The 144,179-nt window shown below is 44.4% G+C and overlaps 1 protein-coding gene across 3 annotated transcripts; it reads right to left on the bottom strand.

Moving 5' to 3' along the window:
* Positions 1-27,017: 27,017 nt before the first annotated feature.
* Positions 27,018-74,387, bottom strand: DUSP10 (dual specificity phosphatase 10). 3 transcript variants are annotated; one of them, XM_030946358.1, is made up of 4 exons: positions 74,295-74,387; positions 48,454-49,299; positions 31,070-31,447; positions 27,018-28,278 (listed from the first exon to the last, which is right to left on the bottom strand). In XM_030946358.1, exons 2-4 carry the CDS (start codon positions 49,253-49,255, stop codon positions 28,013-28,015), a joined length of 1,446 nt encoding a protein of 481 aa, XP_030802218.1. In that variant the 5' UTR covers positions 49,256-49,299; positions 74,295-74,387; the 3' UTR covers positions 27,018-28,012. The 3 variants fall into 3 exon arrangements, with proteins under 3 accessions (XP_030802218.1, XP_030802217.1, XP_030802219.1); XM_030946357.1 differs by lacking the exon at positions 74,295-74,387 and adding an exon at positions 50,837-50,973; XM_030946359.1 differs by lacking the exon at positions 74,295-74,387 and adding an exon at positions 50,190-50,438.
* Between the last annotated feature and the right edge of the window lie 69,792 nt (positions 74,388-144,179).

Here is a 144,179-nt window from a genome sequence, read left to right as displayed (position 1 = left end):
CTGACAGCCCGAGGTTGCTGACTGCCCTACATCCTCTGTCTGTCATGCTGATTGTCATTTTGCCATTTCTTTGTGGTCTCCTGCATCTCTCTTGAACCATTTTGTTTCAAACTGTAGAGTTTCTTGGAGGTGGGTGTTCATCCACACAGCATCCAGCACTGCCATGATCTGGGTATGAAGCAGACAAGCAGATAGTGATATTACATCTTCCCCCCAGGTTTTGCATGGAAAAACTCTCAGGGAACATTGCAGCTGCTCATAGCTGCAAAAGCAACACCAGTCCATCAATATATTTCATCTTTTGTAGTCTGTTCCAGCTGGAAGCTCACTGACACAGAGGAGCAGGAAACAAACCTCTGTCTAAACATCAGATGGTGCAGCAGAAACGGGAGAGAGCATTCCACAAAGCAGCTCCCACCTTACCTGTGCTCTATTACCAGAGCAGTCTGCTGATACTGCACCTGCTGCTTCTAAAAGTGGTAGGAGAAATCTTATAATATACCCAGCTATTACATTACTGTCACAGACATTTCTTTTATAAAAAATACTCTCTCAGGATTTTTCCTGCTGAAGCTGAGAAGTTCAGCAACAAGATGTAAACAATAGGTTATCTGCTGCTGTGGAATGCAACAGGTCCATCTGGTTTGGCCCATCTGGGATGTTTGTAGTTAGTGGCCAATCCAGGACTGAATTCTCTCAGAGAGAGTTGGAGAAAGCTCCTTTGTTTTCATTCTTTACTTTTCTATTCTTAGGTTAGGTAGCAGGTTCTGGAAACTCCCCTTTCCTTTTCTTTTTAGTATAGTTTAAATAGATGTATATATCATAAAATAATAAATCAAGCCTTCTGATAATGGAGTCAACCATCTCGTCTCTTTCTTCACCCAAAAACCCTTGTGACCACCGTCACACATTACCACCCATATGGCACGGAGCAAAGAACTGCACAAAGCCCCCAGAGACACACTGCTAGGTTATAAATAGGTGCAGGACCTACATAGCTGGATTGACTTGTAACTGCAGAGCAGGACCCCAAATTAATGACATTTATGAAGTTTCTGGCTGCAGCTGGTTTGATGGCTGGAAATAGCTGGCTCTGCACACTGGGCAGCAGCAGCTTCCCTTCGAGTGCCAGCAGAGAAAATGAGACAGCAACAGGCACATCCAGTCAAGGAAGCTTGGTGGAACTTGTGCAAACCAAATCAAAGGCATGCAGATGGGGGGAAGTTATTTTATATAAAATGGTCCACTTTCAAGGAATGTTACATTCACAGCACACCCGTATGCAATGCCAAAGCCTGTATTGTTCATCCACAGAAAGCCGTGAGGTGAAATAGATCCAAGAGGGACGTGGACAGAAAATGAAGGTGTTTGATCTATTTGTTCAATCCAATCCTCATCTCTTCTGCCTGTGCAAATGGTCCTGATGCCTCCTCATAAGTAATTTAATTTAAAAAGGGGGGGTGGGAAGAGATTCCCTCATAATTTTAACCACGTATACACCATAAAAACCCACACTGAGTGCTCAAGGTGCACATTCCCTGAATCACTGCTTTGAGCCACAGCTCAGTATTGTACTTCAGATATTCCTGGGAGAAGCATGTTTGTCACCCACTGTGTGATGGCTGGGCTGGAAGAGCAAACCCGTCCTCTGTGACTGGAGGGGGGTGTTGGACAGGCCACCATCTACTCTCATCCACTGGTTTGTTTGCACAGGAAGAGTCATTAGAGACTGGGCAACAACTGCATCCAGTGGATTAGTATAGGGGTTTTATTGACAAAATAGCAAGAACAGAAAGTGGTTTTAAATACCATTGTTTTCACATTTCAGATTTTATGATCTGCCAAAATAAGGATCATTTTATGCCTGATGAGCTGCTCATCTCAGCAGCAGCCTGTGAGCTCCAACACAGTGCAGTGTGTCACACTAACTTTTCTTAGGCCTGTTTTCACCTGAAACAGTACACAGTGACTGAACTAGTTCAAAAAAAAACCCAATCACAACCCAAAACACCACTAAACTTACCTAAATCATCTTGTATTTGCTGTGAGACAACAGCAAGCCAGCAGATGGCTATGACAGATTAGCCATGGAAGGGCAATCTGGACTTTTCCAAACCTTATGTAATACAGCTTCATATTTGGCTGAGGTTTTAACACCTTCCTAGCTCCAAGAGTTTGCAGTAGCATTTTCCCTTCATAGGATGCATTCCTTGAAGCCAGGTCTGACTGTGGGAAGCAGACATTTGCACTGACATGGCACTGGGAACTCTCAGATGGGATTCAGTCACATTGTGCTGTGGCCATTTATATTTATCCTCCTGGCTGTAGTCCATATCTCTGTATTCTTACCCTGAAATACTGGTTGTCTAAATAGCATGGCACGTATACTCTGGTTTCTAAGAAAGTCTTCCTCAGGCATTTAAATTTTACATATTTTGTAGGAACAATAGATAGCTGGGTTGCACAGAGACTTCCCATGAGCCATGAATACCAGCACTGGAAATGGAGGATAAGGGTACTCAATCTTCTCTAAGATTATGGGCCTTACCAACTCACAAACAACCCATTTCAGGACATTCCTACCCCCTAAATATTTGTATTGCATTTTATGGAATCATGGGTCTTCTACCCTGCACATGCAGCCTCTTCCCTTTCCTTTATTACCCCAAATCCTTGAGTGAAAATTCCTCCTTTAGCAGGAATTGTGCTACAATGGACAGTATCTTAAAAACAAATAAAACTAATTCTTGGTTTCACATCTAGTCAAACATTAAGGAGCTTAAGAAACAAATCAGTTTTTCATCCCCAGGCTAACAGAGACGTTGTGCTTTATTCCTTTTCATAGCTCCCTCCCCAAACTTCAGCTTTTCTGGAGGCTTTTTGTTGGTTTGTTGGGTTTTTTTGCTGGCTTAGGTTTTTTTGCCTTTTAGCCCTATTTCAGTATAAAATTCCTTCTTCTCCATAACTCTCCTTGCTTACAGTTAATCCTTTTAACATTCTCTGGATCCTCCGAGCACTACCCTATCCTATTTCTCTTTCTACTTCAAATTCAGGAGCAAGCACATGATCCTCACTCTTTCCCTTCTCCCTGCTGGCAGTTCCAGAAATGTTTTTCCTCTCAATGAATTGACTGCTTTCAGCTTCCCAAAGTCCCCACCACACATGGAATTCAGAATCTCAGAGTGGTCTGGATTCAAAGGGACAGTAAAGATCATCCAGTTACAACCTTCTGCCATGGGTAGGGACACCTTACACCAGACCAGGCTGCTCAAAGCCCATTCTGACCTTGAACACATCCAGGGAGGGGACATCCACAACTTCTCTAGGCAACCTTTGCCAGTGCCTTACCACCCTCACAGTTCAGAATTTCTTCCTAATATCCAATCCAAACCTACTCTCTTTCAGTTTGAAGCCATCCCCCCTTGTCCTATCAGTACTTTTCCTTGTAAAAGGCCACTCTCCAGCTCTCTTGCAGATCCTTTCAGGCACTGGAAGGTGCTATATGCCTTCCTTCATGCTTTTTCTTTTCCTGTCCCCTCCAACCCACCTACCCTTGCTTACTGAAGGCCATAACATTTTTATTGAGCATTTTGAGTTGCCAACCAACCTGGGCAGTGTCTAGCAGTCTTTGTTGGAGGAGATGGAGCACAGCTTGGCATTGGATGCAGTGAGGGTGCCTGAAGGAGCCATGCAGTGGGAATGCTTGGCCAACCAGATCAGGAGCAGGGCACACCAAGCCGAGTACATCACTGGGCTCATGGAGCCAAAACACAACTGGCTTCTAGAGAAGCTTAAATGCCTGATGGAGAGCTGATAGGCTAGAGCTGGTAGTGCTAATGGCAGGCCTAAAAATACTCCCCCCGGGAATCCAGACTGCATGGCACAATTGTTAGGACTTCTCATTTCCAATGGAGTCATAAGGTGTTTTATCTATAAAACATGAGATCATATCTGATCTCATGAAAGTTTTCAAAGAAATCTTCTGGCAGTTCCCGTTGTTACTAAAGTGATTAGGTTTCATACAGAATTTAAGAATAGAAATACACAAACAAGCCCCAGCCCTTCCCGGGAAAAAAAGCACCTGCAGTGTCCTGTGATAAATGCTGCCCTTCAGCAGTCTGAGCTTCTCATTCAGTTCTTGCACATACAATACAAACTGGGACTGGAGACTGTGGAAATATAACACAAAGCAAATTTTGGAAAGGTTAGGAAGGGGCAGGTAGAGTTTTGCACCCTAGCTTCCCCACAGCTGGTAACATTGTCTGGAAGCAGCCAAGCAGATTCCCCGCCTCCCTGTAGCTCATGGGAGAGCATAATGAGGAGCTGAAGATACTGAAACCATTGGGCACATGTGAGCTTAAAAAAATACCTTTCAGCCTGCTCAATCAAGCAGTATTTTAGACATTGGGATACGAAAACTTGGCCCTGTTTCCAGTTCTGCCACTCATCTGCTGTCTGAAGTTGTGACTTGCTTTCCCCCCTAGTGACATTTCTCTTCTCCCTGGAAAGCCCTCAAGTGCTGATAACAGCATGCACTGAGAGCTAGTGTACTGCTAACTGGAACAAGTACCAGGGAGGGAGGGAGGGAAGGAAAGGAAGGGAGGGAGGATTCCAGGAAGGAAGAAAGGATTCCAGGAAGGAAGGAAAGAAAGAAAATATTTCTTTCATTAGTATTTTTCCCTGTTGCTTTTAAGGCAGTCTCATCTTGAAAAAGATGCAAAAAGGCTGAAGCAAAATTGTTGCCTTAATCTGCAGCTAAAATATTTAGTGGGCAAAACCTCCAGCTGTTTCAGGAGTGATTGCTGCTAACATCTCAGGGAAATCTAAAACAGTCTACCTCAAAAATACAAATTTATAATCATTTGGGCCTCAGGCAATACAGTCTAGAAAATTTGTAGCAGGAGCTGACAGAAAATGTCATGCTGCTCTGTGCAGGGAGAACAACTAAAAATAAAGTAATATCAAAGCTGAGACTACTGCGTCATGCTTTTTGAACATTGTTTTGATCCTCCAGTGCACCAAAAGTAAGGCTCATAAATTATAGATGTTATTGTGAGCAGCATGTAAATACCACAAGACAGAAACAGGTTATTAGAAAGAAAGCAAGGAATAAATATGGAAAAACATTGAGACACCAGGGGGAAGCCAGTAAAATCTGTTCTTGACTACAACTGTGTATACAGAGAGGTTTTAATTGGAAGAAGTAGCTTTTTCTGTCAAATAGAGTGCTGTGTTGTCATTGACATCCCACCAACAAATACAAATGCATGAGTCAATGCTCTGAAAAAATGCAGGGCAGATTAATGTGTCATTATCTCCTACAGACCTCCAAAATCATGCAAATGATCAGAGAAGATGAGATCTTGAAGCCTCCCTCTCTAATACAGCTTTCTCCTTCTCCTTTCTCCCAGCATCATGACCATCCTTTCAGCACTAGGATCTTGTTTCAGAGGTGCCAAACTGCCACAACAAAATTTTGCCCATATTGTTTACATTATCAGCAACAGTTTCAACCATTTCCTGGCTCAAGGAGGCTGTATCTTGGCTCAATCTAGCAGGCAGCAATGAGAAGGAAAATCAAACCAGAAACCAAGTGGTGACGCTTTGGTACATATGAGTGCTTTGACTCCTCATTTTGACCACAAATGGACAGCTCAAACTGCTGATCTAAATCTACTTCCAGCCATTTCACAAAGCTAAAAGTATTTGAGAGTGACAGGAAAAAAAGGCTCATAAAATTATGAGCTATCATTATTTAATAGCGTTTTACTAAATAGCTTAGTAATTAAGAGTCCACTTTAAAAAAAAAAAAATAAATTCTAAAAGCCCTTGGCTTCAAGAGATATGAGCAACTGTACTCTTGAGACAACATCAAAACCCCAAGCTGTCACACAGGGCCAACTGCAGAAGTTTTTAGCTAATAATACAAATTTAAATCTGAAAGAACAGATCATTAAAAAAAAAATTAATTTAGCCCTAAATAAAGGTGATTCAGTTTTTCTGAGGATGCTAAGAAAGGAAAGCAATGCAGAAACTGTACAGCTACCTGTAAAATTAAGAAAATACAGTAGTAGTTGATAGATATTTCTCTGCTACAGAAATAAGTAAGAGAGCACCAGCTCCTAGTATATGGTGATGAAATATGGTATCATATGATGATGAAATACCCTCTGTTATAAAAATATCAGGCGAAGGTTAATGAAAGCTAATGTGGATTCAAGTTTTAAAAATAGTTGTCCAAAGAGTTGTTTAGATCACTGAAGCTGAATCTTGAGACCTTTGAAGATCCAGGAGAGGGTAAGAACAGTTTTATTGTACCAGAAAGGCACAGTTTTGACCAAGACAAGAGGATGGCTGGTGTGAGACTGGAACTGAGGTCACAGCTCTTGCCTTTCTGCAATAACTTCCCTCCTGGACCAAAGAACAATGACAGTACTGACCCATGTGGCTCTGAACCTCGGCAGATATCACATCTCCAGCAGGCAATACAGGATCACTTCCAAACACAGGTGGGTTTTTGTGGCATTCTGAACAAATGGTCCTCACCCAGTATTATCACTCTTTGTCAGCTGAAGCACAAACAAAATCACTCTTGATCCAGGGTTACAAATGACAGAGAGATCTGAGGATCAGGGAGGAAGCAGGACAGGCAGTGATGGTTGCTGGTCTGAGCTGCTGGTGAGCCAAGAACAATCTCCTGCTCTGGGAGAGGTGACTGAATGGCTCTGTACCCCTGAGGGAGGGCCCCAGGCCATGCTCACCGGGAACCAGCAACTATTAAAGAAGGCTTATGTTGATGGCATTTTTCAATCTAGTGTGACTTACTGTGATCAGCATAATCAAAGCATGCAAACAGGGGAATATCAAGAAGCCAAATAACCTCTCATTTGGCTCTGTTGCAGCTACTGCTGTGCTGCATTCTGCTATCCACATGCCTAGAAAGCAGTCAGGAAACTGTGATGGGTTCAGTAGATAATGAAAACAGTCAAAGCTGGAGGGATCTACACAACTTAGTCTGGAGCATTTGTGGGGAAAAAACCAAAATATTACAAATGTTTTCCTCACAGTTTAATCACCAATTTTCACAACTGTCATAACTAATGGCTCTTACATTCAGCAAACAAAAGTATAGTGGGAATTGACTGATGGAAGATGAATCTAGGCCAATTCATCCTAAAAATAAAAGACATAGCAAGAATGGTGTGGAATGACTGATCATGTATCTGATACCTTGTGATGGATCTTCAGCTGAGCAAAAAAACCTTATCATTAAAAAGCTATGCTCTAGACCAGTTCTGAAGTATACTTTGTGTTATAGTTAAATCTGGGCAATTTTTCTGACCTTTGCAACACCTTTGCTTCTGTGTTATCCCATGACCTCACAGTAGCTCCACATGGATAGATGTTTGTACATCTGTTATATTGATCGCTGAAAGAGTTGTTTCTTGGAAATAGAAGACATTCACCTGAGAGCTAGGCTGTATATTAACCTGTCTCTAACCTATATGATATTCCTCAGTGTGATGATGAAAAGAGTAATTTGGTTTTAGAACTTGAGAAAATGCTGCAGATATTTATCAAACCTTATCCATAATCGCCACTGTCCATAAGTGTGGTCATTCTGAGGAATGGGTGGATAAACTACGTTTCAGGAGGAAAAAGGCTCACCACCGGCCTGCTGCAAGTGGTCTGATTCTGAGAAAGATACAGGGAAATGAGGGTCATTTTGCAATTCCAGACAGGCAGAGCCCAGATTCAGGTTATAGTCAAGAACTATAAACACACCAAAAGAAACCAAGGAGGTGAGCATCTATCTCCAAAAGTGCCACAAAAGGGCGTTGACAAGACAGTGTTGTCTCACTGCTATGGATTTGTCCGCGGCAAATTTGTCCATACCTCTGTCCATGGCAGACCATATCCTAGCCACAGTTTACCCCTCTTTGGTCTGATTCTCTGCTGAAATAACTCAGCTGAGCATTTGCCTTTGGGTTGCTGCAGAAAATAGGAGGCTAAAGCTACCATATAATTGTAATCAGTAAAAACAAATAAAAAATTCAGGATTATTAGTTACTTCTAAAGAGTTAATTGGAGATTTTAAAAATCAAGGTTTTGCAGGCAGGAGGAATAATCTAGAAAAGAAGACTCTAGTTGCTTTATTTCTATGTGTGGAAGGGAGAGCAGTGTCTTTAAAGGCTGCCAGTTTAACAGGGGTGTGTTCACTTTTATGTACAACTCACTGCTACCATGGGTCAGGTATGAGCAGTGTCAATGGCAAGGGTAGAGATTTCATGTACACACTCAGCCTACTGCACAAAAGTCTCCTTGGACACTCCAAACAAAGGGGAAGGGACAGTGGATAAGTAATCACTGGTCTCTTCTTACACTATTAATTCAAGAACACACATTATGTTGGTTTTTCCTAATGAACTGCCTTTATCTATTTTCTGTGCCCACATATGTTGTTTCTTCTTTTAGTAGGTTGAATTCCTGTCATTCAATGACTGGGAGGGATTTGCCAGGATAGACCCAGAGGACATTTCTGTAGTCTGAAGAGGGAGAAGATCAGGATTTTAATCCCCATTTTATAGTGGTGCTTCTGCTATTTTCAGAGATAAGAAACAGCTATATGATTTTCGAAGATCACCACAAAGAGAACTCTGCTCCAAATTTTTGTGGAGTCTGCCCTGTTCAGGCTGAAAAATATGCCTTGTATATCCTCTGATAGTTCAAGTGAATTAAGTCCCATTTTACAAATGGAAAATACAGCAGTCAGCAAAAAGGATGAAGCGTGCATTTTTATATAAAGCTTAATGTCCTTTGAAACCAATGCAAAGCACTGCATTGACGTCAGAGAGCTCTCAGACTCATACCACTGTAAATGTAAATTCAAGCTTTCCTGTAGTAGAGCTCATGTAATAAACCCCATTTTTGATGTACTGAACAGTGCCATCAGGCTCCCCTTTGATCATCCACCAGCAATCTCCTTCTATGGGTTTTAAAGCACATTATGAAGGAGGAAAACATCATCGGCCTCAATTTACAAGTGAGAAAGAAGAGGCAGGAGGAGACAAAATGATTAGCAAAGCTGGCTACTATGTCAGTACAGAAATGAGAACGAAGCACATGCTTCCCGACACCAAAATGGGCTCTTTTAAGACAAGTAACACTGATAAGAGGATCTAATTTATTACTGATATGTTAAACAATCCTTTCTCTTTATCTTCCTAAGCAGACCTTTCTGCAGAAATGAGCTCCAAAAGCTAGCAACACAAGTTCCTGTTGATATGGAGGACAAAAACCCCCCAACCAAGCAAAATGAACCAAGAAAAAGGGACCCTTCCCAAGTCATAAACAAAAATGAAACAGTTCAGAGTCCTTGTAAAATAAAAATGAAAAATTCAATTTTTTAGTTGAAAATTTCCATATTGCTTTGGTCAGGTTTGACTCTCTGCTGGCCTTATACAACTCACAGGTGCAAAGAGGACTAAAGTTTGGTCCATTTTTAGTTTTAGGTGAAGCAAACACGTGATTAACCAGTTCTTCTGGAAATCAGATTCATTCAAATAAAGCCCTTATCTAATATTTTATGCACGATTTCCCCTGCTCAAAACCTACAGCACTGTTTTGCACCACTGTCAGTGACTAGCAAGTAGCTTGATTTCCCTAGATTTCAATGGACAGCATGAAGATACCAGTATCATATTGCTTGCCAGAGATCCTCATCATTTATGCAGAGAAAAGCTTGAGTAATTAATCAGTCTTTATTTAAGCACAGAAGAAGGAAGGAAAGCGGAGATACACAGGCACTCCAAAAGAGACTCTGTAAGGAAGTGTTATTTTTAATATAAAAGATTGGCTCATAGTGCAGTGTTCAAAGTCAGAAGGACTTAAAAAACGCCTTCTATTTCTGTGAGCAGAGCAGTCACAGTCAGGAGAGCTGGAGCCTACTGCTGCTCAAGCATCAACAGCAAGCCTGTTTATGTAAGCTGCCAAGCATTAGTGTACACAAAATCACAGTTTGTAAACAGGCAGGGAATGCTGTGGTGCCAGGGACGCACACATGCACATCCTCCAGCTCCTCTCCAGAACGAGTGGGAATTGCTGTGCGCTGAACAACCTGAACTTGGCATTCAGAGGCGCCTCCACAAGTTGAATCCAAAGCTGCCAGATAAATGTTCCCTCGGATGTGTCCCTGCACATTGGTGTGACATCTCCTGGCACATTCGGTTAAGCTCAAGTGCTGGGTATTACCTATGTCCTCCCCCTGTAGCACCACAGCTCCTGTCCTTCCCCCTCTTCCAGGCCAGGGAGGGGAGCGGCTGCCTCATCGCAGTGAGCTGTGCTCGAGGCAGGATCAGTGAAGGGGTTTTCATATACTAATGAAATTACCCTCCTGGGTTAATTAATATCTCTCTTTTCTTGTTTGGTGGGCAGATGTACCCCTTTTGTAATCTCCCTTGCTGGGGGATGGAGGCAGCACCCCAAGCCCTCCCTGCTGCTCTGCCAGGCTCTGCAAGAGGGCACAGGGCACTGCCATACAGATACCCAAACAGCAGTGCCTTTTTCCATGTTGCAGGACATATAGCACATGGCCAAGCCACTCCTACAGCTCCATCCCCCCCACACCTCCAGCAATCTGTTTCTCTAGGGTGCTGTTATGTTTATCCCTAAAATCTAGTCCCTTTCCTTAGCTATTTCCTATTCATCTAGATGACCACAAGCAATAGGATTCCTCTGTGTCAGAGGAAAACCTTCCTTTAGACTTTTTGTGTCTTGCCCCAAAGGGGGTCTCAGATGGCTCAGAGACCTGGCTGACAGCTTCACTGGCATGAAACTCATGAGGATTTTTATGCAGCTGGCATCTGAGATAACACTGTCTGTTTGGACCTAAGGAGGTTCAAAATCTTAAACTATTTTAAAAGAGGTTGTTCACATGCAGCTAGTGGACTAACAAAGTCTGGGGAACAGGCCTATGACCCTTTCTTGCTGGGTGGTGGTGATGGGGCCTGTTCACACCTCACAGATGAACAATTCCTACATTAAGACAAAAAATTATAAAGGGCATCTGTATTTTTTTGCAGCAGCACTTTCATAAGAACTGCCTGGAGCAATACTAGGATTGTGTCTCCACAGAATTTAGTAATCATCCATAAAATACATATGTTTCTCCCCTGGGACTCATTGAGAGAGCTGGGGGTAGATGGGCCTGAGCCTGCCCATCTTGGTGGTAGGTGGGAAAGGGAACTTTGCCTACTGGAAAGGCTTGGGAATCACTGCCAGAGCAGGCTGTGATTTAATGCTAGGAAAAACTGTACCCCCTCAGTAAATGTACTTGGACTAGATTTTATATAAGCAAACTCAGAAAAACCTTACTCATTCTTATGTCACTAATCCAGGCACCTCATAATTTGCAGAGGGTGGGGGAAGGAGAGGAAAATCGACACACTGCTGCTTGCCAGCCACAACACAGCCCTGATTTCCCACTGCTCGGATTTCATTAATTTTCTGTAAGACAACAGCAGAGTGTTTATTAATACACAGGAAGCCACACACACCCCCTGCAGGCATTTATTGCCTTTGCTCATCAATAACTGCTGTGTCTAACTGGACATCTGTGCTCAGGCAGGTGGAGGGGCACAGTTTTCATGACATGCCACATTTTAATGGTCATAAGGAAATGAAAGCATGCCAGTGGCTGCTCTCAGAGACATCATCCCTCTAATTTCTATATTGTTGAAGCTCAAACATTTTACAGATCAGAATGTAGAGTCTTAATGTATCCTAGAGACAAGTCAATCTTCCTCTGCATCCCTGTGCCTTCCCAGCTCTTGCCAAGACAGCAGAGTCATTATCTCCTCCGTTTTTCTATCCTTCCCTCTTCAAACAACACACTTCAGAGGCATTGAGTAATTCAGGCACCAGTTCTCAGGGCTGCCTCCTTACCCGCTGTGAGAGCGTCCTTCTGAAGAAGAGTGAACAAATTCAGAGTGTCTTTGAGGAAGTAAGACAGCCTGAGTGCATGAAATGTAGGGTTTCTTGATCAGCAGCAGCACACATGGACCAAGCCCCACATACCCCAACACACACCAGACCAACAGAGACCCACTCAGGAACTTGGTAAGCTTCAGCTTCATGAAGCAATGGATGTGTTTTTATCAACCACTGGCAGGACCCAAAAACTGTCTCTGCATGAGCAGAAAAGTAATCAGTTGCTAAAACCTTTCCCAGGAACCACATTACCCTCAGACACAATGACCTCATCATGCTGGTTGCTGGCTTTGTGGTTCTCCTTGACAACTCCTGGTTCTCTCACTACTCTTTCCCTAGGAATGCTGCATTTCTCACACACAGGCATGTAATTGTCAAGGCCAAATGCTGACATCCACTCTGTCCAAGGTTATTGCTCCACAAGCACTCCACCATGTCATGAAAAAGTCCCAGCACCCACAAATCTGGCTCATTCCTCCTTAGTCAGGCCCTACAAGACTTTAGGACCACAGACAGCAGGAAGGAACTGAGCAAATATATCCACCAAGCAAGCCAAAACAGAAATATTCACCAAAAAGTTTCCAAATGTTCTCACCTTTGGAAACCTTGGTATCAAGCTGGACACTTACCAATTGTGGAAATTAAAAGAAAATGTCCTGATCTTTCTGCTCCATCACTTGGTGTTTGGTCAGATGGTCTCCCTGCCTCTTCAGCAGGGAGCAGTCACCAACCAAATTTTGCTTTAGTGACTTCCACACAGAGCTCCCTCTAACCAGCATCTGCCTCACTCATGCAGGGGTGGGAAATGCCTGTACATGTCCTGTTCACAGCAGTACTTTAACGTAACACCCACAGCATTCCAGCTGGAAACAGCAGAACCTCCTCCCTCCAAGGAAAGGGGAAGAGGAAGGTGAGAACTCCTCACTCTCTGGTCATATCCTGTTGTAACCCTCCAGAAAAACCCAGTATAAGTTCAGGGGAGTTCACCCTGCATATTTACCTGTTTGGTCTCCACTAAGCAGGGGAAGATGTGGACTTGGGATCATGAGAACCTGAAGGATGGTGACAAATGCTCCCAGCTCTGCCCAGCCACAGCCAGAAAAAGAACAAGCAGAAGAGGAAAAAGTCACTTTGGACATCCTCTCAAGGAAGCCAGCCCCTTGTTTTTTGGTGTATGATCAAACCCCCAAATCCAGCCCCAGTAAGTCACCCACTCCTCTCTGTCAGGAATGTTTCACCACAGCTGCTGCTTTACAATGAATGCATGAAAACTGACACCAAGCTTCATGAGCTTTAGCTGTGCTATGATTCACATTTTCCTGCAATTATTGTAATTTAATGATATTGTTATATTTTGATCCTATTACCTCTAATTAGATAAGACAGGGCCTTATGATGAGACTGTACCTCACACCAGTCGATGACTATTTAGTTTTAAGTGACATCCAGCATTTTAATCCACATTTAATTTCAGCTTTACTTCAAGTTCATATCACACTTCTAATGAAAGGTTGGATTCCGGTCTGCCTTTGGGGCTCCCAGTCTGTTGGCCTGGGGCACACAGACCCCTGGGAGCAGAGGCTGCACAGGAGTCACATCTCACCATTCTTTGTCACTGAGGTTCAAGTCAGGAGTGTCTGCAAACTTGGCAGGGGACAGCAAGCTGGGGACATGGTGACACAGACTTCAGTAACTCGCTATTGGCACCTCATATGTGCATAAAACAGTGTCTCATCCTCACTGCACACCCCCCTTTATGAGGGAAGCCATCAGGAATATCAGGATCTCTTGGGAAAACCCACCATTACATTAGGATGAACTAGAACATTTCTCGCAGTATCTGGTGCAGACATTTTCAGGCAAAGTACAGATGTCCTACACCCAAGGCTGTTTCCAAGTCACTGTTTAAGCTCTGCATAACAATTCCATCAACCCATCATTTCCTCTGGTGGAAATTTTCATTCCCAACTGCCCACTTCCACTCTTTCCAGTCAGTTAGAAAATATTATTTCTTGAGCAATCTCAGCCATAACCTATGTCCTTGTAACCAAGTCCCTCCTTCATTATCAACAAGAGACAGATGTGCAGAGAGAATCGTGGTCCTGCTTATTACACAGAAAGCTACTTATTCTTTAAATGTCTTAAATTTGCTTCTTTTGAGGTATTTAATTCAACTTTTTTCACCCCAGATTTTATGCTACAAAGAAACACTATTTGGTCCTGCCTAGCAGCAATTACTACAACCCCAGTTTGCTTCAGGATTTATGAAAATGCTTCTATAGATTCTGGCAGCAGATTTGTTTGTTATTTTTAGGGAATACTCATAGACTGCAAGTGATCACTGCAGAGTGTTACTGCTAAGGAACTTCATTCAGGCTGGCAGCAGCTCAGTTTCCCTGCCCATGCACACAGACCAAGAACAGCAATGCTTTTAAATTGAAACTGTGAAGACTGAGCTGCCAATCATCAAATTCCTTACAAATTAAAAAAAAAAAAAGAAGAAGAAGGAAAAAAAAGCATATTTGAATAGAGGACTGCAAGTTCCAGCCCCCATCTGGGATTTAGTGATGATTAAATCCATTCACTGCTGGCACATTTTTCATATCCCACAGGTATCTCTCAGCTTTTGGGAAAGTACCTGGCTGGACTGGATCTGAGAAGTGACCTGACAATACAGATGGACTTACCCTGTCGCCCTTCTGCCAGGCCACAGAGTCAACAGGAGACCCAGAGTTAACACTCAAACTCAACACCAAATTAGTTTCATAAGGACAAATTTAAGACTATGCTGTCCACTAGGGAGAAGGAGACCACAGCAAAAAGATGCTTCAGAAATGAATTTGTCAGGTCAGAGTAGCTTAGAAGTCAGGCATAAGTTGTACTTCTTTCTGATTAGAAGTTAATTTAAGTTGTTCATTGGAATTTCAAAATCCAGTGTTGCCATCAGGACTGTAATGCATTAAGTATATAAAAACCTCAACACAATTAAGGTAAAAAATACTGTAAAGTATGTTAATAAAATAATTACATTAAATAATTATCTCTTTATTTGCATTCAGAAAGAAATCCTTTAAAGGCTTACTGAATAAAATTAAATAATAGAAATAAAGTTAGTCAATCAGCCAGCTAAGAGGACAGAAAACAGGCTGGCTAAGTGCTTGTGGAGGATTATTTCTGTGGCATTCAACCTCAGCGTCAGGTAAGGAGAAGATGATGAAGGAAGAAAGCTGAGCAAGTACATAATAAACAGGATGAACTTCCAGTAGTGGGAAAAATACATTGTCAGTGGATTGAGGTGGGTCAGATTGTGAGCATGACTGATGCTCACCACCAGCCATGGAGTCAGGGATTACATGAAAATGATAAAAAGCTGGTGCTAGACATGGCAAGGCTTAAAATCTGGATTTATTAGTAGCCATTTTCAAATAGACAAACAGATTTTTGCTCAAACTGCCAACATTAGTGAGTAATTTTGAAGGCATGGATACAGAGAGGCAAATGTATTTTGTAATAACTCCAACACTGAGATTTTGATAACTAGATTGGAATTTGAACTTTTGCTGATTTATTTTCTGGGTTATAGTGGGGCTGATAAGGAAGAAGAAAGGGCCACCTTTTCTGAGAAATATTGCATCCTGCCTGGAACAGGATAAGCAAGTGGTCAAAACATAATAGGGGGGAAAAGGGGAAAGATCCTTATCTCAGAATTTCCATTTATAGAACACAGAACCTGGTGAGAAGAGCAAGAGGAACCAGGTGTGTGGAAAGAGAATAAAAACTTACAGGTCCTTGAGAGCTTCAGCTTCAGGCAGCCCCTGCAGGGCTTTTGAGATCAGACATTTGAGAGGGTTTCACTTTGCAGAAGCTTACAAGCTTTGGGGACCTTAGCCCCAAAGCAGTAAAAACAAAAATCAAACATTTCAAAATAGGTTAAAAATTTACTCAAACTACCAATTGCAAGGATGCTTTTGAGTAAATTAGATTGCTTAAATGCTGTGATGACAGGTCCATAAAAATTTTGCTAGCAACTTCTAAAAAATGCCACAAATCTCTACAAAATAATTCAGAGGAACCAACCTTAGTATCATCCATGAAAACCAAAACTGTGCATACAAGACATAAAATTCTGAAATTTTAATAAAGAAAAGTTGCTGAAAAGTTATTTAAAATAATATTTTTTACTTCATCAGTGGAATTATCTGCATGAAATGTAACCAATGTCTTTGATGCCTGCCCTGCAGAAAAGGGGTAGATGCTTTTATAAGAAATAAAAGGTAAATTACCAACTAAATAATATATATCTCTGAATTACCAAAATGTTAAAATCCCTTTAAACCATAATTTGCTTGCTTCTAACTCAACCTTAGATGGCAGGTTTTCACAGGATAATGGTCTTATGATAATTATGAACAATTTTGCTCTTTCCAGCACATTTTGGGCTGTTTTTCTCACAGTTTGTTGTGGGTCTTTCTACCAGCTTTTACTGCTTGTTCTCCTTTACCACAAAGAAAACATCTTCCACGTGTTGCTTTCTTCCCTTCTTGACTATGTTATCAAGCCTCCTTTAATTCAGCACCAACCACCCCTGGTGAATACTTAAACCCCTTTGCTTCATCTCTGAATGTTCATGCTCTAATAAAAAGCATTCCCACCCCAATACCTCATGCAGCACATCAGGTGTTTTCAGGGTGAATCCAGAGGCAGGAGTGCACCAAGGCAGGAGTGGAAATAGACGATCTTTAACATCCCTTCCAACCCAACCTGTTCTCTGGTTCCATCATTTGCTCCTAAGGCCACAGCTTCTCTTGAAGGACTTCCAACCTGTCTTCTTGCACCCACACTTTCTGCAAGCAGAACCGAGCCCTGAGATGTAATTCCCTTCCCTCATAGTACAGATGAAATGCTGAGAGTGAGAATTAAGACCATGATTTACCACATAAATGCCTGCCTGCTTGTCCAGAAAGAGGAGCAGAAACAAGAAAACTTCCCCTGACATGGGTATAAGATGACATTCCCAGGTCAGGGAGATCAGCCCCAGCTGTCACCACTGCCCTGGCTGGTGGCCAGCCCTGGGTCAGGAGCTGTTTCAGGAGCTCACATCCCTCAGAGTGTGGGCACAGCATTGCTACAACCACAGCAGCATCACTGGCTCTGTGGTTTGCTTTTGATATTGCCTTGGAGTTGACAGTTTCCATGGCCTCCAGCTGGGCTAGATTCTCATAGGGATATCCAGCAGGGAATGTCCAGCTCAAACTCAGTCACAGCTCAACTGCAAATGAGAAGTTCACTTGTCGAGACTGCAAACACCAAACTCCCATAAGTCCTTCTCTTACACTTTCAGGATATCAAGTGAAGGATTTTCCCAGTAAGCACAGCTGAGTGCTTCTAGTCTGAGTGCTCCCCCAGAGGGGATCAGACAAGCATTAGGAAGGAAGAAAATAAATACCTGCATAAAGAAACCATCATCTAGAAGGGAAGCTTCACTTCCCTCAAAGTCTGGCAGGCTGAAGAGACTGCAGTTTTGTTTGGGAAAGCCTGAAACTCTGTGGAGTCTCTGTAAGTCAATATTTTTTAAGATCTGTTATGAGCATGAGAATACATCATGATTTTCTATAAAGAGAATTTCACCTTCATGTTAAGACCCAATTCAGAGATATGAGTCTATTTGTATCCCTTTTGCTGCCAGACAGTCTTGGTAGAACAAATACATTGCCAACATCCTCCAGGCAAGGCACAGAAGCCTTGCAAGTGCTGTCCACCACTGACACAGACATTTTCCCATTTTCCTTTCCCATCCATAGCCCCATGAAATCTGATTTAGCAGCAGCACAACTGCAGAGTCCATGCTGTGGGATGAATTGCCTGAAGACAATACAAACCCAACACTGGAGCCCCTTTCTGTGTTTTCCCTCCCACCACGGCCAGGCTGGACACTTCACACAGGTGAAACCTTGGACTCTGGAAGAGCAGCATCCATATTTCAGGATGTCAGCAGACCACTCTGACATCCTTTACAGACCTGGGTCACACTCACAGCACCCGTGCTCCTGCTGGTGACCCACACCTGCCCCTGGCCAGGTACCTCCACACTCTCAGGGGACTTCAAAGACTGTGAAACAACCAAGGCAGGGAGACAAAGCTCCCTTCTCTCTCACATTTACTATTTGGGATTATGATCCACTGGGAAACGTTAGCATACCTTATTGGAAGAAACACCATAGTTTCAAAAGCTACCTACACCAAGCCATTTAAAAAACTGTTCCTTCCCAGATGACCAAAAAGTTTTGAGGAAAGCCAAAACTTGTTCACTTCTTTTGACCAACAACTTGATTTCATTTTAGATGTGCATTCAGAAGATGAAACCCTTTTAGGGGGTGAGCAATTGAACAGTTTCATCACTAAAAATGTTAAAGTGACATGTTCTGACCTTACCAAAAGGTTTCTTTCCAATTATTTTCTAAACAAAACTCTTAAGAGAATTATGCATTCTATGCAATGTCTTGCTGTTAATGAAATTCATAATTTTCCTAATGAAATTTAAATTATTTTAATCTTCCTCATGAATAAAATCCAAATATCTTATTCCGAGCACTCTCATCAGTTCAAGTTAAAAGAGAATTACCTAAGAATACAATGGAAATAGATTAAATCAGCTTCAGATATTCATAAAGGGGTGCTGAGCCTTGGCACCTACCCAGCATGGAAAATTTTAGCCTCAATAGCTCAGGTTCAGTCAAATTACGAGGAACAGACACCTGAGCCTTCTGATGAGAAGTGCAAGGAAGCCACAGAGAGACAGAGTGAGCAGGGCAATGACAAAGTGCCCAAGTCCCTTCCATGAGGACAAAGACTTTAACCTTTATGGCAAAAAGGCTGTAGGGAAGACAAAATGGACCTCAGGTAGGAAAATCTGCCAATGGCTGGGCATCCACACTTGTCTCCCAGCATTAGGATGCCTGTTGGATCCAACCAGCTTTCAGCCAGCTGGCCCCAGGCCCATCCTGGGAAGATGGGGATCCACCAGGTTCTCAAACCCTTGAATGGACATACAATTACTCCACTGCCTTCTTCAGGTGCCTGATCTCAGTCCAGCTGTCACCACTGCCCAGAGCAGGGACCAAGGGGGACTTCTGTCCACACAGAAACTTCCCGCCTGTCTGGTCACTGTTTCCATATCTCCGAACCAGGCCAATATCATAAACAAATGAGTGAAGCAAAAGTAGTGGGGTTTGCTCCAGCCCAGCTCCTAGGACTCATTTCTATCCCTGGTCAGCACCTCACCTCAAGAGGTCCTGCTATCAACTGCCAGAGGTGGGATTCCCAAATCCCCACCATTTAAGAGAGACCTGTCACTGTCCCTCAAATCTGGGTGACGGGGACTCTCACTTCTGTGCCAAATTTTCCCTGTCTGTGCCTTCCTCTGTTTCTTCACATCTCCCTTACTTTTCAGCAAGGTGATTATGTCTTTTCCACCCTTCAAGCATTAAAAGCCTGGGGGGTTTTTTTCACTTTAAGGGTGAAAAAGGAAGCAAAGAGAAACACCATTTCCAGCTGAAACAGAAAGGAGAATTTCAATAGGCAAACCATCATTATTCTGTGGTGTGTAGCCTGGAATGCTACTGGAGGCAACTGGCAGAGAGAAATGTAGAATAGGAGAGGTTGAAGAAGCAAAAATACTATAGTAAACTTCCTTGGGATGTTAGGTTGATCCAGAAACCCTTTTGCCCAGTTTCCCCATATGTGACCCTTACTCTGACAGATTGCACCAAGCCATGGTTCCTCCGCTTCCTTGTGCACAATGTACAGTCACCCCAGCAAAAGCAGGGCAAAGGTACCAAGAGTTAATTTACTTAATTCCGAAGTGGTTTGTCCAGCTACATCCAGACCAGCCACCTCAGGAATTCAGCTGGGAGGGCAGGTAGGTTGGATGGTTTTCAAGATGCTCTTGGCAAGGTGATGAATGGAGAAGGGCTCAGCTCTGCAGGTACCTATCTTGAGACGTGCTGGCACTGACTGAGTGGTCCCAGCCAGCTATCAGCACTCAGCTGACACATCCCACCTCAGCAGTGTGCTGTAGGATGCTGCTAGCTCTGCAGCCTTCAAAGCCAATACAACATGCACAACTAAAATGAAGGAAAAAAAGATGAGGAAAAAACTCACACCTTTCAACAGGCATTATTAGCCCATCCCCAAAGCAACTCTCCTGCCTGCACCATATTTAGCACACCACCCTCTGAGCCACAGGAGATGCCAGGGCAATGGTTCACTCCTCACCAGTGGCAGTTAATGGTCAGACTCAATCTCAGAGGACTTTCCCAACCTCAATCATTCTGTGATTATCTGAGTGCCTGCACTGCAGCACCTGACAAAGCAGCGCTCTTGCTCAGCCTAAGGTCAGGGCTGCACAGACATGTGTGCACCCTGTCAGCCTCCCGAAACACCACAGAACCCCTCATGCCCTGGGTCATCTCTGCCGTGGATGGTCAGCCCAGTCAAGCGGAAGTCCCTTCGGGGCTGTGGGGGAAGCTGGTCTTTTCCAAATACGTCAAAAACAGAAGGCCGGGGCTGGATGCAGGTTTGCTGAGATCAGGGCTATTCTGGTGCAGACAGGCTATGTGCTGCTGATAGGGAGGATTAATGAGCCAGGCTGCTCATCCATTGCAATTAGAAACAACACTATGACTATTTTGGTGCCATTTCTCTGCTGAGCAATCAAACAGCTTATCAGCCCTTCTATATCTGCATGTAATCACAGCTTTGTTAAATACAGGAGGGTAGCAGCCATACGTACACGCTGCTCTGCCCCTGGAGCTAAGGTGTGGGGCACCACTTGCTAATGCTCATACAGCACTAGAGAGAAAGTGAGAAAGGGGTTTGGTGAATGGCACTAACAGTCACTTTGTGGCAGCTAAAATTCCTCTGGTGTTTTCAGTGCTCATAGGACAGCTGGACACAAGGAGCACCTAATTTCCTCCAGCTGCAAGGAGAAGGCCCCAAGTGTCTGAAGCTGTAGCTAATCACTACATTTATCAGCATAAGAAATGGTTTTGTGACATTAGTAAAGGAAGAGGGGTTCTAGCTCCTGGGCTCTGTCCCTCACTCTGACCATGGAGATCCCTCTCATCTGCCCCAGCTCCAGAAAGGGAGAAATAGCACCTGTCTAAAGGATGAAGTCTTGCCTCCTGCTTCCATATTGTTATTTACAAGTGTGGGTGATACTTCAAGGCAGAGAGGACTTCTAAATGAACCAAATCCTTTCTTATGTCCAACATACTATGTTTCATACATCTCCTATGGAGCAGTAAATGTTTCATCTGCCTAGATTCCCTGACAAAAGTTACATATTTGTGACTGTGCATCCAATCATCAATATGCTTCAAAATTCAGGGTAGGAAATGGACTCTTCAAACTTCCTGAGATTGTTATTGTTGCTACATGCATCAGAGTTCCGCTAAGTCAGCTGGAAGAAACAGCTCACCCAGGGCACTGGAGTTTCCATCCCAGGTACTGTCACAGATCCCAGTCCAGAAAAGCTAAGCCCAGAGGAGTTTCTCCAACAGAATGCACTCCAGCAGGCGAACAGCCGGACTCCACACCATGTCCTGATGGTCACCACAGCCCTCACCACTCAAGAGGCACAGCTGAAAACCGAGGAGGAAAATAATCCATCAGTGTGCCCCTCGGTACCTGTTTGCCTCACAGTGGAAACAAGTCCCTACAAGCTACTATCAGTAACTGCAAAAGTTTGGTCACAGGTGTTAAAAGGTTACAAGACAGAGCAAAACATTGAGGCAGATGCACAACACTGCATCAACAATGCTGGATGCCTTTAAAGAGCTTCCAAATGGGTGCTAGCAGGGCAAAGCTTGGTTCAGGACAGCCAGACCTTGTTCACATCTCTGAAAATATTAACAGCTCCTTAACCACCTGCCAGTATCTCGGTTTGTCACACCAGAATCCTCTTCCATCACCCCAACAGATTTTAACAACCAACATGCTCTCATTGAAGCTGCTGCCAATGCCTCTGAGTAGACATTCTGTACCTGCATGTGTCCTGGACCAGAGAGAGATTCTACAACCCAGCAGCCCTCTACCCAGAGTCCCTGCACCACAAACAAACCTCTGCCCATCCTTACTATGCTGCTCTACAGTGTGATCTTCTTTAAATGCTCCACTGGTGGCTGCCAGAAGTGCAACTCGATATGAAACTTACAAGTGCCAGACAGCTCCTTCATCCCTCCATGACAGATAAATCTTCAGGATAAATCCATGCTCTCCAATGTCACTTCTTATATATAGACAATCAAAGAAACTAAGGTACAGAAGTGTGAAGACAAGGCATATGAGTCAAATTATATTTAACCTCTCATTTAGTGATTAATCTAACAGAAATAGCTTGTTACATTTTTAATTTTACTCTCTGGTTCACATGAAGGTTTTTTCAAGTGTTTCAAGTGTTTCTGTACTTTGCTGAACTCTTCTCCTCCAAGATACAGCTGTTCTTATCCTCAGGAGTAAACCTTTAGGTTATTTTTCCTGGCCAATGAAACAAATCCAGCCCTGAAGTAGGAGCTCACAGGCTCTTGGCTCAGTGTGACAAACTCCCGTCACATCCTGAGAAGACACTGAACAGATGGGCATCTCACAGGGCAGGATTTAAGCCAGACTGGATCCAGCCAAATTCAACAGGACCTCAGACAGCTTCCAAGGCCAGGGAATGCATCTGTACATACTGCAGGATACTGAATACTGATTCCATAAAGATGCAAAGAGCAGGGCAGCTCAGTCACCGAGTCAGCAGTAGGGTTCCTGGCTCCTTGGGTAAGTTCTGCTACTGTTCCTCACTCCAGCTCACTTGAGAGACCTCCCCACTTGGGCAGCACCAAATAGAGATGCTCAGCAGGTGATTGAAATACGCAATTTTGTCATCCCAACAGTGCCCCTTGTTTCTAATAAGGAGGCAGTTGCAAGCTGGAATTGCTGCAGGACATCTTGAGCTCTGGGTTCCCAGGAAGAGTTGATAATAACCAAGTCACACCAGAAGTCCAACAAGATCGTTGCAAACAGTCATCCTGCTGCAATGCCTTAAAAATGACTGACTTTAAGTTGCTTTCCTCCAGTCACAAGACTGGAAAAGATGCAGAAGACAGCTAAAGCAAGACAAGAAAGGAGCCTGCTCCTCCAGCTTATGCTCCCCTGGGATAAGGGCCAAACAGAAGGAGTGGAGACAGCAGAGTTAAGAAATCCCTCAGCAAAAGGAGCTCTAGACTGAGCAGAGGGATTAATACTGCACCCAGCAGTGGGAGGATGATGGGGGCTGGAGCACCGAGGATCACTCTTGGGAACACAACAGGACCTGAACTCTGTTTCCAGCAGCTGTACACTCACTGGGAAAACAAATGGCTCTGATTATCAGCTACTGATCTCAGGCTGGCCCAAACCATTTGAAACCTGCTTATCAGTAACACCTCTGTGGTACCTACAGGAACAGCAGACAAACAGGCCACAGGAAAGCAGATACCTGCTAACGAGCCAGCCCTCAACTACTAATTATCTCTCTTTGATTCCCTCCTTAGCTCAGTCGAGACATAGCAGGCTTTATTTTTGTCCTCCCTACTGAATCAGCATCTTCAATTCCCAGAGGCTTTTTTGTCCTCCTTGCTGAATCAGCATCTTTAGTTCCCAGAGACCTTCCTGCTGCTGGGAGCACACATGCCAGGAGTCAGCTTCACCAGGGCTAAGCAGGACTGGAGGCCAAAACACTCCATTTGCCTTTTCCCACACCCCTTGAGGCTCCTCAGCCTTGTCAGCTCCCGCCTATGCTTTTGAACACACCTCCCTGCAAGGAGTCCTTGGCAGAGTTGTGACTATAAGACACTAATGCAATTCCCACGTTTGCTTCAGCTCAAAACACTCCGAGTCTGTATCTGTCAAGAGCGTAGGGTAGGGACCTTTCATCTGTCTTTTTTCAAAGGATGCTGGCACATCTGTGAAAGATAAAGCCATAGGAAGCCTCAGAAAAACATCTGCCAAAACAAGAAGGGGGATTCTGTTATCCCCAGTGTGATCAAGAAGAATAAAGCATATGAGCTGATTAGCGTGGAAAGTTAAACAATCGGCTCTGGAAGTCCAACCCTAAAGTCAGGATAGCTTTCAAGATGGATTAATTGAACAGTTATAACTTTAACAGAGCTTTATAGCAGGTCTCACACATGGCTGGGTCACCATTTGTAAAGAGAAAGTAAATTCCCAACAACAAGCAGCACTTGCTCACAATGTCTGCCTTGCTTTGCAAGATGGATCTCAGGGAGCCACTCACAGGACCTGGGCAATATTCTCAGAAACAAGAACTCAGGGGGGAAATGGAAAATGAGTTATGAAGGAATCAATTTTCCAGGACCGTGCCTATTTTAGCACACTTCGCATAAGAGCACAATGCTGACACCGAGCAGGGAAAAGCAGGTCTGGTCTCATTGACACTCATGTGTGAATAAAAGGCTATGTGAATAAAATGAGTGATTTTTCCCTTTTTTTCAAACCATGCCTTATCTTGGAGTGGCTGAGGAGGGTGGCACAGCCATCTGTAAGAGCAGGGGATGGGTGATCAAGCCTCAGTTCTGTCCTTAAAGTCATAAATATATTTCTGGTGTTCCTGTGCCACAGCAATAACAATACCTGTTTAAACCCTATCACAATTCTGGCCCCCATCCCTTCAGCCTTGCTCCTCCCAGAAATGAGGGCAGATCTTGTATTTTTTTCTGGGTAGGAGCATGTAGTGCTCAGGCAGACACTTTCAACTGACACGCAGGTGTGTATTTGCAGTGCATCATACTGGGTAGCAGAAAAGGATCCAAAATGTGCACACAGGCAGGACTCCTCAAACCCTCACCAAATTTCTCCTGCCCTTAGCATAAAGATGCTATGTGATCATTTACTAGCTTCAGTAAATTCTGCCTTAAGAAAATAATCAGCATTACCCTCCAACCTGTTCCCTGGTGAAGCAGTTCTCAGGCTGCCATTTCCCAGCACTGCCTTCAGTGGGACATAACCCTCCACAGGTCCCCTCCAAGGAATGGTCTGCACAAAGGAGGGGTTTGATCAGCCCACCTCCACTATCAACAAACCCACAGCAAACTCTACTCACTCACACACAGCCTTACACTGCCCTGCCCCACCATTTCCAAGACCATCACACTAGAGAATAAAATCAGGCACTGCTCCTGAGAGTGACAAGAACAGGCAGGCAGGGCTCCTGCACCAGAAACTCCAGCTCCACATCCATGCATGGAGCAGCAGCAGCCAAACTGTTGAGCCTGACTGAGGCAAACACATCGAATCCTCTGCTACCAGGAACTCACTCAAGGCTGCAAGAGTTACTCATTGGCTCAAATAAGAATTAAACACCATTAATTAAACTTACATGGCTGCAAACTTCATCCTAATGCACTCAGCATGCAGTGGTCGAGGCTGAACCAAAGAGAGGATGCTGTGAGTCATGCTGGTGCAGCACAACCTTCCTCCCTGTCAAAGTGTTTGAACAAGAAAAGCAGTAACATGGAAGATAACTTTGAATCAAGTCCTCCTTCCCTTCACACTGAGTCCCAAGTATGCAGCTTGCATACCTCTGGTGAATAACACAGTGTTTATGGCCACAAACAGGCTACAAGGACCAACTTTTCAGCCAGGCCCCAGCTCTGCTGATTCTGCTTTTGGTTCTCTGGTAAGAAAGGTTTTCTAACCTCCTCCCTCCTACCTAACCAGGGGCACCTGCAGCTCATGGAGAACAGCTGGAAGAGGTTGGGCCCAAACATGAGAAAAGGGGGGAGGGAGGGGGGGAAGGAAGAAGAGCAGCTTTGGTAAGGGACTTCCTTCCTTCCCAAAGCACAAAGGCTCCTAACCAGCAAATGGCACCCTCTCTGTCCAGCCACACACTCCCTTAGCTCTAGGAGCAGTCACAGTTCAAGAAGTTTTGCTTCCTGGGCAACTATCACTGCCAAGGATGTTTTCAACAAAAGGACCAATAATAATCATAGAAAAGAAAAAAAATTAAAATTCAACTCCAGTAGAAAAATAATTTAATAAAGGGATAAGTTTCAAGAAAGTATCGGTATAGTAACAATATTTTAAGTAAAATGTCCACAAAAATATACATGTCTAATGTGACTATACATTAAGTTTTCCAACAGGTCCTGTTTTACACTTGGTTCGGTCCATGTAGGTTTTCATCTAGGAAAAGCCTTTACTGCTATCAGCCTTCCTGGGACAGATCAGTTTGCACAACAGAATCACATGAAAAATGTTTTCTAACTCCTTTTAGGGTCATACAAATAAACTTTAGAGGCAGTAACAATCCAGAACAGATCAGGTCATACCATATCATTAAAAAAAAGTGAGTACAAACAAGGAAAGTGAAAGTCAGCTGCCTAAGGGACACAGTCAGGCAGAAACATCAGCCCTACAATACACACCACACAACACTGACACAGCTGGAAAACGAGGGGCATGAAGGCAACAAGGGCAAGAGGGAGGGGAAAATCCCAGGAGGACAATTCCCAGGAATTGTGGAACTGCTAAACAAGGGGGCTATAGAGAAGCCAGGGAAAAGCACATGTGACCAACATATGTCTAAAAACCGGACAATTTTGTAACATAGAAGATAAGCTAACTACAGGAATATGAAAAGGAATCAGTGGACATTGTTTATTTCTTATTTTTCCAAATGGCTACTGAGCTGTAGAAATAACAGGTCTGTTCCAAAAAGCCCTTACCAATAGTGCTAATTCAGTCAAACCAGAAAGAAAAACCTGGTTACAGAGAGATGGAAGAGTACAGCAGAAAGTAAAGAAAACATGTTCCACCAGCAGAGGACAGGAACGCAACGCTGAAGGGGAGATGCCAAACAAGAGAGATCAATGTTATCAATGGGAGAGGTACAATGCCACAAAAAAACAAACCAAAGGGAACAAAACAAAAACCCCATCCCATAGAAAGAAAATGGAAAATGGCTAAAGAAATAAAAGGACACACACTTTCCAAAAGATTTTTTGTTTTATAATCAAATATCTTTTACATAGACAACTGAAACACACCAATATTTTGTGCGAAAAATATTTTTAAATAAACTTTGCTTGTTCTACCTTTTTGTACATTCTGATATACATATGTAACAAGGTTTATGGCACTGTAACCAGGATCAAAATCATATAAAGGAAAGAAGTAATTGCTCTCATTTATCCTTTCTGAATCAAGCTGGCTGCTGTTGCACTATTAGACTTTAAAAATTATTATCTTATTATTAGTGGGCAGCCAACTCTTAATTGGTTTGAACACTCAAAACAAACCCCAAATTATTATTGCACAAGAAGCCAGTGAAGGCATATGGCATAGAATGATCAAAGTCCCTTACTGTTAAAACCTAACACCCCAAAATAGAAAAATAGAACTGGAACATGAAACACGCCAAATGAACTTTGTTTTCTTCTTTAGTTTGAGTCAGGAGTGTGAAAAGTGCCTTGCAGACTTTTAAGCTGCTCTGTTTTCCTTTGCATCGGTGAGCATTTTGCACAGTCTTTGCAGAACGAAGGCCCTTCTGTTTCAGGGAGGTTTTTTTCTGCTTTGTTTTGGCTATTTGTGTTTCGTCTTCAACTTAGGTTTCTTCAGTCTATGAACCTGCACAGACTACTTAGCCATACACTCTACAAGTAGCCGGAGAGGAGGGAAAAATAAAACTTAAAAGAAAAAAAGCCCAACATTTCTTTTTCCTGTTGTTTTTATTTTAAAAAGTACTCTTCTTGCTCTGAAGCCTCCCTGCTGTGATGGTGTCTGAGAAGGAAATCACAACAGCGTCCCAAACCCAGCAAAGTTCTTGGATCTTTTAAAAACCTTTCCTTACAAAAAAAGGTTTTTATTCACAAAAAGTTTGCCACAAAACTCCCCTTTGAAAGCTAAAAAGAAAACCCCACAACTACCCATCACTGCCCCAAATCAGGTGAAGAACAGGTTCCACCCCCTTGCAGCACGGCCATCACACGACAGTCTCGACACCGATCAGCTTTGGTGTGAGGATTCGCGGGGTGACTCCATTGTTCAGGTCTTCTTCGAACTCCAGTAACTGCCCCATAAAGTTAAGGTTGGGGGAAATGATTGGTCTTTTTCCTTTGACAAATTTATAGGCATCTGTCATGGTCATGCGCGTGTGCTTCATTAGGTACGCGATAACGATGGTGGCAGATCGGGAGACACCGGCCTGGCAGTGGATGAGGAGACCTTTTCCACACTGATGAGCTTCCTCTGCAAACAAGACAGACAAAAGAAAGTAAGATTTCTGCCCATTTGTAAATCAGAACAAGCTCAGTGCAATTAAGAGTAACTTAATGTGAAAAGCTCCTTGATTTGATTACGAGCACAGCGGTGTCTCTTCCCCTTCCCCTCCAGCACATCTTCCCCCAAGGTTTCAGAGCTATTGAATGTGAAACCCCCAGTCCACTCTGACACTGAAAATCCTCACATCTATTCTCTGCTCTTTATTAGTGGAACCATGCATTGAGAGATGCTTCTTCACTGCCAGAGAGCATTTTATGAGGAGGGCAAGGTCCATGATGAGGAATCTCAGGCTTCATTTCCACCTCAGTTGCAACACCACTGCATTCTGTCAGCAGCTCAACCTCCCTGTTTTTCAGAGCAGGGACCCACTTCTAGAAACCAGATATTTTCAGATTCAATTCATAACAATAAATGTGTTTCAACACCCTGTCCTCTGAAGCTTTACAAAAGTACTCTTGAAATGAGCTTCAGTGGGTGTCTCTGCTGTGGTGCCTCTGCAAAAGGAGGAGCTGGATACACACACACACACACTCCACCAAGATTCATCACTTACAGGGAGGCACCCTGGGCAGCATTTAGGGGGGACAGAGTCCTTCTAATCACATGCTAACAGGACATGAGAGAGGACAGTCACTACCATACCATCCTCATCTGCCACAGCTTGCTGTTAAAACAGGAGATGGAACTTTCAGGAAGTCACACTTCAAACTACTTCTTTTATTTCAATCCACAGGAGGAACATGAATTTCGTTTGCAGGTTTTGGCATGAATCCAACCCCACCAAGAGTACAGTTCAACCCACCCCACATGTTCAACCTGTACTGTGAGAGCATAAATGAAGCCAACTTCCCTCTAGACATTTTTGCCAGTTAGTATTTCAGAAAGCTGAAACTCTCTAACGCATTTTGACACACATTCCCAGAGATGATTTCACTTCCTATGGCTTTAGTCTTAGCTAAACCTGGGGTTGGTTGTGGTTTTTTGAAGACATATTTAAAGAAACATAGGCCAACAATCCACAGTTTAAACATTTCCAAATCTTCTCAAATGCAATTTAAAGTTTACCCTGAGGAAGGGAAAGCTTTGACCGGTTACTTCCCCAGCTGGTTAATTTGAGAGGGAAGAAAAACTCTCAATGGAGATATATTTGTTTATTAAAACAAAGACAGACCATCAAGATGTAATTATTAAAAAGGAAGTAAAATGGGTTTTGAAAGGCTTTCTAAACCTTTCCAGAGCAAATCTGCTTTCTCTGCTCTTGGTAAGGTCACAAGCCAAACACTATCTTTCAGTGGTTTTGAGAACTCCAATCCTGCAATTCAAGGGGATGAGGGGAGCAGAAATCTCTCTCTTGTACCGCAGAAAGACCTCAATGGAGCTTCATAGTCTCTTTACCTAAGCTTAGCCTATTGCATCTTCTTATCTTGTTGAACTTAAAGTTTAAGGTTTTACTGGATTTCTTGATGCAGCTGTTTTCCTAGAGGATCAAAGCAAGGTTTCCTTTTCTCTGCCCTTCACCCAAACAAGTGTTCACCTTCCCAGGCACACAGTAACCAGCAGCTTGGGAAGCTGACAGCACTACTGGTACTGGGTTAAGAACACAAGGGAAAATTTGAGTTAGAGATCTTTTGGTACTTAACACTGTAGAAGACAAGCCCAAAGGTTCAAAGTGGTAAGATTCACCTGAACTGCAGCATAAGCAGTGATTTCTCTATTCACTTCACTAAAGCAGTGTGGCTGCAGAGCACAAGCATCAGCACACCACAACCCCCTGCCAAGACACAGCCAGGCACGGCTGAGGAGCCGTCTGCTTCTGAGCTGCCAGCCCTGCCCGGCACACAGCAGGGACAGATGGGGTCACAGCAACCTGCTGAGCCTGGCCCTCCTCCCTGGTCCCACAGCTGGGGCCAAATCCTTGCTGAGCCTGAGTGCACCTGAGTGCAGAGCCAGCACAAAGGAGGGCAGGGAGGAACATGGCTCTGCACCTCCCCGCCATTACCTGGTCAGTCAAGGACCTACACTGTCCTCAAAAGCTTTCAGTACCACATGCCAAAGTCGTCTCTGACCAGCCTTGCTTGAAGTGGCCATCTGGCTTTAGCCTAGCTGAGCATGGCCCCAAACTTGGCTGAGGGCTGTGCTGTGTTCATTGTAATGAGGTCCAGAACAATGCTGCTGGGTCACTTCTTCAGCAATCTCCACAACAAGCAGCGTGTCTATGGTGAACTCTCTCACACAGCCTTACAGGGTTTAGAGGCTTATTAATGCAAGTTTTCATCACTATCCGCTCAACCACACATACACTCTGAAGCTACAAATCTAATGGTGGAACAAGCCAAGTGTGAAAGTTTGTCAGTTTTCTCATTAAGTTAGCAAAGACTGAGAGACCATTAAGAACAGTCACTATGAAAATCTGGCTGAAAGCCACTGTGTGGAAACTAGGAATTCAAAGGAATCAAAAAGAGGGGATGACGAAAGTCTCAATTTCTTGGCGTTTCCTGAATTTAGAAGCCTGGAGGAAGGCGTTACTATCACTGGATTAAACTGTAACCTCGGGCTACTTAACCAGATGTGCCAGAGATGAGAAAGGACAGAAATACGAGGTGCTCAGCATTTCTGGCAACCCAAACTAAAGGAAATATGGCCTTAACCAGCCTTCAGAGTTGCTGGCAAAGCATAAAGTTCACTCTAAATTGTTATAACGAGTAAAAATAATAACAATAAAAAACCAAACAGGAGTATTCCAGGCAAGGGCAATTACCAATGAACTCAAAAGCCTCTTCAAAATACTGCCTGAGATTCTGCTTGTTGCTGTCAGTGGCTGGGAGCCGCTTGTAGTTGAACATGCCTTTCTCATAATGGTACAGGGGCAGGTGAGTGGTTACGTTGATGACGTAGCCGATGTTCATCCTCTGCATTTTCTCCAAGTCCTGAGCATCATGCTCGTTTCCGAGGAAAAGGAAAGGCAGGATGGGGGTGAGCTCAGCGTTCTCAATGTCTGGTGTGGTGGGGATGGACTGAGGTAGCACGGGGGGCACAGCAGAGGCACCACCCCCTCCTCCCCCCTCAGGGCACTCTTGCAGCTGGAGGGAGTTGTCGCAGAGGTTTTCATGGTTCTGCTTGAAACCGCTGAGTCCTCCTGGGAAGAGAGACCAAGCAGATACTTTGGTTAGATACCCTAAGATTCCTTCAGAGCACACAGTGGGGCCACAAGGACGGGAGCTGGCTGCACTGTCCCCACCACCACTGTAACAGTGCCACTGGGCTGTCGACAGCAAGGGTGGCTGGCATGAATCAGCAGCAGGCATTGTCCTCCCTCTGCACGGTGGATGGTGCCAAGGAACAACAGGGATCACAGACAAACATGCCTCTGTGCAACATCAGCCTGCTGAGGCTGCCTCACCTACCAGCCCATGCGACAAGGAAGGTGTTCCTAGAAAGAAACTTCACCAAAACTAAGGTGCCAAGGGGCTATCAGCACAGTAGAGCAGAGCAGCAAGCCAGCTGGGACAGTCTTAGCTTTACCTGCCCTTTAGCAGGCCTGCAGGGCATCCCCCCACCCAAGAGCTCTGAGGGGGATGGGAGCAGCTCACCCCAGCATCGCTCCAGGGAACAGCATGTACCCGTCTGTGCGCCCAAACAAAAGAAAACCACTCCTTGTAACCTAACAGCGACTGAGGTGCTTGCTTAACATGTGGCAAACAGCTCTCCTTTTGCTGCCCCAGCCACCTGAAAATATCTAGCAAGAGTTATTTTTAGGACATTAAAATGGATTGGGAAATGGATCTGAGGGGGGAGGGAGAAATCAGTTTTTCAGTGAAGGAAGCTCATGCCTTCCCTGCTCTGTTGCTTGCTTTTTCAATAACCATTTCCCTCCCCTTACTTTTTTCTTTTTTTTATTTTTTTGAGGAGGGTGGCTTCACAGAGCTGAAGCAAGCAAAGTGGACCTTCTTTCTACACCTCATTCTGCACTGACATCAGCGGCAGGCTCCCCACCTGCCCAGTTTCCATGGCGATCCCATAAAGCACACAATGACATCAGCTGGCATGACATCAGCTCTTTGAGTGCAAACAATACAAGAACTACTACTTTGTGCAAGGCCTTTGGTAGGAGGCAGCGGCGTTCCTGGGAGTCACTGATGTAATGCTAACAGGTGGCTCCTCTGAAAGAAAAAGGCGGAAAGAGGAGAAATGCAGGGATGTGTTCCCCCCCACCTCACGCACGTTGCTGTTGTACCGGGATACTTGAAGTCATGCTCAGCATCGACACAAGCCAAGTGCTCAGGCTCAATTGCACTTTGTTAACTGCAAGCCAAAAAAAACCCAGGAGAAGGGACAGCGACTCTGAAGTTACTAGAAAGAGCCTCACTAGCCAAAATAAATGCGGAATGTCACCCCCCCCAATAATGTTATTTAAAAAGAAAAAAAATAAGAGAGAAGCTATTTATCTTTTCCATGCTCTTTCACAGTGATCCAGTGAAGGCATTAAAGTGAAGCAAAATATGCCTCCACTCGGGCTCTGGATCAGACACAGCAAAGGGTTTCAATGCCCACTGTTGAGGGCTGCAATTCAAATGTCCAATTCAATTGTCTGTGACATGCTTAGGGTGGGACCCACCCAGGCCCATTTTGGTGCCATGTGCTATATTTCAAGGGCATAAGGCACCCAGACTAGTTAAAACCATCGGAGCCCCTGTAATGAAAGTACCCTTTTCCACATCCAAACTCGTGTCCTTCACGCACTGCTACTAACGTAATTTCCCTGAAATCCTTGAAATACCTACAAAATGCAGAATATTTCCCCGCCTCAAAAATGTGCTTGTCTTCAGCTATTTCTGCTGTTTATAGGACACAAAGAGATTTGCCTTAAAGATCTCTATTCTGTAAGTTGTTATAACAGTGGATCAGGCTAGAAAGAAGAGCAAGGACAAAAATTTGAGCTCAACTGCACCACCTGGCCTCAACAGGGCCTGAAAAGTCTTCTCAGTCCACTCAAGAAAATAAACAAGATGATGGTCCCCAAGCTGAAGATGTTTGAAGTCTCATCTAAACCAACAGCCCCAGCCTACAGTCTAGGCTAAAGACTAAACCCTAACCCACATTCCCATCTTTCTGAATGGGCAAGCAATCCATTCAGCTTGAATACTGCTGTTCAAACAACAGCTACAGCATGCTGGGATTCCCAAGAAAACCCCTGAAAAGTTTTTTTTTAGTGACCCCAGAGACAACACTCATTTTCCACCTTTCCTGCTGTCTTCTGGGAATAAGCAGCCATAGCTGGAGGTAGAACCCCACTGGTTCATCACTAAGGTGGGGACACACTGATGGTATGGCAGACACCATCTTGCTTCACCAGCTGCCTTGTAAGACACAGCAGAATATCAGGGCAAAGGATGGGAAGGGACCCCAAATGCAACATACGGAAGATGCCCCAACAAGTGGACTAGCCAGACATATAATACCTTCATTCACAATTTTTTTACAGACATTTGCCAGTGTCACCATTCCTAATGTCAGTTCACATCCCCCACTCTCCTTGTTCATCTCCTCATATGAGAGGAGAGTTAAAAAGTCTGTTCAAACAATATTTAAAGCAACTCTCAGAGCAAATGTTCCTGAAAGAACACATTACTGGGGAGAGGATTACTAACCTGAACTGGCTCAGACATGTCAGCAAGGGAGGACTGGACAAGAACACTGGTACCCAGGAAATGATGCAGCAAGATGCAGTCATGGCAGCAAGCTAAACTCTAATCCAACAGCAGGAGCTTAGCTTGTATCTGCGCTGCCATATGAGTCATGCAGGTCCCAAAAAAGGACCCAGACATCTCCTGAGTGCTGTTCCATTCTCAACACACACAATCCTTGCACAAACTGATTTATGAGGCACTAGAGTAATTTAAGTGGCACTCAAGCACGTATAATGCTCAGGCTTTTCTTAAGTTTGAGACTACCTCCCAAAACAGGTCCAAGCAAAGTTAATAATGATCAGTCAGAAAGAGAGGGATGGATTTTCCACATGAAGGTAAGTACAACATACAAAGTATTCAAATGCATCTGTATTCCCTTGGCAAGCTGCTGCTATTTCAGTTCATTTTAAGTCTTCATTCAGGGAGAGTAGAAAAGGTGGGAGAGAAGAGGCTGCTCCCATACCAGAGGCCAACACAAATCTCTTGCAAGGCTGGTCTAAGAGTTGGTTCATTAAACTCAGTAAGGTGCAAGACGCTACTGCTACTGACCGCAACTGCAGATCACAAGGAAGCTCAAGGCATGGATGCAGAGACACAACTTGGAGTTGTAACAAAAGCTGTTCTGTGGTTGACCCTGCCCAAGTTCCAAACCTGAGGAATGAAGGAAGCACTACAGAGGGCAGTAACAGCGCCTGTGGCCAAGAAGCACAACTCAGCAGAAGCCTCTTACTAGCACAAAAGCTGCATTTTAAAAGCACCTTTTTAGATGCTGTTTGCAACATGGGAAAAGCCTTCATCATATAGAGACAACCTAAGTAGAGAGGCAACATAATATATCCACCAAGAAAGCCCATGGGAATGCATGGCAGTCTGCTGGAACCACAGCCACGGAGCCTGGACTCAGGTGTGTAGCCACCTTCAGTGACAAACCAAAATGCCAGCAGGCAGATGAGCCACTGATGGATATCCATTTCAACACTGTCCTGCCTGCAGCCCATCTCTCCTGCCTTTAAACACTCCACAGAGCTTGTAATGACTAAAGCATGAGGAAGTATGCCCAGCCAGTGGGATGCAGCCTGTGCATGGGCACAGACAACATCCGAAGTGCCTTTGCTCTGTTCCAGAACGGCTGCTGGACAGGTGTTCAGAGGGTTGAAACTACCCAAACCCAAACCGAGATGGACATACAAGGATACTCAGCACTCTGGGGAACCCAAGGTATTTCTTCCATGAGGAAACAAAGCAGTGAAGTAGAACCCTTGCTGGCAGATGGCCTCGCATGCTATTTAGCAGAATACAACAGAATATCAAGGGCTCTTTGCTCACAACTGATGCAAGAATCAAGTTGCAGAACCATTCTTGCAGTTGTAACTGCACGACATTTTCCAACATCCTGCCCTGCCAGAACAGTTAGTAAGTAACAACAGACTTTGGAGTGTCTGAGACCTCAAAATTTTTGAAGAAGTTTTAAGTCAGCACCTTACATGCTCCAGCTATTCCCACTCATTTGTTCAAATTCTCTGCAGCCATCTGCCCATAAACATCTCACTTAATGCTCCTCAAACTCTCCCATCAGGCAGCACCCAAGCAGCAGCTGCACACATTTTCCAGCTCCAAAGCCAGCCAGGACCCCAGGGCTCACACCAGCACTGCAATACCAGGTGAGCAGCTGAAGAGCAGCCAAAGTAGCTCAGAACAAATAAAAAAAGACAAGAATCATGGGTCTGGCATTAAAGTCATGCTTAACACAGTGTCCGTTATTTGCCATCAGAAGAGGGCAAATATGATGCAAAACAAGCACAAAAGGTGTAGCAAGAATGAGGCAGCCACCTTTTTATGAGAGACTATGGCCTTGAAATAGCATCATCTTCAAAGAACTCCAGAGAAACAAATTTATAAAAGTGGATTGGCTGGTTGGGGATTTGTTTGTTTGACGGGTTTTTTTGTTTGTTTGTACCACTGCAGCTTTTTTGTTTAGGGTTTTTGTTGTTTGTTGTTCAAGAATATTGAGAATTTAAGTACAAGGAGTACAGTAACACCTGGCCTCCTCTGTCTCTCCTTCAGCCACCATTGCTGCTCTCTGGCTGCATGACTATATGCAAACTAGGATTTGGGTTCACAATATGCTTTGGCACATTTGCAATACTTTTCCTATCTGGAAACAGGCTCTTGCCCCAAAGTTAAGTAAATGACCTTGTTTCCAGTGGGAGAGCTTAGAGAGAGGCAGCTACAGTCAAATACCCTCACCACAAAGCAACACCTCTGCATTACCTCATTGGTGTGGATATACTTTGTTCTGAGCGTGGCAGGTACTGGGTGTTCCCGCTCCCACTGCAAACAGGAACATACTTTTATACATGACAGATTGCAGATGTGGGAGCCACATTTAGACTAAGCACGTGGTCTTAGGAGACAACCAGACCTTTTATACGGCTTTCAAAGCTATCCAGGCAGATTTCTGGATCTGCTCATCCTTGATTACAATACCACAAAGCTATCTCAGGAAAAAAAAGAGGAAAAAGAAAGAAAAGCAACGCACACACAAGCACAAGAAGAACAGAAATCCCAGGACACTGGGAAGTATCAGTGAAAGAGATGTTCAATCTGTAAATTCCCCTCTTCTCATGTTGCTGGGCTCTTGTGGAGTGCACAGCAGAGAATGCAGTGATACCACAGTTCTGGTCACCACAAGCTTTAGTTGCTCAGCAGTGAAGCCAAGCTTTAAAACACTCACTCAGCTTGCGCCCTGTCAGTACTATCACAGCAAACCCTGCGGCTCTGTTTGAGTGAGTTTAGGGCTGAAATGTCACAGGGAGCATTTGGGGTGCAGGACAGAGACACTCAGACAATTGGTGTGTATCTGTTTAAGACAATGCTTTGAATTTGTGCAATACAGCCTGTTCCTTTAAACCTGTGACCTCATTTATTTACATTACTGCAGAAAAGCACTGCCAGAAGCAACAGCTGATGACAGTCTCATGTATTTTTCCACTAAGACAACAATTAAACTGCTCCTGTGTTATTAATGAACAGATGACTTTGTGTCAAGTTGATTCAAAGCACAGGATGCCTCAAGGTTAAGCAAACGCGACTCCAGCACGTAAAAATAGAAGTTAGGTATTGTCCAGATGCTTCGCCCACCCAGCGCTCTCCTCCTTCCTCAGCCTCCTGAGCAGGAGGGCCCAGGTCTCATAGCCACCCCCACCATGCTGCCCACCAGCGTCTAGAGGTCCTGCTGCAGGGTGGCACACTGGTGCTGAGCCACCACCACTGCAATGCCACCATGCGGGCTGCTCCTGTACCATGGGCCTTCTACTAAGGCAGATGCTGCTGTACAGGTTGAAGCAGAATTCTACCATTATAGGCCCAATCCACTCCTAGGATATGGACAACAACCTAGACCATCTCTTCACGCCACCAACACAGCTGTGGCTGCAGGTGTAGGTCTGCTGAGCACCAAGGAAACCGTCAGGGAGGGCATGGAGGAACTGAGGTTGCATCCATCAGGCACAGGACCCAAGGCCACCTTGCAGTAGAAGATGCAGCCATTACACTTGCTCACAAATGTTGCTGGAGTGATTTTAGCCATAACAAAGATGGTTCCCAGTGTGCCCTGGGGATTATGCTCTGTCCATCCTGAGGCACTGAAAGAAGAGATGCTCAGATCTCAGAACAACACAAGACACACACTTTCCTTGCCCAAGCAGGGCTCTGCTTCCCAAACTACTTCTAGAGCAACAGGGCCAATCCAAGCAGATCACTGTAGGAGTGTTCCTACTGTCCAAGCAGACGGCCATCTCCTCACCACAGCTGCAGCTGAGCAGTGCTCAAGGCTTGCCCTCACTGCTGCAGCAACTTTGACATGGCTGGAAATACTGTATTTGCCCACACAGCAGGAAGGACAACTCCCTTATATCCACAGGGGTGGGGACCTATTGGACCACACTCAGCCAGGTGACATTAGTGAACTCCTCACCTGCCTGTGGGATGCTCCAAGGAAACCCTGCCATGGGGCTTTCCCTGTCACCCACACAGCATTCACCAACAGCTGTGCTGCAAAAGATTAAGCTTTGAGCAAACATAAAAAAGTAAACAGCACACACAAAGAACAGCTTCCACCTCGATAGACTCAATCTAATCTAGTCTCTCCCTCAAACTGAGCTACCAACAGCACTTTAAAAAAAAAGGCAAAACTTCACATTCCAAAGAACTTGCAAGGTCAGTTTCTTCCATGTGGGAACTATCCCAAGAGGTCAGTTTGTACACAAATTCTGGCCTAGAGGAGTCACAAGGACATCCTTGACACAATGGCTTTGAGGTCCCTTTAGAAGTCAAGAGTGCAACGCCAGATGAAGAGGAAAGGTTTCCCCTCAGCATCAAGGGACATGCACACATGTTTGCATGTTATTTCTAATTTTACCTCGCTATGCTTCACACCCCTCATCACAGCACATCCTCTCTCACTGGCTTTTGAGGTCCCTGGCCTCATCCACTTTTATTTTTTTCCTCTGACACCAAGCACAGCAAAGCTAGCTCTCCCAGGGTCACATCCCGGGGAGGCAGGCGAGAACTCATCCAAAGCCCTGTTACCTGCCAGACTGTGCCAGAGTTGCTGGCTCTGTCCAGCTCCATTCTTGTCTCCTCCCATCCCACCACCACCCATTTTCAACCACACCATCACCCCCTGGGAGCCTCCCACACCTCAACACATGACTTGCTTTTTTCCACCATCAGCTTTCACCTCTTCACTTTTCCTCTTCTCATGACTACTAGATCATCTAAATCCATTCCAATTAGAAAAAAACAATCTTTCTTCCTTGACCTGCCACTAGAAAACCCTTCTTGGATTTCAGTTTAACTCTTCTTTATAATTTTTTTGTCTTAAATTTAGGGTTTTTTCTCAGACCCTGAACACCCAAGCAAACCCACATATCCTATCCATATCACCCCTTTACCTGTCAGCTTTTCCAAGAGATGCTACTAACCTTTGGGCTCATCAGCCTGTCCAGAAGCCACCCTGAATACTTTGGGACCACCTCTCTGTATTTAAGACAGTGGTTCCAGCTTGCAACTGGAAATCTGCCCTGTGTTATGGGAGTGCTGAGTCTGCTTATTTCAAAATAAAAACTCAAGTATTCACAGGAAAATAAGCTAGCATTCTTCAAACCACTGTATTATCCTTGGGGAGCAGTCAGGAAGGTGAAAGAGGAGAAAGCCTGCTCTGAATTTTGGTACAAGGACTAAACTATACAAGAATGTAAACAGGAATAAGGCAAGAAACCCCACATCCCAAACACTATGGTGACAACTCTGCAGCCACCAAGGAGGACTGGATGTACCCTCCCTGGAGGGCAAGCGTTTATAGCAGAAACTCAAAATTAGTCACATTACAACTTCTCATGGCAAAAGTATGTGTTCCCATGGGAATGCAGGCTAACATGAAGTCCAATTAAATAATCACTGGAAATGTCAGCATAAACCCTGAAGGAATACATACTTCTACTGTGAAATGCTCCCACTGGAAATCATATTAACAAAAAGGTCATCAAGAAATGCTAAAGCTATGTACAAAAGAGGCAGGAGAAGAGAGAGAGGAGGGAACAGAAACTATTTTAAAGCAATACAATACCACAAATGGTTTTATATTGACAAAGAGCTATGGGTCTGTTTTCCCAGACAGAGGTAGAGCTGAGCAGATTTGCCCAAAACAGCAAGTTTCATTTGTTTTTTAATCTATTACCAGTTCCCTCCCTGGCCATCACCATATGCATCTCTCAAGCGAGCGGCCTGGAAAGAGCCAGCACAGGAGCAGGATGCGGGCAGCTGTGGCTCAGCACGTCTGAGGAGGTAGAAGGGTCCCAGCACTGTGTCAGACATGCGTAATCCTGGATGCGTAGGAGTGGACCTTTCTGTTTAATCTGAGCGTTTTAGAGAACACTGACATTTTCATGCTTCAGCCACCCATTTATTCTCTTTCCCCTTTTAAGGGCAACCTCTCCAGGACAGTTTCTTTCTAAAGAGAGAGCAGGCTGCTTTGTTTCTCCTGAGAATAACACAGGCTCTTTTCCAGTCCAAGCCACTACTCTACATCAGAAACACCAGCACCATGCACATTAATATGAAAGGAAAACAGGGTGCTGATATAGCACACTCTCATTTGGGAGTACCATCCATTCCTGATGAATTTAAACTCTTTTTAGACTGAAAAGTTTCTACCTTTTTTCTAGAAATAACAATACCTGGCTCTGATTTAACATTTTCTAGCAAAGTATTCCAAAACACATGAAGGAAAAACAAGGAAAGCAAAGGATGGTTTCTTAACATATCTCAGTGCCACAGAGTCCAAATTGAAAGCAGCACACTGCTGGAACTAGCATGGTGTATGCTAGCCCCCGCTTTGACAAAAGCTTCAGGGCCAGCTCTGCTGGCACATACATCCCATTCTAAATGGTCAAGGAACCAAGGCTAGCCCCCAAAAACCCCACAGGTAAAAAGAAAATTGACCAAGATTGCATCCATATTCTTCAGACTCAAGGCAAGAAGGAAGCAGGGAGAGGGGGAAGAGAAAAAGACATATTAACAGAATCCAGAGCTAAACAGCAATAAAACAAGGAATATTTCCAGCTAGATGAAAATCAACCCTTGTGTCCAAATAAAATAACTCCTTATCTCCACTAATATTTCCCAGGAAACATAAGAACTGTGCTGTTGCTCAACAGAGATGATGCTCTGCCTTCCTGGACTAACACCTATGAATTTAAGAATAATTTCATTGTAAACAATCAGAGTGGTTCTGTACCTAAAATATGCCAGCAAATTTTAAGCAGCAGTAAAAGTCTTATTTTTAGCTCTTATCCACTCGACAGACAGATTCCCATTACCTTAACAGAAAACAAGAATAATTAAGAGCCCAGCATCAACATAGCACAGGTCAACTGCTCCAACAGCAGCTTTTGCTTTAAAGCATTAGTGTTCAACTGCTTACATAAGGCTTAATATCACACTTTGGCATAATGAACTGGAGACAACCAATTTGACTGGTATGACAGAAGCTTGCAAGTTTTCTTCTATTTTCTTTAAGCCATTGTAAAAAAAAAAATATATATGATAATTCATGTGTGGGCAAAGAGTAACATTTGCTCTTTGTACTACCTTTCATTAGAAGCAGCTCTTCTCTGTTGCAGTGAATCAAGTGGGAATTTATCCAGTCAGGCTGTAGACTTTTTAAAGCTAGGGCATAGTAAAAAAGTTGGAACCAATGTGTTCACATCTCTATTACTATTATTCTCTTAATTTATATTTTCCAATTTACTCCTTCAAAGCCCTGATCTTGTAAACAGGGTGTTGCATGCACACAAAGCAGCACTTAACCCTGGCAGGAGCAGTGGTTCCCAAACCCTCCCACCCGGTAGGAGCATTCCTGTCCTCCAGCAGCAGGTAATGACAGATTTACTGTTCCCTCCTGACCCCACCATGCCCAGACCCTCCAGGGGGGACAGCCCAGTGCAGAAGCTCCCACTGCAGGAGCTGTGGGTGGGTGTAGCTGAGCTAGACAAATGGTGACATTGCTCCAGGCAGCAGCAATCAGAAGCTCATTCCTTCAAGTCAGAGGGACTAGGTGGCACCTAGACCTACAAGGGCCCAGTTGCTCCCTGCAGACTGGCCAGTTTAGGTCTCTCTGCACACACTCTCATGGAACAGGCTCACTGAAACCAAGTGCCAGGAGATCAGAAGCTTGTGCCTTTTCCTGACCTCTCTACTTTACTGGGAGCAGAGCATTCCTTTGAAAAGGAGGCAGTTCCCTCATCCAAGCAGAGAAACATGAAGATGAACCTGTATTTTAAAAAAAAAATACCCAGAGGCAAATCAGAGCCTAAAATTTGCAAAATTATGTGCAAAAATGCACTATCAAGGGAAGAGGATGCTCCTAAACCCATCTCCCACTTTCAACAGCAGGCAGCTGTGTTGTCCCAGGGCACCACTGTGACTGTGGATGGAGCCAGGGTCAAACACACAACACCAATGGCAACAAGAGAGATAAGCTCTGTGCAACAAATGGTGCAAAGGGCATTAAAAAAAAAACAAAAACAAAAAAAAAAACCCAAAAAACAAACCAACCAACCAGCCAAAAAACCCACAACAAAACAAAAAAACCCACATCCAAATCAGATTAAAATAACTTCTCTATGCCTCATGGCAAGTTTGTCGTGTTGGCTTAATCAGAGTTCCCCTGGCCACGAACCTGCCCTGCTATCTAGGCCCAGATTTATCCCTTTAGTCCAGTTCCTCCCTTTTTGTACCACATGGTGGACAGACTTGCTTCTCCATCTCTTCCCCTTTCCTTCCAGCACCCAAAATGCTGCTCCAAAGCTAGGTCAGAGACCACCTCCTGGTAGGACGCAGGTCCATGGGGAATCAACATCCTTCTAAGCAGCAGAAGACACACCAGAAACAACCTTCAGAGTGCTCCCAGATGTGAGGCTGCCTTCACCATAGACACTAATTGAAGCAAAGAGTTTCCTGTACTAAAAAGTCACAAGGTGTTTAAACAAAATGAAATAACAAAACCCCCAAGCTTCACTACTGAACCACAGAGCATTCATCAACACACTGTGCAGAGACCATGAGCACCCCTGAACTTTCCAGCAGCAAAAACACATCCCCTGAATCCCTCGTGCCTCCTGCCCACAGCAGTCCCCGTTCTGCCTCATCACAGGGTGTCCTGAGTGGCACTGCCAGGACTGGTGGCCAAACCCAAGAGTGCTAGTGCACATTTCAGCTTTCCCACAACCCTCAACAGTCAATGGATTAAGAGTAGGTGAAAAGCCTGCCAGAGGAAGCTGAAGCAAATGCAATGTTCAAGACAGCACCTTGATCCAATCTCCTCTCAACTGAACTCTTTGCAGCCTTTAGTTTTCCATGAGGCAGGGAAAGGTGGCATCCATGATATATATACACTGCTCTCCTTTAAGCCCCAGCTTATCAAACACCTTTATGATAACAACAAATTAACTTTTACAGAACAGAGGTGTTTAAAAAACTGCTACAGACTGATTCAGGTGAGAACTTAGACTCAAAGCTTCAGAAAAACAGCTGCTCACAGTAATTCAGGTCAGCCTTGTGATTTCTGTAGCCAGCACTCTCCCAAGCCCACCAGGGACTTCCCAACAAGGCCAAAGCACCACACAAAATCTCATCTCACACACAGAGAGACAAGGCATTAGGTTATCTTCAGATTACCATAATCTATTTATTTAAACAGCATGACTTGACAGCCCTGCAAGCTGATGCTGAATATTTGAGAGGTGTCTCCCTCCTGGCTAGCTGGTGAAATTGCAAAGCAGGGAAATGTTGAGATGTATGCATGCTGCTTATATTTACAGCATTTCTTCACTTTTGAGTTGTTTGCATAAATAACAACTCCTAACTATAATGGGGCTTTTCACAGAGTAAAAAGTCACAGCCTAAAGACAAGGGATGGGCCCCCACTTCAAATGCATCATAAAGCCAAGGCAATCTCACTAAAAACTTCTGTGCTCATAAGTGTAGTGAAAATTTGGCTGCTGCTTTGGAAGCAAATCACACATGGACAGGTCTAAAAAACATTTTTTTTTAAATAGCCCATCTGTATTAGTTAAGATCCAGACACCACTCAAACCTCAAACACAGCTACCCTTCCATCCCGAGCCTCTCAAAAAGGTTCTGTTCACCTCAAGAACAAAAAGCCAGAAGACAGACGAGCACACCATCCTAGAGAGATTTCAGCAGAGGAAATTCTCTGTCAGGGCAAGGGTAAGGGCAGCACATGAGGCATTCAGCTAATTATAATCCAACATCTACCTACCAGGAATATCATAGGGAATGTTACCCCAGTTTACACAGAACTGGAACCAGATTTTTCTTTACAAGCATCAGAGAGGTTTGCCTAATGTAACATTTTGGTTCTTAATTCTAAGGGTATAAGAAACTGGGGAGCAAAAGAGGTGGGGGGGAGTCTCCTTTCTATTCCTCCCTTTCCAAGGCACTGTCATTGCTCTCTTTCCAAAGACAGTTAAAACGTGATAGGCACCATGCAAGCCAGCACAGCAAACTCTCAGATGCCATAATTTCAGAGAAAAAGCCACATTTACCATTACTGTTGAATAGGCAAAGTGTAGAGGTACCTCTCCTCTGCAGAAGTATACCCTCAAAATATGTCAAAGACCCTGGTCTCCAGCCACACCATCATCCCAATTTAGCTATACGTAAAAGGTAATGACACATACAAACAATTTTCTAGTGTGATGGCCAAGAATATTATTTATTCCAGTAGAAAGATACTTTAAGCACCAGCAATCAGAGCCTGAACACTGAAGGTGAAATCTCAGCCCTGACAGAGCTAGCAGAAGCTCTTCCCCCAGTGAATGATAGGGCCAGCTCTCCTCTGCAGCACAGAGGGAACACATCTTATTTTTAAATGTTAAGTGACTCATTTGAAATGTCCTGTGTTTTTAAAACTACACATTTCCCTATTACAACCATGACCTAATACTTATTCAGTGGAGATCTCTGGTGGAAATAAGTGCCAGGCACATGTTTTGTTGGTCAGCTGGATTTGTTGACCATTACATCAAGTTTTACTTTCAAATACACTCGTGCAGTGTAATCCAATTAGGGTTTAAAGCAACACTGACACTGTTAAATTCTATAATTAATGAAAGTAATAATTAAGGTATTTGTACAAGCGACCAGGTCAGGTATTTCAAAGGCAGCTGATCACAGTATTTACATGAATGTAGGAGAATATAAAACAAATAATTATTCCTTTTGTAAGGAATAATTACTTGCTTACAAAGTCCCTCTGTAGTTGTTTCAACTTTGCTGATATGTGACTCTAGTGTGGTAAGAGATCTGAAACTATTCTTAGACCACGGCAGAAAGCATGAAGTGGTTTCTTGGCAGGTCTTACACTCCCCGCTATAACGAGAGCAAGTCACTTCATTTATTTCCCTGTCAGATGAGCAGAGAGAAGATTGAAAGGCAGAGCATAAATAAGCTCCTCAGACTGTGAACAAGAACAAAGAAACAACCAGGTTTTGTGGAGGAACAAGCTGGTTCCTCCCCATCTCCTTTGCAGAAGTCCAGCCATGAGTTTACAGTATATAGTGGGAATTAAAAAAAAAGCCAAATCATATTTTTCACCTCTGCTTTTAAATTCCTTGAAGTCAAACACAGCAGCCCTTACAAACTAAACACAAGACTTAACCAGGTTCACAAGGCTCCCACTGCTGGGTCTTGAGAGAAAAGGAAGAATGGCAGGATGGAGACAATGCCACTGGACCCTGGTCAGGGAGACAAAGGCAACTCCTCTTGTGTTAAAAGCTGCCAAGATTTGCTGGCATAGATGCTTCAATTTTTCATTTTATTTTCCTTTGTAGATCGAATTTAGCTTGTGAAAAGGAAAAAAAAACTGAACTCCAAGCCTAAATGTTTCAGTCATGGAAAACTAGTACTTTTCATCTGAATGCAAATGAATTTCCCACTTTCCATTTTGAGGTTCTAGTAGCAATCTTAAGCACACAAGCCCCCAAGACTCAAGGAAACTTTTTCTATGAGCTGAAGTGCTCAGGGAAGACAGAGATGCCTCACTGTTGGGTTTGCAGGAGGGAAAGGAGTACAGCCGTACCAAGGAGGGCCAGGGCTGCTGACCCAGCCTGGGGTCACAGCACCATGCTCTTCCCCTCCCCAGATTCAGCTTTGACATTGGCCTCAAGCAGAAGAGACACTGGGCTCATATCACTGCCCTCATCTCCATTCCAATGCCAAGAAAAAAAAAATTTAAAAAAAAGCATCCACAAAAAGTGAGGTTTTTAGTTTTCAGCAAACATGGAATACCATGGTCATGGGGTGTTGGGGGAAATATGACTTCTTCCTATTTTGTTTATAAACAGACTGAGCAGCAGCTTTAGCCAGGACAGCTCAGGCTGCTACGGCCCATGTAGCAGGACTACAAAATACAGGATTCTTATGGGTTTATTTTTTGTAAAAATAGACTATTTATGCCTGTCTCAAGTGTTGCTGTGCCTCGTGGCAAAAGAAATAAGCAAATCTTTCTTAAGAGCTTAAATCAAAATTATGCATGTGTTACATTTATGACCAAAAATGTTAAAGGAAGTAGCAAGAAGAGGCATGGATAGAAAGGGAGGAACTGAAGTCTTAAAATCTTCCATGCCACACTGTACACGAAACCCTCTGTTGTCACATCGCTAATTTATACATTGGTCTGCTACATTAAAAATAAACCACACCATCTCTTTTTAACTCCTGCCTAACAAGGCACAGTTACACATAGATACATTTATCTATAGATCACGGCCCGGCCTTGGAAAACAGCAGAGAGTTTCTGTGCTGCTTAAAAAGCCTGGGGCACCTCGAAGCCGCTCGCCTGCGGGGCCAGGCAGAGCTGTCAGGCAGAGCTGTAACCCAAGCCCCGGCTCGGCGATGGGAACGAGCCCGCGACGTGCCAGCGTGCCCCGAGAGCGGCAGCGGGGCCGCGGGCTGACGGGCAGCACCAAACATGGAGAAGGTGGCACCGCATCGGGGGGACGGAACTTGGACAGCCCGGCTAGCAACCAGTGTTTGCAAACACAACACGGGGGATCAGATGGGCCGGCAATAAATTAGGGCCAGGCAGCGGAGAGCGAGAGAACTCACTCAAAGTAACAGACCCAGGCAAAGAGGGTTCCCCGGCCACCCCCAATTTCGTTTTAGCGCCTGAACACAGGGATGGGGATGCGCTAGCTCCTGGGCGGCTGAAGCACGACGGAAAAAAAGCTACCTGTCAAGTGAAACTAAATAACGAGTGCTTCCAGCGCCACGCCCCCAGCTCAGAGAGTTTGCCGTAGCCTTCCAAAATGCTGCTTTATCCCATGCTCAACTCCATCTGACCTCAGCTGGAGCCCCACTTCAAAGAATGGGAGTGGAGTTGCGATGATGGCCCAACAGCTCAGCGCCGCCCAATTACTGCTCTGCAGCTTCATCTCAGCCATGATCTCATTCCAGGTACTGAAGAAGTACCACGCGATGTTCAGAGAAGCTACAGTGTTTTCAGAGAAACACAGAGAACACCTTCAGCACTCCACTTTTCTAAAGATAGGAAGGCTTGCGGACTACAACCACATTCCCAGCTGCAAAGGCTGTACAACAGAAGGATTACCACCAGAAAGGCACAACTCCAGTGGTAGCCTCACTCTGCCAAGTGCCTCATCTCCTTCTTCCACAGATGAAGGGCATCATCATGACCCCAGAGACTCAATAAAAGCATACTGGGATCCTGTAGCTAGTATCAAAACAAGCCCAGCATGACCACACTCTTACTAGGAGCAAGGGAACAGTTCAGCAATTTCAAACTTCCACAAGATACACACACAGAGGAGTATCTCACAGGATCCCTAGATCCTACAAAGCCATGAAACTCAGCTGAGGAAAAGAGATAAAGTACCAGCCCACTCCATTCTCCTGCCACACTGTGCAGGTTGGAAGTAGCAAGCTGCACAGAAAAATTAAGCAAATTAAATACATACAGTATGAGCTAAGCAGCATATCCTTCCATAGTTTCCCACTGCCACAGCCAGTCTCTGCCAACCATACCTCTGAATGGCATAAGCACCCAGGGGAAAGGAAATTTAATCTAGAGGACAGCATTGTTATAAATAGGATCTCGAGAATAAAGCTAAGTCTCCTTGGATGATGCCTTAATTGGTGGGGCTCATCTCCACCAGAGCATTAAGGGATAAACCAAATTCCATATTAAAACAGGAGCCTTTACAGCAAAGCCATATACATACATAAGCACTCATACACAGAAACACACTTTCAGATCACTCTATAAACAAATAATTTCCCCCTGTCCATTATTCTGACCCCGTATCACCAAAACTAGGCTTGATTGCTCAAGTTGTGCTGACTGGTCCATGATACAATGCCTCAGAAAAAGTGACCTCCCTCATCTTTCCTCCTCCCTCCTTCTACTCTCCCACTGTCCATCTCCAGCACCTATGAGTCCAGTTTTACATGGACTAAAATAAGGCTGCTAAGTAAAGGTCAGTCTGACAAACTAAAAGAGAAGTATCCCCTCCTGGACCTCTGCTCCTTGAGCTATAAATACTTAGAATAAGCACTGGGGGAAATTCTTTGTTTGCACAGACAGACACCAGGAAGCACATTTCCTCCTCGCACTTCTCACCCCTCCTGCTACTCAAGGACAACATCCAGAGAAAAGCAAGCATCTCTCTGCTACCAGCACCATGATTTGTCCATGGAAGGCATTTGCTTTGTCACTGGTGACTTGAGACACCCAGGCCTTACCAGAGATAAACAGATGCTTTCAAGGTGCAACCATCAGCAAGGCTAACAGCAGAGAGTACACACTGCAAAGCAAACCAACACACTGTGTCTGGGCAACAAGGAGGATTACCTTTTAGGACTAAGGGCTCCTTGCCTTCTCGCTTGAGTGACTCCAGCACTATGTGGAGTGGCTGGGAAGGCATCACCCTGCTTGGCTCATTGGTATTCTCATCATAAACTACAATTTCTTTGGAAAAGATTCTCTTGAAGGAGTCTTTGCCTTCCCGGCAGGAGATCAAGTCCAAGACTGTGATCTTGCCCTGCTGGAGCCTTCTCCGGCTGATCTTGTCAGAACAGTTAATGTGGACAGCGCCTTGAATGTGGCTCTTATTATACTCCATGAAGGGCCTGCAGTCAATAATGACAGGACCTTGGTTCTGTTGGTGGCTCTTGCTGCATTTGGTCATCTTCTTGGCCAGGTCATTGGGGTAGATGATTTTGATGCTGGCGAGTTGCTTGGTGCTGCCCGAGACGGGGCTCCCCACACCGCCCAGCGGGCTCAGGCTGCCGGCGTTCTCATTGCTGTTGACCATTTGGTTGGCAGGGCAGGCGGGGGAGGCTCCGGCGTGGGCGCTGCTGGTGCTCGCTTGAGTTTGGGCCTGAGTGTCCTTGTCGTACGTTGCCACAGTGCAGCAACTGGCACTGCTGCATCCACAACTCAGGGAGCGTGCAGAGCCGTTGGATGAGGGCATATACGTGAGATTAGCAGTCTTTAGGGACACAACAACTGCGCTGAGCAGACTGGAGTGGCTCTCACCAGCAGAAGAAGCAGATTCAAGGAAGCTGGAGTCTAAACACAGGTTGAGATCCTGAGGTCTCACTGGCCTCGAAAGTGCCACTACTACCCTGTCGTCTAAAGGAGATGGAGGCATGAGGAGGCTGAGCACTAGCAAGTTAAGAAGAACTCAAGATCACCCTGAAAAAGAAAAAGCAGAAGGGAAAGAAGAAAAAAGGTGATGAAAACAGATCATGAAATCACATAAACCAAGAGATCCAGCAACTTATTTTGCCAACACTCACTATCCCTACAACCCCTTCTGACAGTTACCAGCTCACAGTAGCTGCTAAAAAGCCTTTTCAGTGCTGCAGAGAATACTTCAGCTATCTGCATGTGCGCCCATAGCACGCAGAATCCACACGAGCAGCCTGGACTGTGCAGTGACACCGAGGAGAAGGCATTTAGCTACATGCAGACGGTACTGAGTTATTCCGAAACCCCAGGCTGCAAAGCTCACCACTGATAACGACAGAGGCACGTTCCCTTATCCCGTTGCTCACTGAAAAGGAAGCAGCTACTGGGCTGAGTCCACTACAGGGAGGAACGCGTAAGAGCTGAATAGCTGAATGTGTCAGAGGTGATATGCAACTTTTCCAGCATGCTGGAATAAAATTAACCTGTGAATAAATTTTCTGAGACAGTTACAAACTTGAACACATAAGGCTAAACAAAAAAATACCCAATAGAAAACAAAAATTTAGCTTCTGGAGATCCTTATAAGCGTGCACCTTGCACTTCCCTCCCCCTGTTAGAGGTGAATCCAATCCCAGTTAAGCCCTTAGCTCCAGGCTCGGGAAGTCTGCTGTTCTCCAGCAGTCCGTGAGGTAAATTCCCGCTCCCCACCACATTTCACAGCTTCTTCAAAAAGTGGTCCCCTCCGCCCTAGGCAAGGTCACTGCCTGCCCCACCTTTGCCTTCCCATTTGCTAAGACGCAGCACGCAGGATTTGAATCCCCCCCGTTTCTACTCGGCAGACAACGAAGACGACAGGAACAAAACACCCAAAGCCAGCCCTGACAGTGCGTCACCTTCACCAGCAACTTGGGGAGCAGCCGCAGCTCTCTCTGAAAAACCCATCCCAGCACCAACTTCACCAACTCCACCAAGACCCCGGAGCGGGGCGAGCACTCGCAGCTCCCGTTTGCCGCCCCGGCCGGGTCCGCACCGGGCCGGCTAGGAGATGTCCATCCCGAATAGGGGATGGCCGGGGGGCACTGCCACCTCCAGCAGCCACCGCTCTACGTAGCAAACCCGCGGGCACCACCGGAGCGCGGAAAGGTGCCGCGACCGGCCCGCCCGGGCACGGCGGAGGTGCCGCGGCTGGGCAGAAAGGGGCCAGCAGCGGCTCGCTCGAGAGGCTTTCCCAGCCCGTTCTTTTCCCAACCCTCCCCTCGCCCTATTTTAGGATAAGAACTAGGATAAGGGCGCCCCGAGCGCATTCGCCTGACGCAGTTAAAATTATTTAATAAACGAGGGAGACAACCCAATTACCCCAGCGAGGAGAGACAACGAAAGAGCCCAGGAGAAGAGAGAAGCTAAAGTTTTGCCCCCGATCGCAGGGAGCCGGGGCTACCGCCAATCGCGCGGCGGGCCGGGCCGGCGCTCCCCGCCGCGGCAGCCCTGGCGCGGGCTCCCGCAGCCGCGGCCCCCGCTCCGCGCCGTGCGCCGCACTCACCGGCGCGTCGCGCTCCGGCCCGGTGCGCGGAGGTGGCGGCGGCCGCCGCGGGAGGAGCCGCTGGTGCCGGTGCGTGTCGCGCCCGCTGCCCCGCGCGCCGCCCGCCCCGCGCTCCGCGCGCCGCCCGCACCATCCTCGTTACTTTCTCTTTTGCTACCGCGTAAATGTACGGCCCGGCGGGGGGGGGGCCCGCGCAGACGGGCGGCAGCGCTGACCAATCGAAGCGCGGGGGCCGGCCCAGAGGTGGGGCAGTTACGTCATCGGCAGCCAATGGGGAGGGCGCGGCGCCGGCCCCGAGCCCCGGGGCAGCCGCCGCTCCCCGCGGACGGGCGGGGGCGGCCCGCGCGCGCGCGCCCCGCGGCAGCGCCCCCGCAGGACGGGGAGCGCCCCGCGTTCGGCCGTGGCCGCGGCCCACGGGAACGGGGCAGCGGCACCAGCCACGGGGGCCAGGAGAGCATCAGCCCCGCTCCCAGAGTGCGGCGACAGCGGGCAGTGCTGCCCGTCCGCCCCAGCCCCGCCGCAAGAGGCTCGGCAGTGAACCCGAGAGGATGCTGTATAGATGCTTTTCCAAGCAATCCTTCCCTGTCAGAAACAAGCCCTCATGAGGTACTTGGGAGGAGGAAAACCCAGCAACAACATCTCCTCGTGGGTCAGTCCATCACGCATCAGTCCGCCAAGGCAGAGACAGGGAAAGTGGCATCTCCATCCTACCAGTCCTACTCTGACCATGGGAGCACTGGAGAGTTTCACCCACAGCCCAGCATGCAAACCCGCTGAGCTACAGGAGGAAGGTTGAAGTTGGAGCAGATAAGAAAAAGCCCGCACTAACTTCTTGGGAACAGTAGTTTCTTCACACAAAATCATTAAATCACAGGGAGGACAGGAGATGTGCCCTACACTGCCCGGAGACAGCCAGGCCTGGAGGTCCCTGCCTGCCTGACACCCAGATGGTCCGTGTTCCGGAAACTCAGATAGAACCCAGCTTTGGAACGTTGTCCAGTAAAATCCTGAATGTCCAGATTAGATTGGACTCTCCCAGTCCAGTCAGTGTAAAAAGGAAAGCAACACAGGCTGGAGGACAAGATTTTGAGGATAAGCATGAATCCCTTTCATCCTTTCTGTCAGAGGCTGACATGGGCAAAATAATGAGCTCTCACCCTTGTTACGTGAGCACTACAAGATGAGAATTGATTTTCAAGCCACATAGGTCAGCTCCTCACACACACTAGGAGAGTACCTGGCAGCAGCACAGAATTTCTGCGCCCCTTCCTTCCTCACTGTGCAATCTGTTTACACATTTCCTGGTTCAGCAACCACATCTCATCATGTCCAGTCCATCACATATCAATCCACCGAGTCAGTGACAGGGAAAGTGGCATATCCAGAGCAATGCATCCTCCCATGTCCTTCCTAACCATGGGGGTGACAAAGCATTTCACCAACTGGGAATGCCAACCAAGTTTCGAGCTACAGGAGGAAAGATGAAGTTAGAGCTGGTAAGAAGTTGTCAGCATGATAACATTGAATCAAAATTAGCCCCCAAAGATTTTGGGTCTGGGATGTATGCGGATAATTCATTTTTCAACTGGGATTTTCAAGCTGTAACTACCAATCCAACTGGGTCAATTGCAAAAAAAAATTAAAATATATATATATATATATAATGCAGTAATATCATCATCCAGCAACTCAGTTTAAAAAAAATTATGAAAACAGAGAGCAAGACTTTAGAAGCCCTGAATACTTGATTTTTTTAAAATTAATAATTCTGAGGTAAACAGCAAATCCTTTTTCTCACAGCCATTCTTTAAACAATCAGTTGCTTCTCCTTAATGTTCCTTGTAGGACAGCAACTCATCCAGCACAAACTGAGGCTTTTGGTTTCCACTGTTGTGATACCACAGCAGGGCACCAGTTCCCCTGCACACTAGGAAGGAAGGGGAAGTAGGGGAAGGCTCTCACTTGTAACAGCTTCACCTCCAACAATCTGCTTCTACTGAGAACAAATGTGGGGAAAGATTTCGAGCTATTAAGTCATAGAGTGACTTCACCCCACAATGACCGCAGTCTGGAGGTATTATGTTCTGAATAAAATATTCATAAAATATAAGTCCCCACACTACTCAGCAAAAATGCAAACCAGCCTGCTGCATGAACAGCTGCCCTCCCCAGTGAGGGAGCAAACAGCTTGATGGAGAAATGCATTCAGATTCCACAAGCACTGGCCAGTTCCCCAGAGGTGCCACTGTGAGACACCACTGGAGCATTTCCATGCTCTCTATTCCTCTTTGTCCGTGGCTTGCTGAGGTTGGCTCTGGGCTCACAGCAGAGCTGGGGTAGTTCATGCTTCCCTCAAAAACCTCCCTTTCAGGCCACACTTGCGCTTGCGGAAGGAGATCCCCATGGGCTTGTGTTCAGTTCACCACCTGAAATGGTGCCCTCCACCCAGGCAGCTGGAAACTGTGTTCCTATTTGTGCATCTCCCAAAGCTAGACATCTCCTAAGGCAAATATTTGCTAGAAAACACTTAGAGTCATTGATTTAGTAACCTTTAACTTTCTGACCAAACTTCTCAGTACAGTACTAACAATGTGCACCAAGATAATGTGACTTGCTTATGGAGGAGTTCTCACAGGAGAGCTGTGCAGAGGTTACTCATAGCAAGCAATGCTCCCTTCTGAAGGATACTCAGCCTTTGCCAAGTTTTCATACAATACAAAGAGAGGCCAAATGTTATTTTGTCTGATATTTTACCTTAACTTTTTATTTTTCTAAGAATGCTGACAGTAAGTTGCTATTCCACCCCAGTTTCAGAGGATTTCCTACATGGCTTTACTGACTTCATGCTTAATACATTTTATTAGCCTATGACATAAGCCTATGGCCTTTTTTCCTGCTCTCAGAAACCACAGCCCGCTGTGACTTTTTTTCTGAGCATATTCAATGAACAGCTTTCTAAATGCTTTTGCTCTCTGTAATTCAACATCCAAATCAGACAATACTTATCTATTCCCTAAAAACTAAACTTCTATTTTCTGAAAAGCACACAAAAATACTTACTATGAAATCTGACAGATCTTAGTTAAATTCCCACTTTCAGCAGTAGCAGCACATGGGATTTTGACATTTATTTTCCTCAAATGTTTTTGCCACCATGGTGCACTTGCTCAGACATTTGAAGAAAACCACAGGCAGACAAAGTGAAATCATCTCAGAATTGAAGCAAATCCTCACAAACTCTCACAGTATACTAATTGCATAAAATCCAATCAAACCTATTCAACCTCACAAAAAGGGTAAAAATTGCTAAAAGCACATGCTGAATATTTAACAGATGTGAAAAAGAAGCCATCACAATTCTTACCAACCCCTTAAGTGCTCTCAAACTCAACAGTTCCTTCTTATTGAAATATTTCTTGCACATCAACCATTCCTCTACTCTACAATCAGGGAAGTTTTATCTTGTTTAGGATTAGAAAAAGACCCAGAACATAATTGCCTTTATCAACACAGCCATGTACAGCACCTGCCCTGCACCTAAGTAGAGAAAGTGTGCTGTCCTGTCCCCTGAACCTTCAAACCTCTGGGGTCATGCATGAAGGAAGAATTTCACCTGTTGTACATATGACTGCAGAATGGGGCACTCCAATGTTGGCTGCTCTCTGGGGTAGCATTATTCTGGTTTTAGGAGCACAGTAACAACCAAAGCCAGGAGTTCACAGTAACAGGCTGAGTGTAAAGACAACAAAGGACAGACCCCTGAGTCCTTCCTGAGACTGTCATTTGAACAGAGCAATGCAAGTTCCCAATTTTACCAGCAGAAATGGGAAGCAAGAGGCTGAGTAACTTCTCTAAAGCAACATAACAGCTTACACAGTGGAGTAGAAAATTGGGAAACTGGGGAAAACAAAGGTGCTAACCAGCACAGTATTTCAGCTGCAAACCTGTAGCTCGCACTTCATCACATGAGCTGGTATCACATGAACTGGCTAAAAGAAGATGTCCTTGGGGGCTAGACTGAACATCTACGTGTTCACTACTTAAATTTGCCCTTTTGGTTTTTTTAAGCAATCTTTGATTCTTTGGTTTTAATACATCGCATGGCGCCTTTGTTTGTCTTTGCTAGAAAAGTCAATTCACTACACAGGCAAAGCTGAGAAACCACTGTTAGCCATTTTGCAAGAAAAGGATATCCCCCCTTTTCCTTTCTTTTGGAAGCCTGTTTTAAAGGCACCTTAGTAAAATACAAGCTTCCCTCTTAAGTGATTGTCTGATATGAGAGGAAACAACCTGTTTTAGACAAACAGTTCATCTTCTAAGCAAGGGGGTGGGATTGAAACTGTTCACAAAATGAATTTATACGGAAAATGAGAACCAGTAGTAAACATAAAGATGCATCCTGGTACTCCTGCATGCTTTTTATGGCTTATCCCCAGTGAGGAAGCTGCTATAAAATTACCTAAGTGAGAAACTGAAATGCAACAGCTCTGGCACTGTAACTCCACGTGGATGCCTCTGCTGCACAGTTACCAGCCTGTGTGGGTTTGGTAAGGCACAGGTGATGCCAGGTGTTCCTTCCCTGGGGCACACCACAGGATAGTTAGGGCAAGGAAGTCATGGTGGTGAGCAGCATCCTTTAAACAAAGCAACAATACAAGCAGTCAGACAGGTGAAGTCAGCCCACGTCTCCTGACCATGCCTGCTCCAGTTCAGCTCTGAGTCACTGCTGTGGAACCATGGTCAGATACTCACCCCACAGCCCTTGCAGGCATCCCTTGTGCTTGGTGGCAGATGACAGCTCAAGACCACCCTGCAAATACCTTGAGCTGCTGCAGATGGATGAGTTAGTTTGATGAATTAGGGGACAAGCCAACCTGGGGGAGTTTGCCTCCAGCACCCCATCAGCATCCCCCTGCCCCTTCTGCCAGCAGATTGTGGAGATGGCTGCACATTCAGAGGAGTGGGAAGTGGTTCAAAACCTTTAAGATGCTGGAGTGAGATGATGTGTGCTCCCAGCCTTGTTTATACAATTTCATTAAACAAATGCAGCAACAGATTGACATTTTAATTCTTCTATATGACATTTACCCAGGGCTTCAAAAAAAAACATATTTCCACTTACCTGGCTGTATGTTCCACCTTTAAAGAAACAGGGGAATGATTAAATAGGAGTTTGCTTCAGTAAAGACATCTAATTTTTCAAACCTGCCTGGGTCCAACCTGCTCATTTTTATTTAAGGTTCTCTTATCATCTCTGGCTGCAGCATGGGCCAGGAATCTCAGCAGGACAGACAGAGATTATTGTTTTCTTAACAGTCCTTTTATCATTATGATTTTCCCATTTAAACTGTGGTTGTTTGAATGAACAGGCAGCTACTGGTCTCCCCAGGGTACTTGTACCTTAGAGAGCAGAAGAGACTCTGGTTACAAGAAATCTTCAGGTGTGTTCCTGCAGCCTCCACATCACCAGCATGAAGCAACACATCAGGAGCACACCAAGAGCAGATCAGTAGGTCAGGACAAGGCAGGCACATCTGTGCTGCCCGGGAGGGAACAAGGGCTTGGGAGGAAAGGAGTAAAAGAGTATGAAAAGAAAAAAGAAACTGCTTTCTGAGGGTCTTTATTTATAAATTGCCTCCATTTTCTTAGAGCTTGGGTGAGATCCCTCACTATGTCTCTTCTTAGTAGAGCCAAAGGGGAAGACACTGGTGATGAGGAGCTGAGCAAAAAGACTGGAAAAACTCCAGTTGGAGTCACTCCCATAACTCTGTTCAGCAGTTTGGGGTCATAAAGGCTAGTCCCTCCTGGCTTTAAAAAGGGATCAGGAAAGGTGAATTATCCAAATTGGCTCTGTTGGAAAATAAGTGCACAGACAGTCACTGCTATGACAATCAGTGTGAGCTGAGAGTGCTGCAGAGTTATTGACAGCCAGCCGGGCCAAATTCCACTCCCGTCACACCCAACCCTCCCAATCGATGCCATGAGAGCAAACAGTGCCTTCCGTGCACAAGGTCCCCTTCCCAGAGGCACATATCCGATTATCCTGGCCTGGCAGCTGCAGGCAGACGTGCACGGGGCAGAGGAGGGCATGCTGGGGCTGACACAGTGGGACAGAGTGCTTCTGAGGATCCTTTCAGGACCCCAGCTGAGAGAGGCTGTAGATGTCATCCTGGGCAGACCTAAGCCTTCCTACCCCCCTGCAAAGCCAGGTGGCAAAGCCTTTGCTTCTCATGCCAGGAACGATGGCTCTCTGCCTGCTAAAAGTGACAACTCTTACCTTTGGTGTGCTCTCCCTCCTGTTTTTTCTTTCATGAACCAATGTGGCTCCTCTCTCCTGAGCCACAACAGTGAGAATACTGTCTTGCATATTTCTGCCTCCACTCCCACAAACAAAAGGGGAAGCAGGACAGAATATGACCTTTATGACTTCTCTGCACTTGGAAGTGTGCCAGAACAGATCATCAGAGATGCTGGTTTCAATTGCCACTGTAGCTGCTTAAGCAGCAGCCCTGTATAGCTCTAATTTGGGAAGGGTAGCTCCTGGTTCTGCATCCTCCAGAGCAAGCTTTCACATAAGTCCTTCCACCTGGACCACAGTTTTGGTCCTGCTTGCCTGCAAACACTAGTCAGGCTCTGAAGGTCAGGGGTGTGAAAAAGTGCAATGCAAAAGAAGCCCTTCCAGACAACAAATTTGTGTCAATACCAGAGCTGAGCTCTCACCAGCCTCACTCACTGACATAACTGACCTGACTTTTGGGGGTCAAATAGCAGCCCAGATAACTGGCATTAGCTGCCCTGATTTACAGGCAACTTTTAACCCAGGGTTTTGTGCCTGCGTCACCTCCAGCTGCTGCTCCTGCCTCGCTGCCTGCCCTCCACTGGCCCACTGAGACAGGAACCAGCAGAAGAGGCACAGATCGCCCTTCCTCTACCTCTCCTTGTACCAGGTGTGTTCTTGAATTTGCACCAGGCCCTGTGCTAAAGCAGCAAAGAGGCACAGAGCAGAAGAGACCCACAGGCAAACATCACCCATGCAGGCAAATCATCAGCTCCGCTCCTTTGCCCAAAGACCACCTGAGCCTCCTCAGCCTCTCTCGAGGCATGAATGGCACGGCTCACTCACCTGATTAAGCAGGTGGAGGGACACCAGGCTCCCAGCCCTCCCACCAGCCCATAGAGATGAGGGTGTGGAGGACCACACAAGCAGGCTTCAAGGAAAAGCACTTCAGTCAGCCGTCAGCAGCACTGCACTTTGGCATTTGCAGGTGTTTCAGAAGAAACTAATTGAATTCTCATGAAACCGCTCCAAACATTTGTCCTAAGAGAACATCCTTATTTATTTGCTTATGGAGAATGCTTTGTACTACAAGTTGCTGCATTTAGATTAGCATTCAGTGCCACTTTCTACACCACTCCATTTCTGTCTGTATTAGACAGAGCTGTCAGCATCTCGCCTTCAGTGAAAAGAACATCAATATTCCCTGGCAGCAGGCAGGGGAGGCTCTATGCAAAGCCACAGTTTTAACAGTTTAACAAATGTGCAGACTTGCAAACCTGGAAACTTGTTCTTGGCCAACTAGATGGCTTAGCCCAACTACCTCCCTCCTTCAGTGCAGCTGCTGCCAGAGCAGAAGGAGAACAGGCCATCTTCTGACCAGCATACCTTCTACACTGATGGGAACAGCTCCTGAACCACACAGACCCTCCCCATGGGCTAGCAAAACCTTTCTTCAAGTATATTTTCAAGCAACTCTTCTTCTCCAGCCTGGGCCTTAAGCAACTTCCCCTCCATGGGATAAACAGCTTCTTCCTCAGCTTGATTACAGCAATCCTAAAATTGGAACTGAGGAGCTAACAGGAAGAAAGAGCTGGGCTCTTATTGAGATCAATTCTATTTCTGTCATGTTAACTGAAATAGACAGTTGACCTTGTTCTACTTATGACTACCTCAGTGCAAGCCACAGCTTGCTTTATCACCAGCATGGGGCAAGCAGGTATAGCAGAGAGTTCTCGGCCCTCTCTGCCTGCATCACAAATCCCATTCCTCCCACTATGGTCAAGCAACCAGCGGTCACCCCCATGCAGCCAAAGCCAGGCAACAGGGAGAGTGGAGTTCATGTTAACAGGCTCCAGAATTTCAACCCATTAGTGAATGAGCAAAGTGCTCTGGGTCACAGGACAAAGTTTTCTCTCTCCTCCTCCACTTCCCTGAGACAGTGAACAATATTTACATTCACCATTTTCTTCATGCTGATATAACAAACCAGTTTAACTGCAGAGGGTGCTTCCCTTGCCAGTCAATTGTACCAAAGGCTAGTGAGGCCCACTGGAGTTTACACAGCTTTCATTAAATAAATTTTCCCTTTGAAAGGGTTGAGATTTTAATTAAAACCATCTCCTGCCTTCAAAGAGCTTTCCTCTAGCCAGAAAACCACTCCTCACTTCCTTCTGCTCTTGCAGCTGCCAGCTGAGTCCCACAGCATGCCTGGGATCCCCCTTAATTTTGGCCCAACAGCTGTGATGCTGGGGGCTGCCAAGACTTGCCAGAGTGGGTACAGGAGGCCAAGCTCCTGCTAATCCCTACAGGTGAGGTGATGCAATATGGAACACCAGCTCACATGTTGCTGCTGCAAAGTTCCTTCCTTGGTAGATCACCACCACTTTTATCTTATTCTGATGCTCTGGCCTTGCTGAGGCTCTAAAAATGTTGTTGTTCCAAGGGGAACAGCATGTCCTCTCACTATGGTCTAGGTGTCCCCTCTTCCTTTGTGAGGTCAAATGTACCAAAGCCACCAGGAGATGAGGGAAGTACACTGATGGTTGAAGAGGGTAAGAGAAGATTACAGATCAATTTGGCTCTTGCCAGGTGAGCCTGTCTCTGTGATGCATGCTTGTGACCAAACTTTATGCAGGCAGACTACACTCCTGCCATGTAATTTAGTAACGGCAGTGAGACAGTATAATCAATGGTTGTAATTTTTAAACATTTTATGGCAAATCCTGCTTGGTTTACTCATGAGATGGAGGGACTTCCTAAGGGACTTCTACCCCTCTGGGTAGAAGGAAAACGACATCATGTAATCAAGGCAGAAGAGGAAGCTGGCTTCCTTGTGCCCCCTTCTGAGAGCACAGCAAGTAAATACAGATCTTGTGCAAAATACTTTTTCTCACTTAGCAGGGAGATTACCCAGCTCAGGTTAGGCTGACTGTTCCTAATAGGAAATCGCAGTGCCCTTTTCTTATATAGCAAGGTACTAAATATAAACCCAAGTTTCTTTAGGTTTAATGTCCCAGGCATTTCTCATAACTTCTGTTTTCCCATGCTGACGATCCTGCAGCTGATGGATTGTGAAACCATGGTGCAGGGACGCACACAAGAGATGTCAGCAGTGGAGATTACACACTATGGGCCTGCTTCCCCAGCCCACTGAGGATTAGCACCACACCTGCCATCTACTTAGATACCTCCTTGAGAGATTAATGAGTTGGTTGGTCCAATAATCGTTTTCACCCCTGTTACTTGCTGAAAGCAATTTGGCATGCAGCCATGACCTGACTAGTCCTTTTTCTTGGTCCAGGCCAATTCTTGTAGTTCTTCTGACCTCTGATGAGCTCCTTCAGTCTTTGTAAGCATCCTGTTCTCACTAGGCAGCCACACGGCTGCTCCTGAGTTGGCTGTAAAATCCCTGCCAGCACCAATGGCCCTGGCTCCAGATCCCAGAAGAAGCATTTTGCCCTGCTGCAGGTGCAATATATTGGAAAGTCATCTCCCAGTGAGGTATTCATGTCCCAGCTTGGGTTACATAGCTCTGCTCTGCCCACAGGAGTCTCTCAGTGGAGCACTGCTGCAGCTCCACTTCAGCGGCTGCTAGTGGGGTTGGTCAACTCAGCCGTTGTTTCTATGTTCAGCAGCAAACTGCAGATGTCAGGAGCTGGATGGGCAAGCTTTTATCATAGCCCCTTCCCTGCCTCAAAGCAGCACCTCAACCAATGCCTGCCATATTCAAGCAGCTGTGGGATTGGCTGTCACTACACTAAGGATCATCACTCTGCAATACCCTATTGCTTCATCACCTCACCACGGTGCCCTTGGCTCATCCTTTGAGATCTGGCTGGAATGAGTCACTACAGATGAAAACAGTGGTGGTGCCAGTCCTCCATGGCTGAGGCAGCGATGCCCACACCAACCTCACGATGACAACCACACTGACCCCCAGGATTTCCTCCTTCCTCATCACTGCAAGGCAGCTGGGTGCCTCATCTGCGTGGTTTGGCTGCTTCATCTGATGTAGATGGTGGTTTGGTGCCTCATCACCTCATCATTTTGCATGAGGTCATAGCAATGGATCTTGTCCATCCTGAGAGCATTGTCAGCATGCTGACCAGTCCTCTGTGCTGACTGCCTGAAACAGGGAAAGAGAACCTGGCACGCACAGAGGGTGCCATACTCCAGAAGTGGCCCTGCAGGCTTCAAAGTGACCATCTGAGAGATAAGATCCTGTCCAAAGCGGAGGATCATTGGTAGTTCAGAGATCCCAGGTGACTTAAACCCAGACTGTTTAGGACATAAAAGGATGAGAAGCAATCCCAGAAAGAAGAATGCAGGGCAGCCCCAAGACCAAACCATTAAGTGCATGCCAGGACATCCATGAGAATTTCAGTTCTATGTGAATTAACAGCAACACACTAAGATGGGCTGATGGCATAAACAATGCCTAGTGGTCTTCATCCTTGTGTTCAAATTCTGCTCTTCCTCCTAAAATGTTGATCAATTTTGCCTTTATAAACATGCTCAAAGAACACTGCTTCCTCTCCTTCTTCTCCAAAATAAGGGCATTAATGACAGAGATATAATATCTGCAGAATAATATAAGTACAGAAAACTTGCAGGACTTTGTATGTTATTTATGAGATGGTGACTCAGCCTTAAAATGCTGTGGAAGCCAGTGTAAGTAGCTGTAACCTAGCAGAAGAGAAATGCTCTGATAGCAAAAGCAAGTAAAACAATCAGCTGTACACCAGGACAGAGCACTGTGCAAATATTTCTGGGCTGTGCTAATCAGGCAAATCAAGCAGATTTCCTTGAAAATGAAAAGGATTTTTCCTAGATGAGTGTGTACATTTACTATTAGTCTGATTAAAGTAGTTTTCCTAATTTACAGACTAAACCTATGTGGCCAGCAAGCTAGTAAAGAACAGATTTTTTTCCCCCTGCCCAGATGCAGCGATACCATGGTGAACATCGTCATTCCAGATATCATACAGGTCTGCTCCGAGTCTTGTCACAGGACTTTCAATCAGGATTTTAGTCCTCTTCCTTTCTAGGCAGTCATACCATCCAGATGAGGCAGCCAAACCACCCAGATGAGGCACCCAACTGTCCCTGCCTAAATTAGACACCACCCCCTGCATCACTGGAGTGCTCTGAGTCACCTCCCTGTCCACTGCTTATCCCTGGAGATCTAAGAGGTGATGCCAAAGTCAAACGTGTGTGTAATTACTCAAGGTTTTTATCAAAAGACTGTAAAAATAAAAAGTGATGATATAATGAAGTGAAAGATACTTTCTTGATGAGTGTTGAGTGTTAATTAAGTCATGGTCACACATGTGACCATGTGGGAGCTGGAACTAGATTATTGTCTTCAGGAAGGACAACAGACCCACCCTGGTCTGCTGGGTTATTATGAGATTAATGTTCCCCGATGAGCAGTTACCACACCGACCCTCACAGAGGAGATTACACACTTCATCTGGTGTAAGGTATCATAGAAGGCCTGGGTTGGCAGGGACAGTAAAGATCATCAAGTTCCAACACCTCTGCCATGGGCAGGGAAACCTTCCACTACACCTGGTTGCTCTAAGCCCCATCCAGTCTGGCCTTGAACACTTCCAGGGATGGGGCATCCACAGCTTCTGTGGGCAACCTGTCCCAGTGCCTCACCACCCTCACCAATTCACTCACAAGAGATTCACTAAAGAATCTCTTCCAAATATCTCATCTAAACTTACCCTCTCTCAGTTTGAAGCCATTGTCCCTTGTCCCATCACTACACATCTGACAAAGAGTCCCTCTGTGGCTTCCCTGTGGCCCCCCTTCAGATACTGGAAGGCTGCTATGAGGTCTCCATGCAACCTTCTCTTCTCTGAGCTGAACAGCCCCAACTTTCTTAGCCTGAATATTCTGGTGGCCCTCCATGTCCCATTCCCATTTTGCTTCACTGCTTGGCTGGAGAAAATCCACCCCATAAGCAGTGATCAGGCACACCTGGTGTTTCAGAAACACCACAGAGGATCACTAAGCAAAAACAGTTGTCCAAAGAAGTATTTCCAGAATATCACACACATGGACAACAGCAGCTACCAGATCCCTCTGTGTCAGCACAGTCATAATGCATATTCAAGATTTATCTTCTCTATTTCTTTATTTCCTACAGTGCAGGATGACCTCTTCAGAAATAAGCACTCCAAAGGGACTTTTCTCCTTGTATACCAAAGATGTACTTCCCTGCCCACATGGGAAGCTTCACAACACAACTATTAGCAGTAGCAGCACTGTTGGGAGGACAGAAAATGATGAGAACTGGACCTTCATTATCCTTTTAAGGGCACACCTCATCACCTAAACAGGTTCCGAAAATAAAAATGTAAAGGATAAGAACAGAGTTTGCATTATCTTCAAATTAAAAAAAAATTCTTTCTGGTGTCATGGCCAGACAGAAGCCAGCAAATGTCACAACCCCAGCTGAGTGTCCAGAAACAGCAGTAAGCACAGCCAAGTCCACCACTGTGTGTTTGTGTGCTCTCACTGGCACACATGGAGAAGCTCAAGGGTGCATTACACATTCAGCCATACAGCTGCCTGCACATTTTGAGGACAAAGCCCTGAGTTTACACCTGGGTAATTTCTTATGAAGGTCTGTGCCCTGTACCTGCAAAACGTACATGTAAGTCTGTGCCTGCAGCTAACAGAGGGGGCGAATATATTTACTACTAATTTTGCCAAGAATGAGAGATCTTCACGATAAAAAACATTCCTTCTTTGTGTTCAGTTTTAGAGATAAGCAATTCAAGGTCAGTTTTTAGTTTTGAACTAATTTTAATGGTTGAACCCTAAACACTCAAGCAACAGATTAATGGAAATCATCATAAGCCTTATCTGCAGCAGCTCTGCCAGCTCCTGCTCTGATGCTTCTTCTGACTTCTGAATTTTTTTTATTTTTTTTATTTTTCTCAAAAGTCTGTGCCTGTCACCTAGTTATCTGCAGAATGAGCAGAACAGGAATTGAGAAATGTGCAGTAAAATTGTTTCAGACCCATGGAGGCTCTGATAATGAATCACCAAAGCTTTCCCTGCCAGCGAACACATTTTTAATCCCAAGCACAGCCAGAGCACTGCTTCTCCTTTGTCTTCATCTTCCCACAACTCTCTCATCAGGGCATCAAGACCAGAAGAGAATCCCAGGTTTGTCCTGTTCTCTGGCTGGCCCCCTCCCAACTCTTCAATCACACCTTCATTCCCAGCAGGGCCTGGGATAGTACAGGGCACCTGGCAGGGAGAAAGTCTGCTCCGGATGAGGGTAATAGTGATGTTCCTACCTCAAGGTTTAGCAAAATCAGCAGCCCTTTGTATACTACTCGCTGTGGTAGTGTGACTCCACTGCTCATGATTAGCACTCGTAGTAAATGACAGGGGAGTGAGCAATGTCCTCTGTGTTCAACATGAAGCAAACACAAACAATTAGTGTTCAATACATAAATAAGGAATTACTTCATCAGGCAAAAGATGTATGTAACTGCCACCATGGGCCATAAACAACAGGTCTCTTCATCTGTTCCATTTGTCACTGTAAATACAAGTCATCTCTCATCCACAGCGTTTCTTAAAAGACTGCATTGTATTATAGGGTTATACATCCTTTCAAAATAGATGAAATAAAAGCTTAGGAGGACAGTGATCTTATGGATATTTAATTCATGACTAACATTTTTCTGACAAACTGTGTAAATAAAACTTTAGCTTGGGCTCAGGAGAATGATGGGAGCTTCCAAGCATTCCATCATCCTGGCTGGCTCAATGTCCTGCAGCCTGGCCTGCTGGGGAGCAGCAGGGACCTTGAGCCACTGCTCAGAGGATTAGGACATGCACATTTCACTAAGATATTCCAAAGAAACACCAGTATCAGGAAGAGCTCAGAAATTTTAGTTTAAATGGCAAATTTTGGTGTGAAGATCTTAGTGCACATTTGGGTAGGGAGTGGGAAGAGGAAGGAAAAAGGAGGTTGTTTTAATATAACTGCTTGTTCAGCCCAGTATAAAGAAAGATTTTGCAAAACTCAAACCTAGCACACTGGAGGATTTGGGAACATGCATGTGTAAGCAGCCAGGAGGCTTTGTTTTGATTTTTTTTCCCTTGATATTGCTGTCTTCATTGCTACAGTTGCTGAGGTCAGTATATAAAATGGGGACTGCAAACAAAAAGGCGATAAATGCAACATTGCTCCTTGACAATGTCATGGCTTCAGACTTTTTGGCCATTAAACTTAGTGAGCTCTGAACAACTCTGAATATTAAAAAATTCCAATTAACGTTGTGCGCATAAGCACAATTGCACACACACAAAATGCTTTTGGCTGATTCTCTCCATGCCACACAAACAAGTCGGCATTATGTGCAACCCCTGTGACCAACTACTCCGTTTTGAGCCTCTGACAGCAAAGAGATCCAGCAAAAAATTGACTGAACCCCTCAGTGGACAACCAAGGAACAGCTACCATATCCAAGCCTTGGCAAACACTTGTGAAGGCAAAACTCCTTTGTGCTTCTGATTCCTTCTAACAGAGCTGTTAGGAGCAGTCTCATTAGCCTTCTAAGTGTTTCCTTCACTCTCTTAATCACTCTCTCCTGCCTCTTGACCTGGAGACTCTCTGTGAAAGGAATTTCCACATGTTAATTATATTATGTGTAAAAATGTGAGGAATAACACTCTGCCACACGCTCACTGCCTCTTAATTTTTCTGGGATACTCCCACACTGTGAGAAGCACATAAAAATTTGTTGAGCTTACTTCGATTCACATGCTAGTTACTGAGTGAAAAGGGCTGTGACAATCTCAGGTGGTTTCAGTGAGCCATTCCCAAATGTTTGGGTTTGATCTTTCCCATTACAGGAGCCTTCCTCCTCTGTGACTTTAACCCCTGCTAATGAAGAAAATATCTGGGAGAAGAATCACATTGGGTCCTAAACAATGAGGTCACCCCTTTTAATCAAGGGACAAATTTTCATCAAGGGACAATATTGCACAATTTGCAGTCATTCACAGCAGTGATGACTGGAGTTCATCAGTCATGGCTAGACTTTAAGGAAAAAACATTCATTATCAAGCTATGGAAAAGAGAAACAGAAGGTGACTCATAAGCTTTAACCATTCAGAAATCAAAACTGCCACAGGGGTGGTAATTACACCGGGAAGGTAGTGAAAACTTTCAGTGATTACCTTCCAACCTGCATGCAGCTCACCACCACCTTGCAGAGAGAGGATTTTCTTTTCTGAGAATAACCCCTGCTGGGTGCAAGAAGAGAGGTTTTGCTGAAATGCCACCTTCAATGGAACATGTAACATGTTCTCAAGGGTTTTGTGGTGCCACAGTTTCTCAGCAGTCAGGTGGATGTGCCATAAAACACAGTTGCTCCCTATGGACACTGCAGTTCCTCCTGAGATTCGAGAGACTTCAAGAACTCAAGACTCCTTGAGCTGCAGAACACCTTCCTGCTGGTACAATACTGCAGCCCCATAACCTCCTGAGCACATGCTATGCATGAACACAAATTCACAGGCAGGATATCACAGGATCTTGACTTTTCAGCTCAGATCTACAAGACAAAATCAGCCAGTTTGTTTTTGTTTACCTCTGAAGATACCTCTCTTTTAGCAGAAAAACAAAGGATTCCTAGTCTTTTTCTTTGCTAACGAACTTTTCCCAGCTTTTTAGGCCCACAGAGGCAAACGGATACCAGAAAGCTGTTCCCACCAAGGGTGTAAAGCTGGTATTCCAGTGTCAGAGGAGCACAATAACCTGTCAGTACTGCACACCCACCACACAGTAGGAACATCAGGGACAGTATTTCTTGGGACAGCTGTGGACAAGTGTTGGCAAATGTCTCAGACCACTCCTTTCTGTACAGACATTGGGAGCTAAATATTACAGTACATTTAAATGCCTTTTTATGTCCCAGTTCCCTCAGTGCATCATTTAACATAGCCCCATGGAGCATTAAATCCAATTCTATATGGTTGCATACAAAATAGGAAGCACTTTCAACTGCCTGAAAGCTGATACAACAAGCAGAGATCCTATATATAGTATATTCATATATAATACCTATCCTCCCCCAGTATATATACTTTTCATAAACCAGTACATTAAAAATAAGACCTTATTTTATCATAACATGAACTATCCTAGACTCATTCAGCTCTGCTTAATCACCACAAATATCCCATTTGAAAAAGTGGTGTGAGTAATTCTGAGTGGAAATCAGAAAAAATGAGTAATGAAGGCCAGCGGTAACTATCAGGCCAACACTCCCCATCACACTGGGCAGAATAGCTGCAACAACTCCGAGGCCACTTGAGGCCATGCCCTCATTTACAAAGGGATAGCGGAAGATATTGAGAAATCCCTTTAACAATCCGAAGAAGGGCAGATATTTTGCCATTGCTACCAGACCCATTAGTCTGCTGACTGAAGGCTTCACTCCATGTAAGCACATCCTCGAGCAATTCTGACGGGCCAAATATTTAACATTTTGTTGCCTCAGAGAAGCAAGTGAACTCTGATATTGATTCAATGTCCTGATACATTGACCCTGACCCCAGGGAAGAGTCTTCCCCTCCCCAGCTATTTCCACTGCCATGGATAGAGTAGATCTGCAGCCAGCAGGGGTGGGCATAACAGCAGCACTGGTCTATCCAGGCTTGCCTGATGAAGCTGATGACAGAGCCAGCTCCTCCAGCTCACATGCAAAGTTAATATATGCTCAGGTTACCTGAATTCTGAGAAGAAAAGCCCTGGGAAATCATTAAAAAGGTTATTTAATGATGCATAAATGGTGCCCAGAATTCAAGAATCTCTATTCCAGGTATGGCAGTGAAATCAACATCCTGGCCCTGCTGAAGGTGCTGCAGATTTAAGTCCAGTCTCCAGATGAATGTGGAAGAGCTGAACATCATGCAAGAGCAAGGCAAAAGGAAAATTTTACTAAGTATTATGCTGGGAGATTGCTATGTCAAAAGCCTGGCTCTAATCCTGACTTTCAAGTGACACTTTTATTAGCCCTAAGGTTTAGCCAGTGCTACCATTCTCCCCTGTGCTGGTATGCCAGGAGAAGCAGTGCCCTGCTGAATTAATGAGAGATGGAGGATGGAGATGGCTGAACAGCCTTCTAAAATAACATATGATATGAATAAAATTGCCTACAAAGCTCAAGTATTTTCCCCATGCCTCCTCATATCTCATGCACCAAACATGCAAGAGACGTGCAGCACTTGCATCAAGCAGGCTCTGGCCACATCACGCCCCTTCTCCTCAGAGCCCCAGCTGCTGTAAAACCTCTGTCACTCCCACACATCTCCCTGATGCGCTCATGGTCATGGGGCACCCTGTGCCTGACCTGCCCTGGCCTGAACAGTCACCTCCATGGAGGTTCACATGTGCAGGGGAACAGTCTTTGAGTCCATCAGATGTCCCTGCACCCATCTACCTTCTGCTGAAGATCTGGCCCCTTTCTATCTACCCATATCAAGGCCTCTGTTTCCATACAGGGCATTTCTACCCCAGTGCTTCTGTCTCTCACCTAGTAACCACAAAGAAGCTTATCAAAATAAGAGGGCAATTAAGGAAGAGATCTATGTTTCAAAAGAGAAGAAAGAAAAACCCTCTGAATCCAAAACACTAATATTTTCCTGCAATCTTTTGTGATACATAGGCCATGAGATACGACCTACCCAAACAGATGCAGTGAGGACTACTCAAGGCTTCTACTTTGGATCATCCTTTTTGGAAATCCCCAGTAGCTGCAGACAAACCTCGCCTCTGGAAATCCCCCGCTCACTGCACTACTGTCCTTTTTTGCCTAGGGACAAAACCCCAGCTGTGCACTTTACTCTCCTGTGTGGGTAGTGGAAGGCCAATCTTGCATGAACAACATTTGGACAGGATGCAGAGGTTATGTTTGGCCACTCTGATAAGGAAAGAAGTCCAGGCTGAGAAAGATAGAGAAGAATTAGACATGTCTGAGTTGGCATTTCCCCTACCAGGGGTAGGGGAAAGTTCAGCTGAAGAGGCAGCAAATGGGAGAGTCACGTGGATTGGAGCCAGGTCTTCCCCATGCTCCCAGCCCTTCTGCAACCCAAACCAGGCAAAGGGGACATATCCTGACCACAGGAACCACACTATGGAGAATGGTTATTATGGAGATTAAGGCCATTCCATTATGGAGAAAGGCCTTATCCAGCATAGTACTGGAAGAATTGTTCCTTCATCTCACTGGGCAGGCTGGAACAAGCAGCCCAACAGAACGCCATGGCGTGGGGTGACTGAGTCCCTCCTGGGTGACCTGGAAGGTGCAGCCTCCATGGTCATTCACAGACTGTAGCAACTTTAAAAACTACAAGCGAACCTCAGGGATAGCTGCAGTCCCTGACAAATACCCTTCTCTCCTGTGCCAAGGAGATCTTGACACAAAAAAAAAAAAAAAGCTTGGCACACTGAACTGAGGGCTTCCCTTCAATGAAATCAATGCTGGCAGGCACAATGAGCATGTCTGAGGGCAGACACGGGGCTGGCATCACACAGCAGTGATGTGTTGGACCTCAGCAGTGAGGGGAGCTGACACCCCCCCGCACAAAGAGTTAAAATTATGTCACCTCATGCATGAAGAGGGGGCCCAGCATGGTGCCAAAATACAGCTCCCTGCTGCCAGCCTGAAGCTGTCCCACATAAGGGACCCAACTCCTGCTTGGCCAAGTCACTACAGAAGTGGGCCTGCAGGAAGATCACAGCTCCTCATGGGACATAAGGAGGTGATTTTCACTTAGGATAACATTGGTTGTGACTCATCTGCCAAAACTGGAGTAGTGACATTTCTGGGTTTCAGTACATGGAGCAGACCAGCAGCTCTTCTCTTGCTACCTCATCAGAAATGGAAAAAACCTGAAATATCCCAAGAACTGCTACCTTACAGTCACATCCACAGACCTAAGGGCTCACACACAGCTGGAGCCAGGCTGAGTTGCCTTCCAGATCTCTGTGGAGAGCAGTTGAGCAAGAAGCCGAACTGCCATGACCTTCCCAGTGGCCTTGCTTTGTGATGAAGCAAATACAATCTCCTTGAGGACTGCATGATGCTGCCACAGTTAGTGCTTTGTCTGCTTCTTTCCAAGCCTCTACTTCTTTAGCTGTTTAAAGCTTTGATGGCAAGCCAATAGAATCACTCCCACTTTCTAGAGGTAGAAAAGGGATCACAAATAGGAAGCAGAAGTCCATGACAGTTTAAACAGATCTCAGCAGGACTGAGTTGGACCTTAGACTTGCCTTAGCAGCAAGTCCAGCCTTCCTGTTTTCCCTGGTGCTTCTTACAGGTCTGAGCTTGGAACTCGGAAGGCAGGTGAAAATGAAAGGAGGATGTGGATCTGTAACTCGAACAGAAAGAAGTCAATAAAGTCTACAGACTTTTATTAAATAAGCTCTAGGTCAGTCCAAATTCTGCATCTTGTATGTGTTTGAATAGCACCATTTCCTTCAACAAAACTGTATGAGACATAAAAGAACACTGATAGTTTTACCTGACTGAAGGTGGGGAAACACAAAGACTAAGTAGTGATTAGATAATTTTCTGGTCACTGAGCAACTAATTAAGACACAGGTAAAAGGGATAAACTCTTACTGAAGCAGTTCGTAGGCAGGTGGATGCACTTGCAGCCAGCTCTGTACTGGTGGGTATATCCTGAGGGATCAGACACCTCACTCATACCACTACAAACCCACTGATTTTGGTGATCCAGGTGGAATCTCTGGGGATTACCTTGTGCAATCACCTGCTCACAACAGGGCTTGCCTTAGAGATGCAGCTGACTCTGCAGCCTGATCCCACTGTTCAGTTTTTCTACAGAGTTTTAGTAATTACAGAGAAGAGGGGAAGAAGCGGGAAGCAATTCCCAATCCAGCCATCAGGCTTCAGAGACTTTCAGGTAGTTGGTTCATCACCCTGGAAGGGGTGTGATGGAAGGTTCATGCTGCACCAGCCATTTCCTGCTGAGCTGCTGCCAGCGCAGTCAGAGCTGTGAAAACCCCACCATCGCAGTGTTGCAAATCTGGGTCACCATCTTGAGGCACCCTGTGGAAACAAATGTTTCCTCCCTCCCTCTGTCCCGGCTCTGGCCAGGGTGTGCACTGGCATCATCTTTTCTCTGTATCCCCTCATCTAATGAGAATTTCCATCCACTACCCTTCACCCATGCAACATACCTACCCACCATTTTTTGGACATGTTCCCAAATTCATTCCAAGCCCCCAGCAGACACAGAACAGGCATTTTTAGCGGATGAAATGCAAAGGAAAATTCACGTGGAACAACATGCCTTGCAGCTGGCATCTCAAGTGAACAAAATCAGGGCGTGCTCCAGATTTGCTGCAACTGCCCTGAGAAAGGTTTTTCAAAAGCCACTGTCATGCGAGTGCTTCTGCTGTACTGTGCTCATTAAGGTCTCCTCCTAATCCCCAGTGAATATTTGCCCTAGGGCCCTCAGCCCATGTCTTAAAATTGACATGAGACTGGAAGTCTCTATAAAAGAAGATGCGAGACAGTGGCAGCCAAAGATATCAAAGGTCAAAGTTGAAATACATTGCAGATCCAAACAGATTTAGCCTGCTCATTTTTAGCTGCTTCCCATTAGTGCACCACACTTCCCCCTAAGTATTACAGACAGAAAATAAGTACAGGCTGCACTATCCATGTGGCAAGGTCCAAAACAGAGTGGAGGCTCTGCAGCCGCACCTCTCCTGCAACAGCCTTGGGTAGGATATGTCAGAGCATCCCAGTGGATCCACAGAGGCATCCCTGCTCCAATCCCTTGAGTTGAGAGTCTTGTGGCTCCATTGCATTTTCTCCAAATAATGGCATTTTCCTCACTCGAAGGTCAGGTGGATCATTTATATCTAAACCATCTGAGAGTCAACAAAAGCCTTGAAATCTTCATTCTAAACTTTCAGTGGGCTCATAGTTTAATTTTTAGGTCACAGTCTTTTCCATCTCTTGTCTCCCTGCTCTGCATCAGAAACACCAGTTACACAGCCAACCATCTCCCTGCCAGGCTGCATCCTTTCCCAACTGGGAAACACAAATGGCCATCCTTTGATCCTGCTGGGCTAATTTAGGCTAGATAGGAACAGGATTGGGAAGCAATTCAAGGGAAAATTGTATCTCGTTCCCCACTGTCTCAGAGAAAATGTCCTCCCAAGTCAGGACTTCAGATGAAAAACGGGGAGACATTGAACAGACTTCCACTTAAATCAGAGTAGCAAGTAAATGTTCAGAGAAGTTTCTTAGCAAGGTAATAGCAAACAGAGATCAAGAGCTGCACACAAAAAGTGATTTTTTTATTCCCCTTGGGTTCAGGGATGTGGGCTGTACCATGGCTAGCAGCTCCATTCCCAGTTTCGTCTCATGAAAGTGAGTCCCAAAGTGTCTGACTTGGGGTACTGGCTCCTAAGCAAAATCAATTCTTTAAGTTCATTAGGCACAGCCTAATCTAGAGTTTGGAGAAATTATTTGCTCCAAATGAAAAGCTTTTTTAATGTTACATGAACTAAAACATTATTTTAAGGAGTATTTAATTTTGTAGAAAATAGCCTCACAAAAAGAGAAAACCAAAACCTGCACTAAATTTCTGCACAGCCTGCAAAGCCTCATTTCCTATTTCCTAACAAAAATGCTACCATGAAACAGTTTCAAATTTTTAATACCCCGCAAAAGTGTTAACAGTTACTGGCCATGTGCAATTCAAAAGAATCTCATCTGATAATTCTGAGTCATCAAAACTGTAGCAAAAATCCAGAAAAAGCAGGCATTTTGCAAGACTATCATTATTCTGCCCCTTGAGTAAGCCATATTAACAGGAAGAATCAAGGTGGCCCCACAATAGCCTGCTGCATGGAAGTTAATCAGAAGGAGCTAATTTCAGATCCAATGTTCCTGAAACATTTTGCTGGAAATTCTTATAGAGCCATTTTAAAAAGGCTTTTTTTGAGGAGTCACTTGTCAGTTTAACCCACGTTTGAGATTATTATTTGCCAAGCTGAGGAGTAGAGCCAGCTTGCACACAGCAGAGGGGTAGTGAAGTGGAGGGCTCTCATGCAAGACAAGTCCAGATGAGACTTCCAAATCAATTTAAAAGGCCTGCCTGAATATAATTTCCTTCTTTACTTGGGAACTGCTAAAAGACAATCAATAGCTACATGGCCCTTTGTTTTAGATGATTTGAGGGTGAGGAAAAACATTGTTCTTAGCACAAAAATTCATCCAAGCAGAACATGTTTGAAATAATCCCAAGGACTAAAACTATTTTTATTGACAAGTTGCAGTAGTTCATTCTTCCTTTGTGCCTGTTGGATGACATTAGCAAGACAGTAGTTCATGGCAGGGCAGCAATCTAAGCACCATGGATATTTAAAATCTTTCCCCTACTAGCAAAGCTGAGTAGCTTTGTTACTTATGGCAAAAATTTTAAAAATTCTTATAATTGAAACAGAGGATAAAATTTTCCTAAGCTTTTTGGTCTGGAAATTTAATTTTTCAGACACTGGTATCTGGCACAGGTCGGAGCAAGAAATTATGTCATTTCAGGGACACATTCAACCCCAGCCTTTCCAACTCTGTGTCATGATAAACCTAAAAAGTCCAATTTTTAAGTTTTTCCCTTAGCTAGAAATTATTTTAAAATAAATCAATTCAAAAGTGCAGAAATACCTCATATCTACAATGCCACAATATGAAGTGCTGTTGCCTTTGTTACGTTTTAATGTTAACATTCCCTTCAACTTAAATGAACCAAGTGAAAAGCAATCGGGGTACTGCCGGTTGAAACAAAATGCCTTCCTCTTGTCACATCAATCCAGTCTGGCACCACTCAGAACAAGCTGAAGATGCCCAAAGCAGCCATGTGTCTCTCCCTTCTACCCCCAGTGAACTGAATGCTAGTGCGAGCCCACAACATAGTATATTTTGACACACTCCATTTTCCAATGCAAATGGGGTTTGGAGAAAAGCTCTGAGCCATCTCTGGGGAAAACAGCTCCAAAGGCTCTGTGCTGAGGCACACAAACGCACAGGCTGAGCTGAGCGCTCTCCGGTCAAAAAACAGGCACAAATTCAGTGCAAGAAGGCACAAAAGACATCTTACCAGGGGTGCAACGACCTCTTCCTTGCTTTTAGTATCCTTGTGTAATAATTTCATACTCAGATTGCAAGGGCTTTTATTTTCCCTTCTCTGTGCTCCAGGCTCTGCAGATTCTACCGCAATGTACACATTAAACAGTCGCTGGCAGTACTCTATAATCACCCAGGAATGCAATGGGTGTCACATGGGGCTTTGCTCAATACAGCTGTTCACTGGCCCGGCTGAACAATAAACATTTGAATTATGGCAAATGTTCTTTGAGGGAGAAAGTTTGTTATTAGTGTAAATACAAAAGGACTCTTGAAATGGCCCAACGACTTCAGCTTCAGTTCAGGAGTGCCCAAAGTTATGAAGCTGGAGAATACAGAAGTTGAAAACCAAGATATTATTTTCTTGTTATTCAAGCAGTGAGAATTCACTTTAAAATATCTGTATGACTTCAGGGGAGTCACAACCACAGAACCCAGAAGATTAAAGAAAATAAGCTTAAAATACCTTCCTCAAAGAGTCATGCATTTCTTTCTTGATTGTAAGAAGTGATGGGCAAACCTAAAAAGGTCCAGAGGTTTGGATACTTCTCCAGAACAGCTGATGCCTTGTTAAAGTCCCCCTCAGGGAACATTTCTGCTCACATTTATTAGGACCAAGGAAGCTGGTAAGGTTCAAGCTCATGCCTTTGCACTGCCAATCCGAGTCCTTCACTGCCTGCTACTACACAAATAATTGAGTCTCCAAATCCAACACCTATAGCAACAATGTTGGCCAAACCACAGAAAAAGTAAGAAGCTGCAAAGAGCCCATAGAAAGTTGTTCAGATTATATTTTCTATGGGCAGAGAGTCCTGTGGGAGATTAAAACCATAAAGTAACAAAACAGAAGAAAATACAAGCTGTAGGCTTTCTCAGAGAGTGCAGTTTCCCCCATCAGAGATATTATTCCTGTTATGCCAGACTACTCATAGCTGACTGCATTTGCACAGCAATCAGCCAGCAACTTTTTTTTTTAATTTATATTTGCTTTGAATTACATGTTTTCTGGTGTCAGCTTTAGAGGAAGATAAAACCTAGCTGCAGCAACAACTTTTAAATCAGCTATCATCTCTGCTTCAGTCAACAGAAACCTTTAATTAAAGCATTGGGTTACAGGGGTTCTAGTTACCATATAACTAGCAACATCTTCAAATATTTGGATTGTAAACAATCTTCATAACTTGGAGACAGGCATCATGTTTCCTATTTCACATTGAAGGCTTTGCAGGCATTTTGTAGAGGTCTGGCAACAGGGAATGACAGAAGGAAGTGCTGATAAGGTGCTGCAGCTCAGCAATAAGGTAGTACAGGGAAAATACAGTAGATATGTAATGGTTTGTGATCTCTTTTCCTTGCTTTGGGAAAAAACTCTAGGATCTTTGCATTTATATTATCCCCGGACCTGGATTTGATGGTGCACCAAGGCATGAAGCTCCCTAATGCTCTGTTTGAAAGTACAAAAGGATGCTAATTTTACAGTACTTACTAGCCAGCTGCTTTCAGTAGTATAGAGCTACTTCTTTATAAGTGATATTGTAAGCATCCTATTTACTCTTGCTATTCACATTCAGGAGAAAGGACTTGCATATTAAAAAAAGAGCATTGGACATTAGAAGGATTTATGGAGGAAAAGAACAAGTGAAGAGATTCCTATTATCTAGATGAAAAACATTAGATGTGCTAAATCAGTAGGTATTCTGATTAGCATGAAATAAGTATCTGCTCAATCTAAATATGCTGAGCCTGCTAAAACACTCCACAGACCAGATGTAAAACGGTATTCAGACAGCCTAGCGAGTAACTTAAATTCTTACTCAATTCAAACGAATAGAATTTTGTATATCTGTACCTTTTTGTGAGTATCAATTACTAATTATTTCTGCCCCATATTCCTCTACCATCAATCAAGAAATAGTCTGTTGTCTATAATCAAATACTAGAATACATGTCAAGCAGGACCCCTCACAGAAGAACAGACAGTGGATGACGGTAGACCTGGCTATCTTTAGAAATCCTGCCCTCATCCAAAACTATGAAATTGCTATATTTACCTATTCCAAAAAGCACTCTGAGGTCTCTGGGTTTAGGTTTCACTTTAATGAAGCATTTCAGAAGAGTAGAAGCATGCAAGTGTCATGGCTTTCCATGACCCAAACCAGAGTCAGTACCTGCCATCAATCCCTAGAGGAACATACATTTATGAGATTCCTGTCAGATCGCAAGCTCACTCACCAGAAAGCCTCTGCATGATAACAGCGGCCCTAGAGGAACCTCCTAATACTCACTCTAAGCCTCAGCTATAAACTTGATGTGTCCTCCATCTTGCACTTCTCTTGAGAGATGAGTCCAGCAGGCTCTCTCCTACGGTCGTCAACTCCCAAAAATGACACTTTAGGGATGTCACCTCCTTCCCTAGCCTTTGAGAATTAACTGTATTTTTATAGCAGCTGGCCTAGAAGGGGAGACTCAGCTCCTTTCTCAGCCTGCCTCATACCTTCTCATGTGGCATTTAATTGCCAAACAGCCAGATTAGAAAGAGAGTTGATGAAGAGCAAAAGAGAAACAATAACAGCTCTGCAGCTCTCCCTCTGGAGGAAAAAATCCACTGTTATGGGACTAGACAGAAAGGAGGGAGAAAACAAGCACTGAGAGGGCATCAGTCTAGAGCCTGGTCAGGCTGGACTAGTCCCTGCTTCTGAGGCTGTGTTTGGGTTTTAATCAAAAAGCACTCAATGTTAATTGTATAAACAGTCACTGAAGGAGCTCCAATCTGGGCCAATGCATAAGAGAATTCTATTAAAATGCAACAGACATTGCCTCATTAAGAACTGCACAGCACAAAATGTCCTATTTTGCAGAGCTAAACATGAGACACCTTTGTCTTGTCTTGGAAGGTTTTTAAAGAGTTATGGTATCATATTCACCTCAGAGGGGAGGTTTTCACTGACTCACCAAAGCAGGATCAGGTCACTGTGGCAATAGATCTTGCTAAACACAGAGACACATCCCCCACTCTGGAGTACCCAGCACACTGCCGTGCTTACAGCACACTGCACTGGCCACAAGGCAGCCAAATGTTCGGAATATTGTTATTCTTCTGGCATCCCAAAACCACACACCCTTAAGCACTTCACATTTATTTGCTTCTGTGCTCCCTACAACAGGTATATTTCTGTTTGGATTTTTGGTTGGGTTTTTTTGGGCTGCACTTCTAAATCCTTAATCTCTGCATGGGTTAAAGAAGCAAGAATATATTGTGTGTTCAAAGCAGTGTAGATATAGCTAGGAGGGCCCCCTCCTCTAATTAAAACCACCCATTTACTTTTTGTGTACAGAGAAACATAACAGCAGGAAACAACTGTCATATCAAATACCCCCTTATGGTAATTGTGGTTAAATACTGACTTTTTAATGGTAACATACTTATAGGGGTTTGGCAACCGATGCAAAAATAAGTAATCACTTTTTCTGGAGGGCTACCAAAATGGCAGGTTTCCCAAGTCAATCAGTTCTTCCAGGGACTGGGAATGTAGAAAGCAATTTAATGCTGCAAGGAATATGACAATCTATTTATAATGGCACAGTGTGAGAGGCTGAGAGGAGAAACTGCAGCTGTTGTATAAGGATTATAACTGACTGATTGTTTCTAACAAAATGTATTGCTATATCAGAAGGAAGTACAAGTTTAGCTGCCTGGCTGATTTTCTTTCCCTTGTGCAGGTGTGGTGCCAGCTTAAATGAAATCAGGCACCAAGACTAAAAACACTGCTTTTGATCTCCCCCTTGACACTCCAGGGTAGCCTTTGCCAACTCTCTTGGGGATTCACTGCATCAGAACCCATCCAGCTTTTGTTAAAGTGAAGAGAAAAGCTAGCCCAGATTCAGAAGACCCCATGGGAGCATCACAAGGGATATACAGCATCCCTGAGTGTTAAATAATAGTCCTCTGTCTTCAGTTCTTGAAAAAGCTTTGTTTCCTGTTTCATATTTTTTTCTTTTCCAGCTTCCCTATGTATTTCTATGGCTGTTAAATAACAGTCCCTCCATCCTAAGGGAAGGCTGCTTGCCAGCACAGAACAGCAAATGATTCCTGCATTCTATGTACAGCACATTACACATGTCAGATGCTACAATGACTATTATGTTTAGGATCAAGGACACAAAAAACAGCAAACAGCAAAATTATCAGAGCACCCAAAGCTGCCCACTTTGAACAAACCATCATCCAGAAGCTGGCCCAGCCCCAGGACTCTTAGGTTCACACTGTGCTTTTCACCCTGGTTTGAAAGGGCCAAGGACTACAGCAGCAGCAGTACAAGACTTCTTTAGCAACGTATGCAAGGCCTGATAACCTTTGTAAAAAATGAAAACAGAAAACAGGCTTAGCAAAACATGCTTTTCTCAAATATGACGCTAAGCATGATCTCGCTGTTCATATAAGCAAGGGGACTTTTTGCTTGTTGATGTGGTTAACCATAGTGCAGGGTGTAGCTCATCTCCAAAATCTGTGCTCATGCTTTCCCTGCAAGAAGATAATCCAAGCCGGATGATTTCCTTCCTACACCCTTATCTATTACACAGTCAGCTAAAATCTGGGAGACAGAGAGATAAGAAACTTCCTGCATGTAAATTGCTCTATCTTACACCCTTGGAGCATGCATTTTCCATGGCTGTTTGGTGGAAACAAACCTAGTCCTCAGTTTATGCATCCCACTACCCCAACTTCCTGAAAGCCAGATACCAGCAGATACTTAGGAACCCTTGGGTCTCTTGATTACAAGGACGAAGGGCTCGTAAAGACACCCAGACAATTAACATGTCTCCCACTGTTTTGTCTTTCCCCATCACCTCAGGATCATTCTCTGGTACATGAAGGTCGGATGTGCATGCTCAGGCTGTTGCCAGGGGGGTTATTCCTGTGAGTTGTTGCCAGCTAGCATGGTACATCTTGGATATATGACACTTCCATATGTATTTTTGCCCATCTGGAAGAACCCCCTGATTATTTGGCAGGTTGGCTGCAATGCCAGCTAGTGACACCCAGAGATGCCACCGCACACCAGGTGGGGGTCACCCCAACATTGAGACAAAGCGAAAGCAAACTGCAGCACATCACTAAGGACAAGTTCAGGCACCTGGCTGCTGCAATCCAGCCACATGTAACCCTTCATTCCCATCCGGCTCTAGCATGGCAAGTCACCTACACACACTAACCGTGCACCTGGAGGAGGTGGGGTTGGGGTTTTGTGCTGTTTGTAAAGAGGTTCATTGCTCTTTGAATCATACAGACAACTGTATGATTCTCTACCTGCTCTCCCAGCACTGCCCAGTGCCACAGAGGGAAAATAATTTTTTGGGCAGCTGGGGCATGGGAATAAGATCTCTCAATAAACATACACAAAGTTTTAACATTTCTACAACACCTTTCATGAGGGATCTTAAAGGACTTCAAAACACTAAACATCACCAGACCCCTGTAAGGGCTGGGGTAGTGAAGGGAAACTGGGAGAGAGCTCTTACAATGACTTGTTTCAGTAGGCTGGTGTAAGAACAAGAAACCACGCAGGTAACCTGAGAAACAGTGTATGGGACTTCAGGGGATTTTTGCTTCCAGAAAGTTTCAGTTTGCATCTTTCAAAACTTTCTCTTTCAAAACATCAATTAGAAGACAATTAAAATGATGTTCAGAGACAAAATCCTAGACCCAGTGTCGTCTGGAAGCCTCAAGTCAGACTCCATAGTTCTGCCGCATACGCTAAAGATCTACAGCCATTGCTCAGTTATGATAAAATGCACATAGATGGTCTGAATATACCAAGCAGTGATATCAAGAAGCCAATGCAATTCTTCTTCACTCCTCAACACTGAAGAATGAATTCAAGTAGTGCTTTAAAACTGAAACTAATTTATGCCATTAAAAGGTACCTTTTTACCCCTTCTCATTAGTGCAATGAGGCCTTACTACAATTAAAATTAGACTTAATAGGTTTTCAGTCACTAAATGAAAGACCTCAATGTTACCTACCCTTTGGCCTCATTTAAACTGCAAGACTTTGCTATATCACCCACCTCTATGCTATAAGTGGCCCAAGTATGTGGCATTTTCTCTCCTATCCCCTCTCAACAGCTTAGTTTCTATACGAAAGAAAACCAATCAGAGGCCAAAGGCAGCTGCAGCATGTGCCAGACAGGCTCATGGGGCACCTGCTGAGCATATCTGCTCCCCTCTTCAGCCAAGGCCCTCTGAGTCATTGTGCCAGAACAGAAGCTCAACTTCTCCAGCCCATCACAATATGTGGGAAGAAGGCATCACTCAAGGGGGATGAGAAGCACAAGCACACAGCAGGTGGGGATTGCTATAAGCAATCAAGGTGAATCCTGCTGGTTCTGGGAGCTAAGACAGAGTCCCCAAGCAATCCCTGCTCTGTGGTTCCCTCCCTAAATTGCATGCACCCCCACCCTTTCCCAATGCCAAAGGGCACAAAGAAGGCCACATCTGAGATTCCATCCTCCCTGAAAATTTTTCCTGTGTAAGCTACTACCTTCAGGTACACGATCATAGCAAAACTTTTCTGGCACAGCATCCTCTTTCTCCTTAAATCCATGAGCTTCATCCCACAAGACATCCTAGATGCTCCTCAAAAGAGAAGCCAGCACATAGAACCAACTCTTCCATTGGAGTGAGTGGGTGCAATGGAAGTACAGAAATTTATGGCAGCAGACAGGTACCCTGTGGATTCAGGCATTCCTGGCAGCTCAAGGTATTGACAGCTCCCTTATGTAGTCATATCCTGTAGCTGCACCTCAGCAGCAGCTAAACCAGGTAGAGAGGAGGAACAACACTCCTTCTTAAGAAACCTAGAAGCACTCTGATGAGGAATGTCCACAGTGAGATGAAGGTTACTTCATTTTAGTAGCTGGATCCTGCACATATCTCTTCAACTGCAGTCCTTTCATTAGTCATATTTTCATAGGCGCCCAGAATCTAGCTACAAAGACCACTGTACAACTCAGGCATGGAAAAAGTTAGTTCTTTGTGGTATTGCATTTTAGATGAAAAGCCACTTCCTCTCTTCCACAGCAAAGCAAGAAAGCGTAGGCTTCAGTTTTATCAGTCATTACATCTGCGCCTTCTTAACAAGTTTAAAGTCTGTGAGCCAAAAATGTATCTTTCCCTCTTTGACATTCATGTAAATTTGAAACATGTATAGGTTCATTGGAGTTTACAATGGTAAAAATGATGAATGTTGGAATTTTGTTGGTTTTTTTTCAAGAACAAATTGTTTCACAGAATAATATGCTTTCTCTTGAGAAGGCTTAGAAGTGACTTCTCAAGCTACACCAACAAATCGTGGATTTTCAGTGTGCTGCTGCACATGACTTCAGGGTGGGTTTCGGATGAGTTACCTGCTGTGGGATAACAGCATGGCTCTCTAGTGATGGGGGTCACTGGGGAAAAGGAAACACTCACTGTTGCTCACCACCCTTCCGGCTGGTCCCGTCCAGTCACACCACAATCTGCTTTAACCATTTTAAGAACAAATCTTTTCCTCTTCTGGCATTTGTTATTTCTTCCACTTGTTATTACAGCAGAAACCCACAAGTATCTATTTTAGGGTTATCTTTACACCCTGAATTTTCACTAGGAGATTAAAAAAGGTTGGCAGGGGAGACATATCTTTCTGTCCTTTATCTCATGCCTAGACATTCAGGTATCTTAAAGAGGGACATTACTTTTTTAGTGTCTTTCCTCAGTTGAGCTAAGTTTAATTCTCAGTGTATTTCTGTGTCTATCCATAACATTTTATCTGCCTCTCTGCTTAGCTAGCGGTCTGGTTTGGTATTTCCAGTTTGCACTTAACCAGGGTGGATATTCCCTATCTGTCTTTCCCCATAGTCATATACATCAATCAGAGTCTTTTTTATTCTTTCTGCAGCAGATAGGGAAGAAATATAGATGGAGCCATGCTCACCAATGCTTCCACAGAAGAAATCAATACCACACAAGAGGCTCTGGCTGTATCAACCTTAAGATATGGTGATAATTTGAAATAGAATGTAGTTCCATAAAGTATTAAAAAAAAACCCCAAGTAATAACATCTTGTACTTATGTGAGAAAAATGTTGACCTCTTAAGTAGGAACCTCTTAAGTATAAACAACAGGTTTATAACAATATAACCCTGTGAGCTAAAAGCCTGGTTTTTATTATAGTTCACTTAAGAATGAATAATTTCAGATGTAGAAAAGACAATTTACACAGAAATTACACCCATTTTGGTAGCAGAACAGGAAACACTGTCCAGGAGACCTTCTTTAAGGATGAGATTTTCACATTCCTAAGCTGTTAATAACTGCTGTAATTGTTGAGGGTATTTAATTCATTGGTTTTAATAAAGCATGAGAATAGCTGATGAATACTGCACCAGAATGTCACTACTGCACCAGAATGTCACTACTATCACTTTCCCTCTGGCACCTCAGCTTCCTAGTATTCAGGAAACAGTTTCAGCATTCCCATATGAGTTTTTCAATAACAAATCTCAGATCTCTAGTCAGTCTAGAATATTATATTACCAATCTTTTTCAGAAACATCATCCTTTACACATTGTGCACCAACTGACTATGTAGAAGGCAAAACCATCCGTCACAGGAATTAGTCTCCCACACAGCTGTCACTTCTAAGAAACAGGGATCCAGTGCTTCTTTCCCAATTTCCAGTCATTCCCAACTCTTGATACCTGACAAGGAACACATTGTTGGATGACACCCTCCAACCCTCTTTGCCGCAGAATTTTGCCCTTACAGGCCTGATACACCAAAATCCTTGGCCTGTTTCTATAATTACAGAACAGTCTCTCTACTATGCTGCTGGTTTTTCATACTCACAGTTGTATTTTGTAGCAATACTTTGTATGAAGTTATTTTATATAAAAGGTTGAGCTCTGGGAAAAGTTTAAGCTATACCCCTCCAGGAATTACTGGGTTTGTTGGCTGTGAGGAGGAAAAAAAACCAAAAACAACCAAACCAAATTTTCAAACTTTTTAAAAACATTTTAAACAAGTACAACTAATTAGAGTATGATCAAAGCTGAGTGAAGCCCTCTGGAGCAGCTGCATTCCCTATATTTGTGAAAATCAGGCCATTTAAATAGTTATTTAAAAAAGAAGTATTGGAACTAAGCCAAAGCCCTTTGAAATCAATGGGATTTTATAATTACTTCAATGCAATTTGAATAATAGCTTTAGAAAATAACCTATTTTATTTAATTCATTGTTGTTGCTGACTGTCACAATATAGATTGAGACATTTTTCAGTTGCAAAATCTACACAGGGTGAATAAATTCACACAGAATTGCTTAAGTTGAAAGAGACCTCTTGAGATCATCTAGTCCAAGCCCCCAGCCCAAGCAAGGCCAGCTACAGCAGGTTGCCTGAGACCATTTCCGGTTGGGTTGGGAATATCTTGAAGGATGGAGACCCCATAACCCTTCTAGGCAACCTGTCCCAGTGTTTAAGTACCCTCACAGTTAAAAAAAAACCACCAAGAAAAACAAACAAAAAAACCCCAAGCATTTACTGTTTTCCCCTTGTCCATCAAGGTAGTGACAACCTTGTAGAAGGCAAAACAGTTTGTCAAGGGTGATTTCATCTTTATAAATCGATCCATGCTGACAACTCCAAATGAACTTCTTGTCCCTTCATGTGTTAGGAAATACATTCCAGGAACTTTTTCTCCTTCACCTTCCCAGTCATCAAGGTGAAGATGATTAGCCTGCAGTTTCTCAGAGGTTCTTCATGCCTTTCTTAATACCGAAGCTCTAAAGGATCTTTAGGAGCCTCTCCCAGTCATAATGACCATCTGACATGGTCAAAGATAATCAATGGCCTTGCAATGACATCAGCCAGGTCCCTCAGCTCTCAGGGGTGCATGTCCAGTGTGGTTAAATGCTCCCTAGCCAGAGCCTAATTCACTGAGGGTAAGTCCCCCTTGTTCCAGACTTTTCCTCTAGCCTCAGGGGCCTGGGGTTCCCAAAAGCTAATTTTACTGGTTAAGTCTGAAGCAAAAATATCAGCTGCCCTTTTTAATTTTCTTTCTTTTCAGAATGGTCCCTTCTTGAGCTTGGAGGAGGTGATCCTTGAATAGGACCCAGCTCTCCTGGACCCCTTGTCTCTCCAAGGCCATGTCCTATGGGATTCTTCCAAGCAGCTCTCCTAGGCTGAAGTCTGCTATCCAGAAATCCAGGGCTACTTGTTGCCCTGCTCCCCCTTCTCAGAGTCTGAACTCCACCATCCCAGGGTTTTGCAGCCAAGGCTGAGTTTGGCTTATGTTCCAGTCTAGTACTTCCTTGTCTGTATCAGGTCCAGGAAATCACCTTTCCCTGTTGGCCTTTTGACTACTTGTGCCAGAAACATCATCAGCATACCCCAGAAATTTCCCAGGTTGCTGTGCCCTGCTGTATAATTCCACCAGTTATCATGTGGGTCCCCCGTGAGAACAAGGACCTATGAACATGAGGCTTCTTTCATTTGTCTGAAGGCCTCATCTGTTACTTCTTCCTAATAGGAGGTCCATAGCAGATACTCATTACAACAGCACCCATATCAGACTGCCAGCTCCTGGCCCATTCCAAGGCAAAAGTTGTCAAAAATCTATTTACAAGTTTCTATAAGTAAGAAAGGATGATGTTCTACTTAAAAAAACCAACACCCCAAAAAGCACCAACTTGCAACTCCACAACTGAGGGCACTCTTTACCATTACAAAGGTACACTGGACAAGTTCATTGTGCCAGGTCAGCCCTCAGTTTTGGAGAGGCATGCTGCCAGCACATATGTGTGATTACACACTCAAAGACTGCTTAACTCAAAGTCAAGGTTTTTGGCATATCTGGCCTTTGACGAAAGTGAACTTAACAGTGATGCTGCAGGCCTGAACTAAATCCCATCAAAACGTTTCACTTTAGAAGAGGGAGGAGTTTTGGAGAGGTACAGATAAATTGGAAAGGAGCTCTGGGGGCAGCCTGTGCTGAGCTGTGCGAGTACAAGTGTTGGCAGAGCTGGTGATTTCACAGAGAGTCCGGCATGTCCCAATGCATTGTCACTGTTGTCCATGGCACGGTGCTGGAGGATCCAGTGAGCCATGCATCCTCTGAGGCCAACAGGACAACATGCCTGGCCCTCCAGCCCTGACAACAACCACGCAGGAGTTGTAACCAGGGTCTGCAGAGAGTCCAGACCACCAAGTCAATCCAGAGTGACAAGGCTGTTCTGAGGTCAAGCTAGAAAGTTGAGTCCAGGGGTGAGGACCTGGCCCTCAATCAACAGGGTACCTGGCCAGGTGCAAGAGCCGGCTACAGAGGTACTCTCAAGCAAAGGGAGTTGATGCCTCTAAGGATAGGGAACAAATCCATGTTCACCTACCTGAAAAGGTCAGGGCCATCCACCCCCAGGAGGAGGCAGGCAATCCAGAGACATCTGGATATAAAAGAGCCTTCCTATTTGTTCCTTCCTATTTGAGGGAGCATTTTGCAGAACAAAATCATGGAATCATTTAGGCTGGAAAATACCTCTGAGATCACCAAGTCCAACCATAAACCTAACACTGCCAGGTTCACCAGAAAAGCCTAAAAATATGATTGCCACAAGGGAAAATTGCTATTTTCCTTTTATTTTGACACAGTGAGATCCATCTCAGGTCTTGTTTCTCTGCTTCTCAGCCTCTCCTTTACTTGACAAGGCTATTTTCTGTTGCTCTAATAATAGATCATGCTGTAATTCTCATGACTAACACATAATTCTTGATGCAATCCAGGTCCTACCTCTGCTTGTCTGGAGTTCAATCTTGACTGTCTGGCAATTGCTGAAAATGAAACTCAGGCAGAAACTAAGCCATGCTTGACTGAGCATAGAATTTATTCTTCATCTCCCTGTTACTATTATATATGGCTCAATTATCATCTGCCTCTTTCAGGAATCTCGAAATGCACAATGATAGATATTACTGAGACCTCACAAGAAACAGGATCATCCTGTGCCTGAATCCAATGCTCTTCCTTTAGTTTCTTGTTCCACTCCTGTATGACAGCCCACTATTTTTCACAAATCTGAATTACTTCAAGTCCCAGTTGGCTTATTTTCCTGAATACTGGTGCCTTGGTTAAAGATCCACCATACTGGTGCCTTGGTGAAAGACTCTACAGATAATTTGAATATAAAGTTTTCTTTGGCATGTTCTCTGAGACTTCAGTCTGCCCATTTGATGAGCATTTTTAAAGATTTAAATGTTGTTTTACTGCATCATTATTAGTACATTTGAGAGGTAAGAGTTCCACTGCTTTCTCTAGCCAGGAGGAAGTGTGATTTGTGCAGTTCAGCAATTACACAATGACCTTTCAGCAGGTGGAAAATAAAGGGCAAGTAGAAGGCTGCATCACAGCTAAATGCTTTTTATAAAGTCATACATACTATATAAAATCTGTCTACCTATTTACAGATAACGTATAGTATGAAATATCAATACATACATAAAAATTGCATTGATTCTCCCCTCGCCAGCCCTCTTGTTTATGCAAAGATTTCACAGGGACATCTGTATTTTTGGAAAGTGCTTTCAGGTACTTCTGGCAAACATGCTGCAAATATGGAAATTGATTGATTTATTGATCTCATTGTGAGACTGGTGCTAATAAAATTCACTGGTAAGTTATCAAGAGGCATAAAACAATGCCATCTCTGTCCTTTTCCCAAGAGGCAGAGGCACTTTCCCTGACTCTTTGCACTACATCATTGCAAGTCTTAATGTCACGGTGGGTAAATCTCCATCACCCATTGCTGTCTACCCTTGTCTGTCTTCCTGCCTGCTGTCTAACCAGCAGTGATGAAAGCAGGTGATCAGACTCTGGAGGCTCACCAGCAAAAGCGTGTCTGGTGTGTACTGAGGCTACACGAAAACAAGGTATGATCCCAATGATTTGGAAGCAGGCCTTCCTGCCAGGCAGTTTTGGCTGCAGTGTCCATGAAATGGTAGAGTTCAGGATCCTTACGGCAGCAAGAATAGTGCACAGCAAGCAGGACTCCATACTTCAGGAGAGCAGATTGCAGCCTCACCAGGGACTCCCTTGGTAAAAACCTTGGGGTAAACCCCATGATCGAAGAGGGGTTGGATGAAAAGTAGGTTGATATCCAAGGATCACTTCCTCCAAGCTCAGGTGGAGCACAAAAGAGAAGAAGTCAAAGAAAATCAGTAGGAGGGTAGATGAATGAGGAACTCCTGGACAAATTCAAATGCAAAAAGGAAGCCTACGGAGGCTGGAAGCAAGGAGGGGCAGCTTGGGAGAAATACAGAGAAATTGTCCAAGCAATTCGGTTAGGAAAGCGAAAGCCGTTCTAGAATCAAATCTGGCTAATCTCAAAAGCAACAAGAAAAACTTCTCTAGGTACATCTGTGATTAAATGAAGTTTAGGGGAAATGAAAGCCATCTCCAGAAGAAAAAAGGAGACCTGGTTATCTGGGATATGGAGAGGGCTGAGGTAACAACTTTTTTGCCTCAGCCTTCACCAGCAAGTGCTCCAGCCACACCAGGCAAGTCACAGAAGGCAAAGATGGGGACTGCAAGAACAAAGAGCCACCCATTGGAGGAGAATGTCAGGTTCAAGAACATCTAAGGGACCTTAAGAGGGATGGAGGAAGGAACACAAGTCCATGGAGTCTAATGAGACAAATGTGTGGATCCTGCAGGAGCTGGCAAATAAAGTGGCTAAGCCACTATTGATCATAGTTGAGAAGTCATAACAGTCCAGTGAAGTTCCCACTGACAAGAAAGAAACGTAACTACTCCATTTTTAAAACAGGAAAAAAAGGAAGGCCCAGGGAATTACGGGCCAGTCTCATCTCAGTGCCCAGCAAGCTCACGGAGCCGATCCTCCTGGAAACTCCTGAGGGACATTGAAAATAAGGAAGTCTTTAGTGACAGCCAACATAGCTTTGCTATGGGCAATTTGTGCCTGAGAAACTTGATGACTTTGTATTATGGAGCTACAGCATTGGTGGATAAGAGAAGAGAAACTGACATCACCCACCTGGACTTGTGAGACATGGATGTGACGGATGAACCATTCAGTGGAAAAGGAATTGGCTGGATGATCACACAGAGTTATGATCAACAGCTTGATATCCAAGTGGAGACCAGTGACAAGTGGTGTTCCTCAGGAGTTGGAATTGTAACCAGCAGTGTTTAATGACTCTGTCAGTGACATGGAGAATGGGACCAAGGTCCCACAGCGGGTTTAATGACACCAGGCCATGCAGTGTGGTCAACATGTGGGACGGAAGGGATGCTATCCAGAGAGAGCTTGAGAGGTGAAGAGGAGGGCCTGTGTGAGCCTCATGACATTCAACAAAGCCAAGGACCAGATCCTGCACCTGGGGTCAGGGTAATCCCAAGCACAAATATAGCCAGGGTAGAGAATGGATTGAGAACAGCCCTGAGGAGGATTTGGAGGTGTTGGTTGGTGAGAAGCTCAGCATGACCTGGCAAGGTGGGCTCACAGCCCAGAAAGCCAAACAAGTCCAGGGCTTGCATCAAAAGAGGTGGGACCAGTAGGTCAAGGGAGGGGATTCTCCTCCTCTACTGTGCCGTCATGAGACCCCACCCGGAGTGCTGTGTCCAGCTCTGGGGCCACCAACCTAAGAACAATGTAGAGCTATTGGAATGAGTGCAGAGAAGGGTGATAAAGAGACCCAGAGGTATGGAGCACCTCTCCTGTGCAGACAGGCTGAGAGCTGGTGTTGCTCAGCCTGGAGCAGAGAAGGCTTCAGGGGGACCTTAGAGCACCTTCCAGTACCTGATGGAGCCTACAGGAACCCTGTAGAGGGACTTACAAGGGCAGGTAGTGATAGGATAAGGGGGAATGGCTTTAAATTGAAAGAGGGCAGGTTCAGGTGAAATATTAGGAGGAAATTCTTGACTGTGAAGGTGTCAAGCTGTCCAGAGAAGCTGTGGAAGCCCCATTCCTTGAAGAGTTCAAGGCCAGCTTGGATGGGGCTCTGAGCAACCCCATCTAGTGGAAGATAGCTCTGCCAACAGCAGAGGGTTGGAACTGGATGATCTTTAAAGTCTTTTCCATCTCCAACCATTCTTTTATCATAAATCACTGCTGTTTACTCTTTAATTTCCCTGTCTATATGCTCAAGAGTTTTATTTGACTTTCTGCCACATTACCAGATTGGAGCTTGTGTTCACTTAACCCTTAAATCCTTTTAAGGCTTACTACTTTCCACAATACTGTTAGTCCTTCTGTAAGGTTTGTCTGCATTTCTCTGTGTTCATTACTTTGCAAATGACTGCAAAAACATTCTTTGTTTCATTGGGGCACACTAAAAAGGTAATTCACACTACTCAGTGTAGCTGAAAAACCCTTAGCATAATTCACCAGTACTAGTCAGGAAAATAATTTTGAACTGGAATATAGAGTTTCTGTAACTGAAATGTTTTGGAAAAACAGCTTGATTTCAACAAAGTTGTAAGAGAAACCAGGCACAATATTGTGGAAATGAGAACCACAGGTCTTAGAGGGGGCTTCATCCCTGCTTTCCTGCATGAGAAATGTAAAAAGTTATGAATTTATTTTCAATCCAGAGTGTTCTAGCCATAAGGATCTATGACAAATTTTGAAGTCCTAGTCCTCTGTAAAAAAGGATCACTTTTCTCCAGAACTCCATCACTTGCCCATCTATCAATCGCTGTGCCATCTGCAGCTTCTCCCCAGCAAACTGGAAAAGCCATTGCTTATATGGAAACTAACATAAGGAATATCTCCAACATCTTTTTAATCTGTTTTGAACGTAATTTAGCAGCTGCTGACAAGGAGCTGAGCCAGCTCAAGAAACTCAGCCAACACTGTGGACCATCAGCAAGTGATGATGCTTGTTTCCAGAATGAGAAATCCTACACTATTTGTTTCTGTTTGCCCTTCTGGTTGTGCCTGCTCATTAAGATTCCTGAAAGTGGTGTCAGTTAGTCTTGCATTGTACTCCAGTGTAGCTGGTGTGATAATACTTAAAGTTATAAATCAGTCTATTGTTCAGTCATGCTTAGTGTCAAGTCTACCAGTATCTCAAGATTCAGGGAAGAGAACAGCAGCTAAATTTTATTTTCAAATAAAATCCTTGTCAGAGTCATTCTGAATTCTCCTAGCTTGAAGAAAGATGCTAATCAGGCATGTGTTTTGACACACATAACTGTATCACCTAGGGGATGGCATAAGGATCAGACCAGGCCATGAATCACTAATCCCTCATCATTGCTTCCAGCTAAAGTGTATTCTGTGGGGCAGAAAAACTGATTTTGTAAGGTATTGTGGAACTCTTTTTCCTCTTCCTTTCTCTATTCTCTATTAGCATATTTCCTCCATTTTACCACTTGATCAACCTGGAGCAGAAAACAATCTGCAAAGGAGTACCGATGAGAAACCCTCCTCTACTCCACTTAGACAAACGTGAGCAAGACTTACTTAGGTGGTGATTGTTCAGGATGTGAGAGCCCAGAAAGACCCCATGGAGTGTGTTGTCGCAAGCAGTAAGGCTGCCAATTTGCAAAATAATCCTTCTTCAAATGAAAATGAGGCTCAGGTTAACCATGGCTAACCACAGCTTTGTCAGAGACCTGCATATGCTGGTATCACTGCTCACTCTCAGATGGCAAAGGTTTGCAGAATTTCCAGGGTTATGTATTTCAAATATTGGCTTTTGGAGCTTCTGGTGGCCTTCCACTACACATTTATGTACAAGTGCACAATAGGGCCACCAGCACATTCATGGATCTCATGAACGCTCTAGTTCCCATTTCACTGAGAGAGCATTAGAAAGTGAATCCAAAAATCAGTCAAAGGCAAAGGACCCTAAAATGGTCCTTCCAAGCAGGCCCAAAACAAAAAGATTAAAGAAACAGTTATCTAATTCCTTTGGATCTGACAAGAAAAATACTTAACACAGATGTATTTGTGCACACATCTTAACCTCCTCTTAGACCTCCACAAAGTCTTTAACAAAGCCCAAGATGTTTTTATTCTGCTTTAAACTTGAGTTTCATACCTCAGCTCTGCCCACTTGGGAGCACTGATCCAGTGCTCAAGTCCTGGGACCACAAGGAGCAGCCAGGACTCAAGTCCTGAGCAAATGCTTCTTTAAGATACATGTTGTTTATTCACATAAAACTTTGTGCTGGCTGGAAAACTGCAGCCCTCTGCTCCCCTAAGTACCTCAACCAGTATTTTAAGCAGCATTGCTACCAGAGCTGGTTTATGGACCATCATTGTAGAGGAGGGAAGAACCCCAGAAACATGTGCAGAAGGTGGGAATGTGACAGAAGGGAGACAAATATTTGTAAATAGTTTCATTCATCACCCAGGAGATATGAAACAGGAGCTATGCCAGTTCCCTCTTCATAAGTGTTTTCAAATAACACTTGTCTCACTCCCTGTCACCTCCCAGACCAGAAAGTAAGAGCATTAGCTCATCACTCCTTCACATAAGCTGAATCCATTCTCTGCAATAACACTGCCACCTCTCATATATTCCAAGACTGTGGGGTTTTTTCAATACTTAAACTTTAATCTCTTCCATTTCCCTTGAAAGACCAGCAGGAGGACTTGTCAGCAACCCACTGTGCATGAAAGAAGTGGACTGTTAACACCAAGAACACTTGCTGTGCAGCTACACTTCACATAAGATGTGAGCTTTGAATGCAAAAATGTGGTTTCTACATCAGAGAGCTTCAAACCAGCCACTCAGTGCATGACTGTGCAAAATGATGTCTGTAGTGCCCATGTACCTTAGGCTTGTTTCACAGAGTCAAGGATATTAGGTCCTAAAGGGATTAATAGGCTCAACAGCTCTAACCCAGCAGTTGTGACCCTTGGAAGGGTATAAGAGCTGGGAATGTGAGCAGCAGCCAAACTTATTCTCCCTAAGCAACTGCTCCTGTTGCTGCTGTCAGAAACCAAATGCTGAGCTAGATGGCCAGCACAAATATTTCTGCAGGATAAAACAAAAAAATACCTAAGACTTAACTCAGAAATATCCAAATCTACACCCACTCCCTTTTAAAACCCGCGGCCCAGATCTGCAGGGTTGTGTCTAAAGTGGTATTTGCTAAACCTGAGAAAAAAGAGGAAATCCCTATATGTATTTCTAGCATTATTGCTCTGAAATTCACAAAGGCGAAATAAAGGACCCTGAAGAGTTATGACACATGCCACATACCTCTCAAGTTCTATTGATTTAAGCCACAAGAACCTTACTTCACTTTGACCTCTGAGCCTCATTTGCATTTATTGAGCAATACTGGCAAAGAAGTGCCACACATGAGGTGTCAGCTACTCAACCCCTCAGTGAAAACATCAGAGAAAATATGAAAAACAAAAAAGTCACTTGACCAGTATGGCAGCTGTGTGGTAAGAAAAAACCCAAGTGTGACTTAAAGAACAAGGTATGGGTTAAGGTGGGGGAGAAAAGAAAGGAATAGAGACCTACAACACTTAAGGCTGGAGAAGAAGAGCACTTTACCACAAGTTCTTGCAAGTGAGCTACAGCAGTGCTCATGGCACAAACATAGGGAAAGCATTAGTTTAAGAATAATTGTGGATATTTACTCTCCATCGATGTTTTAAAGGCTGGATTTGCAAAAGCAGAAGCGTCCCTTCCCTTCCGCTGCTGAAATCCAGAGAGGGCTTCTGGTGCTGATGTCAGCAGAAACCACATTAGGCCAAAGAACATTATATTTAAAAATCTCTCTGAAATATAGTCAACACAATCAAATAGTACAATTCCTACAGACTTACTTATATTTACTAGGGAGTCAAACTAAATTTGCTACATGATCCATGAAATCATAAAAAGCAAAAAGCTATATAAGAATTGAATAAGCCTGAGCTCCCAAATCCAATACACAATTTTACACCATTATTTTAAATATGATGGCACTGCCATAAATATGTGGTCTTCTGTCTTCAAGAGCAGTCACACTTGCATAAGGCTAGCATGGGAGAAACAGATAAGGAAACATGAGTGCTGCCCTATCATATGGTTCCAGAATCTACTCTGGGGATCTATTCTTTCCCCTTTCTTCCCTGTGTTTTGAGAAGAGAGTAGCCTGAGAAGACCTTATGAGAGGAACTTAATTCAGAGGCACATCTGCATCCAAGAAACACCTCCCAGTCAAAACGTGCTGCCCAGTAAGGAACTGCCCAGGAGGAGAGGGCAGTGTTTGACTCACTGGAGGATGGGTACTTTCACAGATACTCTCACAAACCCAAAAGATGTGTAAGATTACAGACCTTGCATGTGCAGTATTTTCCATTACCTTTTTTTCTTTTTATACAGACTATATATATGTGTGTACATATATATATACAGACTATAGTCTATATAAAAAGAAAGAGATTTATACTACTTTTAGAAAAGGCAAAGTGACAGAGTGACAATAGGAGATGAGCTCTATAGGAGGAGGAGGGCTAGGGGTTTCCCTCACCACCATGCCCTGCCAGCCATGCCCCTGGCAAAATATGTGGTGAGCTATCCGGGCAGCTCTGCTGCGAGCCTGACCATGATGGCCACATGGACCACAGCGCTGGCTACAGCAGGGTGAAGAAAATGCTATGCCAAAAGGAACCTCAAGGTCTTGACAGCCAAGTCACCACTAGTCCCAACAGTGCTGCCTGTACAAAGATCCCAGGCTTTTTGCAAAGACACCAACTGCTCTCCTAAGCTTATCAGCCCAGAAGCAGAGAGGTGGCTTCATGATCCCTCTCCTGCCTGGCTGGGCAGGGTTCGTGTCACATCCTGGATGAGAGACCCAAAGCCTCCCTTTGAAGCTGCCTGCTGCAGCTACAACCCTGTCAATGTGGAAGTTTTTAAGCATCTTCTTCACCCTCTGAATGCCTATTTTATTTTCCCTTTGAGATGAAAGAACAGGCTTGAAGAGCAAATCTGGGAGAGAAGGAGTATGGGTAACACACCAGTGACTTCAGCAGTCTTCAAGCTCAAGATTGCTTGCTTGATGCAAAGCCTCAGCAAATGAGCGAAAACATTAGTTACACTCAGACAGAGAGTGGGTACAAAATGCTGACAACATCTATGCACTTCTTTTTATTTCCCTTTTATTAAAGTATTTACATTTTCAGCTTAAGAACACAAATCTTTTAGCAGATGTGCCATTTGTGAGGCACATCCCCAAGTAATCAACTTTCAATCTATAAATACAGCATCTCTCACCTACCACGCCTGTGATCATGAGCTAAAGAGAGCCTGCAGAGTGGGAAGATGGTCATTTGAATTTGTGAAACTTTCGTAGGATGCCTAACTCTAGCACTAATTTTGTCTCGTAACTTTTCCCCACAGTAATGTATATTCCTGCCAGATTCTTCCTTTAATCCATCCACAGGCTCTTCAATGCCCCAGAAGGGTTTGTGGCCAGTCCAGGACTCTGATGAAGGAGCTTTTAATGCTGCATGACAACTGGGACCTACATAAGAGATCAGAGGTCACCACATTGCTTATCACACCACCACCCTCCCATGCCTTTTCACGGTTCCTTTGACAGACATCCCACATTCCAATGGGGCAGGCATGTATCAGTAGTTCTTGGCCTGGACACACAAAAGACAACAATGAAAGGAAGGAATACAATTTTGATTAAGAAAAAAAGGGAGTTTTTTAGTTCTGATTTTCAGTGTTGTTTGGGGTTGTTTCATTTTTAACACCAACATATCCCAGGTACAATCCCCAGCATAAATGCAGAATGGTTTGGGTTGAAAAGGACCCTAAAGAGTGTCTAGTTACAAGGCAACTACACTAAGAAAGGTATGCAAGTCTAGGGACACCTTCCACTGGACCAGGTTGCTCAAATCCACATCCAGCCTAGCCTTGAATACTTCCACGGATGGGGCATCCACAGCTCCTCTGGGCAATCTGTTCCAGTGCCTCACCACCCTGACAGTCAAGAATTTTTTCCCAATACCTAATCTAAACCCACTGCCTTTCAGTTTAAAGCCATTCTCCCTTGTCCTATTCCTACCTACCCTTGTAAAAAGTCCCTCTACAGCTTTCTCTAGCTACTGGAAGGTGCTATATGGTCCCTTTGGGTAGACTTTGGCAGGTTTTACAGCAACTAAGAGCTGTGGAGCAGCTGGATGCACAACAGACATTTTTCTTCTTTTTGTTTTCATTTTGTTTGTTCTGTTCTTGAGCAGGTTTGACCTGGCAATCAGCTCTAGCAAAGCACTAGGATTATAACAGACTGAATGGTTTATGCCCCATCCCACTCATGGCTTTTCACACAGCTCAGTTTCCTCTTCGCTGGAGTTTACTTATGGGGACTGCAAATTCTCTACTAGAGAAGTGGGCAGTTTCACCCCTTCTTCCTCTGCATGACTGTGTTTAGCCATGTTTTGCATGAGCATGGTTTAATTTACATCGGATATGAAAATTCGTAAAGTTCCTCTATGACCAGTGAAAAATAGTAGACCCCTGCTCCAAATCTCTTACATGGTAGAGAAAAAAAATTAGTTGTGAAAGGACTGGAGGGCAATAGGCTATGGCAATGACAAAGTACAAGCATTTAGCCACATGCCCAAAATTTAACAAAATCTGTTGTGGAGTTTGTACATGCTACCTATGACTAATGACAACTGGAAGTATGTTGGAAAAGAAAGCACATGAAAATCACAACTTCCAAGAAAGAGATGTGCCATCGTCAAACACAATTATCCAGCCAGCCAGCATCAGGGTCCAGGAAATTCTGTCAATCCTAAGTCCACATTTCCTCCCACCCTCACATCCATTACTTCTCTCCAGAAACTTAGCTTTGTGCCTGATTGAGGCTTAGAAAGAAAGCTTTTTGAAAGAATATATCCAAAATTCTTCCAGATGAAAGACAAAAAATGCAGCATAAATAACAAAATCCTCTTCCTCTTAGAAGAGAGGGACAGGTTGCATCTGGCTCACTGTTGAGCACTGACTAGAGAATTAGAAGCAAGAGGAGGCTGTCAGCCACCTACTCACTGGTAATTCTTTCCATTTGTGCAGTCCTCACGGGTGGGATTTAGCAGCACCAAGGCAGCTATGAACAGAGCTTGTCTGTGACATCCTTCAGCAAGTCATTACATGGACACAGACCAGCAGTCAGGACAGTCCCAGCCACCCCTGCAGAGGAGACTAGACAGCCTAAATAAAGAACTTTTGATAGAGCTTTTCCCTTCTCACACTCCGACGGCATTAAAAGGACCAAGACAGAACATGATGCAGAGAAGCAAGTGATTTCATACTAAAATCAGATTATTTAATATTTCAAGTAGAAACACATAAAATGATCCTCCCTGGCAAAACTGGTTAATCAAGCCAGTCTTGCTTAGAAAATTCTTTAAAAGCTCATATCTGTGCTTTGTCTCATCGGCCTCTTTGCCTGCCAAAAGCAAAGTCTAGCTTCCCAGTTTGGCCACTGTTTTGCACCTGATGTAATTTTTCAAATGTTCTGCAGCATGCTACGGTATTTGGACTATTCAGGCTGGGCTCAGTGTTTACCAGCACCACCACAACGTGCAGAGAACATTGTCTCAAAACATCAGGCATCCCGTCCGCACCACAGCACAAAGGCCAAACGTCCCATCCCGGCACTACCTGCTGAGCTCTCTAATTGCTACTGGCAGGACATCAAGCCCCAAAACAAGGAGCTGACCTATGACTTCATCCATGCACCCCCACAAGAGGATAGGCAGCTCAGCCTCCCTGGGTGGCCCATAAGCAAAGCCCCTTGGCTACAGGTGCTTCTGATTTGAAGGACCCTGGGCAAGGGCTCTACACCTCTGTCCAGGACACAGCAGCACTGCAGGAACCTGATCCAAAGCTGGGCTGAGCAACACCCAAGAGCTGCCCCCTCAGAGGAAAAGCTGCAGTGGGCAAACAGTTAACAAAGGCTCTCTGATATTCTTTGTGTAACCAAATTAACACCAGCATAGGCTTATAAGGTCTTCAGTGAAGCTAAATGATGAGAAAAATAATTTCAGCACACCACCCTTTTCCTGAGAGACAGAAAGCAAGCACTGATCTGCTTTGTACATAACAGCCAAGAAAGAAGGTAGCACACATGGAGTAACAAAATGGGCATCCAATGAAGTCACTCCTTACTTCTCCCCAAGGCGGTGACACATCTCAGAAGTCTCCAACCATGCAACACAGAGCTAAATCAGGGATTAATTGTAAGTAGCTGCAGTATCAAGGCTAAGACAGAGGGCAGGATCTGAATGAGAATCATAGAATCATTTAAGTTGGAAAAGACCTTTAAGATCATCAAGTCCAACCATTAACCCAGCACTACCAAGCTACCACTAAACTGTGTCCCCAAGTGCCAGACCTACACATCTTTTAAAAATCTCCAGGGATGGTAACTCAACTTTCCATGATGAAACTTTTCCCAATATCCAATCTAAATGTCCCCTGGCACAGCTTGGCACTGTTTCCTCTTGTCCTATTGCTCATTACCTGGGAGAAGAAACCAGCCCTCACCTGGCTGCAAGGTCCTTTCAGGCAGTTGTAGAGAGTGATAAGGTCCTCCCAAGCTTTCTTTCCTCCAGGCTAAACACCCCCAGCACCCTCAGCTTCTCCTCACAGAACTCGTGTTCCAGACCCTCCCCAGCTCCATTGCCCTTCTCTGGTCTCTCTTCAGTCCCTCAATGTCTTTCCTGTAGTGAGGGGCCCAAAACTGAGCACAATACTCAAGGTACAGCCTCACCAGAGCCTACTGACTCCTTGAAAAGACAATATTTAGCCTCCACTAATGTAGTATTATGTCTTCAGTACTACAGTGATAGTGAGTACTACAATTATAAGATAGTACCACTAAATACTTTGAAAAACATTTAAGTCTTTCACTCAGATGCCTTTTTGAAATATTGCCAGTTTACCCACAGTATTCATCTGTCATTTTAGAGGGCAATATTTCCTAAAGCCATTTGAAACTCACAGGCTGGCAGCAGCCTTGTTACTTTTTCTTCTTATGCAAAGCCATCCTCTATGCAAAATCAAAGCATTTTCAGGTGCAGGCAAAAGTGCAGGCACCAGCTAACACACCAGTCATCAGCAATGCAAAGCTCATCAACACAACTCTCACCTGAACATTTTGGGGAGTTGTTTTTTTCTAGTACTGAATTGCCACATCGCAGCACAAAGACCACCAGGAACTTTGCTCCTCAGCTATTAAGTCAAGGAGTTTTTCTTTCATAGCTGACCTGGAAAGGAAAAAAGGCGCAGGCAGGAGGCCTGACCTGGGTGCTGTAAGCAATGAGAAGGAAGACAGCAGGGCACGGTGCACAGTGTCAAGTCAAAGTCAAGCCACAAGACACCCACATCACTTGGCATGCCAGGTGCCTGGACAGAAAATAACCATGGGTCCATCTGGGATTCAGGAGACAGCTGCCACAAATCTGCCATGTGACATCAGGGCACTTGGCTCATCCCATCATCTCTGCAGCACGGGGATGCAAGTTTGCTCATCTTTGCCTGAAGAGCATTGGACAGGGACCATCTCTGACCACATCTGTGACCAGCAGCAAGCCAAACAGCTAACAGGGGCTTGATGTGCACCCCTCAGAGCAGCTGTATCCCAAATCAACATGTCAGAATAAGGAGCCCTTTGGTATTAACCAAAGCCCAGTCATTTTCCTGTGGTTATCACTTTGAAAGCCACACAGGGAGCAAATTAAACAAGCTAATCCAGCCAGCGTCAAGCACTGCCAACACACATCAAGGAAGATGATGGCAGGCTTTGCCCTTGACCTTGCTTCTGCAAGACAAGCAATGACCTTTTTGTTTGTCCTCCTGAGATAACAGGTATCAAATGTCAGGCAGGTGTCAAGTCTGCAGGGAAAAAAGAAATCCATTCCTCCAAGGTCAGGTAATCTATTGCTCTTTGTGCCCGCAGGGAAAAGGCAGCCTTGCTCTCCTTGTGTTCATTCAGCACAGGCTGAAGTAACAGCGACTGTGGTATTGCATGGCTGGAATATGGACCTATTTTATGTTTGCAGCGGCAGTGTTGGTATAATCAACTGACATGTACCTCACTTTTCTTCATTGTGATTCATGCTCTGTGCTAATTAAACAGCACATGACAAATGCATCGTTATTAGCAGCAGCTGGAGAGCCAGTAAATCTTGCAGCACTTGAACAGAGGAGTTGTGCCACATGACAGCATCCTCCAGGTGTTAAGACAGGGCTTATGAAGGATGCTGGTTCCAGGCAAGGCATAAACATCTCTTGTCAGGTACACTTAAAGTTGTCTCAGCCCTCAGCAGTGAAAGATAACCATGTGCTACATGCACTGACAGCCATAGATAACACCAACCCTTACCTGGCTGCTTCCCAGGTGCCAGACCTTTGGACAAGGGGAGCCTGGCTGAGGCCCTTTCCCAACCAGTAGTCATGGAGACTCTCTTTGCATGCTGTGTATTTTACTTTGCACCAGGATCCTGCTCCAAACCTAACACCCCACGCTACCAACACAACCTTTATTTCTAGCCTCAGCCTAACACCCTCCCATCCTCAGTTTTCCCCTCTGGCTCTAAGGCACCACAGTGTAATGAAGCTACCTGTGCCAATGTACATCATGGGAGGATAAAAGCAGATCAGTAATAACAAAAACTCCTCCCCATCCATATCATCCAACCAGGTACCACTTCAGAATAGGTATGAGGTCCTGGATCTAGAGACCCAGCTAGATGATTTAGGAGAAAATTGTCTGCCCAGTGAACCCCCAAATTATGATTCATCTGTAAGACAGATCACTACCTCTAACATCAAGAAGAAAAGAAGGGTAATCGTAGTAGGTGATTCCCTCCTGAAGGGGACTGAGGGCCCCATATGTCGACCAGACCCATCCCGCAGGGAGGTCTGTTGCCTCCCTGGGGCCCGGGTACAAAATATCACTGAGAGACTTCCTGGGCTGATTCAGCCCTCTGATTATTACCCACTGCTGATACTCCAGTCTGGCAGTGATGAGATTGAAAAGAGAAGTGTCAAGGCAATTAGAAAGGACTTCAGGGTACTGGGTCAGGTAGTTGATAGGGCAGGAGCTCAGGTAGTGTTCTGCTCAGTCCCTTTGGTAGCGGAGGAAAATGATAAAAGAAACAGGAGAATCCGCATCATCAACAAGTGGCTTAAGGGTTGGTGTCATTGGCATAATTTTGGATTCTTTGATCATGGGGAAACTTTTACAGCATCTGCTCTGCTGGAACCAGATGGGGTACATCTCTCAGTTAAGGGCGAAAGGTTTTTAGCTCATGAACTGGGAGACCTCATTGAGAGGCTTTAAACTAGGTTTGAAGGGGGAAGGGGAAGCAGCTGAGCTATCTGTAAGCAGGCCCAAGGGTTGCAAGACTAAATTAGGGGTGAAGTCAGTAGCACAGCTGAGGTGCGTGTATACCAATGCACACAGCTTGGGCAACAAACAAGAAGAACTGGAGGCCATGGTGCAACTGCAGAGCTATGATGTAGTTGCCATCACGGAAACATGGTGGAATGACTCACATAGCTGGAGTACTGCACTGGATGGATACAAGCTCTTCAGGAGAGACAGGAAAGGAAGAAGAGGTGGAGGGGTGGCCCTTTATATTAAGCAGACTTTTGATGCCATAGAAATTGAAACAAAGGAAGATGAAGTTGAATGTCTATGGGTAAGAATTAAGGGGAAGGCCAACAAGGCCGACACCCTACTGGGAGTCTGTTATCGTCCACCCAACCAGGAAGAAGAGGTAGATGACTTATTCTATAAGCAGCTAGATAATGTTTCAAGATCATCAGCCCTTGTTCTTGTGGGTGACTTCAACCTACCAGACATCTACTCGGAACTTAATACAGCAGAAAAGAGGCAGTCCAGGAAATTACTAGAATGTATGGAGGACAGCTTTTTGTTGCAGCTGGTGGGTGAACCCACCAGGGAAGGGACTATGTTAGATCTGCTGTTTGCAAATAGAGATGGGCTGGTGGGAGATGTGGTGGTTGGAGGCCGCTTGGGGCAGAGTGATCATGAAATAATAGAGTTCTCAATATTTGGTGAAGTCAGGAGGAGCACCAGTAAGACCCTTGCATTAGACTTCCGGAGGGCAGACTTTGGCCTGTTTAGGAGACTTATTCAGAGAATCCCTTGGGAAGCAGACCTTAAAAACAAAGGAGTTCGGGAAAGCTAGGCATGCCTCAAAACAGAGATCTTGAGGGCACAGGAACAGACTGTCCCTGTGTGCCGAAAGATCAGTCAACGGGGTAAACGTCCAGCCTGGCTGGGCAAGGAGGTTTTGGAGGAACTTAGGAATAAAAAGAGGATGTATCAGCATTGGAAGGAGGGTCAGGTCTCTAAGGAAGTATTCAAGAAGGCTGCTAGAGCATGCAGAAAAAAAATTAGGGAGGCCAAAGCTCAGTTTGAATTTAGAATGGTGACTTCTGTAAAGAATAATAAAAAATGTTTTTACAAATACATTAATGCTAGAAGGAAGGGTAAGACCAGCCTTTGTTCATTATTGGACAAGGGAGGGAACTTAGTGTCTGCAGATGAGGTGAAGGCAGAAGTGCTTAATGCCTACTTTGCCTCAGTTTTTAGTGAGAAGATGACATGCCCTCAAGACACCTGCCCGACTGGGCTGGTTGATGGTGTCAGGGAGCAGAATGGTCCCCCCATTTTCCAAGAGGAGGCAGTCAAAGAACTACTGAAATGCTTGGATGTTCATAAATCTATGGGACAAGACGGGATCCACCCCAGGGTAATGAGAGAGCTGGCAAATGAGCTTGCAAAGCCACTCTCCATCATTTACCAACAGTCCTGGTTCACTGGTGAAGTTCCAGATGACTGGAAACTGGCCAATGTGATACCCATTCACAAAAAGGGTGCAAAAGAAGATCCTGTTAATTATAGACCAGTCAGCCTGACCTCAGTACCTGGTAAAATAATGGAACAGTTTATATTAAGTGCCATCACAAAGAATTTACAGGATGGCCAGGGTATCAGACCCAGTCAGCATGGGTTTAGGAGGGGTAGGTCATGTTTAACCAACCTGGTCACCTTTTATGACCAGGTAACCCACCTAGTGGATGCAGGAAAGGCTGCAGATGTTGTTTATTTGGATTTCAGCAAGGCCTTTGACTCTGTCTCCCACAGCACACTCCTAGACAAGCTGGCAGCCCATGGCTTGGACAGGAGCACTCCTTGCTGGGTTAGGAACTGGCTGCATGGCCGGGCCCAGAGAGTGGTGGTGAACGGTGCTGCATCCAGCTGGCGGCCAGTCACCAGTGGTGTCCCTCAGGGTTCTGTGCTGGGGCCAGTTCTGTTCAATATTTTTATTGATGACATGGATGAGGGTTTAGAGTCTTTCATTAGCAAATTTGCAGACGACACTAAGCTGGGAGCGTGTGTGGATCTGTTAGGGGGACAGAAGGCTTTGCAGAGGGACTTGGAACGGTTGGATGGATGGGCAGAATCTAATGGATGGGATGAAGTTCAATAAGTCCAAGTGCTTAGTCCTGCACTTTGGCCACAATAACCCCCTGCAACATTATAGGCTGGGGACGGTGTGGCTGGACAGTGCTCAGGTGGAAATGGACCTGGGGGTGCTGGTTGACAGCTGGCTGAACATGAGCCAGCAGTGTGCCCAGGTGGCCAAGAAGGCCAATGGCATCCTGGCCAGTATCAGGAATGGTGTGGCCAGCAGGAGCAGGAAGGTCATTCTTCCCCTGTACTCAGCACTGGTGAGGCCACTCCTTGAGTATTGTGTCCAGTTCTGGGCCCCTCAGTTTAGGAGGGACGTTGAGATGCTTGAGCGTGTCCAAAGAAGAGTAACGAGGCTGGTGAGGGGCTTGGAACACAAGCTGTATGAAGAACAACTGAGGGAGCTGGGGCTGTTCAGCCTGGAGAAAAGGAGACTCAGAGGTGACCTTATCACTCTCTTCAACTTCCTGAAGGGTGGCTGTGGTGAGCTGGGAGTCAGTCTCTTTCTCTGGGCAACAACAGACAGAACAAGAGGACACAGTCTCAAGCTGCGCCAAGGGAGATACAGGCTAGAATTAAGGAGGAAGTTTTTCACAGAAAGAGTGGTCAAATACTGGAATCATCTACCCAGGGAGGTGGTGGAGTCACCATCCCTTGATGTGTTTAAAAAAAGACTGGATCTGGCACTTGGTGCCATGATGTAGTTGAGGTGTTAGAACATGGGTTGGACTTGATGATCTTAAAGGTCTCTTCCAACCTAGAAACTCTGTGATTCTGTGATCTTCAGCATCCTAGAAAAAGGCAAAAGAAGTCGGAGTGATACCAAATACATTATTTTAGTTTAAAGGGCAGCCAAGAGTTAAAACTGTGTATATGCTGTAAAGCTATTCTTTCCAGGGGGCAATTGCTCAACAGACTTTTAGAATCCTGTATAGTTACTGCTTTTCTCTACACAACATCTTTTTGTCTCTCTGAAAAAAATACTATTGTCAGACTACATCATTCCTTTCTCTTTACTGTGATTTGTGCTGATTTGGTGGAAGGATTCTTTAAGAATAAGTAGCAGCTGATGCACTTTTACAGCGAAAGCCTGCATTTTTCATCATTGTTGTCATGGGTTTATTTATACAGAGCAGTTCATGTAGAAAACCTCCCCCCAGCACTGGGCAATCCAGGGCACAGCCATGCTGAAAGTCACAGCCCATAACTGCAAAATAAGCCTGTACACACAAAAAAAAAAAAAAAAAAAAAAAAAAAAAACCAAAACAAAACAAAAAAACCACAACAACAACAACAAAAAAAAACCCCAAACAAACAAACAAAAACCCCAAACCAAACCCAAAAACAAAACCCACAGAACCAAACAGAAGAAAAAAGAATAAAAACTAAAGACCTTTAGGGATTTTACATGCTCAAAGGCTCCTGGGAAGAGAAGATGCTCCTGAAGCTCAGGTGCTTGCACAGAATGTGATGGTGGTGACCCAGCATGTCTCTGGCAAGGAGGTTAAAGCTTGGAGAAGCAGAAAGATTTTGACTCCTTGTTCAATGAGAAGGTAAAGATTTTGGTCTTATTGCTGACAAATACATAGTATACAGGCAATCCTTTACATTTGGAGAGTTGTTTCAAGTGTGAGAGGAACAAGCTCTTCATTTCAGTCCATCTTAAACCTCTGCTCATTCATGTGAACATTTTGGCACTCAGACCATTTGCAGGCACTTCTTCCTAATGTTATTTCCTCTGTGTAAATACCTATACCTGTGGGGCACTTCCAGGTTTACTTTTTTTCTTGACCTTCAAATGCCAGCTGGGTTTAATAGCACAGAGGCAGACAGCAAACCCAACAAGCACTCCCTGGTACCTTAACCCAAAGAATGTGACTGAGTTGTCACTGTCTGCTCCTGGCTGTGGGGATTGACCTCAGCATTGTCTCCTTCACCAGGCCACATCCCAGTCCTGGAGGAAGCCAGCAGAGACCCACAGAAAGGGAGAAGCAGCCATGGGGATCAGCAGGATATGCTGCTGCTTCACTCCCAGCCCTGCTGCAACACGTTCCCAAGAGCTCTCCATGTCCCCCTGCCATGACAGTGCTGAGAGCAGCCACCATGTCCACCTGGCTGCCTGCCCCACCCAGCTGCAGACTCAGGATACCTGTGCCCAGGCTGGTGCATCAGGGCCATGGCCCTTGTGCCTCATGTCTCAGCAGCACCTTTAGCCAATTCTTGTCCTTAGAGGCAGTAGTTTTTCCCTAATGTCCTTCTTTCACCAATTCACCAGTTTCAGGTTTAACCAATTCACCTGACCTGCATTCCTGTGGCTGGGCAAGGTCTGCCAGCTCCAGCTCCCTGTATCTTTTCTGAGGCTGAGCTTTGGTCAGCCACATGCACATCATCACCCTTGTCCTGACCTCCTCCCATCCCCACCTGTTCCCTGACTGCTCACATCTTAACCTTGCCTGACCCCCTGCCCTTGCCCTCTACATACCCAAATTCTCACATCCCAAGGTTCCCCATGGACAGCCACACCTATGGGGTCACACTGTGGCAATGGGGCTGCTGGCTCTGCTGCACCATCAGACACACTGACTGAGTCACTGTACCTCCAAGCAAGCAGCTGGAGCATCCTATGCAAGTATAGGATGGTCAGTGGCTGAGTATCCCTGCCCTGTCTAGCTGTAAAATCAGCCCTCCATCATGAGTCATCTGATTATCTAGTACCAGGGAACGAGCTGGACTAGAGGTGACACCACCCCCAAGGACACAGAGATCAGTGTTTTGAGACACTGCATCTGCACCAAGCTGGTGGGGAGCATCTGAAGCCAGTCACTGTTTTCCCAGCAAACAAACTATAATGCTGCTGGTGAACTCGCAGCATCTTTCCACCCTGCATCCAGCCAGAATGATGAGCATAACGTCCTGTGATTCACCCTGAAAGTCATCTCCAGGGCAGCAGAGACAACTCCCAGGACAGAGGCAGAGGAGGGCAAGCACAGATGTGGCAGAGGTGGCCAGGACCCTTTGTCAGCGGCTGAGCAAGTGCCACAGCAGCAAGCTCCAGGGAGCAGCTCCCGAGCCAGCTGGTCATGCTGGCTGTGACCACCTAGGGCACACAGGCAGCAGTGTGATGCTGCAGGACCTGCTTTGGGGCAAGGAGGCCATGTCAGCATGCAGAACACTTACTACCTTTGACAGACCTTCGAGCAGGAGGTCAGTCAGTGTGCTACAGGCAACACAGGATCAATTTGTCCAGCACAAATAACATTTTTGTTACCATTATCCCACGACTCAGCACTTTTTTGTTTAGTGCCATTACAAAAAAGTCAGTGAAGACAGATGCAAGCTTCTCCATAGGGATGTTGGAAAAGTATGCCAAGGAGCTGGTACCGCTGGCACAGCACAAGAGCTGTATGGCAGCTGGAAGAGGAACAACTACAAGTGTGATGTGTAGCCAAGCAGTGTAAACTCATGATGTGTGTGAGGGAAATCTCTCTGCAACTGCCAGCATGAAGTGCATCAGAGCTCAGACACAGAATTGAATCTCACATCTGCTGAAGTACCTGCTTAAGGCTCCCGAGGACCAGGACATGCTCCTTAATCTGTAGGTAAGCACCAGGATCCTCCCACAACTTGTTTGCTCTCTGACATCATGGGAAACCAAACTCCCTTGCTTGGAAAATAAAACAGAATGAGCTTTAGCAAGCTGTTAAGGAAGCTGACTGATGAACAACAAGCTTATGGGGCCAGGCAGCATTTTACATCCCTGAAACAGCATGTCTCATGTCACACAAGGGAAAGCGCAGGTCTCTGAGTCTCACACCCAGGGTCAGAGCTGGTCCACAGCGTGTGGGTGGCATCCCCTGAGATCAGCCACATTAGGTCACCCCAAGAAAAGGGGGACTTGGGTCATCCCTGTCCCCACAAGGTACAAAAGGTAACAAATGTCTTTACCATTAGACTGTGCTGGCTCAGGTAGCAGCCACTCCAAGTTTGGGCCAGGAGCAATGGACTACAGTGGGCAAGGGCTAGTTTATCCCAGCAAGCCTGCCCTCACCTTGGTGCTTCTGCAGGTCAGGCATCCTGCCAGCCCAGGCTTCTTTCTAACCTGTCAGTGTCAGCAATTTCAAAACCAAATCAGTAGCTGTCCCAGGTTGCTACAGACATAATTAAAAGAAACTGATTGGCATTTTAATATTCATTGCTGTTGAATCGATAATGGGGTTTCTGAAAAGATGCCTTGGTCTTAAGCTTCAAAAGGTGAGCCCATCAGAGATCACATGGTGGCTCTGACCAATACTCAGACTCCTATTAAAAACTAAAATTAATGCAGTTCAGCATTAGGCTGCAGCTCAACTGAGCCAGCAAAGAGGAATGTTCTGGGCTCTCATAGGGTGAGAAGAAATGTTCTGGATTCTAGTAGGGTGTGGAGAAAGGGAAGCTGAGTAACTCCTACTTTCCTTCTATACATAGCAAATAGGCCAAATTCTGACCTTTCTACATTGCTGTAAAGCCAACTGCATTGCTGCTGGTGGAAAGTGTCCAAGGGAAATCTACAGATATACTAAGTCCAAAAAGGCCTGGAGGAGGGGAAATACCAGCTAAGCATGTCTCAAGAAGCATTTTCAGAGGGTCCTGGCTGTACTACATGTCAGCATGATAGCCATTAGGTTCACCCCAGATAAACAAATCCAGCCCCAGTGACAGATAGGGCCATGGGAGGCCGCAGCTATGAGGCCCTCCAGATCCTCGGTCCCAGAGCAGTGGCTGCTGGCATTGTGGTTCTTGGCCTCACAGGGATTTCCCACAGAACAAACCTCTGCCCTCTCCTCCAAGACACCATCCAACTTCAGAATAAACCACCACAAAACACAGCAGGGCCCTATGATTCACCAGCAGGGCCTCATGAATTAAATCATGAGGACTTACCTCCACTCCCTCCAAGGACCAGCAATATTCAGCAGAGCATATTAATAGCTTCACACTGAGGCAAGATAGGCTTCTTAAAACCAGCTACAATGAGGATCTATTAAATCAATCACAATCAAAACCTAGTCTCCCTTCAAGTGACTTCCAATCAGGATGCAGTAACATTATTAAAGGGCTCCGACAGGCAAATTAAAAAAGCTACACTGAGGAGGAATCGCTTCCCAGAGCGCTAATCTTCACCATCCTCAGAAATAAAAGCCTCCAGAAGTTCATATTTCTGATTTTTAAAAAGCCCAGAAAACAAATCATCTAATGAAAAGACTTGCTAACATCATGCCACTGTTGAGTTTTCCCCTTTTGGATACCTTTTTTTTTCCTACCCAACTGCCACCAAACCAAAAGGGTAAAAATCACAAAACATATCCTTCTTCACATCTGAATACCCATTTCACCTGAAGCCTTGATAAAGAAAAAGACATGACAACTGGAAAAAATTATTGCAGCTTTGTTGAACAGTTTGTATTCTTAGCAGGGGAACAAAGAGAGGAAGCCTACTTGATCATTCAAAGAATCAGAAGCCAGTCTGAAGCAGTCATGAGCTCGGATTAAGAGGCCAGATTAGAAAGTGGAATTTTGCAAATCAATTTCAAAAATTTAAGAGCAAAAAGGGCAAGATCCATTTATCTGTTTGTTGATCTGAAGAGTAACTACCTCAGTAACTCCTGAAACTCTGATATATATTAAAAATGAACCAAAGACAAAAGCAGTAGTTTCCCATGCCTGGGAGGAGAACTTTTTATGTTTTTAAAATATAGACTTTATTACTGTATTAATGAAATAACCTATAAATTAATAATAATTGTATTATGCCTATCTGACTTTTGTATATATATACACACACATATATATGTATACACATATAAACTAAAGCTGCTCATCAACATCAACACTTGTCCAGTCTGAGCACTTAATTAAGTGCCTGGAAAAGTCATGTTCTCATGTCACCTCAGACACTTCAGATATCAGGGGCAGGTGGTAGAAGATTCATCCCCAAAAAACTTCAGGAAGAAACATCCATCATCTTCCATGCTGGAGGTCAGGTGAAGCCCTAGCATCGGTCAAGAATGTCACAGCTTCTCATTTTCCTCTGACAAACACTTACTTGTACAAATCACCTCCAAACCAAGACTGTTACAGTCATACAAAACAAGACATTTTTCAGTTTGGTGAAGGATCCAGAAAACAAAACCAACAACAACAACTGTGGGGAAGGCCCCAATTTCCATGACTCCTGACCTAAAATATCATTGCTGTCACCACCCCCCCCCCACCACTAACACTCATGTTCAAGTTCAGTATTTACTTTCATTTATCTCCATACCCATGAGACATTTATCTTCTGTCCTTTTTTTTTCCTTTTCGTAAAATTTGTAATTGCATGATCCTCAAACACAAGCAAAAACACTGCTCTAAATTCAGTTGTAAGCATACAACGCAAGGTCACAGAAGTACTGCTACTTATACAGAAGTAAAAATTAATTTATTAAGTCAAAGCATCAGTCAAAGCATTTACATTCATGTAAAACGAACCAGCGCAAGCCAGAATAATTTTGGAGATAAGAGGATCCCTACATAAAAGGTAGATTTGGTTTCTACTCCCAAGCTCTGACAAAGCCTCCCACTTCAGCCTTTTCTTTCAAAATCTTTATTACTCCTCCTTTCTGAAGGGAATCATTCTCTTCCTGGCCAGCCCCACACAGCAGCAGTTTGTCACTCCCAGGTGCTCTCAGTGAGTGTCTGCAGTGCTGTAGAGCTGCACTACTGGAAAGGGGTGTGAAAGGCCAAAAAAAAGTTTGTTCAAGAAGCCCTCATTGCAGAGGCTTGACAAGATCTGGGAAGAAGATGATGGATGGTAGGAGAGGGGCGATATTTCTGCAGCCAGGGAAATAGTCTGGAGCAGAAGGGGCAGGTGCATATGATGACTCCCTGCTGGGGTATCATACTTTTGCAACAGAGATGCCCCTTCCCAATTCACTGCCATTCACCCAGCTTACTAAGACAGACCAAAGCGCTGATATTCCCACGGAGTGGCATCAGCTGACAAGGATTTGGCACCTGCCTCAGGAAAACACTTAGGATAGCCAACACACACAGTCTTGTCACACATAACTGCAGCTCCTAACTCTACCCCAGTGTCCTTCTCAGCACCACATTCTCTTGCCAGTATTTGGAGAAAAGCAGGAGGGTGCAAAGCAGCTGAGGCTGGGGTAGAGCACAGACAGCAGTATTCAGAAGGACACATGAGCAGAAGAAGCTGTGAACAGACTGGGTTAAACTTGCAGCAGTGGCCATGAGAACAAAGCAGCTGTGGTTAGGCAAAATGTGCATCACAAGCAGAGCCCAGAGCCGGGCGTATCCCTTCTCATCTCCCGCCTGCTGCATGCTCCCTCTGCTCACAGCACCCAGCACTTCCTACAGATCAGCTCCCTTGTAGGGGACTGAAACAACATCAGATTTGGAGGAGAACCCAACCTCCAAGACTGCAGTGTAGAGCCACAACTTGAAGAGAACTCACAAATGCCAGAGAGTCCAAAGGGTCCAGTTTTCTTCTGGTGAGCAGAGTGCAGGGAGAGATCAGGGCTTTGTGTAGGCTTCTACTCTCTTTAGCTTGTCCCTGTTGCACTTCAGTGGCCCAGACACACACAGACCAAACCTCTTCCCAACCCACTCCAAAAAGAAATTAAGAATGACCAGCTAAAAGATGTATTCAACAGTATAGGAGGCCAATGAAAGAATGTAATTCAGATGCTCATGGCATGGCAGTGGCTCAGGTCCTTCTCCAGGAGTTTGAGCAATGAGATACAGGTCACCCAAGCTTTGCTCCTGCTGGCATCCTGTGCGCTGGCATGGGATCGTCACAAAGCCATGCAAACCTCCAAAAGCAAAGAGCATCCCTTTTCTTTCTTTCTTTGGTCCCTAGAATTCTCCAAGGCATCTTGCCTGACTGCACACACTGTTGTGGGGAGAATAATTGGGAAAAACAGCCCCACAGCAGAGATGCTGTACTTGGGCCACCACTACCCTGTAAGAAGGGGGCAAGGGGAGAGGGGAGGTGTACCAGCAGGGGCAGTGCACCTGGGCATCCATTTCTTCAAGCTGCTATTGAGACCAGGAAGAGGACAGCAAGTCCAGTTTTGCTGCAGCCCTGGAACACTCTGCACTCTACCCAGCTCATGGACAGGGATCTGCATGACCAGATTTGATTAGGTACTCTTGGGTACTCATCTTTGACTGCTGGGCTGAGCTCCCCTAGCATAAGCAGCAGTAAATGAAACAGGGATTATGCAATGTGAAGGGCTGAGTGATGGAATAGCGACTTGAATGGGAACAACTGCCCCTCAAACCAATGATTTGCAGACACATTACATCATTTCCCTGTAACCTTTTTCAATGAGGAGAAACAACATTATGGAGCATGGGACTCTGGCATAAAGATAAAAGCTCTTGCAAAGAGTTCACTGCTTGGATATAAGATGCTTTCACAACTACACCCCATGAAATACGAAGTTCCCTTCCAGTTCAAAGTCACCACTGGATGCAAGTGTTTCAATTTCTCCTAAGTCATCATGGAATTTCACAACCCAAGAGCAAAAAAATCCTCTCCTCCTTTTCTTTTTAAAGAAGTATTTTTTGGCTTTCTGTTCACCAGTAAAAGATACCCACTTGAATTCATGTCAAGCCTCATGAAGCAGCAGACTCTCAAAATGCCTGTTGCTAGTGCAAAGTTGCTTGTTTCTTCCCTCTCCATCCACCTCCTGGTCTAATTTACTGCACCCCTCAACTTTCTCTCCAAATTTGTGGAAGGATCAGGGAGGGCAAACGCACTTACCCAAGGAACCTCCCCATGCATTGCCTCAGCCAACAAACTGCCTGGGTAAACAAGAAACTGAAGTTTGGTATCTGCATTGCAGAAGATAAACACCTTGGCAAAACAGGTCAAGCAATATCCAAGGACAAATCTCCACTTCAAGAGAGGTGAACTCAGAGCAGAACCAAGGGGAGTGTAAGCAGATTAAAAAAAAAAAAAAAACAAAGCACAAAGGACTGGAAGTAGAAAAAAGATGGCATGAAAACTGAGAAACAGGATAACACAAAAGAAGCCTCCACCACAAATACATTCATTCTGTGGAGGGACTCTACTATCAGGGCTGGTTTCTGCCTCTCCAAAGTTTTCCATAAGTGTTGTGGAAGAATTTTAACCAACTAGCATATGTGCAAAGGGCAGAACTCTGTTCAACACAAGCCTCTTCCTTTAAACTGTGACTTTTTACTCACCTGAAAAGAAGCATCCTACTACACTTTCAACTCTTTGCTAAGCAACTTGCCACTTCCTAGCTTGCTCTTTGAAGCATTTCCAAGAGTCGTTTGGTGGGTGTTGCAGGGGCTTTTTGCCCCATAATATCCTGTTTCATTCACCCCATGCCACAGAGGGACACACATAGGGAACTCACTCTGACTCATCTCCAGAGAACCATTCAGCAGGTGGTTCAAGACAAAACTCATAAGGCACATCCTGAAAGGGACACTTCTGACTCCTCTCACTGCACAGAGCATTGCAGAGCTGATCTCCAGCCATGACAATTAAGGTTTTGAACCTCAAAATGCTCTAGCTACTGACAAAGCTGCTTCTGTTAGCCTGGTGTTTTTGTCACCTCCCAAGATACTTGACACCCGGGGCACCCATTTTACCAAAAGTACAGGGTAGGGATTGGTGTAATCACAACTGGATAGCTTTCAGAGTAGGAGAAAAAGACTGTGACCTAGGAGATAAACCTGTCAGGCAAGTGAAAACTCAGGTACAGCAATGAAGAAGTTTTCTTCCAGCTTTATGATGTGATCTTAAATACAGTTGATAACTATGGCCTTGATGCAAAAAAAAACCCAAAAACTTCAAACCCTGCTCAAATAAATGGAATAACAGAAAGCACTTAGTGTATATCATTGGTACTTAATACAGTTAACTACCAAAAATGAAGTTATCAATTGCAGTGTTTTAGTAGATGTCCACATGCCTCAGAGACACAGCTAGGGGGAGAGAGGAAGTGAGAATAATAAGTACCTGGTCTGCACAGTCACCCCACGCTCAGCTATTGTTTCCATTGTGGTTTGGCTATGCTCTCTAGTATGGCCTGTGTGAAACTACTTGACAGAAATTACTTACCAGCAAGCAAGACCTTCCTGCTCTTTTATAAATTATCTCTCCTGCCTCTTAACCCCTTTGCACAGCAGGGAGTCCAGGCTGCTGAATACTCTGCCTGCTGTGGTTTGTCACTGGCTGCTATCACCCTTCTTTTAACAGCATGTTTTTCCACCCAGCAGAGCTACCAGCCTCTAGTAATTGCTATCCACACATTAGTGCCTCATTACACAACACACCCAGGCACTTACAAACACAAAGGACGGAGAGCCCTGGTATCAATCTGGTAGCAAAGGATGGATCCATCACCCAGCCCTTTGCCTTTATTTTAAACTGTGAATCTTCTCATTTTGATTTAAGGTCAGGCTGTGCTTACAGCTGTTCTGCACCATACCAGGAAGAACAGCATGGGGCCAGGGATTTCTGGGCAGCTAACGGCTTTAGGAGAAGTGATGGACAGACTCCCAGGTTAATCATGCAATAGCACTGACACCAGGTCCCCACAGAGGGCAGCTCCTCAGCAGGCAGATGGGAGCAAGCTCCATGGGGGTAACAACACTGTACAGCACAGGACAGATCATTCTGGGGAAAGATTCTGTACACTCAGTTCATTTACTTCAATATTTTACAACCTAATTTGATTCCTCTTGACCAAGGGCAAATTCCCTCCTGCCAGCCATGGCTGTTTCTAACCATGGTCTCCACTGGCACCATTTTTTATTTCACCACCTGCCACTGTGATAAATGCATGTGATTTGTGCTAACAATTGTAACTATATCAATATTTTAGAAAATATTTGTTAAAAAGTAATAGAGGAAAAGGATATGTAGCTAGTGTCACAAAACAGACATTTTCAGATGTTCATGAGACAATAGGATGCAAGATGTAGTTTGAGATAAGTAACATCTCAAAAATGGAATAGGTCTCAGGATAATTAGAGAGTCAGCCTTGAAATGGACAAAATTGAAATGATTCCAAGTATCTATGAAATAATAAAGCTTATTTTTGGAATATAATGCTGGCTTCTATAACACTATAAGACTTAGGGCACATGCACAACCTGCCAGGTTATTCAGAGGACAGCAAGGAAGACTGTCAGCCTTTCTCCAAGAAGACCACCAAAGAGCCAAAAGACCCCTTAGCAACAACAGGAGCATGCTGCGCAGTATAGTGATGTAGATTTCAAGAATCTAAAATAGGAGGAGATTTAGGAGAAAACATTGATGAATATGTATTAGCATACAGTACATAAGTTGTGTTGGGATCCTTTTGCTTTTTGTACATGAGGCAGGGTGGGATGCCCTCCCCATAGCCCGATCGATCGATTTTGCTTATGCTTTATCTGAACCACTGCCAAATTTCTTTTTGTAACTACTAGATTATATTTGATTGTACTATTTTATCTCAATTAAAACTGCTGCTAAATTTTAAGTTTGTGGTTTATTAAATGCCACGGTTTGATGCTGGTGCAATGCCAATGCCCCCAAGAAAATACGTTCTCCCTGGTGTCTGCTGTGAGATATGACCAGGAATAGAGCAAAGCAGGCTCCAACTTAGAAATAAAGAAGAAAAAACTTTATTAACCTACAACTACATGTAAAAAGAAACACACAGAAAGAATGAAAACCTTCCAAGAACATTCCCCACCAAATTTCCAATACATCCATCCCTCAGATCACCAACTCTCAGTCCATTACCACCCTTCAGATAACCAATTCTCAGTTCATCAAGGAGAGGGGAGTCCCTCTTGTACCATAGGCTTCCCCTGGAAACACAGTTGAAACCTCGTGTGTTTCCATGTCACACGTGGCACTGACTGGAGATCATCTGCCATCGTGACATCTTCCTTCCATGCCCGGTGCTTTCACTACTGTGCATGGACCAGAGCTGCTTCTAGGGTTCCCCTTTTAAGGATGCTTTGCCAAGCTCCAAAAAAGCACAGTCTCTCTTCACATCACCCCCTGGGGCCAAGGGGGTCTCAAGAACAGAGATCTTCTTCTTCTTCCCTGAAGACGGAGGGCACCACCACCCTCCTCACCCATCATCTCTGTTCATGCACTCTCGGGACACCTGTCCCCCCCCAAATTTAACAACACTGAACTCTCTTGGCTCCAAACCATTGCCTCCCCCCTGAATGCAGTCTCTGTGTCACAGGAAAAAAATGGTTCTGTCCATGGCTATACAAGAAAAGTCCAGCCCAAGGCCACTCCATCACCTCCGCCCACCCAAGATTCTTCTCAACTTCTCTTGTGGCCCATTTCCTCTTATCTCATCTCTATCTCTCTTCTCATTCAACTCCAGGAGGATCAGCATTTGTAAGGTTTCCATCATTCAAGAAAAGGGTTAAAAATCTCAGGCTCTGCCTGCCCAGAACTCCTTCGGCTGCCCTGCCAGGCACCTTCTCGCTCCCCGCACCCCGTTCTCCTTCTCAGCCGGCTGTGCTATCAAATTTCAAGGTGGCACAGGCACAGACACCTTCTCTCTCTCTCTCTCCCCGGGGGGGTGGCTGCCCGATGCCTCTCAGTGTTCCTCCACCCTTCCATCCCGCAGGGGCCTTCACCTCCCCTCTCTGTCCAAGGCCCCGGCCTGCCTCACCCGGCCGCATGGCTTCCCCTGCCCCGCCCAGCTGGCAGCAGCCGGGCAGGGGAGCTCTGACCTCTTTAATGGACAGAACCCAAGAGAGCTTGCCCCGGGAGTTCTCTGCTTTTAACCCCCTGTGTTCTCAGAGGCATATCCATGTCCTCAGTGGCCACACCGGGTGCCAATATTCATATCTGAGCACCTATTGGTTTGACCAAAGCATCCCAAAAAACTCACTTCCTCTCACCACGACACTAAACTAGACATGGGACCTCATTTATCATTTATAACACCACCATCTGAAATCAGGATTGCAGGAGGTTTATGGTGGACAGTTTCCTTGCTGATGAAGCCCACACTGAGCAAGGGAACTTTAACAACAGGAGGAGAATATTTTATCTGAAGCCAGAGCTTGTTGCACACCGACCCTTTTCTCCAGGGCTACAGCTCACCTCCAAGCTCACCCTGCTTTTTCTCAGTCCTGCCTGAAGGACAGCCAACATTGCCAAAGGCCATGAGATGGTCCCTGATCAAATCCACCCAGGGTTTCACACAGACTTGATAAACTCTGCTTCTGCCATGACCAAGGGACATAAACCAATCTTTACTACTCTAAGAGCAGCCTGCTGAGACTGAATCACCACAGGCGGCATGAAAGCCATTTGAATTCAATACCACAAACCCCATTCCCTATGTAAATAAGCTTTCCTGCCAAACTACTCTTAAAAAACCAGGACTAGCAGACCTTAATTGCCTTCTTTATGTTTTTTCCAGACTATGTAGCATGACAGACTTTGATCTACTCCAAAATGTTCTTTATAATCTCTTTTCTGATTAAACCAGAAAAAAGATGTTACAATTAAAGTAAACCCATGACAGCACAACATACCAGTACTTGGACCATATTTCATCTCAGTTTTGTGAATATGCAACAAAGCACTGCAAAGTAACTTTTCAGCACTTCAGAATCAAAAGTAGCTTATGCCAAGACTAATATCCTTCTAATCAGGTCCTTTCCCCGGTAATAGTTTTATTTTTGGAAAAGAAAAAAAGGCTTAAGAAATTGTTTTAAGAAATTGCCAGCAATTAAAATGACAACTGGACATAAAGCAGTTAAAAAAATCTGATTTCTCCACTTTCAAGATCCAGGTACACTCCCCCCAAACAATAGTTTAATCCTTTTCTCAGATAAAGCTATTAAAACAGAAATCCTTATCTCCAGATGAAACGAAAGGTTTACAAAACACCAAAATGAAAATTTTACTTGAGATAAGTTAATTCTTTTAAATTGCAGTTAACATGTATTTTCAAAGCAAGAAAAACAAAACCAGAAATCCTTTGCAAATGTTAACATGTTTTTAATTTTCCCACTTTTCTTTTGGAAAGAGAAGCAAGAACTACATGATGAATTGACTTGAGCACTTGTGCTTCTCTGGTCTACATCTTCCTCCTTTAAACATAAGGACTTTCAGACACAAAACACTCTCAAAAATCTGCATTGTTCTAATTGAAATTTTGATCATAAGGCTACAAGCTTGGAATTCATAAATAGAGATTTTTGTCAGACTCTATTGACTTGCTAAAACTTCATTTGCTGTCAGTACAAAAGGTATTACCCTGCAAAAAACAGTCAGATTTAAAAACATGGCAGTGTATTTTGCTGTGGAAGACATCCCACTCCATGGCTCATGAACATTCTGCTATCATGAGCCAAACTCTGGAGTAACTGCAGTCACCCCATGCAAACAGCAGAACACAGGAGACGTTATATCAGATATCACCTCCCACTGGTACCCAATAGCACCTCAACATAATTTTCAGTTTTTCTTACTTCCCATATTTTCAACTCTTCCATATTTTCACTGAGTCAGTTTTGAACTCCTCAAATATTTATAAACAAGTGAAATGCTTCCACAAATACTAAGCCCCAGCACCTTCCATTAAAAAAAAAAAAGAGATAAAAAGAAAAAAAAGTGTAGCTATATTGGAGGGAGGGAAGAGGAAATGGAATATTCAGCCTCCTCATTGAACCAAAGGCAGAGCAAGATCAACTTTTATCAGACCCCAGAAAAATCCACCAGTAACAGGATAGAGTCTTAGTCAAGAAAACACTATATTTGGCATCAATACCGAGACAGATTACAGAGGACAAAGCCACAAGGCCCAAACACCAGATTTACTCCACTGCACTGATAGCTTCTAGAAGGTGGTTCTGTTTTTTTAAATTAATATTTATTATTATTTAAATAAGGGTTGGATGATGGAGGAACCACAAACTTGGGACCCTCAGAGCAGCCTCCACTGTCATCAGGGCCCTCCAGCTCTCACAGGTGGCAGAGCTGGTACAGACAACTTTTTAAAATTATTAGTAGTATCTCTCTCTAACAAACTTTAAAACCAAGCAACTACTAACCCCAGGAAAACCTGGCAGATTCATCAACCTCAATCCTACACAGACTGGGTTGGCTACACTGCACCCAAGGGTTTGGCTTGCTAATTAAACAAGACAAAGTATTACAGAGCAAGGAAAGCAAAGCAAAATCTGTTCAGCAGAAGTAAATAACCACAGTTCACACACAACACACACAAATGCATTAGTTTGGCACTGCTGAAAGAAAACAAAACTCCAGATTTGGCTGCCCCAAATGCCCCATCAGTTTACACTAAACATCTAAAATAGAGGCTCAGCAGGTGAAGCCTCTGCAGATGTAATTTTGTCCCCAAGTTTTCTAAGACATTAGCCATGTATCCAGTTAAACATAACAAACATAACAGCAACAGACTTTAAGCCTTTAAAAACTATAATACAAGGAGAAAATGGTTGGTAATAGGGCCTTGTATCACAAAGTCATCACACACAGTAACTGTTTCCACATTACAATGCCAGTCCCAGCTTCACTCTCCGGGCCCGAATGGACTGCAGGAATCAACCCTCTCCCAACACCACTTACTGCCCTCCCACAGCCAGGCCAGCATTCGAGGACCTCTCCAGCTGCAGAAATAAAACTCGGCCAAAATGAGCAGCCTTTGGCTTAAGATAACCACTGCAGAAGACAGAGGCCTTTCACTGGGTTTTTTTTTCTGCTGGTATAAAAGAGCCTGGACGAATCAGCAGGTTTAAAAGCATCAGGATCATAACAAGCCCATAACATCAAAAAAAATCTTGGTGCCAGCAGTAAGTTTCAGTCAGATCAGACTGCTTGGTCACAAGCTCCAAAACTGAGATACTGCAAATAGTGAAGGAGGAGCAACCCAGTGGTTTAAAACACCTTGGCTTGTCACAGCTGTGACAGGGATGGGCAATGAGCCTTTATTTCCCTGCAAGCCTAATGTGGCTAGTGATTCCAGGGTTCAAGTGGCTGTTATTAAGCTGCAGATAGTGCCACTGCCTTCCAGCTCTTGCTTGGTTATATGAACTCAAATCTACCCAGGGAATAACCCCCTCTATGTTGCAGTCTAATAAATTTTGCTACAGCCTGTCTCACTTCATAAAGGAGAGGCATCCAACACAAACAGTGGGATTCTGTTCTAGAAGAGCTCAGTTTTGCGAAGGGGAAAAAAAAGGCTTAAAAATCCAAATCTAGCACTGCTGGTTAGAGAAAGCTGAACACAAGTGCATAAAGCTGGACCTGGAGGGTGGTACTGGGATAAAATTAGCTGCTCTCCCCACACAAAGTCTTATTGATCTTTATGTACAGTTTCCTTCAGGTTCCCAACACTCTGGCTTAGAAAGTTAAAAAAAAAAAAAAAAGGAAGGTCTGTCACTGCTATAGATGTAGGAAGCATAACTCAATGGCATTTTTTTACTTAGTTTGCAAAAGCAATATTTCTGTCCAATAGCAGTGGCCAGCACCTCGACCTGCACTGGCACAGCCAGCAATGACTCTGCTCTGACACTGGCTGGTGCTCAGCGAGTCCTTGCAGCCTCACACAACGTTTATTCTGTTTTGCTAAGCTGCTTTCATGCTGCTCCACAGGAGGAAGCAGGCAGTGCTGCGAGAGGCAGGGGCACCAGAGGAGCACTGCAGGGGTGGCAGGTGTCTCTCACAATTCCACACAATCTCTCACCAGGGATCCCTAATCCTGTCAGAAGCAATTTTTTGTCAATTTTCTGCAGTGCTCGAGAACCAATTTATCACAGGAAGCACTTTCTCTCCAAAGTTTTAATTATTTCCATGTATGTTGAGTAGGTGTGAAATGTGTGCAGGAGTGATTTACAGGAAGGAGCGCTGGAGAAAGGGAAGAACAGTGTAGGAAGCAGCACAGATCATCTCCAGCACATGTGACAGCTCCTCACAAATCATGGTAGTGATCCACACCATTTGGTTTCTCCCACTGTAGGGGACTGCAGATGGTAAAGCTGCACTTCAGCATAACAACATTAATTCCTCTGCCTATTCTTCTATCAGGGAGCCTCCTGTGCACAGAATGGGGTTGGTCTCTTCCCCCAGGCATAAAGAAACAGAACGGGAGGACACGAGCTGCATATGGGGACGTTTAGGCTGGACATTGGGAAGAAGTTCTTCACAGAAAGAGTGATTGGGCATTGGAACAAGCAGCCCAGGGAGGTGGAGGAGTCACCATCCCTGGAGGTGTTTAAGAAAATACTGGATGTGGCATTTGGTGCCATGGTCTATTGACAAGGGGGTGTTTGGTCATAGGTTCGATACGATGATCTCAAAGGTCTTTTCTGACCTAGTTAATTCTGTGATTCTGTGAATCTTGGCCCAACTGCCACGTCTTAGACCCACAGAGATCAACTTTCCCTCTTCGCACTAATTCATCATACCAATCTGGCCACCTTGAGGTGTCTTGATTTCCAGAATCAACTGTTTGGTGACCTGTGAAGCCAGGTCACTAACACTGGGCAGCAAATTTGCTGATCTATGGTATAGCTGCAAGGACATTTACATACTGCCTCTTGCAGCAGAGTTACAATGTTTCAACTACTGTGGGCAAGACTTGAGCAATCCCTGCAGAAAAGAGACTTCTGATTTCATTGCCATCATCAAGACTTGCCATGCATCTTCTTCATTACAATGTTTGGATGCTATTTGTCACAGTAAGACTTGATCATATTCTTCCAGCTTCAGGATTAATTTCTCAAAATCAGAAACAGAGAAAAGGAGTCATGCCAAAAGAGCCAGATGAGTTTCCTAACCACTGGGCTGGTGGATATTCTGGGTGGTCTTTGGCACACTTTAGTGAAAAGTACTTAAATACTTGAGCATTAAAATCAGAGGTGATAACTTTAGAAATTGTAAAAAAAAGAGAACCTCATCACTCAACATGTTTTGCCTGGATTGCAAGTTCCGCCAGAAGTCCATGAGAGCTTCTGGGACTCAGCATTTGAAAAATCAAGTTTCATCCTGGATTCCTAAGAAAAGTCCCAAACTGGACATGCACTTTGGGCAGACAGGCATCCTCTCCAAAGCACAGGAGACATCTGATAGAACTTGGTTTCTAGCAATTCAGCATTGCTCTTACTTTTCTTACACAGTCCATACTAATTTACAACTGATTTTGTACTGACTTGGGTTTATCAGCCACTGTAATAGAGCTGGTAAAACTTCTTCCTTCACAGCATTACTTCAAATATGAACAAATTACTTTGAAGCTGAAGAAGATCATTTCTATAAAGAGACAGTTGTAAAATTGTTTAAAGAATGAACTTCCTACACATTAGCACAGTAAAATTTACCCTCTAGTAAATAACAAAATTATCCGAAAGGACAGAGTCATAGATGGTCCAGCTGCCCCATGGCTTCATGTGGTCAACAGATACAGTCTTTAGGAAGAATGACACCAGCTACGACATCCTAGAAGAATTAATTTTTGCACAAAGTGTTTTAATGAATGCCCAAACAGTGTTAGAAATGAGTGCAGGGCTTGTCTGCACTCTCCAGCTTCTCCATTAACATCCAGTTAATGACACACAGTACATTGTTAATCTAATGTTCTATCCTGCCTGGAGACTGAGGAATATCTGAAATATTCTTGACTCCTTCCTGTTTAAAATAGAAATCAGAGGCTCTCAGTTACCACCCTGAAATTTGTAAAGGAATTTCTTTAATAAGCATAAATAAATAACAATTTTCCTATGGAAAATTCAATATATGGAAAAATCTAGACCACTCTGCCATGAAAGCAAATAAGAAAATAAAACAAAACCCAACCATTCACCAGGAAATGCCTCATTAAAATAAGCAAAACCAAGATTATTGTCAGTAATAGATGATTTAGAAGGTTTCTAAGTAAGAGATTCCAGGACTGGGCATGGATTTTCCTCCTTCATTATGAAAATCACTTGGAAAAACAGTGCTTCTTTCAACATCATTATCTTGAATTAGTTATTGTGTCCACTTAAGACTCTTTCAATCACATTTATCCTTCACTCAGGCTGAAAAAACCCAATTTTTCTTAATCCACTTCAGGATTCTTCCTCCTCCTCAGAGCAACTCACCATTCCATGCTCCCGAAATGAAGCCAGCAATTGGTCTGCAATGTTGTGTCTCTCTCGTTAATGGTGATATAAATAAGGAGAAATAAACCCTGGGGCAAAATATTATTAGTTGCTCTCATATCTTTACTGGCAGAATAATTGGCTGCACTGTAAGCCTGACTCTACTTGATTTTTCTATCTGTCACTTCTGTGGCAGGTTACAATTACTTTCTCCTTTTCCTTCTCTCTGTCCCATTGTCCTACATTTTCCTTCCACCTGGGCTTTTGCCATCACCCCTTCCTACCAAAGTGTAGTACAATGCTGCCAAAATTCACTCCTTCCTTCAACTTGTCTCCTCTCTTACTGTACCATATAATAAAATACCACAGGATGAAGGATTTCAGGAGGGAGAGGCAACAGCCAGAATATCTGATAGCAAATTAAGTCACAATTGCACAGTGTGGCAAGGAGGGAGGCAGGAAGGAAGGACAGTGCCACTGATGCAGAAGGATCAGCCAGATCTCATGGGAAAGCTGAACAACAGTGATGTGGATTTAGCACAATGAGGCCACTTCAAGAGGGCAATTAAACATTGTAAGAAGAAATAGTCTACCCTACTTCCAAACTTCTCATCTCCTCCACCTGCACTCCTAATTAGCATGAAGCTGGAATTGGTTTAACTTGGAGGTAGGTGAGAAAGAGGGTTTTAGAGTTGGAGCTGAGCAGCAGCCAAGCTCAGGGTGCCATTTGCCTGCTGGGCCCTGATAACAGCAAGCTAAGCCTCTGAAGCACAGCTGCAGGGATCAGCTTGGCTGACATCACAGACAAGGTCTGTGTGTGCAGCAGGACTCAAGGCATTGAGCTCCTTGCCTGCTTTAATATCATTAGGACTTTCAGGGCAGGGAAGGTATCTTTTTCGTGCAGAAAAAAAAAATTAAAATGCACAGGGGTTTGTTCCCCACAGCTGACAAGAGGAATGTATAGGAGGAAACAGAAAAGGAGGTTTCAGTTCTGGTTCTGAAGGGGTTGGCAGGTTTCAGAAATGCCAAGTGAGCAAATTTAACTCCCACGTCCCCACAACCTGAATGTGAGCAAAACTGGTTTTGAGTTGGAAGGCTGCAGAGGAAGGAGAAAGAGGCCGAATTACCATCACTCCACTGAGCCTGGTGGAGAAGAACATGAGTGGATACTGCTGTATTCTGTGACCTGTATTTTCACTGTCCTTTTATTTATTAACAGCCTGCCAAAAATAAATCTTGCAGAGCAGCAACATGGGCCCTTTGAAATTTGCCTGCATTTTGGACTCACCAGTACAGCACTCATGGCACAAACACACTCCCAGAGACAGGACAGGAGGGAAATCAGTAACCCCTGTGGTGCAACCCATGCTTGAAGTCTCCCCAGGATATCTGGGAAAATTTTCCAGGAGAGGAGATTTGTAGGAGCTGACTTTAACCCACAGAAGAGGATAATTTAGTGCAGTAAGCACAGCCTCTGCAAGAATGATATTTCTTACCTGTACATTTTTTGTTCCTCTCAAGGTAGACTCACTCAGTCCTTAATAAGATACATGAGCCAACACCCTGTATTTACTTTCTGAAGCATAGAATGTTAAGTGTACCAAGACCCCCGGAATAGATAACAGCCATTTGCAATCATATGGATTTGCTCCAGAGTGAATCCAGAGTGATATGAAGTGGATTCATGGAGTCCCAGGGCCTCAGGTTCACCCCTATGAGCAGGCTTCTGGTCCCACTGACAACAGGAGTGCTGTTAGTGAGGACTAAAGCCCTCTGTGCTGTAAATAGGCACCATTTACTCTGTTCTCCTGGTCCATATATCTAAACAGAGGCCTGCTGTCAAACCAGAGTATTCAGTATCTTTAATTAAAGTCTGTCTCTTTTTAGAGTAAGGGGATTGATAACTGGGAGGGAGGAAGGGAGGGAGGAAGGGAGGGAGGAAGGGAGGGAGGAAGGACGGAAGGAAGGAAGGAAGGAAGGAAGGAAGGAAGGAAGGAAGGAAGGAAGGAAGGAAGGAAGGAAGGAAGGAAGGAAGGAAGGAAGGAAGGAAGGAAGGAAGGAAGGAAGGAAGGAAGGAAGGAAGGAAGGAAGGAAGGAAGGAAGGAAGGAAGGAAGGAAGGAAGGAAGGAAGGAAGGAAGGAAGGGAGGGGGAAGGAAGGAAGGAGGGAGGGAGGGAGGGAGGGAGGAAGGAAGGAAGGAAGGAAGGAAGGAAGGAAAGAAGGAAGGAAGGAAGGAAGGAAGGAAGGAAGGAAGGAAGGAAGGAAGGAAGGAAGGAAGGAAGGAAGGAAGGAAGGAAGGAAGGAAGGAAGGAAGGAAGGAAGGAAGGAAGGAAGGAAGGAAGGAAGGAAGGGTGGGTGAATTTGCCAATTGTGTCTTTCAAGTGGTTTGATCAACTCACACCAATGGGAAATGGGAAAGAAATATGGCCTTTTCTAGCAGCTCTGTGCCTGTCTACATCAGATGACTCACACAGACCTTGGCAGGGAAAATTCTTGTCAAGCTGGGACAATGTGTTACTCGTGTCACTATCCACAGCTCTCAGCCCTGTGCCTGCAGATCTCACACCTTGGCAGGCAATATGCCCTTGGGTGGGTGATACAGTCTGGGCTCCCTTAGGCTAAACACAAGGTATAATTTTAGTAAATTGCAAATGATCCATATACATTTACCACTTCCTGTGGTTCTCTGACCCACTCAGGCAGAGACCAGTCACCAGCAGACTCTGATGTAGTTGTGAGAGGTGGGTGGTAACACAGATTAAGTATCTTTTCTCAGGGAGTGAGCAGTGCCCAAGTACACTAGGTATCGTTACAATGGCCTCGTTTCCTTGGATGTTTCTCATTGGTGAGGTCACATTGCTATTATTCTCTGGTGTTGTGTGACTCAGGAACTGAGGAAGGAAATTACAACACAGAATTCAAATTAGGGGATTTTTTTTAAGAACTCGAAGTAGCACATAATAAAACTGCTAATAATATGTTGCAATCCAGTTCTCCTCCAGTCAGATGGTTTTGCACCAAGAGGAAGTTGTTCAGATGCCCTGCAACCTGGGGTTAGTGTAATATCTGGGCATGAGAGGACATCTCAGAACAAATTGTTCTGCTTTGACTTCCCTAGAGAATGATTAACACTGACAACTCTTTCTTTTTGGGCTGAGAGGATTTAATAATTCAAACAGTGTTACTGCATTTACATCAGTTTCTGGTCTTCCCTTTGCTAGTCCTTGATGATGTGAGGTGTAGGAATCAGGGTGAAGAACAAACCCAAAGTGGTGGACAGATATGATCTCACTTTTTTAAACAGTTCCCAATCCTCAACACATTGCTCTTTCCTACAGTAGCTGTGACGAGAGGCTGGTGACTGGTACAAGTGACCTTCAAGAGGATTAGCCAGAGATGTGTGACTGCCAGTGAATAACTCTATTCATTTATTATGCGTGACGAACACTAAATCATTCTAGTAAGATTCTTTTCCATTCATTCATTGCTTGAGAATGATTAGCAGCAAATAGCTCATAGAAGCTTTTCCAGTGGAGCTGAGCAAAACATGCACAGGGAGAGCCAAAAACTTTGTCCCATTCACTTGTGGTCAGCTCCCATCAATAGAGTTGGTCAAATATTGGGGGAAATGGCGGGTCAGTGTATCTGTGCTATACACAAGTATCTTTACTTCGTAAATCTTACATCTTCCAGTCTCCTGACCAAGCCCATGCTGCTATTAGGGACATTTGCCAGTTTCTTGTTCAAATGGAGCAATGGTTACTCTTTGAACCACAGAGTTTCTCTGTAAACTAACACAACTGTGGATAACATGGAGCATTTCTCTTCTCCAGACAGCCAATGGATGACTGTTAGGATGACTCTACACCTGTCTATCAATGTGCACACCAATGACTTTTCAAATCTATCAGGATTAAGCTGCTGCTTAAGACATGAAGCTGCCATTTCCACCCACCCAGAGGTGTAAATACCATACCAGAGCAAAAGTGAAAGAAACCAGGGATGCTGAATTAAAGTGGAAAGCAGCATCCCATGTCATGTCCCCATGTGTTGTTCCCATTTCTCCCCCACATATCTGAAATATTCCTGTGTCATGCTGACCAGTGTGGTATGAATGCAGCACAGGGCTGAAGCATGGCTAAACTGGATAATACCCAGTGTGTCCCAACACTGCTGCATGGAATGCTGCCCTGACATCTTTGAGACCCCAGCTTGAGTCCCTGCCACCTGATTTGGTGCAGAAGCTGATCTTCACAGTCTAAGAGATCCCATGGACTGGCTGGAGAACAGGTGAACTACATGCTTAGGCATGATGGCCTAGCAGCTCTCCTACCAGGCACAACTCTGGAGACCTTGCCTATTTTACCTCTTCCCTCTGACTTTGAACAACTCTATCTCCCCACTTGCCCCCACTCAACTTGACCATTACATCAATTTTACTTTTTAGGTAGTGACTGCTACCAGGTTTATCTCAAATGGATCCTTCTCTACCTCTCTCTCTGTAGGCATAACTGAAATTCAAATGGATTTCTCTTTTCAACTACACTTCTAAGTCAAAAGAGGTCATGTGTGCATGTACACAAATAGAAAACCAGTGGGGCTATTTTCTTCAGATGATAATGCTGTATTTCACAGCCCCATCTTCCAGCAGCAAACTTGTTGGCTTTTTGCTCATCATATGACTCTTGAGCAGTGAGGACTCTATGCATCTCCACATGGATTTAACAAAATAATTAACTGTTATTCAGCACAAAGAGAAAGTCACAAGACTGCAAAGAGCAGCACTAAGAGTGCAGCTCCATGGCAGAAGAGCAGCTCTCTCTGAGCTGATGATGAAATGCATGTATAGCCCAAGCCCTGGCTGCAGCACTGTATCATTTTCTATCTATTCACAGCTGCTCTTGGCCAGTAAGGACTGAAATGAACCAAGGGCTCTGGATTAGCTCATGCTCATGCTCACCAATTACTTTTGGTTTTGCCTGTTGCAGGGAACTCCAACAGCTTCCTTCCTGATCTGCACTCACATTTTCCAACCCTCAAAAATGTCATGTACCCGGGAAAATAAATTCACCATGCAAAGGAGTAGGTAAAAAACTTTTGCACTTTATGGGTTGGAGGGATTTCTTGGAGTAATAGCAATTTTCCTAACTTACATCTTTTCTCTGTGTGACCTTACCAGTCCTCCTTCTTTTCTCCTGAACTCTATGCCACACATTTTTTTTCCCAACAGCCATAACATTATAAATTATTCACAAGATGTAGCTATAAGGAATGACTAATGTTTCATCTTCAAAAAAGGGCTTACAGTGCCATCCCTCACACTGGATGTCGAGTTTCCAAGGCTTCCCCAGTACCATTGCCAGAGTTCCAAATGGCACTTCATCCTTTCCTGAAGGCCAAGGGGCCTCCATCAAGACTACTTTGCAAAGATAACCAGGATTTTCTGCTGGGTCCACTCACACAGCACTAACTAGGAATTCCCACCAAAAATAATCTGACTTCTCATGTGACTAATAATGTATTAATGTGAGAGAAAGAGGACATGTAGTCATTCAAATCAGGAGCAGCCACAGCCTTCTAATTAAGGAAGCAGTTTGTTTTCTTCACACAGTTTCCTGACCAGACAGATCTCTCAGAGACTAACAACTGGTCTTTTCTATGGTTCAGCACTGGAAAAGCACAAGAAAAATGCATTCCAGTCTGGATACCAAAACAAATAAATCTGGCTTTATGAGCAGAATAACCACAAATGGTACATGATTGATTGATTGATTACATGTCATCATCCAACAAGCCTGCAGCTAATGAAGCATAATGCTGAATAGATGAACATGAAATGAATGCCATTAAACAGCCTATAATAAACATTTTTCTAGACTCTTTTAAAGGATAAAAAATCACAGTAATGTTTAATACCTAGACCACTACAACACAGCTAATGAACTCTCTAAAACTTCATAACAAATGTTGCAGTAAAAAGAAAAGCATAGCTAAACTGGATAATAACCAGTGTGTCCCAACACTGCTGCATGGAATGCTGCCCTGACATCTGTGAGACCCTGGCTCAAGTCCCTGCCACCTGATTTGGAACAGAAAATAAAGCACTTTGGTCATCCACTAAGAAAATCTGTATGAGAGCATCCCAACCTGGCTAAGTCAGAAACACCCTCCTGGGGCAGGGAGAGCAGTGCCAGCCACCAGTGAGCTCCAGCCTTTTCTCTGGTGGTTTCCACCTCACTGGGGACAACACAAACAGCCATTTCTGAGTGGCTGAAGTAAATGGCTCAGCTGGCAAATGATCCACTTTAAAACCTGGCAAAGAGTTAAACACAGCAGTAGAGAGCGCAGTGAAGGGAGGAGATGGGAACTCCAACCATGTGGAGTTAACTGGGCTGTGGAAGTTGGGAGACCATGGATTCTGGGAGCACCTGGTCAGTGCCATGTGGGTTTACTTCATCTGGAAACCCAGGTGCCAACTCTCTGCTGTCTTCACTAGGATGCTGTGTGCTACTTCTGCCTCTGTGTTACCTGCAAGGATCATTTTCATGTATTATGTCCCCTCTTGGCACAAAACTACCATTTCCTCAATGCCAGCCAAATGTTTTTCAAACCCAAAACATGCAATCACAAATTTTTGAAGGCAGGCAAATGATCAAGCCTGAAAAAAAAAACACTACTTGTTTTTAAGCAGTGACAAGACTCCCAGAATCAAGATGACACTGAAGCAAGAACACCCATGGGCATATTACAGGAGTGAAAAAGAAAAATCAAAGTATTTTCTTCTTTTGCAGCATCTCACATCCTGATGTATCACAGCACTTTACAACCCAGTTACCTTTCCAATACATCTACAGGGTTTGCAAATACTCTCAGTCTGAGAGATGGAAAAGCTGAGAAATGCAAAGAGGGTGTTTCTGCCTATAGAAATTACTTCTCTCAACAACCATAGGTGAATATGTTATTCAGAGTCCTGAAATGGAAAGGATGAAGAAATGTTCGCCAGAACTATCATTTTCCACAGATAAGGTAAAAATGCTTCCAACACCTGAACTTTATGATACCTCTAAGGAATGATGGTGGTCCCACAAAACACATTTGCAGGATTAGGCATTTCAGGCAGAGGCAACCGTTTTGTTTTCCTTTCAGAAATGTTTCTCTTTTTTGTCGTTGTTGTTGTATATTTTGGAGTGACTATTTTTGCAGATGCTCAAACAGCAAATATATCCCTTGACTCTCCCAGCTTTTGAAAATCTTGGTACTAATTATAAAGGATTGAATAGAAAAATAAAGCTATTTTTCTTTCTCTAGCCAGTAAGAATCTCAACAAGTATCCTTGGCATACACTCCCTGCAGGAAATGGGCAGTTGGACCTCTAAGGACTCCAATTTGCAACCTCCTTTTGTACCTCCAACTTCTTCCCGCCACATCACCAGAAGACAAATACCCACCTTGATCCCTCTGAAATTAGCAAGTGTGGAAGGAAGTAAATTAACGCATGAAAATTTGGGCATATTATTGACAGCAATCCATTCATTCTCTTCCAGTAACTCCTCTTAGAAAGGACAGTGGTGTCAAAGAAATAACTGATTTTAGAGGTTCCCTGTTCGTACCAGGTGTCATGGGCCATACTGAGATAAACATCAACATTTCTGATGGTTTGACACCATCAGACCTGGTAAAACTCACTCCTATGGAGAGTCTTTTCTATCATAGCAAGGTGGAGGCTAGAAAATTATTTCTCTTTCCCTGGAGCTTCTCTACATTGCAATGTTGGTAGGACCAGTCAGGCAGTGCATTCTTTCCATTATTACCTTAATAAAAGAACAGGAAATCATTGTCTCCTAGCAATTGTGCTGACTCCGTAATAGTGGCTTGGGATGTCTCAGTGTTATGGGAAGTTACTCTGGAAATATTGCATGACCTTTCATTCTCCTGGTATAAAGAATACCCTCCCTGTTCACCTCTGTTTATGCCAATCATGTCAGACGGCAGCATTTCCACCAGAGAGGACAGCTACGAAAAAAAGAAAGGCACACAGAAGAAGAGGAAGGAAAAGTGTGTTTCCATACATATGATTTCTGTTCTTCCAAGGATGACAATCTTGAGATTCAGAAACAGAGTGAAAAAGTACATTTCTACTAAAATTTACATTACCTATTTACCACAGCCCACTTGAAATAATTTCAGCTACATTTTTAACTGTAGGAGTCAGGTTAAAATACTTTAGCTGGACTGGCTTTATTAGGAGCTTATGAATTAAATTGAGAAAGAATGCTTTGATCCCAGAAAACCTTAGTAAAGGTTTTCTGGCATCAAAGAACTAGCTTCAATAAGCTCTCTTGGACTAAGCTGAATTATTAATGTTGATTAGATAAGAGTACCATTCACCTTTCAAATGCTGTTCCTCTGAATGTTTAACGATACACTGAGCTGCTCTCTCTTAGTAAAATCTCATTTCACTACCATCATTCTGCTGAGAAAGATGTATTGAATAATGCCAGAGAGCACCGAGCCAGTGCCACGGTATTACATCATCGCTATTAAATATTCCTCTTTGTGCATTCAAGGCATGCTTCCACACATTTGATGCATGAGAAGTGAAAACAGCAGTGAGCTAAAGCACCTCAGTGTTCTCTTCGGTATTAATCAAGCTTCCAGGATGTTAAATGCCTGCAGGGTTGCATCCCTGACCCCTCCACAGCACTGCCACCAAACTTTATCTCATGCAGGCAGGAGGTATCGCTGAGTGAGTATCTGGTGCAGGCAGCTTGCGCAGCACAGTCACGCTCAGGGATGACTTTAGGTGTGCTCTCAGCCCAGACCACATTTCTCCTAATCTCTGAAGTATGAAAAAGGACAGCAATAGAATGTATGGATTAAAGAACTGCTTCCCTCTAAAACTCCCAAATGAGCAGAGCCCCAAATAGAACAGAAACCAGGGCCTGACTCCATGCCTGCTGCTGCTGCTGATGTTCACCTCACCAGTGGAGCTGGCAGATCCAGTTGTGCTTGTTCCTGGGATGGGACAAGCCCCTAGAAGCCAGCCCCACACCTTCTACTCACAGTCTTCCAGCCCCTGTGCCTTTCTCCCCTCCAACCATCCTTTCCCTTCAGATTAATCTCAGCTCAGCTGAGCCCCAACATCCTCCCTCGGATTCCCAACATCTCGCTCCCTTCTCACTCCAGTCCCTCAACGTCAGGAGGACACGTTAACCAGCTGCAGGCAAACTCTCAAGTCATCCCCTGTACAAAGAGAAACTGAAAGGAGTAAAACCTTTGAAGAACTTGGAGACAATATGCAGAGGTCTGCTTCTCTATGCACCAGAGGGAATCTGTTGCCAAAACCTGCAGAGGTGGGTTTCTTTGTTTCTTGGCGTCAGTGTTTCATAGCTGTTTCTGCTACTTTTCCTGATGTTTCTGTTCTCACTCTTTTCTCTCTCCTTCAAGCCCACCCCAGACCAAAACCTAGCAAAACTTTCTTCCTGGAAGGCAAGGTCTTTGGGTTTGTTTCTGGTACCCTTCTGTGAATCTTTCTGCTTAGGGGCCTCTGCATCGCCTCCTGCTACAGAAAGTGTGCGGCTACTTTCACCACAGGGCAAAGGCTGTGGTAAATTCTATTCACCATAGAATAATTTAGATTGAACAGTATCTTTAAGATCCTTGAATCACTGTTAAACCAGCACTGCCAAGTCCACCACTAAACCATGGCCCCAGGTGAGATTAAGGGTACAGCCAGTAGAAGGCAAGGGAAGGAGAAGGGGGGCGAAGGGGGGGGGCTTGTTCCAGATTTTAAATATTTTTAGGAAAATCTTTCTTTATATTTTTAAGGAAACTTTGTTTCAAGTTTTTAATTTAGGTATTCTTTAGGAAAAAGGAACAAGGTGTTATTTATTTGGAAACTCTCTTGTTTCCCCTGCCTTGACAAAATTCTGCTTCTTCAGGCAATTGTTTCTGCCAGGAAAAACAGATCACTAAGCTCAGGGCCTTCAAACGGGGTGAAATTTGACTGTGGCTGCTGTTGCTGCCAGTCATGCCTTGGCAGAAGGGTTATACACACAGTAACTGATCCTTCAGGACTTCATCTGCTGGCTCCCTCACCAGCACAACAGCCAGACACATAATACACACTTGCCATATGATACTTTAACAAATCCTTTACTGTCTACATCTTCATAGGCTTCATCTCAGCCACCTGGGTTCATATGTGTGAGAAGAACAAGTTAGACAGGCTTCCTTGCATCAAATGTATGATTTCTCTGCAAATCAGTGGGATCTGACCAACATAGCATGGTCCTTTTCTCTATAATACAAAGCAGCTATTCTTGTTTCCTTCACAGGACAAAAAAGTACACCTGCACTTACCAGGTTGATGTCACCCTAGAGGGACAGACCAGATCCTGGGGCAAAATTCTGGACCTAATCTTCAGTCACACTGGAGAAACAGGCCTCATTCCTGTCCTGATTCAGAGATTCTTCCATGTCTCTAAGGAGGCAAATTGGAATCCCCATTCAGACTACTTCTAAATGCTGAGGCAGTTCTTTCTCCCTCTGGTTTTAAAGGAGGGAGTTCAGGAGTGGTTTTGGGGGAGCAGGAGAAGCAGCTTGTTTCTCAGATTTGAGGGAGGAGAGCAGTATTTCTTGTCCACAGAAAAAGCAAGCAAGCAAACAAATGACCCAGTCTTTACTTCAGAAGATCATGTAGACTGCAAAGTTAATAAAAGGAAAGCACAAGAACAGGGCTCCATAGGGACACCTAGGTTGGCACTCAGTCATGTAAAAGGCCTGGAAAGTCTGTCTGTCCTCTCTGCAGCCCCAACAGCCCTGAGGAGATGTGCAGCACACAGAAAGCAGCAGCTTCGTTATCAGGCAGTCAAGCCAGTCACACAAAGGTGACAGAATAAACAGCTCAGCCCGAGCTCCTTGTTAACTTGGACTTGGTCGCAGGACCAAGGGCACATGACCTACTTCATGATGGCTGCCGCTGTCATAGTGGTGTCCTTGTGATTTGAATACCTTACCCTAGCAGGTAATAAATAAGGAGACATGCTAAGCAGGTACATACATACAGGGAATAACTTCATGGTTGGCGACATCAGAGATGGCTCTGCCAGGAGAGCAAGGCCCTTCACTGCATAAACTGACTGTGTACCATTTACTACAGGGCAGGAAAAACAATTAAGAGAAGTTCTCTCAGCCTTTACAGTACAGGATTGCCTGCAGGGAGCAAGTTTCACTTTCCTTAGTGTGCCAAACAAATTTATTGCCTCCCTCAGAGAGAACACTCAGGCTGATGGCACCAAGCAGAAAAAAAGTGATCAGGAGGGGCATAGCTTCAGGTCTGAGCTCAACAAGGGTAAGTTGGAAATGCCCTGCCCCTCTTATAAAACCAGCCTTCAAGTCCTTCACTTCCTCCCCTCCACACTGGAAACTGCAGCTGTGCAGGGGTAATTTGGGCCCTTAATTAATTAGTTTATTTTGTAAGCATTTTCCACCAATTAATTTTAAAATGTTACTCTATATAGAATCATAGGATTGTATTCTAGAATCATAGAGTGGCTTGACTTGAAAGGGACCTTAAAGTTCATCCAGTTCCAATCCCTGCCATGGGCAAGGACATCTAACTCAGGTGCCTCAGAGCCCCATCCAACCTGGACTTGAGCACTTCCAGGGATGGGGCATCCACAGCTTCTCTGGGCATTTCATGGCAGTGCCTCCCCACATCACAGTACACAACTAATACAGATGGGAACATATATCTCTGGTCCTATCCACTCTCAAAATACTGTTGAAACCCCTTTTTGGTGCCACAGGTTAGAGCGTGGTGAAGAGGAGTGCAGGGAGCAGCTCTGGGTAGCACCCAGGCTCTGGGGGCTGAGGAAGGGCTGGAAGTCCTGGTGCCAGTTCCAGATGGCAGAAGCAGGACTGCCTGAGGCTGGGCTCCAAATAGCACATGCCTGTGATTTCTCTGTGGGTCAGCTTTTTTCCAAAGAGGATGAGGTAATCAAGTGCCCATATTCACCTTGCCTAAGCACTCAGATAAGCCAGTCTGGAGTATGGGATATCCAATTTCTTGTTTCCCTGCAAAGGACACACACACATATCTGATCATGACCAGTACGTGCATATAACTAGAACTGATCCAAACCTGTCCAAGCAGGCAAGAATTTACAGTCCATTTGTACCAAGCCTGTAGCAAAATATGATTGGACTTTGCAAAACATATGTTAATCTGTTCCATTTTACCTTGGGCAAGCCAATAGTATGTGTTTCATCTTGATAAGGAAACCCTGATCTCATCTGGGACATTGCTTTTCTAATGTATCCCTAGTAATGATGATGACAAATCTAGTCAACAAATAATCGGCATTATTGGGTGAATGTAGTGCTTGATGTCCTTAGATCTTTCCATAGATATACATAAATGCTGTAGATGAATCAGACTGCACTGATCATTCACAGTTCATGGTTACCCTTTTCAGGGTCAGTACTTCTGTCTTCAGCTCCTCCTTGAGTACAACTACAACATGTTCTAAAAATCAAGTGCTGGCTGTGAAACTTCCAAGTTGAAACTGTTTTCTGGCTCCCTTGCTAAAAAAAAAAAAATAGCCCCAGTGTTTCCATGGTTTGTTGGAAATTCTTTGTGAATCCTAAGAGACAAACGGCATCCAAATTTTTATATTGTTCATTTTCCTGTTCCAAGTTGAGACACAGATTTGCCAAAGCGCTCCTTCCCACAGAAGGTAAATCTGAAGTGTGAGCTGTATGCTCCCAAGCAGTAATTAATAAATTTAAACAGCAATAATTGTCCAAAATAGATGCTTGCAAAGATGAGATTACTTTTGCTTCACCTCCCTGCCTAAGAATACTCTTTTATGACAGGAGGTTGCAGTGCAAATGACAGTGGTTTTCTATAGTTGCTGTCCAAGACACACCTGCTAAGTCAATGCCAGTGGTTAGGTGAGGGAATGCTCACATGCTTCACAGTGCTGGGCAATATAATCAATGCATAATTGCCTCACTGCACAAATCTGCATCTCAGTAAGTAAGAGTATGAATGCCAACACATCCCATTCTCTCATGCACTCACTCAGAATGGCTTTTGAGAAAGAGATTTTGATACCTTTGCAGGCAAGAGTGGATTTAGGCTTGTCCCCAAAATAACTAAGGTAAATACACTCCAATATTGTCTCACTTATTTTGGCTGCATTTGGGGAACAAAAGTTTTAAAGACTTCCTTCTGGACATGGTGTCCTTGCCTCCACTCCCTCCACTCTTTGGCTGAGTGCACCTTTGTGCGTTGCAGCTTGTTCTGGGCATTTGTCTGCAATCTCTGCCTTTCTGCCTGTACCTATTCCCACTCACTGTCTTTCTTCTCCCCTGTCCCCCAGTGAGGATTTTCCCCCTTTAAGGAGAACAGCATTAGAGAGAGAAAGCAAAGTGCCTGCTTCACAGCCCCATCACCCAGGAGTCAGTGGCAGGTTGACCACAACTGCTGCACCACTTCATCTTCCAGAAGGTTTTGGGCTCTCATCTCCTCCCAGGAACAAATTGTATTGAGAGATTCTGGTGGCCAAGCAGCTTTCCCATTTTCAATTGCAGTCCCTGATGGCAAAGAAACCTCAGTGAACAGGAGGCAGGTAACCAGCCAGGAAAAGGAGTGAAACAATTAAAGGAGATTATGGATAAAGGAGCCTGGATTAACTTGGCTTGGTAGAAGCTCACAAAGCTCTAGTTTAAGGGGAACCAGAGCTATTACTCCCTCCTCCATCTTCATGGCATTTTATCTCCTGAAAATCAATGGGAAAGTTGATCCTGGAAATATGAAACAGGTTCACTACAAAATGAAGAAGTTGCACTTGTCAGCGAAGCTTTGCAAACAAGAAGAAACAAATGCTTATAATTCTTGAAAACCAAGAAAAAACATGGATCACTGGCCTGCACAAAGTAAAAAGGAACAGAGTAACACACATTGTTCAAAGCGCAATCATATTTTTCCACAATGCTTCGGAGTGACGGGTGCATTGTTTGATTTCTGATTTCAGCATCTAAGGACCCCTGCAACCAAGAGCTTGACCAGTCTGGAAGGAGAACACTGAATATCTGCCTTCACCATCACAGTTACAAGATAGATGCCAAGTCATCTGTTTTCTGCAGATGAAATAAAATGTTTTCCACTATTGACTCCCACCTAGCTCTCAGAGCCTAAAATTAATAGGGAAATTTCCTGGAGCTTCAAAACTCTTCCCATGGAAATTTAGGGCAGCTCAGATATTTGAATTTCTTCTTTAATGAACATATTGGTCCAAATTCATGTCTCTGCATTAATTTACCCAGAAGATGGCAGTGCCTTTCCCAGCACCTTTTCCCATCCTCAATCTTCCAATGCAGCCCTCAAATTGTTTTTATCAGAACATGTCCCTTTTTTATCCTGCTTCTCTGAGAAGCAGAAACCATTAAAAGCAAAGCCTTGCTGACTTCCCTACATCACCTTGCTGACACGGTGGCATTCTCAACACCTCTAATGAAACATTTCCCAGTGTGCATCCTTGCAAGGATCCAACAAGTATGTGCTTCCACTTACCAGCTCACTGAGATGAGCTAATCCCACAGGTCCACACAAAAACCTGGTGGTCAATACCTTTGGTTTGTGTCTCTATCTGATTTCAAGATGGGGTTGTTGCCCCTCTGCCCAGGTGAGTGAGACACCATTTGAAATCATAAGCAGTCTGAGTAAGGCAACCTACCAAGAGCAGTTGGCATGGATGAGCCTCCAAGCATGGAATATTAAACCCCCATTGGATTATGTGGGTGGTAAAAAGCTTCCACAGGTTAAAGGAAAGTCTTGTTATCCTTTAAAACCCATCACTTGCGTAGGATCTGGATCCCACAAGACAATCTCTGTGGAAGAACACCCATCAGTTGTCATTAGTGTTTCTGACAGCTAAACGGACACAGAAGTGACAGGCACTGAATAAAAGCATTTCTAAATACACATCTTCTGCTTTAGTCAAGATTTATTGCAGAGATTATACATGATTGCTCCACATTTTCTTTAGAGAGCCATCACTATGAATCAGCATCCAGGAGCCCCCTTCATACCCAGAGTTTAGATTGCAAGAGTTAATAATTGAATGAAATCATTTCTATATTTAAGAAGGCAGCATATAAATCTTCAGACAGATAGTGGACAGGGTGACTCACTGTGCTATTTCTCCTCCTTCCCTAACCCCTCTCCCTTCCTTTTTTTTATTCACATACTTGGTTACTCTCAGCCTATAGCTGGTGAAAGGAAAAAAGCCATGAAAAATAAGAGGATTTGCTCCTGTTTATCTTCCTCCATTGAAGTAATGACTCCCTAAGTGAAAAACAAAACTAAGGACTGAAAGGAGGCTGAATCCCAGTCTGTTTGGAGGGCATGACCCAGCTGAATCTTCAAATCTCTGTGCTGGAAGATGACTGCCAATGTGCACAAGAAACAGGAGGAGGATGACCTTGTACCTTCACAGTCTGCTTTCTCCTATGCCACGGGGAAAAGTGCCTATAAATATAGTTTCAAAGAGTGCAACCTATTGGTTGTACAAGTTGTTTTCTGCGTACAGAGCCATTCAAAGATGTCAGATCTCCAATTCTGTCTAAGTGACATCTGTGATTTTATTTGCACCATAGCATGCTAGAGAAACCTGAAAACAGAGACAATCTTTAACAGAACTAACACCTTAACATTTCTTTTTTTTTGTTCTTCTCACCATATAAACTTCAAATAATTCTACACAAAACATTTAAGATGTCCCATTAAGACAAAGAATGCAGTTTACTTTAGTGAATTTTCAGCAAGGCCTGGTCAATAGAATACAATATTATCGATAACTTCCATAAAATACATTTTTCAATATTATTATAGAAGACTGATTCCATAATTCCAATTATATGTCACCCCAAACTTATACTTTATATCTGGCCTGTTTTCTTGGGATTCCAAGCCTGGGCCATGCGGAAGAAAATTTCATGTTTCAAGGATAAAATTCTTCTAATTGATATTCTCACTCAAGTCTGTTCAAAGCAGTGGAACAATTAGTGTTATATACCAGTTGTGCTCATTGGCCATATCTCACCTTTGCCCTTTAGCTCAATACATTTTCCTTCATTTCAGCTCTCATTCTAAAAGTGATAAATTCACTTTTTATATGGTGCTTATTAATTCAGCTATGCTGTCTGAAATTGGTATGATAATTTTTATTCTCTCTAAAATCTTCACTACAGAAAAAAGCCAGAGCAGTTCTGATTTTGGACTGTCATTGCCTGAATGTATAATGGTAGGAAAAGTAAATGGATCATGAAAAACCATGAGTTAATTGCTTCAGAAATCAATATGCTCAACTTGAATATCCCAAAGCAAAGACTGTCCTTTGGTGTGTCAAACCACAAATATTTTGTGCTCACTTGCTTTTTCCCCAGCTCTGTGTGCACCACAGACTTATTGCCCTTCTATTCCATATGTGGTTGTGATCAGTGTCCTGAAAGTTTACATGCAATAAATATTGGGGTAAATGAGTCCACTGGCATTGGAAGAGTTTGTCCATTAGTCTGAAAAATCAGCTACTTTAGCTCCAGGCATGGGAATTAATTATTTTTAAACAGTGCTTTTTTAACTGCAGGAGACTGAAATCCTTACTTCTTCAGCCAGCTGTTACAGCACTCCCCAGGCAGTGCTGCACACAATACCTGCTGTGGAGGTTTTATTCCTGTTGTACTGTCCTTCTCCTCTGCAAAGGCACTTGCCACTTTAAGCTCAAGCAGAACAAACACAAATGCCAACATTTTGGGGCTCTGAAACAGCATGTCCCCTTGTACCTTCACCAGAAGAGATAATTTTCACCAAGGTCAGTAATGTAGGCCTGGTTTAAGACTCAGCCAGACTGAATTAAACTGACTTATTTAAAGTCACAATGGTAAAATCAGCATCCCTAGGTTATTTCTTGCTCCTCCATGAAGGCCAAATGCCTTTTCCTTCCAAAGTCTGTGTCAATTTCAAAACCATTTACTTTTCCAAGTGTTTCTTCACAAACCAATTTGCTAGACACAAGCTCTTCATCAAAATAATCTCAGGAAAGTTGTAAGTCCCTTTGGTCACAGATGGGACCTACTGCCAGCTCCAAGCATTTGCTTTGGAGGTCACATTACAGGACAGCTACTTAGGTATTTCTCCCCTCTCCTGGACACCAGGTTTTTGGATAACATTCATTTTGCTGTTCTTCCAATGAAATAATCAAGGCCATCTCCTGGAAGCAATGCACCTGCCCATGGCCATTGCAGGACATGAATATCATCTGGTTTCCTACACTTGCCAGCTGGCCAGGAGGAGATCATCTCTCCGCTGAAAGAAACCACAAAGTTCCGTGCTCCCTGTGGCACACACGGCTCCTGTTCTGCCATGCTTTGTCCATAGCTACACCAAATCACTTCATCACAGTGGGCAGCTGAGCAAAGGACAGCCACTCCAGGGGCTTTGCCTGACAGCTGCTTCACTTGTGCACTTGACCAAATCACAAAGACTTCCTGGCCATTACTGGGATGAGGCAAAGCAAGGGCTCATATCAAATTATTTTAATCTACATGTACAGGAATAAAAACTATGTGATCCACTGTTAAGCACAGGGGAACATTTATCATCCATAACTGTAAATGCCATGTTGGTTTTTTATCACTGTGCCTCATTATTAGAGCAAATGAGGCTTGGGTGACATCGGCTGCCACATTCCAGCTGCTTTTTGAAGCGCCTCCACCTGTTACTTTGCCCTTCTTGGACCTCAAGCAGTTACATTTAATGAATCCTTGTCATACCAGAGGAAGATCATTCTTGAACAGCTTCTGTCACACAGACAATGCTCTCAGGATTTACATAATTTTCACTCAACAGCTACCAGGGTTGGGCTGAAAGAAGCCTGCCCTCTCCGGGGTTCCTGTGTGGCAACCAAAAATTAGTAAATCAAGAGAAGAGGAAGAGAAGAGAAACTTGGCTTTCTTAGAGTCCAAAATAACATCAAGAATTCATCTGAATTACTCCATCCTCTACCCTCAACTGGAAGAGGAAGGGCCATGCTCTCTCCCTCCCCTGCCCGAAACTGTTGCTCCCTCCTCTACCCAAAACATTTGCTCTGCACTTCCTGGCTATAGCTCTCAGGAAAAGTTCTTTCTGCCTTTGGAAGACAGTGACCACAGGCATTTCCCCACAGGGTGTTAGACGCTGGCAGTGCAGCCAGCCTGCCCTTCTGGTCACCACTCTCTGATGCAGAGTAGGATGGCACCTCCCTGGAGCTGATCTCCAGAGTATGTGCAGGGGCCCAGCAATGGGCATCTTCCTCCATGTCACTTGAATGGAAATGCGTCAAGGACTCCTTGGCCAAAAGGATTTGTCTTCAAAGATATGGGTCTTTGATGGTGAAACATCATCTTTGGACAATGACTAGAAAAAATAAGCTTTGCAACATTTCATTATCTTTTACCCATTTCATGCTCCATCTGCCCCAGCTGTAACATATTTCTGTTTCTCCTTCACCTCTCTGCTATTGTTTTGTTACCATGTCTGTCACTGCATCTTTCGACAGATGCTGCTGCAATCTTCTTGCTGTAGAATTCCAATAACTTCAACAATAACTTCAATAAATAACTTATTTCCCTTAAGATGCTCAAAGACCTGTCTTTGGTAATTTTCTTTTTTGCTTAAATTGGTCATTAGAATTTATTGCAAAACATCTGGACATACCCTTATCTCATTTTTTCCTGCGTGGTTCTGTTTTACTTTACACTGTACCTCTTCTGTGCTTTTTATTTATTTATTTATTTGCTACTTTGGTTAACTGTCTGTTTGGTTTTCCAACAAATTATGTCATAAATTCATAGAAATGTCAGTTGGAGGGGAATTTTGGTGGTCTCTAGCCCAGCCCAACAACTGAAGCAGGCCACCCACAACTTTGTCCAGTCATGCCATGTAAACGTCTCCAGAGGCTTTCCATGTGATCTTGGCCAATGGGATGCAAGGCTGCCCATCCCTTCTGGCCTCCCCATCCCTCTATGGAGGGAAAAGATACTCCTCAGAAGGACTGGGGCTGGTACAAGAGAGTCATCACTGGCAATCAGGGAATTTTGCAGCCATCCAGATGGTTGTTTTTACTTCAGGTGATCACAAATCCACCAGAAGCCAAGGGAAAGAAAAAGGGGAGATTGGGAAAGGTACACACCCAAGTTCCCTCAGGACCCAAGCATGCATACCCCAAATACTGAGCTCCATAGAAGCTATGAGGAGAAAAATGGACAAAGCGTAGGCAGGCAAACCGAAGTCTGCAGTAGGACAGGACTTGGGAACAGCACCGCAAACCATGAGTTCTGTCTATTTTTTTTTCATATGGCCAGAACAAGAAAAACAATTTCCCATATATATTAACAGAAGGTATGGAAATGCATCTACACATTAGCGCTCAGACAGGCGATCCACAGAATATGTGCACTGTTCCAAGGGAGCCAGTTAGGAAAAAATGCACTGGGGAAAGATTTAGCCTTGTTGAAGTGTTTACAGGAACAGTTCAAATGTTTTGATTAATAGCTAAGAGAATCACGTTGAAAAGGGAGACATAAATTAACACCAAAGGTGGAAAATCTCTTTTACAAAAGGAGATGCATATAGCTAACCTTAAGAAATCAAACTTAAGGTGATTTCAAAACATTATGTGAATCCCAATACATCTCAGTCTCCCTGCTTTGAACCATTGTCATGTAATTGAAACTACATTGGCTTAACGTGAATCATTCTCGATTTATGCTGATGCAAATAAGAGCTGTTCAGATATAACAGATAAAGAATTAAGCTGTACAGTGAAGAAGAATGGGATAAGTTGGTTTCTAATCTCAAGAATGGAGATAGGTTGATTAATATCCTTTTATGAAACATTTTAGCCTGCTGGAGCTGCCCAGGTCAGATTAACCTCACAGAGGCAAACTGCCTGCTGAGATGCAATCCAAATGGAAGTTGTTCTTTACATAGTCCTTTCTGATTCTGGCCTAAAATTCAGAGGCTCTGAAGCAGGTTTCACAAAAGCGAGTTGCGCTGGGAAAATAAGAAGGAAAAGGCTGCTTGGAAGCTTCCAAATATAGACAAATTGATTAGGTGTTTTTTCCTGGTAGTGATCCACACTAATTATTTCAGTGGTGCTTTATGGAGTTTATAAAGCTGTTATACAACTACAAACACAGTTACTATTATGGATTGAGGGATTTACAAACAAATCTAAAGGAAGGGGGTCACTTGAATCCTGTGACATTAATCTGGGCTGGGGCAGGAATGCCTTTTGCTTCTTGGGATTCCCCAACCATTTCTACAAGATAAAACAGGAAATACTTTCTACAGCTAAGCCCTCATGATTGCCATCATCCCTTCCCTCTGTTCATTCTTAAAGCATCACTGGAAGAGCTTTTGGTGTGAGTAACAAAGCACAGTGGATTCTAAACTCAAAATAATAGGATGTGATTTGCCATGAAACACAGACAACTTCAGCTAACACAACTTGCTTTCAAAGGCTTGGATTTCAGAGGCTGGGGAAATTCATGCCAGAAAGTGCAGAGCAGAGCTTCCACTGGGGTTTCTTCCTGTAAGACTCTTGTTTGCACATGGAGAACTGCTCTGTTAACCATACATACACAGCAGAGATTTGGGGGTTTGCTTCCCCACTGCACCAGTGCTCCAAAGGGACTCAATGCTACCAGCTCAGCTGGGAAACAGCTCTGGTTCAGGGCTGTGGTGAAACAATGCCTGGGGCTGGGCACTGTCAGTAAGGAGTGTATTGCAGTACTGCTGAATCAGTCCTGGAAAAGCAGACCCTCCTCTTCCACATCATTCAACTGACAGCTGGCTTTGGAGGGACTGCTTAAAGGCAATTTCTGGGCATTTTCCAGGAGATGATTCATTCCAAAGGCTGCTTCCTCAGCAGCAAGATGGATGATGTGACATCAGCAATCATCTTTTTCCTTGCAGCGAACCCCAAAACACCCCCAGAAAGCCTGGAGCCCTCAGGCATTCCCAGCATTCCTCATGCCACATCCACGTCATCCACCTCCCATTTGCTGCTGAAAGCACACTACTTGGAGTGGGGGGACAGGACATGCACTATATCAGACTATTTGACCTGAACACAAACACACACACACACACACATACACACACACACACAGAGAATGATAATTATGACCCAGGGTCACACAGGCAGAAACCAACCTTGGAGATAGCATGATCTCTACCCTACATTTTCCAGAGTTTTGTGGTTATTCTATGCGTTTCATGTGTTCTTGAAATATGCTTTCACTTTGGTTTAAAACAGCCACTAAACAGAAAAGCCCAGCATTTTGATATTTCCAGCAAAGGATAAATCCTAGTCCTGTACTCATCTGTGACCTGCTGCTCCACAACCCAGGGCTCTGGAGCTGGGTGCCTCTGCCTGGGAGGCTGGTGGGCTGGGAGCCTGCAGCCCTGATGGAAGATGGTAGACACCCACTTTAGTTTTTCCAGAACCATTTTCTGTGATGAAGTGTTTTGTAGAAAGTTTCTATTCTAATTAATTGCCCTTCCTAATGTGGAAGAAAAGCAAAAGTGGTGCCAAGCTTCTGGATCAATTCCAGCGCTGAAAGAAATTGCAAGCCTCAAACGATCAGCTCATCTTTGAACAGTACCGCCACTGAAAAACAAACAAGGAAAAAACCCCAGCCCACTGATAAGGTTGCCTTGTTAGAGTGAGGGATAGCCTCCCATGGTCTGTGTGAAATTAATAATGCAGAACAGTTAGAGCCACTCTGCCACTCTATAGTGATAAATACTTGTTATTTGTGTCATTACCAAGTGCTCAGACTAGGGAGAAAGAGTTTTTTTTTTAATGTGCTTCAGGACTTATTACTAGTCTTCTTTTGAATTCCCTCCACTATGTTACTTCTAATTCCATTATTTTTTATGAACTACAATATTTTCAAAATATCCATTCCTCAAAACTACAGAAAGTATCTTCCCTTTCAGGCATCACAAATTCATTTATTCCCGCAACCCCCTCCCCTCAGACAAGCAGCTGAATGTCCCAGTTCTGCCAAAAGCAAGGAATGGGCCAAGCAAAATATGGCAGAGGTGCCAAGGAGAAG

Source organism: Camarhynchus parvulus, chromosome 3, assembly GCF_901933205.1.
Source record: "Camarhynchus parvulus chromosome 3, STF_HiC, whole genome shotgun sequence".
Classification (NCBI taxonomy): Eukaryota; Metazoa; Chordata; class Aves; order Passeriformes; family Thraupidae; genus Camarhynchus; species Camarhynchus parvulus.
This window is presented reverse-complemented; position numbering and strand designations above follow the sequence as displayed.

Bases quoted from the DNA above. Each gene is read 5' to 3' on its own strand.
- DUSP10 (XM_030946358.1), bottom strand. From the start codon at position 49,255: ATGCCTCCATCTCCTTTAGACGACAGGGTAGTAGTGGCACTTTCGAGG. The intron at 31,448-48,453 runs GTAATCCTCCTT...CTCTCTTCCCAG, and splicing joins GGAGCCCTTAGTCCTAAAAG to GAGGACTCAGCGGTTTCAAG. The intron at 28,279-31,069 runs GTAATTGCCCTT...TCTTGTTTGCAG, and splicing joins AGAGGCTTTTGAGTTCATTG to AGGAAGCTCATCAGTGTGGA.